The sequence below is a fragment of the Mytilus californianus genome, unplaced genomic scaffold (genome assembly GCF_021869535.1).
Source record: "Mytilus californianus isolate M0D057914Y unplaced genomic scaffold, xbMytCali1.0.p SCAF_7, whole genome shotgun sequence".
Taxonomy (NCBI): domain Eukaryota; kingdom Metazoa; phylum Mollusca; class Bivalvia; order Mytilida; family Mytilidae; genus Mytilus; species Mytilus californianus.
Window position 1 is genome coordinate 78,392,631 of NW_026262723.1, and position 139,744 is coordinate 78,532,374.

Below are 139,744 nucleotides of genomic sequence, written 5' to 3' on the forward strand. Positions count from 1 at the left end.
TAGAGGATACTAGGGGCCTGTTCTCTTTTTTAGAAGAGTTTTTCAAATGCTCCAGACCTGATCTAAAAATGGGCAAACCTGAAAATGATCAAGAGATGTTCTGGCAGGCCAGGAAAACTGATTGTTTCAACCTTGTTCATTGAGAATAAAAACCAATAAAGCATGAACCCGGTACATAGTTCTGCAATAGCTCCAACCAATAAAACTAAGATGCAAAAACAGGATATGAAGTGTACTAAATTAATGATACTGGTTTCTCTCTTTTTATAAATTCATTTTACTAAATCTTAGCATGTATAGCTATATGAATGTCAGTCAAAATAGCTATGTAAACTTCAGTAAGTTATGAGCAACAAAACACCTTTTCTAACACACAATTAGTACATCTTCCAACAATAAACATTACCAATGTATGTAAAGCATGCAACACTGTTAATGGTCAAAATGTTTATCCTTTGGCCAAAAAAACAAACCAATCCTATCTTCAGCCTGTTATGCATGAAATATTTGACTCATTTATTGTGTTAAATAAATTTCATTTTTAATTGTTGAGCAAATTGAAAGTAGATGATCTACTTCTATACATTAATTAACAGCAATGATATCAACAAAAAATGTCATGCCACAAAATAATTCTAAGTGGTTACCAATTTCATGTAATAACTGGGTCTATCTTGTAAATGCCATGTTATGCTATGTAAATTGAACATCAGAAATCGAGCAATTTAGTTGTGACAATCTAACATCAAAGTTGGATTCAGTTTAGACCAGTCATTTTTAGTCATTCTTGTGATGACAACACTAACACAGACAATGGCTGATTCAATGCAATGCCAAAAGAAATTAGCGTTGACATTACTAAGATTTATGAAATGTTTTACATCAAATGATAATAAATGGAGAAAACTGATATAGCCCATGGCTAGGTGATTTAATATTAAAATCGATATTTATAAACAAATAAAACATGAAGTTCATTCAATTTTGTACATTTAATAAGACATGATGACTAAAAAGTTATTATGGGACAAATAATGTTAAAATTCTCTTCGATGATATTTATCTGGATCATAGTAAGAGGTGACAACAACTCTGTTGGAGAACTTCCTTCCTGTCAATGCTTGCTGTGCCTTTTGACAATCAATTATAGAATTAAACTCCACAAATATCTACAATGACAAATTTTTTCAATATTTAGATAAATTAGGAAAAATACACACATTATCAATTTTCGTCAACTGACACATATTTTATCTGATCTTCATTAGGTCTTTTTACTATTCTTTTTTAGGTCTTCTTTTCTTTTGGGGGGAAGGGGGTGTCTTACAGTATCGATTTAGGAAATAAAATGATTTAGTCATTTATTTTTGGAGACACGGTTCTGTTTTGGCTCTGGTAACAACTCCAAGCAAAAATTCTAAAATTAATGTTGTCTCAAGTAAATCACTGTGACTTAGATAACAATCAAATTATCATACTGATCCAGAATTGGGGATAGCAAAAGTTTTTGACAATTTTAAGTCAATTTTTTTGTTTATTATAGTGGTATACCCTCTTTTTGAATCCACCATTGATTATCATACATATCAAAATTTAACAATTAAACTTTTGTACACAAGCTAAATAAAAGACTATAGCTCACCTTTCCACATCCAGGAACATCCACTCCTTTGATTGGTCTGGGGATTTCCAAACTCCGCACCACACCATACTTCCCGCATTCTTCTTTGACATCCTCCAAAATGTCTGTTAATTAAAAAGATTTTCTTACTTTAGAAAAAACTCTGAATTTTAAGGCATTAACCATATAGATATTTTGCATGTATTTTGGTAAGATTTTTAACAGTATGAATATAAATGGTGTAAACATTCTGCATGAACTGTAACACATCTGGTGGATGATGATGATGATGATGATGATGATGGATAGCTGACTAACATCAAATGGCAAATTAAATGCATATTTAGGATGAGAACATGTTAATGTGATATGAATATAAACCCAGCTTTTAACTAGACCGACATGATGAACCTAATTCTGTTACTATTCATACACTTTATTCTGACTCCAAGCCAACCAGTATTATTTCTTAAATGCTGCATGCTTAACAGAGCAATACATATCAATTTTTAAGTCTTTTGTTTTACCTGGTCAGGTTTCAAACCTAAAACCTCATGCATTCATGGGGAGCATGTTATCACAAGATGACCATGGTGGAATTTAAAGTGCAATGTCATATGCTTTCTGATTATTTTTTTTTTGCAAGATCAACAATAATTTCTAATTTTTAACAGTTAAGGATGTACACCTCTGAGGAGCCAAAAATTTCTAGAATTTTTTCTTAACCTGATTTTTGGGTTTATATGACTGTAAGAAAGTAACTGATGATGGTGCACTTCTTTTTTTGCTACAGCCATTTGAAAGTACCCATTTTTTATGATTTTCCCATTTTTCATCAATTTTTACACATTTTTGGGTCAATATCATGAAAAAAATCTTGAACTTTTTTCATACTTTCACTAAAGATGAAGTGGACCAATCTGAGTAAATCTAACTAAATAAATAGGGAATGTGTCCATGGGACACAGATGATGCCCCCACTTGCATATCATATAAAGTTATAAAGGAACATAACTGAAGAACAGGGCTCGACAATAACGCTTGTCCGATTGTCCGGTACCAGAGGAAAAAAAGGTCGGACAAGTAAAAGCTATATCAAGCTTGTCCGACGGGACAAGTTAAATTACTATGCAGAAAATAAATTTAATCCAACTTTGATGAACAAAGTAATTATAAACAAAAAACAAGAAAAGAAGATAAACACAAGTATTAATTTGACATGTTTACTTGCAATCGATAATTTAAAACTGGTTCTTTGTCAGGTACTTTTTAACAGGTAAAAGACATACATGTACTATTCTCGGAAACCAGTCTTACTGATCCGAATCAGCGATGCGCTTTGTAGATAAGGTAACATTACAAGACAGTTCGTCACCAGCTCGGAAACGATTCGGCTCCAAGTTTAATAGACAGTTTGGCACCGTAGGAGACATATTTAATAGACATGATTAATAGACAGTTTGGCAACGCAGGAGACATTTCGGGACCAAGACAAATCAGTACCTCGTTTTCCTACCTTATTCTGTTGCTTTATAATAAATACCATACCGTATTTTTTTTAACAAAAATATTTTTTAAATAAAAATGAAGAAATTATTTACCATAAAATTCCCAAATCATATTTGATCATATATAGAAGAAAAAAACAATACTTGCAATACGGTGACCTATAGTTATTAATTTCTGTGTCATTTGGTCTCTTGCAGAGAGTTGTCTCATTGGCAATCATACCTCATCTTCTTTTTTTTTATTGATTGAATTTGAAGAAACTCTTTTCAACTTAAAAAACCAGGATAAAAATCCAATGAGTGAAAATTGACAGGCCTATCAGACGGTGCCTCATGTGTAGAGTCTGATGAGACTTTGGCATTGATGAAAACTAGAACATAAGTCCTGTGACATGACTAGATTCAGTTGTTCTCGACTCATATTTTTAAAAGGTATTTCAAAAGATATAAATCAAATTCTGTTCTATTGTTTTAATTCATTTTGTTCCTTGAATCAACTTAAAATGCAAAAAAGGTTATTATTAAGATTTTTGTTGGACAAGTTACAATTTCATTCGGACAAGTAAGTTTTGGTATGTACTTGTACTACTGGACAAGTTGGAAAAAAAGTTATTGTAGAGGCCTGAAGAACGGTAAAAGTGAAGCTACCCAAATTTGTACTTGATCTGAGTTTTGTGGTTATAAGTATTGTGTATAAGTTTCATAAGATTTGGTTGAGGCAAACTTAAGTTAGAGAACGGAAACCAACTTTGGGACGTACAGACAAACAAGGGTAAAACTTAATGCCCCCTCCGCTACGACGGGGGCATAAAAAAACTACAGGTTGGTGTTAATATTAGAATGTTTTATAAAGTTTTGTTGCTTTTTTGTAAATTTGGGATTTTTCTCTTCTTTTTTTTTTAGTACAAAAAGCATATTATTTCAACTTCTTTGTTATAAATGATTGAAAAAATACATATCTAAGAATTTTGAAACGAAAAAATTGGTAGTGATGTACATATTTTTGGTAAAATCATTTCTTTGTACCCTCTCCTATTTTCTCAACATTTTGGCTGATGACACTTACCAGATTGGTTATAAAATTTGAAAATTTTATCACTCAAAAACTACTTATTGTAAGTACACAATTTTTTCACAGAGTTTAGTTTCATCATAATATTTTTTATGTTCATTGATATTTTCCACTTGTATCACATGTTTTGGAAATAATTCCCGAACGAGATTTCAACAAGACTGAAACATTAGAAGAATACATCCTTAATATGAATCATTATTTCAATTACAGCATCCTAAGATAATAACTATGATAAATAATTGACATTGTTAATCAAATTTTGACAGATTTACATGTTCTTCACAACAATAAATTGTAGCATTCAAAATATAGAGAAGCAAACAGAATAAACATAGGTAATATAAAATGTTACTATGATTATAAAGACAGTTGTTTTCCATATTGTTTCTGTCTGCACTAATATAAAACAAATCTAACCTTCATATTCTTCCTCATCTTCCAATTCTTCTGGTGTTATCATATTCATCAGGCATAACACCTCTGTAGGAGGTCCAGCTCCCTGGGCAAGGTTAATACCTGGTACTTGTAACTGTACAGGCTATAAATAAATACAAAATGTTAAGTTTCCTTGAATAGATACTTTCCATGAACAAATATATATAAATAGTAAAATAGAACCCAAGAAACTAGTATCCCTTTTTTACATTATCTGTTATAATATTTCAGCATGTATTTTACTGCTCTGGCAATGAATAAGTGTTGGTATACTCCAAATAATACATCTAAATAAGAAGTTGCACTTTGCCATGCCAAGTACACCCTTCTTGTAATTCAAAGCATCAGAAAACAGGTAGTAGGTAAGGGATCTGAAATGAGCTTACACTCAAGTTCAATGTAAAGCTGCTGACCAAATATAAAGTACTGAAGAAATGTTTGATGAAAATATTAAGTTCATTCAACATATTGTAAAATTCTAAGTACCAACAACAGGAACTAGGTGTCTGACAGAACCAAAGAGTGCTTACACTTTACAATTATACCAAATATGAAGTCATTCTGTTCCGTAGTACCTGAGAAAAATGTGATGTAAATATTTGTTGGATGACCAACCAGACAAGGTTAATGCAATACAGCAGTTGCACTCACTACTAAAGTGGGGGTATAACTTCTTTACAAAGCTGCAGAAAATACCTGGATTCTAGTGGAAATTCATCAAATGGTGAAACAGTAAAATCCTCCTTCACAAAATAATTCTGAATCTAACAAAGGAATGGACAAACTTAAGGGTGTGATTATTGCTTAAAAGGTAAAAGTGAGATAACCTTATTAATATCAATGGTTTCAGGACACAAAACTAAATCCATTTCTCACTCTCAGCCAGCTTTGATAGCCAAAGTAACAACAACCAACTTTCAGTCCATATATCTTTTAATCTGGTCTATTTGCAAATTTAAATAAGCAGCTGTGTCAAGCTGATATAATGTCACTTTGGGTTATTTCAGCTGAAATTATGTCAAAAAAGAAAGAAAAAAAAAATGAAAACTTACCATTTGTGCATTCATTTTACCAACACTTGCTCTCTGAACTATGACCTTCTTATCACCAAGCTGCATTCCATTCAATCCAGCACATGCCTGAAATAACAAAATCGAGAAACTAGTGATTGCTTATGGCTAATCTGGTATCTTTGCCTCTTTGTTGAAATGTTTGAATCTTTTTGATTTCTACCCCCTAAACTGCAACAACTTAGTATTCCAATGCACCATCTTAAAGCAAAAATATTTCTTTCAAACTTCATTCATAAACAAAATTGGTGTAGGTTACAAAGGCTTAACCTGTCAAATCTCCAAGCAGAGGGCATTTTTGTGAATAACACCCTGTATAACCTAAAATCATTAGACATTTTGTATACTTCTTTTTATCAGATGCGTTTTACTTTACCCTGTGCAAAATTAAAGAAGTTTTCAAAAACTTTATTTTCTTAGACAAAAATAAGACAAGACTTACTACTCCTTTTGTCAAATTATCTTTTTTTAGTACACAGTTTATGTCAATTTTATTTATCCCACTTGTCTAATCAAGTCCACTCAACTTCTTTATTTCTCTTTTTTTGTATAAAATATTGAATACAAATGCTTAACTGCTAATATCAATAAATTGTATTTGCAAGTCTTCTAATAAAACAAAAGAAACAGCATGTCTACTGTATAAGGTAGACAGCACAAATAAATTAGAAGTTTTGCACAACCTGTGCTGTATGGTAATTGCTGTTTTTTTTTTATTGTGATGACTGTCATCAACCACAATTCTAAAGGGATCATTATTGTATTATTAACCAAACAAAAGATTGATAGCAATTATCCATTTACAGATTTTTTTCTAAATATCCTTTATTGACATGCTATCAAATCATGCTTAAAGCATCCTTTGTGGTTATCAGAGTGATAAACCTTAATTCTAATAGATAATTTTTGTACCTCTATCATAACCATATCCTTAAGTTTGGATGCAGTTTGTCCTGTGCATTTTTTTATCTGATTTTTTATTGATGTATGATGTCAAATTTAATATCAGAAATAATGGTACCAGTCATCTTTAATGGCAGTTGGGGTCATTCTTATTTCAATGTATGTAGCATTTTGCCTTGTACAGGATTTTTTCTGTCTTCTTTTTATAATTTTTTGGTAAAATTTTCTATTTCAGTAAATGGGCAGATGTTTACAATTGTTAGAATGGCTGACCAAATGTCAAATAATAAGAATTTAATAAAATGCTCCGCAGGGCGCAGCTTGATACGACCGCAGAGGTCGAACCCTGAACAGTTGGGGCAAGTATGGACACAACATTCAAGCTTGATACAGCTCTGAATTTGGATTGTGATTAAATATTTGACACAGCATAGGTTTCTGACACAGAATGAATGTGGTCTAAGAACTTAAAAATTTTAAATTGGACATTCACCTATTATGGTCCAATATCCAAAATCTAAATACATGGTTAGATTCAGCATATCAAAGAACCCCAAGAATTCAATTTTTGATGAAATCAAACAAAGTTTAATTTTGGACCCTTTTGATCTCAATGTGGACAAAAATGATAACAGGGCCCAAAAATCAAAAATCTAAATACATGGTTAGATTCAGCATATCAAAGAACCCCATATATTCAATTTTTGTTGAAATCAAACAAAGTTTAATTTTGGACCCCGATTTGGACCAACTTGAAAACTGGGCCCATAATCAAAAATCTAAATACATGTTTAGATTCAGCATATCAAAGAACCCTAAAAATTCAATTTTTGTTAAAATCAAACTAAGTTTAATTTTGGACCCTTTGGACCTTTATGTAGACCAATTTGAAAACGGAACCAAAAATTAAGAATCTAAATACACGGTTAGATTTGGCATATCAAAGAACCCCAATAATTCAATTTTTGATGAAATCAAACAAAGTTAAATTTTGGACCCTTTGGACTTCAATGTGGACCAATTTAAAAACGGGGCCCAAAATCCAAAAACTTAATACACGGTTAGATTCAGCATATTACAGGACCCCATATATTCAATTTTTGTTGAAATCAAACAAAGTTTAATTTTGGACCCCGATTTGGACCAACTTGAAAACTGGGCCCATAATCAAAAATCTAAATACATGGTTAGATTCAGCATATCAAAAAACCCCATATATTCAATTTTTGTTGAAATCAAACAAAGTTTAATTTTGGACCCCGATTTGGACCAACTTGAAAACTGGGCCCATAATCAAAAATCTAAATACATGGTTAGATTCAGCATATCAAAGAACCCCATATATTCAATTTTTGATGAAATCAAACAAAGTTTAATTTTGGACCCTTTTGATCTCAATGTGGACAAAGTTGATAACAGGGCCCACCAATCAAAAATCTAAATACATGGTTAGATTCAGCATATCAAAGAACCCCATATATTCAATTTTTGTTGAAATCAAACAAAGTTTAATTTTGGACCCCGATTTGGACCAACTTGAAAACTGGGCCCATAATCAAAAATCTAAATACATGATTAGATTCAGCATATCAAAGAACCCCATATATTCAATTTTTGTTGAAATCAAACAAAGTTTAATTTTGGACCCCGATTTGGACCAACTTGAAAACTGGGCCCATAATCAAAAATCTAAATACATGGTTAGATTCAGCATATCAAAGAACCCCGTATATTCAATTTTTGTTGAAATCAAACTAAGTTTAATTTTGGACCCTTTGGACCTCTATGTAGACCAATTTGAAAACAGAACCAAAAATTAAGAATCTAAATACACGGTTAGATTCGGCATATCAAAGAACCCCAATAATTCAATTTTTGATGAAATCAAACAAAGTTAAATTTTGGACCCTTTGGACCTCAATGTGGACCAATTTAAAAACGGGGCCCAAAATCCAAAAACTTAATACACGGTTAGATTCAGTATATTAAAGAACCCCAAGAATTCAAGAATAAAACCCCATTGAAATTGATCAAGAAATAAGCAATTTATACGAAGTATCTTCTTTTGCACAATACTGTGCAATTGATTATTTCTTGCTATTGCGCAATACTGTACAATTGACAATTTCTTGCTATTGCGCAATATTGTGCTATTGGATATTTCTTGCTATTGCGCAATACTGTGCAATTGAAGATTTCTTGCTATTGTGCAATACTGTGCAATTGAAGATTTCTTGCTATTGTGCAATACTGTGCAATTGAAAATTTCTTGCTATTGCACAATACTTATTATATAATAATTTACACATCCTGTTTGGTGTGTATCTCCTACCATATCATTATTATTTGCTTTTAAATATAAATCAGAAATAACCAACTTAAAATGGAAAATTTTAAAAGAAGAAAAAAAGGAAAAAAAGAAAAAAAAAAGAAAAAAAAAAATCCCCCCCCAAAATTTTTTGAACCCCCTTATGATTCATCACCCCCAAACTCAATCTCAGCCTTCCCTTTGTGGTATGGTACCTTGCAGTACAATTTCAGAGAGATCCATACACTTGAACACAAGTTATTGTCTGGAAACTAGAAAAATGCTTATTTTTGGCCCCTTTTTGGCCCCCAATTCCTAAACGTTTCGGGCAATTACCCCCAAACTCAATTCCAGCTTTCCCTTTGTGATATGGAACCTTGTAGTACAATTTCAGAAATATCCAAACACTTACACACAAGTTATTGTCATGAAACTAGAAAAATGCTTGTTTTTTGCCCCTTTTTTGGCCCCTAATTCCTAACATTTTGAGGCAATTACCCCCAAAATCAATTACAGCCTTCCCTTTGTGATATGGAACCTTGTGGTACAATGTCAGAGAGATCCATACACTTACACACAAGTTATTGTCTGGAAGTTACAAAAATGCTTATTGTTGGCCCCTTTTTGGCCCCTAATTCCTTAACTGTTGGTACCATAACCCCCAAAATCAATCCCAACCTTCCTTTCATGGTATTGAACCTTATGGTAAAATTTCATGGAGATCCATTCACTTAAACTAAAGTTAGAGTGCGAAAACCAATGTGTCTTCGGACGACGCCAGACGACGACAACGACGACGACGACGCCAACGTCATACCAATATACGACCAAAAAATTTTCAATTTTTGCGGTCGTATAAAAATTAGTAAAACAGGTCTTATTTTGAAATTAAGTGCTGGTTTATGCAGAGGCTGATAGCCAGAGTTTTAAAGGTCAGTTTTTTTATGGATTAACAACAACACATAGTTCCTACCTGATCTGTAATATTGACATCCACATATTCACAGAATGCATAACCTTTAGAGAGTCCTGTAGCACTGTCTTTTACCAGATTAAATGCTTTCAGTGGTCCAAATGAAGTCAACAGCTCCTTTACCTAAAATATAAAAAGCTTCATTTAAAACCAGAAAGATAATTGTGGCTGTTCCATTTAAACATACACCACACCCAGGGAAGGCACTTTGAAAACAGGGTAGCCACCTATAGAGGCAATTTAAGAGTTTCACTTACCATTTATTGAGCAGAAAATATATTTAACACCCACCATAAATGAAATTTTGAAGTGCCCTCCCTGGATTACATCTATGTTTTAATAGATCAGCCCTTATTGATCTTTACTTTGATGAATTTTGAATGGACTAAAGAAAACATCTGTTAGGTAAATTTCTTGAAGAATTTAAAATTATTTAAGTAAAATATTAGGAACATACAGTTTTAACATTGCTTGTAAAAAGTAAAAGCCATTGTTTGAAGTTTCTTTACTGTTTTGTGAGATAGAATTTTGTTTTGAAGTTTCATACTTACCAGTATTTAATAATTTTCATTTTATTTTAAAACCAGTATTTGATTACTCTTTTTTTTAAATTTTATTTTGAAAGAAACAGGTTATATTTTGGAAAAATATCAGAAGGTAGATAGACCCAAAAAAATTACATCATTTGAGGTACAAGTACAGTTTAATCTATCTGACACTGTCTATTGAATATTTTAAAGCTTTGAGGAAATATAATATTTGAAGCTTTGACTTAAGATCTCCTATACAAGTTTTTTGTTGTTGACTAAATTATATGTTACCAAATATAATTCTTTTGGAATGGATTGGTCTTAATTCTTAACTGAAATCAAAGATTGCTTTTTTGAATAACTTTCACGATAAGTCATACAGATTGATGTTTAAAATATTTTAGATTTTTTAAATTCCACCTTCTTTCAACCAGATGCAACATCCTTTGTTTGTGAAATCTCTGACTTGAATTTTTATGGTTCACTGACCCATTTAAAATTCAGTATACTGCACATCAACTACTACCTGATGGAATTATGAACATTTCCCACATATATGTACTTGCCTTTTGTTGGCTGTTTCATAATCATATTTACCACTCAACCTCTTCCCCTATGCTAAGAACAAAGGGGGAAGAAACAAGAAAATAGATCAGTATGTGTTTACAAAGCATCCAAATAAATTCATTGTGTCACCAGCTTTTAGCAGGACAGCCTTTGTAAATCCCAAATCTTTTTCGGTACATCATAAAGGAATAACCAATAATGCACTTAATTCCAATTTTTTAAAATTAAAAAAAATTTTGAACCTTTTCTTTGTAAAAGAATAGATTCAAAATTATATTTAGACTGGTGCGTAGCAAGGGTTTGAATAATCAGTGGTTAGGAATTTTAGCCTAAAAACAAGCGACACAAGCTAACAAATAATGACATTTTACAAATACATTCACTGTCAGAAAAATGTTCTTTTAGACTTCACATATCATATCTTGTAGCCACCATTTTTTTTTATAAAATAATAAATTAACAGAATTATGTATTTATACTATCAGTTTCTTTTTCATATTAATAAAAAAAATTCCTGTAAAAGACAAATTCCTGAAAAAGAACTGCTGCAAAAAATAACAAAATTTTGACCTAACATATAACATTTGATACTATTTAATATAAAATGGCTGAAAAAAAGAATTCCTGAAAGAGATTTACATATTGCCAAAGGATAATATCGATAGAATTAAATCTTTTTGTGTTGAATAAAAAAAAATAATGAAACTCTGTTTTGGTGGACACTGGAACACTTGGCCAGCTGACCCTGTGAAACAAATTTCAACAAAATTCTGACAGCTTTTGATGTCCATCATGGAGAGCCCTGTAATCACTTTACCTGTAAACAAACGAGACTTTCTGACAGAAACCCTACCTGATCCTCATTGAGATAATTAGGTAATCCACCAATGAATACTTTATGTGGTGAGTCTTGTACAACTGTAGATACCACACCTGTAAAATAACAATAATTCATATTACTTTATTCATAACTAGAATTATCGCTATTTTATGAAATTTTCCTTTGATCTTACTGACTGATAATTTCCTTTCTCAGCACAGTAGAGTGATATGAAAAATTATCGCTAGAAACTAAGGGCGCATGTGCCGTTGTCAATGAAATTAACAATGCCATCATAGGAAAAATAGCGATAAACAGATTATCATTGGTCATCTTAATTTGATTGCTTTTCATACTTTCGCCGTACCGGTTCAAGCGAGAAAATCAATCTCGTTGAGATGACCAACGATAATCTACAAGGATCTTAAATCATAATGACATATTATTCATCTATCTCAAATTGCTCTGAAGTTTTTGTCTTGGTTAATGTTGTCCTATTAAACAGAAGAAAACTTTATAGTTTATAGATCCCATAAATTTAGATACGATCCATGTAAACTTCTTGCTCCTCCGAATAAACTTTATCTGAAAAGTTTTCAATCTAACACTGTAGTAAAATCTTTGAATATTGGCTATATAAGTACTAACACTGATTTTGTTTTTAATAAATTAAAACATAACTAAATATGTAATGCTAGTTTTTGGTCCTTCATCTTGTCGATACTTAAATTTTGGTATTGTACAGGGTCATGCTTTTCTTAGACTGTTTATGTTAATGAAGTGTTTTGTTGTGCTTTGTGCCTATCTGAAGAGTCCAGCCCTTTCCAACTGAATTTTACAATTTGGTCTGGTGTTATGCACCATTGTCCCAGGTTGGAACAAGGGTCAATGGCTCATGGGTGTGTTTAGCTGTGCCATATTCTTTGTGTATCTGTCTTAAATCAGGAGTGTGTAATTTAGTGGTAGTTGCTGATTGCCATATTTGTTGTTCCTTTATTGCTTGAATTATAAATCAGGACCTTGATTTTCTACTGAATTGTTTCACATTTTTGTTATGCCAGGGCCTTTTATGGTTTACAATACAGTATGGGTTTTACTCATTGTTGATGCTGTACTGTGAGTCTGTGACCATAGTTGTTTACATTCTCATCCTTTGATATCTGGTACATAGTTGTCTCAATTGCATTCAAACCACATCTCTTATTTTTAAATAGTCATTGATCTTTATGATTCTACCAAGCTCATTCAATAAAAACCAGTAAAATATTTTGTAGCCTGTTTTGTCATTGGAAAAGGACTTAGTAACACATTTATATACCATTTGACCTATCTTAGAACTAACATACCTGGTACATTTACTGTAGGATTTTCTGACATTCCAGGTAAGGGCTGATAATCCCTGGGTCTTCTAATTTTCAAAGATTGACCTTGAAAATTAATACCATCAAAGGCCATGGCTTGTGTTGTCTCATCTACTGAACGAAACTGAAAAGCAATTTGAAGGTACACTTTTTTGAAAATGATAAAAGCACTGAATTGGTTGTTGTTTGGTTTGCAGATTGATTGGTCAGCTGTAGACCAACAACCAAGTAAATGTGGTTATGGAAATAATACTCCTGGTTTTCTAGTAACTGTTCATAAAAAACATTTCTTATACTTGAAAAACATTTTTTTTTCACAAGCTTTACATATAAATCAAGGTTCCCACTTTTTTGCAATAAACAATTCCACAGTTATTCCAAGATTTTAGCAGTACAGTTATCTTTTTTGAAGGATTATATCAGAAGATATAGATGAAGAAACCATAAGTTACATTAGACCATAAGACATTTGAAAAAGCCATAAGTAATCGATTGAAACCTAATACAGTAAATAAAGTTTTATATCTTACCTCTAAAAATGCAAAATTTTTATCCAAGTTAATTTGTACAGCAATAATAGGGTTTCCTTCAGCTTGTGCTAAACCTGATAATTTCATCTGATGATTGAAAAAATCCATCATAGCCTCCTGTATAAAAATAAACATTTGGTTTTTTAATTCCAGATTTCTGATAATTAATCATTAGGACAAAACGTGATAACATAACATAAATTATATCAATAAATATCTTGATTATAAAGAAACAAGAAAATGTCACCGATTTTGTAACACTAGTTTTTGTTTTCGAAGACTTTTTTTTAATTTGTAGCTTGTCTTTACATGTATTTTAAAGCAGAGAAATTGATCTATCAATATGTACAAAAATGCCGTTTGTTTGTAAAGACACACTTTCAAGTATAAGATCAAATTTTATGAACTGGTTCTTAGAGATGGATTTTATCATAACAGAATATTGCTTACTTCTGTAACACCAAAAGGCATGTTACCAACATACAGACGTCTAGCTTGTCTACTGATAGCACTACCGGCAAATGGTACAGTTGTGTTTGTCAGATTGACATTTGGTACAGTAATTGTTTGTGGAATCTGTCCAGCACCTACAATATATCAAGGAAACTTGGTTTTACAACATATTACAGTATTACAAGAACAGAAAGTCATTAATATTTTGGGAAATTTTCTGATGGTTACTTACAAAATGTATGACCCATTACTGTAAACTGTTCCAACCACTGATACTATTATAAAATAATGATTTTTTTTTTACAGATTTAGGTACTATGAGCTGATATTGTATGATAAAAATTTTCAAAATGTATAAACTTTCTCACTTCTATTTTCAGTTTTAGAAAATGGTAGTAACGAAATATTGGTTACAAAATCTGACTGATATGTTGACAAAAAGATATAACAGGTCAAATCATAGTACATATATACACTATGGTATATATCTGTAATCTGTACTTTCTTCCACATTCAATGTATTTTTAAATGCATTTCTTGGTTTATTATTTAACTTATTTTGTATCAGCACATGTAAATGTTAAAAGTATTAATAGATTTTGGATTCTGATATTACTCAACCTCCACAAAAGACTAAAACCATATATCGTAATTAAATATATTCAATTATATTTAAGCAACACAAAAGCAATGTATTACATAAAGGAGGCTGTCCGTGATAAAAGTCTATGTAGGCAGAGTTTATCAGTTTAAAATTATGTTGGTCCATTAACCTGTTATAGCTATAAAAAAAAAATACATACTCTGCATGGCTTTGTACTGCATAGGTGACATATGTTCAAATCCTGTAGGAGGAACATCCCAGTATTTGTATGGCTTCTTTCTACGAGTTTGCTTTGGTTTGGGTGGTGATCGGCTAAAATAAAATTATTGCAAGATCTAATAGCTCTGTAAGTGAAATGCAAAAAAAATACCTCAAGAGAATTTTTGCATTAAAACAAATTATTCATTTATGTTGTAAATATTTAAATGGTCTAGTTTTCTGACCAGGAGAATATTTTATGAGAATAAACTGCTTCGCTGAGCGCAGCTAAATACGCCCGCAGAGGTCCAACCGTGAACAGTTGGGGCAAAAATGGAAACAATATTCAAGCTTGATTCAGGTCTGAATTTGGATTGTAATTAAATATTTGACATATTATAGGTTTCTGAATAAATGTAGTCAAAGATCTTGAAATTGGTTATATGAATTGAATTTATATTCAATTAAAGATTTCTTGCTGCTGTGCAGTACTTAGTAAATCTGTTGTCAGACTATAAACAAATAAAGTTCAATTAATTCTCAATGTCATATTAGAAATTTATGAAAATTAAAAGGGAGCTTACATCAATAAATATAAACAATTCACCAAAGTTTCATGAGAATTGGTGACAGCATTTTTGAGTTATTGTCCGAAAACTGGAAAATCACCCCTTTTTTTAATGAATAAAACCCCATAACTCAGAAATGTAAAACGTAAAATTTATAAAATTCTAAAGGAAGCTTACATCAATACATACAAACAATTCACCAAAGTTTCATAAGAATTGCTGAAAGTAATTTTGAGTTATTGTCTGAAAACTGGAAATCCCCCTTTTTTTTATGAATAAAACCCTGTAACTCAGAAACGTAAAATCTAAAATTTATAAAAATCGAAAGGGAGCTCATGTCAATGGACATAAACATTCACCACAATTTCTTGCAAGTTGGTGAAAGCATTCTTGACTTATTGTCCGAAAACTGGAAAATCCCCTTTTTTTTAATGAATGAAACCCCACAACTCGGAAACGTAAAATCTAAATTTTATAAAAAACGAAAGGGAGCTCACGTCAATAGATATACACAATTCACCAAAGTTTTATGCGTTTTTTGAGTTAATGTACGACATGTTGACGACGGACAGACGAACGGACAATGGTATACCATAATACGTCCCATAAAACGGGCGTTTAAAAAAATTATTACATAGTATATTACTAAAATAAGTAAGTTTAAAATAATCTGTTAAATAGTTTCCTGATTACTTTGAAGAATCTGAAAAGGATTGAATTCATTATGTTGAACTCTTTGATATTGTATTCATATTAGTCTGATTGTCATATAACAGTTAAAGCTAGAGATATCTTTCTTAATTAAAGTCTTTTGGTCGAACAGGGGTCAAAGTTGGAATAAACTGAGAGCAGCTGGATACACCCGCAGAGGTCCAACCCTGAACAGCTGGGGCAAAAATGGACACAATATTCAAGCTTGATACAGGTCTGAATTTGGATTGTAATTAAATATTTGACATATTATAGGTTTATGAATAAATGTAGTCAAAGAACTTGAAATTGGTTATATGAATTGAATTTATCTTCAATTAAAGATTTCTTGCTGTTGTGCAATACTTAGTAAATCTGTTGTCAGACTATAAACAAATAAAGTTCATTTTCTTCTCAATGTCATATTTGAAATTTATGAAAATCAAATGGAGATTACATCAATAGCTAAAAAAATTCACCAAAGTTTCATGAGAACTGCTGAAAGCATTTTTGAGTTATTGTCCAAAAACTGGAAAATTCCCCCTTTTTTAATGAATAAAACCCCATAACTCAGAAATGAAAAATCTAAAATTTATAAAATTCTAAAGGGAGCTTACATTAACAGATATAAACAATTCACCAAAGTTTCATGAGAACTGCTGAAAGCATTTTTTAGTAATTGTCTGAAAACTGGAAAATCCCCCTTTTTTTATGAATAAAACCCTGTAACTCGGAAACGTAAAATCTAAAATTTCTAAAAATCAAAAGGGAGCTAATGTCAATAGATATAAACAATTCACCACAATTTCTTGCAAGTTGGTGAAAGCATTCTTGACTTATTTGATGATTTTCCGTCCTATTTCTTGACCCCAAAGACCGAGGGATGCTGATATAGGTATTCAGCTGTAGTCTGCATGAACAGTGGACACAAGTAAACACATTAACCCCAATAGTTCTTAGGTTGGAGTGAAACACCAGTCTAAAGAAGGTCATTTGGACAAAAAATACGGAATTTCATGATTTTTTCCGATTTTGGACTTCAACTGGACCTGAAACCAGAAGTAGTCGTTTCCTCTGCGTATTTCAATAATAATTATGATCAGTAGATATATGCCTGCGGGTTTACACTATTTTTGAATTTTTTAGGCCTCAGAACTTCCTGTGTAAGACACAGAAGGGAAGCCCACCCCTCCAGAAAAACCAGTTTTATCCGATTTCATTTTTCCAAGTTCGTATTTGAGCTCAAAATGCTACTTAAACATGAGAAACATGACAATAGATGGCCTCAGGTTGAGGGAACATGCATCAATTTCGAAATAAGTATCATAAAGTTGACCTCTAAAAGTATGGAGAGCCATTAGAGCCAAATAACGGTGGTCTGGGTCATCCCGTCATATGACGGGCACAGCATGGTAAGGGTTAATGTCCGACATGTTGACGACTGACGGACAGACGGTCAACCATAATACGTCCCGTAAACAGGTGTATAAAAACTGCATTCATGCTCAAGAGCTAGGAAGCCAGGTGTTTATTTTTTCTATCGATTACTAAATTTCAAATGATAAATTCTTTATAAACTACTGTAATTAGCAAACTTATTGACATTAGCAGTTATCAAAATATTAGCAAATTTAAAGATCAGTAGTATCTAATAAAAAAGAGGCATTTCTGTTGTGGGACATATTACAAACTTGAGCATAGGACAAAATACCTGAATCATTGTCAGTTTTTTTCTAGCCAAAATTGTTTTGTTAAATAAAATAATTAATTTTACATAAAATCCTTTTAAAGCAAATTATACATGCAATGTTACTCATCTTCTTTCTTTCTCTGGACCTTGGTGATCATTTTCTAATGAATTGGTATACCTTTTCGATTTCCTTTTCCTTTCTCTAGACCTTGATCTTTTTCTTTCCCTACTTCTTGAACGTGGTTTTCTTGGGGATCGAGATCTAGATCTTCGTCTGTTATTAGGAACTTTTTCCTTTTCAAATTCTGAAAAAAGTTAGCATGAATAAGATTTTCCTATCCTGATAATACATTTAATAAATTTTCTACTTTTTTATAAATTAGTACATGAAGTATAGCATTTTATTGCACGACTTTACAGCTTCATTTACTTCCTATTATATTTGCTAGATCAAGTGATTGGTCTGTATATTGTCAAATGTGTATTATATTTATAGTTTTTTTATATGTATAGTAATTAAGGACTAACATGAAACAATAAACGATACAACATTCATTTTTAATGCAAAAGACATTGCAATGGTTTGATGTATTCTTACATGATTTGTAATCCTGAAAAGTTTTAAAGTCTTGGACTTTTGACTTTAATTGCTCTTCCATCAAAAGCATTTTCCTTACCCTGTATCTTAAAAAAAAATGTTTGTTCCTTTTCTTCAAATATATTAACCAATTAGCAGTTTTATTGTTCTATGAAAACTAAAATTAAACTATTTGTGTACAATATCTCGAGATCTAACAAACACTTATTACACCCAGCTACATATGTATGTACATGTACCAAGTCCAGAACCTCTTCAGTGCTTCAGTAACATTTACATCTGAATGATGTTTGTCCTTAGTGTGTTGACAAAAGATCTTTTGATATTCACTGTTAAATTTGTTGTTAACTTTTCTAGACTAGGGACAAGTTGGAGCTTGACATATTTATAGAAACTTGTTGAAGACCATATATAGGTATAAGAAGATGTGGTATGAGTGCCAATGAGACAACTCTTCATCCAAGTCATAATTTGTAAAAGTAAACCATTATAGGTCAAAGTATGGCCTTCAACACGGAGCCTTGGCTCACACCGAACAGCAAGCTATAAAGGGCCCCAAAAATGACTAGTGTAAAACCATTCAAACACTTTTTGTATTTTGTATCATTAAGCTAAGGTTGCTGTCTTATTGACAAACACAGAAAATAACCAAACAACAGAGTGACTGTTGATATCTTTAGTTTTCTATGTGATGGTTTGTGAACTGTTGTGTTTTGACTTTTCAGTGTTTTTCTTTTTTTTGTCATGGTATTGTAGGTATTTGTTTCATCGAGTTTTTTTTTTTTAGTTATTGCTCCTTCATATCTTCTCCCTCTTTTTTGGAAAACCAGGACGACATAATATCATACACATATTTGTTAGTCTGGAAAAAAAACTTTCTTGCCCCACTAGCCCATGATTATTCTTTATACAATAAGTTTTGGTTTTATAATCATGATAATTATAGTATGCAAAACTTTAAAGCAATATCCATATTTCTGACAGCTATATAAAAATCAGATATGTAGATGGACGCTGTTTCTTTGATAAGCTGTCATTTGCAAAATTATTATTGCATGTCCAAAACAATTCCTTCAAAATAGCTTGCATTTTGACAGTATAATTAATCAATGATCACTCTCTCTCTCCCGGCAAGAAAACCATTTAATGCTGACAGTAACATACCAATTCCTAAAAGAAAAAATAAATAAATAAGTTTTAAAAATGCAAGTATGAATGGACTGGCACATTTAGTCATATTAAGCATGTTAAGCAGATATGTTTCATATTTTGCACTATAGTCAATATTTCTTTATTTCTGACATGTCCTATGGGACAAGCTGTGTAAAAAATTATGTCAAAACCATAACAAAGCAAGAAAATATGAAGAAACAGATTAAGGGAAGGTATGGGTGCCCGCAAACATGTTTAACTCCACCACATTCAGTGGCGGAACCAGAACTTTTAATAAGGGGAGGGCGCTCCAGTCATGCTTCAGTGATTCCCTATATAAGCAACCAAATTTTTCCCACAAAAGGGGGGCCCGCGCCCCCCTGGATCCGCCTATGACATTCTGCATGTGCATGTCCCAAGCCAGCATTGCCAGCAACCTGTTCTTCAGTGGTTGTAGTTTGTTGCTGTATATCTTATTTGTATTTTGTTTGCTGTTTTGAACAAAAATCAGGCTGTTAATTTTCTTGTGTGAAATTTAGTCATGCCACAGCCTTTTAAAGTGTGTTTTGCTCATTATTAAAGACCATCAGGTGAGATATAGTTGCTAAAATCTATTTTATTTGGTCTACGGTGGATAATTGTCTCATTGGCAATCATACCACATCACCTTATTTTGTATTGATAGATGGTGTTCTAACACAATTTATCACATTTGGTCATATCATGGCAGTCAGCTGGTTTTATTGGTGAAGGAACGCCAGAATCACTTCCTTCAGCAGGAAAACTGTCAACAAGACACCTCACAAGGGCAGTAGAATGCAATGCACAAAATCATGATGTGATTGTGGACAAATTTTAGAAAAGTCTTAATGATGCTCTAAAACTTAGCAAAAGACTATAATCATGATAATCAACACCGAATTCATTTCATCAAATTAAACAACATATTATTTTTAAATAAATATATAATTTTTGCTCCATTTGGACTAATTGGACGAAATCATTACCCTGACGGATGAGAATCGAAGAATGCGTTACGTTATCAGGTTATCGACTATCGTACAAATCTATATACGATGATACACGCACCAAAGCGTTCTTTTGTAATTTTAGGACCCTCGATTGTTACAAACCCTTACTTGCGAAATGGTTATGTATAACATTGTTAGGGGCTCATGTCTTAATTTTAAGGGTTATCTAAACAAATAAACACCTCTGTTTTCGGCTAACTGTCTTTCAAAATCGTCATATTCTTCTGCCATGTCTGAACTGTTAAAAATGGCCGCTGTAAACGAACTAAGGGGAGAGAACTCGTTCACGATTTTAACGTTTTTCTGATTAGTAAAGTTTAATGATGATAAGACGTTCTGCAATCAAATGCTAGATAATATAAATGCCAATTATGCGTTAGATTTAAGTTATTATATACTTTATATCATCTTTTTTTACAGTTCAAACACGAACACGAAGCTGAGGGCTACTTAAATTTAAAACACGGATCGAACATCAGATTATCCGGAAGTTTGTGTCCGAAGCAGACGAAAAAGAAAAGGCAAAATATCCGGTAAAAAGTAATTTCAAAGTCAAAATTTTAAATATAAAGTACTTAAGACTTAAAATATACACATTCATTGATCAGATAAGAATATTATAGGTATTATTATTTTTTTTATCTTTCTACAACACTATAAGTATAAAATTGAAATGCATTTTAAAATTAGTCTTTGGATATGGGATGCTCATGATGCTTGGCACTTCAAATTGTTTTATTAAGGATTTTCATTTTAAAAAGAATAATTATGTTACTAAGTGTGAAGGTATTGCTGTAAAAAATAGGTACCGTAACTCCCCTTAAACTCGCAAACATGAGAACACAACACCCTTTTTGCTTTACACCTATAGGTTTTCAAGAATATGTCTCGTGCTTCTGTTATGCCTTATGGTGCTTGATTTAAATATTTTAGAGGCCAGCTGATGCCTGCCTCAAGGTGTGGGGTTTCTTGCTGCGTTTAAGGAACCATTGGTGACAGTTCTGCCAACTTTTAATAATGCAAATGCGTGAGATTTGGCCAAAATAGTAAAGATCAAAGAGAAAAAACAATAGATTAGAGGAAAATGCCGCCAAATAAGCATGAAAATGCGTGAGTCTCACGCTAAATGCATGATACTTGGCAGCCCTGTTGGTGGCCTTGGGCTGTTTTCTGCTCTTTGTTCGGGTTGTTCTGTCTATTACACATTCCACGTTTCCATTCTCTATTCAATAATATTCAAACAACAATTCATGAACTGGTAGTATGACTGAGGTAACTGTGGCCTAAACGACTATTGGATAATTGATAGTGTGGCTAAAACATCTTCATCTTGCATGGATCCATCCCAGTCCAGCCTCAGCATGTCACAAAACTTATATCTTTTTGATTATTTGTTTTGACAGATTGCTGTCTCATCATCATGCTCTTTGACATATTACCCCCCCCCCCCCCCCCATTTTCTTTTATTCATAAATCTAGTTTATTTCAGAGATTAATTTCAAACTGTATCAAAATGTAAAGAATGGTACTGGTCTGCAGGTTTTCAAAAATTTCAGAAAATTTTATCATTGAAGTATTTCAAACTTCACCTAATTGCTATTGGGCATTTAAGAATAATGGAATGTAAACTTATGAAAATTAGGGTGCTCTAACTTGTATGTCTAAATGTATGTATGTTTTCTTCAAACTTTGAGTACACTTTTCACTCTAGGAATTTTACAATTCTGATCATTAACTGAGTAGCCTGTAGTCTGTGATTGTTGTTGGTTCATATCTGTTATATTTGTATTTTACAAATTGTTTTGTTATGAATTAGGCCGTTAGTTTTTGTCTACTGAATTGTTTCATATTTTTCATGTCTGTGCCTTTTATAGCCGTCTATACGGTAATGGTTTTTTCTCATTTTTGAAGGCCGTAAAATTGTGCCTACAATTGCTTACATCCACTTCATTTGAACTTTGGTTGAAAGTTGTCTCATTGGCAATCATACCACATCTCCTTAATTTTATAAGTCAGGTATTAAAATATGTTCAGTCATTGCAGAGTCATTATATGGGACTTTTCTTGGTAAAACATACTTTTCAAGAAGCAATTCTTGCCATAACAGGTAGTCAAATCAGCACCTATAGAGAAAGTCCTTTTGGTATTTGGTCAAATCTACATGTAGTAAAATCAGCACCTATTCAAAGTCATTTTGGCGTTCTCTAACTTAAGTTTGCCTCAACCAGATGTTATGAAACTTATACACAATGCTTATTACCACAAAACACAGATCAAGTTGAATTTTGGTGGCGTCACTTTAACCATTCTAGAGTTATGCCACTTTATAAATCGAAAGATTGCAAAATTTTTAGTTTCCATTCTGTAACTTAAGTTTGCCCCAAACAAACATTATGAAACCTATACACAATATTCATTACCACAAAACTAAGATCAAGTACAAATTTTTTGTTTCCGTTTTCTAACTTTAGTTTGCCTCAACCAAATGTTATGAAACTTATACACAATGCTTATTACTACATAATACAGATTAAGTACGAAATTTGGTGAGAACACTTTTACCATTCTTGAGTTATGTCCCTTTATAAACTTAAAAATTGCTGAATTTTTCGTATCCGTTCTCTAACTTTAGTTTGTCTCAACCAAATGTTATAAAACTTATACACAACCGTTCTAGAGTTACACGTGTTTACAAATAGAAAATTTGCTGAATTTTTAGTTTCTGTTCTCTACTTAAGTTAGCCTCAACCAAATGTTATGAGACTTACACACAATGCTTATTACCACAAAACTCCGATCAAGTTCAAATTTGGGTAGCTTCACTTTTACCGTTCTTCAGTTATGTCCCTTTATAACTATATGCTATGCAAGCTGGGGCATCATCTGTGTCCACATGTGGACACTCCACATTTATCTGTATACTATAAACATACATATACTATAAATAAAGTGTATTTGCTATTAACTATCAATTCCAAGTTTACTATCCATGGCGGTCACTGATAGATTATATAGAGACTCTATATAATTAATATATCAGTGACCGCCGTGGATAGTTATGGAATTGATAGTAAATAGCAAATACACTTTATTTATAGTATATGTATGATCATAGTATACAGAAAAACGCGAAAATAATTGTCCTGTCCCCAAGTACTTATGAAAATTATGTGTAATTTTAAAACAGTCCTAAACGGAAGTCTTGTCTATGACTTAAAAGTCTGTCCGATGACGGAAACAATATCCGGATGCCTTTGTTTTCGTTTTCCTCCCAAAATAACCCAAACTGAATAATCATAAGCGAGGATGACAAATGCGACTATGCATGGTACCTATAGGACACAGAGGCAAGATGATTAATTTATTGTGGAAGGAAGAGAAGCGACACACAAAATGAGGTCTTCTCATTTAATAGTATAGAAAACTTGTACCAATTAAAACAATTAACCTGTTTGTTGTCTTAACCTTTAATTTCTCAGGTAGTTTTTGATGTTATATAAATTTTCAAAAACTTAAATAAAACAATGAAGCCAAATAATGAAATTAGAAGATCTACTTAATGAAAGTTGAACTTTTAGTTATTACTGGCATCAGGCTATCGCATTGTAAGACGGACAGCTATATAATTTAAGTTTAATACAGTAATGAGATCAAGATAAGAGGCACTTAATATGAAAGGCTGGCAGCACAGAACCTGTAACAAAATTTCAAACCCATACCCCCAAACAATTACAAACAGAAATATTATTCTCTTTTCTATATATATAAGCACCCCATTATTCTATATGTATTTTTATAAGTTAGCCTCTGTGAAAATAATAAAAAAAAAAGTAGAGTATTTTACTTGCAAAGCATCATGTTAACCATGGATGCCGACATAACTACCTCAGGTGTTGAATTAACCTGTTGTCGATTGGACTAGGTATGGAATTGACTATACCAAGTGCCTATTCAACCAGGTGCAGAAGTGACCAGGTTTTGATCTTCTTGCCACAAATAAAATGCTCGATTTTTTTAATGCATTCTTTATTTTTCTCTTTTGTCATGTTTGGAGATCTCAGATTATCTTGCAAAAACACAAATTGGAAACAAACTTCATAATGAGAAGCAAAATGAAAAAGAACCTTACAGCAAAGACAAAAAGTGCCAGCATGAGAGGACAACTGACTTCCTTTTTGATTTTTAGCATAACTTTGACTCATGTTTCTCAGATTAAAAAAAAAGAACATGGTGCTATGGTAGATGAAAGAGCACCACCTATTCAAATTTGGGGGCAGAATAGTATTTCTAACAACAGTAGCTTGAAAAAAATGCAGTAAACCCCATTTTGTAATACTATTCAGAAGAATATAGAAAAAGGTTTTGGCAGGGGTTGAAGTTTCCACATTCCCACAGCATGTATTCATTAATACTGCTGAGAATCAAAATTGTATCACAAATTTGATATCATGTCATTTGCATATTTTTAGTTCCCAAAATGCAATATTATATAAATTTTTAAACATGAATTACTCCAATCTTTAAAAAAATTGACACAAGTGCTAAACCAAACCTTTTAGGGAAACTAAACACTGAAAAAAACATAGCCCCTTAGAAAGATTTCAAGGAATAAGACTTTGATTTCTTTCTTCATGACAATGTCACCATGTGTTGTCTCTTGTTTCATAAACATTGGATTTACCATACAAAATACTGAAGGGACCTTTCTTTCCTAGTCACAGTTTATGTCTCACAGAGATTTAAGCCAAGTTCTGACTTTTAAAGTGCCAATCTGTCTAAGAATCAGGCAGTGGTGAAAACATGACAAACAAAAACCCACTCAAGTTGACATTAATTTATGTTCAAATTGTATAATGATGCGCGAATATAACATTTGTTTCCTTTTCCTGTTCTGGTAATTCAAGATATAATCCCCTTAACAATTAAGGGGAGCTAACTCCGTAATTTGCTATCATTCTAACCAAAAGTTATCTAGAGATTTCTCGAATTACCAGACATGCAGAAACAAAAGACCTACCAATTCTAACTCAGGATGAGGGTAGCTTCAAAATAGGATGGTTAGGTCGGTGGGTTTTTTTCGGCCATGTTTTGAAATTTTTTTAAATTGCCTGATTCTTACAAAGACTGGCACTTAAAGACTAATATTTTGGAAGAACTGTGGTAGGAACTCACAATTTTGAAGCCTTTGAGTTGGTAACAAACTTTTTTTGGAAATTAAATGGTGAAATTCAAGGAGCAGAGTTCTATTATTACTATTACTGTGGATTCATGATTATTTGTGGGATACCAATTTTCGAGGAATAGAGGTTAACCACAAATTTAAATGTTTGACAAAGTGCAAATTTTCTATAGGCTTGTATGCAGACTTTGGCAAAACCGCAAAATCAAATATCAACGACATTTTTTTTTTCTTAAATCCACGAAAATTAAAACCCACAAAAATGAATGAATTCACAGTAATAAAGAGTAAATGGCTATTGATATGCTTCATTCAATTATTTATAGATGAAAGTATTTGTTGAGTATTATGTGTGATGGATTGATACCAATTGGAGTGTTCTGGGATATAGAGAATATAAGTATACCAAAGAAGAAGTCTGCTTTTCGCATTGTACAGACAATTAGACATAAATTCTTTGATGGACACAAGGAGGCTGAGTTTGTGTGTGTGTGTGATACAGTTAAAGAGAGGAAAGATGTTATACAAGAATTAAATGCTGCTCAGGTTGGTACACATTTAGCATGTTTAGAAGTTTATCTATTGTAGCCTGTGTTTAATGATGAATAATGGAGATGTGAAGTACAAATGTATACATCAATGAGACAGCAACCCACCATCCAAAAAAAAAAAACCCATCATGAACAGCATCTAACTTTAATCTTTAGAGCTATTACTAATTTCCATGTTGAACAAAAGATTAATGGTTTGCTTGTAAGGATGCTTGCTCAACTGTGTTTGTATTTTTAGGTGACGGTTGTGCATGTAAATTCTACGAGCAAGAATGCTGCTGATGACAAGTTAAGACAAAGTCTTAGAAGATTTGCAGATGTTTATTCAAGTCCAGCAACAGTTTTACTTTTGTCTAGTAAGAAATTTCTGAAACTGTCACGTAAATCTGTCAATTGTTAGAAATTGGCTACTATTTATTTCACTAACATTATAGATAGTTATTTGATGGGATGTTATTTTTTGCTCATTGCACACCAGTAGTTGCTGAATGGGCATTACTAAATTAAAAATGCAGGGCATGCGCTTATCAGCTATGGACGTGTAAAATATATCTAACCACAAATGGGATATTAAGCTGGATAACGTAAAAGTTAGATGACGAAACTTGCTACATAGCTAACAGACTATATATGTAATGTAAAAACTTCGTAATATTTTACAAATCAATATCATTTGAGAACTTTTGAGAACTTTTTTGAAACGCTTTTGAAACGGGTTCTAATCAAAACAATAACAATGGCGACCTCCATGGCCAAAGAAAGTGAACACAGTTCTGACCATTTGGTAACGAATTCACAACCTATTATTAATTCACCATCTCTGAATATGAACAAAAGGTGTAACCCTGATAGTCCAGATAACCTCCCTGCAACCCAAAAGCAAAATACACGACAGATTAGGCGTCGCAACTCCATAGGCGACCTACGAGATATCGAAAAAAAGACACCAGCAACACGTAAAAACATTACAGACAAGGTCATTGAAGCACTCACCAGTCCAGATGTTCTCAACACAATAATTCCAGTATTGGCTGAAAAAATCAGTGAAACCTTAACTCCACTAATTGAAGAACAAGTGCAAAAATGCATCGCAGCACACGTCGAACCAATTAAAAAGTCTGTCAATGAACATGAAGCCAAAATAAATGACCACACAGAAAAAATATGTAGACAATTCATATGGATAAATAAAATAGACACTCAGTTAAAGGAAAATTCTAGAATTTTGGACCTTTGGGATTCGGAGCTTGAGGCACTCCATAAAAAAACCAAGGATATAGATAGTAGATTAGAAAGCCAAGAGCAGTACTCTCGTCGGACCAGTCTCCGCTTTCATAACATCCAAGTACCAGTTGACGGACACGGAAAAATTCTTCACCCAGTCAATACGGATGACAAAATCCTAAGTATTTGCAACAGCCAACTTGGCCTCGACCTCTCTATTAACGATATTAGTAGAAGTCACGTCATTGGTAAAGCTAAATATGGCAAGTGTCAAGTCATTGTTAGATTTATGTCTTACCGTACTAGAGACATGGTATATACAAACAAAAAATATCTGAAACACAACGAAGATGGTATTTTCATAACTGAGAATCTTACCAAATTCAGAACAGACCTGACAAAAAAACTATCCCAGATGAAATACAACAACCAAATACACGCCTATTGGACTTCAGATGGTCGTATATTTGTTAAAAGGGCTGAAAAAAGTAGAAAGGAACTGATAAATAGCTTTGATGACATCTCTGACATCGAACGGGGCATTACCGAATCACCTAACCAACTACGTTCAGATACTGATAGGAGTCCAGAAACAAATGAAGTTAATAACTCACAACAGTCTAATAATGGAGAGTAAAACTGTTTGAACAAAACATAACTGTTTTTCTTATCTAGTTTGAGCTGTTGAAATAATTGCTATACAATGTATATTGACTTTCCGTCGTTAATACCATAAACGGGTTTGTCTGAACTTGAAAATTTCAGTAGTAGACAGATGGTCTAATCCAACTAAAGCTTTTTTCTTTGTTTTTGTTTTAGTTATCTGAATAATTTCAATCAACTGCTAGTTACATCATTTATCCAACACACTCTCTTTCCCCTGTTCACTTGTACATACAATTGCAACTTATTTCTTTTTTCCACTGATATTAATAATTCCAGGCTTGACAATTCAAGTATAATTTTCAAACTCGTATTGTGACGATGTCTGTTTAATTTCCTAAGTGACTAAATACATTTGAAAAAACACATAATATGTGATACCCCCCTTTTTTTAAACTGGATATAACAGTGAAAATTTGTACCCTTTAATAAAAAAAATAAAAACTTTATTCATATTTAATGCTTTTTTCTCACCTAAATAAAATCAATACAAATAATCTTAAATTTAATAAAACATTTTTGTAAACCCGATAGAGTTTACAGCTGTGATGATAAATGTAATATGACTTCTTTTTGTTGAAAACTTCAGATGCCTCCACCTTTAAAGATTTATGTAAACAAAATGTTATAACCATGCAAAAACATGCAGTTCACTGACGTATACTTGGGTTTTTGTTTCAAATTTATGATAACAAATACCTAAGTATGAACAACTATATTGAACACTTTTGAATGATATTGAAATATAAAAGAAGATATTATTATCAAAACGTATTAATGATGAAAAAACCTGCTTTACTTTAAAAAATTGAAGCAGTTATTTTATACTGTAAACCCTTACGGCCTCTTTTGACGTTAATTGACACTGAGAATGAAGTTATCTATTTAAATTCGGGTGCGTTTGACTAGAAAGTCCTAAAATATTAAAGACTTCTTGAAATTTGAATTCGCAATTACATATACGAATGTAGCTATATCGCTGTTATTATTATTATTTGTCTGTACTGCACCATTTAATGTATATGATGTATTTTGTTGTATTGATGTCACTTGTAGTATTTGTTTTCATCTTGCGTGGCTCTATGCATAAATGTTGAGTTTATAGGTGTTTCCTTTTTTTACTTATTTAACTTCTTTAATTTAATATTTTATTTAGAACTAATAAATTCTTCTCAATCAATCAATAATCCTTAAATGCAATTAGGTAAGAAGTTTGTAAACTTCCATAACCATATGATTTTACACGTAACAACATATCAGTATAATGCTTTTTAAAAAAAGTTCGAAGTCTTCAAGTAGTAAATCATTTCCCATTTCAAATACAAATGCTTTCTCTCATATTCCAAACCTTGTTTCTTTTGTTTTGTATATTTTTCTTTTATTTGTCTTTTTTGAATTTTTCCTCAGTTATATGTGATGATGTGTGTGGTTGTTGTGATTTATATATTTCGTTTTGCTGCCTTATTATATGTATTATGATTTCTATGATAAAACCCAATGGGTAATTGTATAGAACAATATAGGGCAGCTATCGGGTTATTTAACTTATGTAGATGCACTTTTAGACTCGGCAGCTTTAACTCACGAACTAGTGATAGCTCTTTAAAAGAAATATTACTTACCAATTTCAGATGCTCATTACTCGTCGTCTCTCTCTCACTTCTCCAGAGCTTAAATCCGAATATAGATATTGTTTTTCTGCTATTTGTTTTAAATGTCATCCTAATTATAGGAAATATTGAGACTAATCCAGGTCCGAATATAGATATTATAACTGACTCTACTAGCATAAATGAAACCTCACTATCCATATGTAACATAAACATACGTAGTCTACGAAATAAGCTTAATTTTCTCCAAAACTTTACTGACGAATTTGATATATTAACTATAACTGAAACCCATTTGGATCCAAGTGTTAACATTGACGATTTGCAGCTTTCCTCATTTTCAAAGAATATAATCCGAAAGGATCGTAACAGTGCCGGCGGAGGCATTGTCATCTATGTAAAGGATGATATATCCGTCGTACGTAAAGGTGAACTCGAAAACCACATTGATGAGACAATATGGGTAGAGATTAAAGGTAAAGGTCAGTCATTTCTTCTTTGTTGTACTTATAGGCCTGAGTGGACGGACAATGACTATTGGACAAGACTTAATTATTCGCTGGGATTGAGTTACCAACTAAGCGAGAATATTGTGATAACAGGAGATTTGAACTCTGATTTATTTTCAATCCATAATAATAAATTATATGATACAATGAAACTTTTTAATTTAGAAAATGTAATAAATAAACCGACAAGGGTGACTGGACACAGTAGCACATTACTAGACCCGATAATAATCAGCGACACAATTAAATATTCTGTTGCCGACGTACTTAAATTACCGTCGGAAATAAGTGATCACGATGCTTCTTTAATATTTTTAGAATGTCCGAGATTTGCATCCAAATCATTCAAAAGAGAAATTTGGTTGTACGATAAAGCAGATTTAAAAAATTTTTCTTCCGGACTTGATTCTGTCAGTTGGGATGCACTTTTTTCTGATGTTGAGGATGTCGACGAGATGTGCAATACATTTACTCAAAAAATCCTTGACATCGCAAGGCAGAGCATCCCAACTCGACATGTTTATATACGAAACAATGACAGACCATGGTTTGACAACGAGTTAAGGAAAGAAATCCGCAGAAGAGATCGATTTCGTAAAAACGCCTTAAAAACTAAAAAAGATTCTGACATTAATAAATACAAAAAGCAGAGGAATAAAGTAAATAATTTGAAAAAAGCTGCAAAAGAAAAATTTGAAAGAAGCTTGGATAATATCATCTTAAATAACGTGGCTAACCCTAAAACTTATTGGAAGATAATGAAAATGCTTATTAAATCCAATAAGGGTTCTGGTGATTTACCACCACTTAATAATATTATTCACGATGAAAGTATGGAAGATGTAGTGTACGGAGACGACGAGAAATGTAATCTGTTGAATAAATATTTTAGTCTAATTTCTTCCCTAGAGGAGGAAGGTGTTCCCATCCCTGAAGTTGAACCAAGAACCAATATTATTTTAAATGATTTAGTAATTGAAAAATATGAAATAGTTGATATAATTAAAATTTTAGATCCTAATAAGGCATCTGGTCCAGATGTCATAAGTCATAAAATGCTGAAAATGTGTCCTGAAAAAATAGCAATTCCTTTAAAAATAATATTTAATAAATCCCTACAACAATGTAAATATCCCACCAGCTGGAAGACTGCAAATGTAATTGCTTTTTTTAAAAAGGGAGATAGTTCTCTACCATCTAACTATAGGCCTATATCGCTTATAAGTTGTGTAGGGAAAATAATGGAGCGAGTTGTTTATAAACATGTCTTCAATCACCTACATAGAAATAAGTTAATATATGAATACCAGTCTGGTTTTCTTCCAAAATGTTCAACAGTTCACCAGCTTTTAGAAATTTACAACTGTATTTTAAATTCACTAGAAAATAAAGAAATTAGCTGTTTCGTTTTCTGTGACTTTTCTAAAGCTTTTGATAAAGTTTGGCATCAAGGATTGCTATATAAAATGAAGTCATACGGTGTGGACGGGAAATTACTGAATTGGTTTAAAAGTTACCTGAACAACAGACAACAGCGAGTTGTTATTAAACAATCGTCGTCAGAGCTTTGCAGTATTTCAGCTGGTGTCCCACAGGGTTCTGTTTTGGGACCGCTCTTATTCATTATTTATATTAATGATATTGCTGAAAATTTGATATCTTTATGTAGATTATTTGCAGATGACACATCTCTCAGCTACTCTAGTCGTGACACGTCACAAATAAAATCAGTGATCAGTCACGACCTGAGTGAGCTGAGCGATTGGTCTAAGAAATGGCTGATGTCCTTTAACCCAGAAAAAACAGAAATCATGTTGTTTTCATACATTGAAACTCCGGAAATGAATTTCATATTCAATGGTAAGAATATTAAAGTTACAGATTTTCATAAACACTTGGGTGTTACATTTAGTAGAGATGCTAAATGGAACACTCATGTGGAAAGTATCATAAAAAATGTATCGAAACATTTGAATGTACTTAGAAAACTAAAGTACAGATTAAGTAGAAATAACTTAGAAAAGCTATACTTGACTTTTATAAGACCGTTACTCGAATACGCCTGTGAAGTTTGGGATAATATGGGTGTGGGTTATTGTAACAAATTAGAGCAGCTGCAGCTTGAGGCAGCCAGAATTGTAACAGGTCTTCCTATTTTTACTAGTAGTAGAATTATTTATGATGAGATTGGTTGGGAAACTCTAGCTGAACGAAGAGAAAGGAGGAAGTTACAATTATTTTATAATATTCAACATAATAATGCACCAGCCTATCTTTGCAATTTAATTCCACCAACAATCCAAAGTACAGCTGTTTATCCCTTACGTAATGGGAATGATATAATATACCCTTTTTGTAGACTTTCATTGACCCAAGAATCCTTCATACCTTCAACTATACGACTGTGGAATAACCTTAATGTGCTGACCCGCAACATTGACTCTTTAGGTAAATTCAAAACTGAATTAAAAAATCTTAAACTAAATTCAAAAGCCCAAGTACCCAAACATTATAAATTTGGCAATCGTAAACTCAACATCATTTTGACTCAACTTAGATGCTCAGCCTCGTTTTTGAATTATGATCTTAACAGAGTTAATATAATTTCAGATCCGTCTTGTAGCTGTGGTGCTAAGCGTGAAGATTCATTTCACTTCTTTTTTGAATGTCCTAATTATACGAATATAAGAATCAAACTATCTAATAATCTGAACTGGTTACCAGAGAACTCTCTATTAAATTTGAACATCTTAACCTCCGGTGATTCGTCATTAACTAATGATGAAAATGAAAGAATTGTAAAGAATGTATATGAGTTTATTAAAGAGTCAAAGAGGTTTCTAATTGTGTAATACAGCACACTAAAGTGCATATACATGTATATTGTGTACAACCATTCACATCATCACACATCATCTTTTACATATCCAATATATACAATGTATTGTTTGCATGCATGCTTTGTAAAAAATTCTATTGTTATAAATTGTTCATGGGAGAAGACTTCATAAGTTTGATTAACTTGTGTCTCATCCCTTTTGCATATTTAAGCAAATAAAATATGTTTAAACTAAACTAAATTAAAAACTGCCAATGTTTAATGCAGTACTATTTATTTATTGTTAGTATGCTTGTGGTAAAACACTTCTAATCTGTTGTAGAAAAAGTCAGTTTATCTTTTACCATTTTATCCACTGTCAAAAATTATTTTAATTATCCGAAGACCTCATGATGAAGGGTGTAATTGAGGTATAACAAATGAATCACAATGCAAATTTATTTGACCACATCAAAAAAGGTGCCAATTGGCTAATGAACTTTCACTGAGTAATTAAGATAATGTTGTAATTAGTATGAAAATAAGGAGATAAATCAGTGAGACAGAAACCAACCAAAACCAAAAAAGATAATTATTATCTCATGTCCATACCATATAACAAGATATTACTGGTAATCATGGGGAGTGTAGACACCTCATAAATAAATCCAAATAAGATTTCTGATGGGATCTGACAGCATCAAATTCATTATTATATAAATGAAGAAAAAACAACTTACTTGAGACAGGAACATTAAGATGTCAGACTAGTTTTTTAGTACTCAACCCTCCCCTTTTTTTTATATTGAGGAATGACAAAAAGTACAATGAAAATTAAACAGTTAAGATAAGATAAAATTTAGTAACATTTAAATATTTGCTTAGAACAGTAAACCTTTGAGGTACCTTTTACATCTAAAATGAAGAACTTTACACTCACAAAAATGACCTGTCAAACAGTACTTCTTTAAAATGTGACATAGGCTTATAGCTGACTATGTGGTTTTGCTCAGCCTCATTGTTGTCTCATTGGCAATATCATACCACATCTTTTCATTTTTGTCTCGCCTTGACAGAGTCAAAAAGCGAGACATAGGTATGCTGTTTCCGGTGGCGTCAACGGTGCGGCGTCAACAATGTATTAGTTTGTGATTAGGTCTAGTTCATGGTGAACCACTAGTGGTAGGTCAATGATATTTGGTATGCAGTTGTACTAGCATTGGCACATCTCATTACCATGGAGATTATTTGGCCCCGCCCCCTCAGTCAAGGTCTATTGACTTTGAAACTGTTCTTAGTTTACATGTTTTATTTTGTGATTAGGTCAGTTTATGGGGAACCACTAGTGATAGGTCAATGATATTTGGTATGCAGTTGTATAAGCATTGGCACATCTCATTTCCATGGAGATTATTTGGCCCCGCCCCGTCATTCATGGTCTATTGACTTTGAAACTTTTGCTTAGTTTGTGATTAGGTCAGTTTAAGATGAACCACTAATGTAAAGTCAATGATATTTGGTATGCAGTTGTATAAGCATTGGCATACCTCATTTCCATGGAGATTATTTGGCCCAGCCCCCTCATTCATGGTCTATTGACTTTGAAACTTTTGCTTAGTTTTCATGTATTAGTTTGTGATTAGGTCAGTTTAAGATGAACCACTAATGTAAAGTCAATGATATTTGGTATGCAAATGTATTGGCTAAGTTTCATTTCCATGGAGATTATATAACCCCACCCCCTAATTATGGTTCATTGACTTTGAAACTTTTACATAGTTTACAAGTTAATGTTTGTGTTTAGGTTTGTTGAAAGGGAACGACTTACAAAAAGACAATGGTATTTGGTTTGCAGTTGTATTAACATTGGCACATCTCATTTCCATGGAGATTGTTTAGCCCTGTACCTTTAGTCATGGTTCATTGACTTTGAATATTTGCATAACTTACATGTTAAAGTATTGCTATTTTAATTTCAACATTTGCATTATCAAAATAACAAATAGGCGAGACATATCTCTGTGTTAACAGTTTATTATATTACTAGAGATGACTGAAAAGTTTTTAGACAGTCTAATACTATTAATACATTTTGTAATATAGTTGACTAAAAAAATCTAAACAAGAGGCAAAGGATGTCTTGTATTGAAAATGATGAAAAGTTGGAAATTACTTTTTCAATTATTGTTGACTTTTAACATATAAAGGCTCGATAAGGGTTTTTAAGGACAACTATATTATTTTGTTGTTGCTTTTTTAACAACAAAATTATATCTATTATTCAATTGCTGGCTTGTTTCAATATCCTTCAGGAGTCCAAGCTCCTCCTGATGCTTCCTATCCAGGGCAGTAATTAGTTGTAAAATTCAAAATAATGCAAACACATATTCTAGAATATCACACATTGTCCAGATGTTGTCTAATGACCACTAAATTATTTTATATTTTGTGCAGGTGATGTGAATTTTTCCTCAGATTTGTCAGATTTAAGACACAGGAAGAATTTAAATGTTATATTAGTACACAATAAAGAAGTGCACAAATCCCTAACAGCATGTGCCAACAGAACTGTCCTATATGATGACCTTACCAGGGAGATGCAGCAGTGTGAGAAATCTGTTGACTTGGTATGTATTCACATACAATTCATAACATGAAAACTTTGTCAAAATTTCAAGTTCTTGTTTAAATTGTTGATTTTTAGAGCAGAATTTTCCAGCTGGAAAGCATTTGGATGTGATTATCAGAAATAGTATTGTTCCTCTATAGACTTTCTTTCGTTAAATAACTTTAAATAGGTGAATTTTTAACAAGTTGGATTTTTATACCCAGGCCATTAGCAATGGGGGCATTAAGTGTTACCCTTGACCATCCATCAATTTATTTCTTTGCTTTAGATATTGTGTGACTGTGTAACATTACATAGAATGATTAAATCCATTTTTTAAAGGCCTCATACAGTAACTTAATATCTGTGTGCAGAAGATTTCTTGGTTTCCAATTCTTGAGATAAAAGTTTGAACTCTAATGACAAAATAGTAGCAAACCATAAATAAAAGTTTGAGACATGTTTTCGCTTCCCAAAAAATGAGAAATAAATGGGTTGTAATAAAATTACATGTATAGATAAATTTTTGGAGAAGCAGCATAAGGGAGATTATTCAAACACTGAAAATAAAATTAAAATCTCCAAAATTTACTTATACAAGAACATATTACTTACACCATCATGTATATAAGAATTACTTATATAAGTATTTGCTGACTGTTTAAGGGGGCCAGAATTGGTCTTTATTTTGCCCCCAGCTCCATTTTTTGTCATCCTTGATTTCTTTTGATACTTATTAAAATAAATGTATAACACTGTAATGAACATATACAGTAAATTTATTTTATGTTGCAGAAAAATGAACCTACTGATTTAGAAATCAGAGGATATGGTCCAAATATACGCAAGAAGAGATTACAGAATCGGTTTAAACAGCTATCAACTAATTGTGGTGGGAAAGTGATTTGTGTGAAGGAAGATGTTTCTGTTGTTAGATTTCAAAGTTACACTGATGCAAACAGGTAATAATTTCATGCAGTTGGTTTTTTACATTTATCATTAACCTCCCAATGGAAATCATTACAAATCATACTTCTAAATTTACATATATCACATGATAATTGATCTAATCATGATGTTGGACCATAGTGTACATGTGGTAATGGTTTTTATGTTTTGTTGATTCCCCACCCCACCCCTAGATATGCCTCTTTTAACTTACTAACTTTTTGCCATCATAACGGGTTAAACCATGACTTACTGTACATAGCAACTCCTACATGCTTTGAAGGATTATACATTTTTGAACTTTTTGAAAATATTTTTAAACCAAAACTAAAAGGCATCTGTCAACTGCTATTGCCTTGACAGTCTTAAGATGAACATATTGGCTATGTCGCAGCAAGAGTTGCTTAGTTCCTTTAGTATCTTCCTGATCAAATAGATATAAGAAGATGTGGTATGAGTGCCAATGAGACAACTCTCCATCCAAGTCACAATTTGTGAAAGTGAACCATAATAGGTCAAAGTACGGCCTTCAACAGGGAGCATTGCCTCACGCCGAACAGCAAGCTATAAAGGGCCCTAAAAATGACTAGTGTAAAACCATTCAAACAAGAAAACCAACAGTCTAATCTTTATAAAAAACGAGAAACGAGAAACACTTATGAACAACATCAACAAACGACAACCACTGAACATCAGGTTCCTGACTTAGGACAGGTGCAAACAAATGCAGCGGGTTTAAAGGTTTTAATAGGCGCCAACCTTCACCCTACCTGAAACAATAGTGTAACATTACAAAGCCTTTTAAACTTGAATATATAACTAAATTCAGGACCCACCTTTATGTAGACCTCTGTCTAGAAGGATATTTAGTCCCACATATTTTCTCTATTACTCTTAAGGCACTTTGGGTGTGAAATACTCCTTTTATACATTTGTAGCAGCAAAAGATCTATGAATAAATTAATTCTTTCACTCATTGATTAATACATAAAAGGATGTATATGAATATATGATATTTACTTATGTTAACAAGGCCAGGATAAGGTACTGATACTTGATGTTTTTCAACTAACAAATGTTCAGATTTCAATAAAATATGAAAAATAAAAAAAAATAACATAAAAGGATAAAAGGAATTACCAAAAATATAACAGTTCAACAAGCCACACTTTTCAATAACACCAAACTCTTTTGAAGAGTGTACATTCTGAAGTTTTGATGCCAGCTAAACTGTTAGAATAAAGGTTTAGAAAATGTTCTATAGAATACAGGTATTTTCATTTTAATTTCCAAACAATGGGAAACCAATTTTATAAGTTATTGTGTATAAATCATCTATACCTGAAAACTAAAGTATAATTTCATTTTGCTGTATTTTCTGTAAAAATCATGGATTTTTTTCATTCATTGTCTAATCTCCTCCCACACTTGATAGTTCACATATATTCAGCTCCTTATTAGTTGTATTGAACAAATATTACGATGGTTAGATGTTTGGATATTTGTACTCAGGTTGAAATAAAGTATGAACATATATTTCACAGTACTCAGTTGATAGTGAAAAGATCATAGAATATTTGTTGTAGAAAATTCAAACATGGAACACAGCTTTCTTTATAATTGAGAAATTGATTCACTCCCCTTATGAACATTTATCAGATTTTCTGTACCTGTGATCTTCAAATATCACAAGATTGCTTATTTGTTTTAATAAGAATAATATTAAATGTATGATTCAAGGGGTATGTTATATCTATTGGTCAGTTATCCTATAAGATACAATAGAACCTATTTGGTATCATTGTCACATGTATGCTGTCCAGTCAGTACTAAATGATGAGTTTTTGTGGAAGGTTTCAACAAGGGATAGTTATTTTTAACACAAAGTAAAAACAAAGTTTTATGGCCCCCACCACAAAGTAGTCGGGGCCATATTGTTTGAACCTTATCCATCATTCCGTCATTCCACCATTCTGTCATTCCGTCATTCCGTCATTCTGTCATTTCGTCATTTCATCATTCCGTCATTTTGAAATGAACAGTTATACAGACTTTTTTCTAAATGCCTTCACATATTGCGTGATTTTTAGTGTGTGAGTCTACTATGATGAGTTACAGATAGGATTAACGTTTGGTTCTGCTCAGCTGATTTTTGTCAAAATTACTGGCTTTGGACTTTGAAAAATTTTGTGAAAATAATAGCTATACAGACTTTTTATGCCCCCGCCGTAGCAGAGGGGGCATTAAGTTTTACCCTTGTCCGTCCGTACGTCCCAAAGTTGGTTTCCATTCTCTAACTTTAGTTTGCCTCAACCAAATGTTATGAAACTTATACACAATGCTGAATACCACAAAACACAGATCAGGTTTGAATTTTTGTGGCGTCACTCTAACCCTTCTAGAATTATGCCCCTTTACAAATGGAAAAATTGCTGAATTTTTCGTTTCCGTTCTCTAACTTAAATTTGCCTCAACCAAATGTTATGAAACTTATACCCAATACTTATTACCACAAAACTAAGATCAAGTACAAATTTGGGTAGTTTCACTTTTACCGTTCTTCAGTTATGTCCCTTTATAACTTTATATGATATGCAAGTGGGGGCATCATCTTTGTCCTATGGACACATTCATCATTTATTTTTCTAAATGCCTTCACATATTGAACTGATTTTTAGTGTGTGAGTCTACTATGATGAGTTACAGATCAAGTTTACTTTTGGTTCAACTCTTAATTTTTTGCCATAATTATGGGCTTTGGACTGATTTTTAGTGTGTGAGTCTACTATGATGAGTTTCAGATCGAGTTTACCTCTGGTTCTACTCTGCTGATTTTTGCTAAAATTACAGGCTTTGGACTTGTGAAAATAACAGTTATAACGCCTTCACATATTGAGCTGATTTTTAGTGCATGAGTCTTCTATGACCAGTTACAGATGGGGTTTACTTTTTTTCCTCTCTGATGATTTTTGCAGATATCACAAGCTTTGGAAATTGAAAATTTCATGAAAAGAACAGTTATACAGACTATCATTCTCAAATTTCCACTCTTAATAATGGCTTCAGGTTTTTTTGGGAGCGGGGCCATTTGTGTTGTTCCCACACATCTAGTCTGGTTTTAAAATTAAAATCTATTGATAAGGATTGAATGCTTCATTATATTCCCCAGCTACAAAATCATTTAGACATTATGTTACATGCATCTTCTTAGATACTGTAAATGTACAGTTGTCAGGGGGTATTATGTTTTTTCCTGTCTGTATGTACCTCTGTACAATAGCCTGTATAAAAATTAGAGTTTTTACCAAGGTTTTGCAGTTCAACACACATTCTTGTTTTTAGTGCTTCTATACCCCAACAAAAGAAGCATTACTTTCTATTGAGAAGAAATTTAAAAATTGACTAGTAAGAATATATAAAACCTTTAGAGGTCAAGTTTTTGTCCAATCATATTGAACTTAAATTTGTTCTAGCTATTTCCTTCAAAAATTCTTGTGTGATTATCCTATAGAAATCTAAATTAACAATGAGATTATTAGAATAATAAACTTAATTCAGAAATCAGGTAAGTGTATTCGAATATTTAATGATCAGCTGAAGAGATGAAACTAAAGCAATTTTAGAAATTCCAACTTGTAATTTCTGGTTACTTATGAGAAACATGCTGTGGAAATTGATATTTTATTCAAAGGATATTGAGATTTGGACGCATGCCAAGTTTGGACCTGAGTGGTTTTAGAAAAAGAAGATAAAATTATTATTTTTGCCTGTAATGTCAAGTGAGCTATTCTCATACTTGGTGTCCATTGTCCGTTGACGTCTTCCGTTGTTGTTGTCTATCAAAATTTGCAAAAATCTTCTTATTGAAACTATTGTATCAGTTGGAACTGCCAACAAATATTGTTGGCATATCTAAAAAAAAAGAAAATTGGAGTTGAATGGCTGTTGTCTGCTCTATGGTCGGGTTGTTGTCTCTTTGACACATTCCCCATTTCCATTCTCAATTTTATTTGTCTATTATCTTGAAAACTACTATATAAAGAGAAAATCTGACAGTGGCAGAAATGTTCAGAACATTAAACTCTACCTACTGTCCATTTACACCAAAACTGTCCAACAAATTCTCACAGGACTTATTGCCCTTTAATGACATTTTCACCATTTTTGTCGAGCCTTTGACTTTTGTCGAAAAAGCGAGACATAGCGATCCTACATTCCGTCTTCGTCGTTGTTGTCGTCGTCGGCGGCGTCCACAAATATTCACTCTGTGGTTAAAGTTTTTGAAATTTTAATAACTTTCTTAAACTATCCTGGATTTCTACCAAACTTGGACAAAAGCTTGTTTATGATCATAAGATTATATTCAAAAGTAAATTTTGTAAAAAGAAAATTCCATTTTTTCCATATTTTACTTATAAATGGACTTAGTTTTTCTGCCAGTAAACATTACATTCACTCTGTGGTTAAAGTTTTTGAAATTTTAATAACTTTCTTAAACTATCCTGGATTTCTACCAAACTTGGAAAGAAGCTTGTTTATGATCATAAGATAGTATCCAGAAGTAAATTTTGTAAAAAAAAAATTCCGTTTTTTCCGTATTTTACTTATAAATGGACTTAGTTTTTCTGCCAGTTAACATTACATTCACTCTGTGGTTAAAGTTTTTAAAATTTTCACAACTTTCTTAAACTATCCTGGATTTGTACCACACTTGGACAGAAGCTTGTTTATGATCAAAAGCTAGTATCTAGAAGGAAATTTTGATAAAATTTTGTTCCATTTTTTCCGTATTTTACTTATAAATGGACTTAGTTTTTCTTCCAGTCAACATTACATACATTCTGCAGTTTAAGTTTTTAAAACATTTATTAGATTCATAAATTATCCTGGATTTTTACCAAACTTGGACAGAAGCTACTTACAATCAAAAGATAGTATAGAGATGAATATTTTTATTTATTTTTTTCCTCATTTTTGTAGGCAAAAGTAGGCGAGACACTGGGTTCCGCGGAACCCTTACAATTTTTTTTCATATTGACCTATTATCTTGAAATTTATAAAAGATAGAGAGAAACTTAAAATGTCAAAAATTATCAGTAAGTCAAGATCTACAAATAAAATAGCTTGTCTGAAATATTTACCGGGTAGTATATTGCTTAGAAAAAGAAGATATATTTTTACCAATTTTATGCATTTTTGCCTATGATTCTGAAATTAATTATAGACAGGTAGACACTAACTGCAGATGGCAAAATTAATCAGCAAGATCACCAAATAAGTCAACTTGGCTGAAATTGTTTGTTGACTCCTTATAAGTTTTAGGAGTTATTACCCTTAGAAGACAATTATATAAACATTTTTAGGCAGTTAAGCTGCCTTATGCTAGCACCCTAGATTTGTGTTCTTCCTAACGAATGCTGAAAAAAGTGCCATTGTTGTAATCTAGCAGGCTAATATGTTATTTATAACTAATTGGACATTTTTTTCATTCTTTTAATTCTGGAATACAAAAATATGACCAGAATAACCTTAAATGATCGTCGAAAAACGCATAATATTTGAAGTTGCACATAGGAAATAGTGCTCAATAGAAATCCGTACGTAGTTTATTATCCCCTGTGCTTTTGGCTAAGATGGCAAAGAACAATTGTATGAAATATTTCATCGCCAAAAATCTGTAACCACAAGTCGTTTATATTTCCCAAATGGCAAAATGCGCAGGAATATTGTTCATGTACACCAAATCTGTATGATAGAGGGAATAAAGTTATATATAGTACACATGTAGTCTAAGTTGGCGGTAATTTTAACTTACAGTTACACGAAACGTAAGTTCGTTTGATTCTGATGATATAAAGTCCGATTAAGCGAAAGTACTCTTAATCATGATATTCTTTTAGTTTAAGAAGATTGTGATTATTTAATTGATTTCAATTAAATGTATGCACATTTAAATTCCTCTCTTTTATTAAATTATTCCGTTTATCACTGAACTTGTTGTTATTTTATGAATGAAAAACCGGAAATCGACGTAATCAATGTCGACCAATCAGGTCGATGTTTTAAGAAATGCGGAATAACTCGTCCCAGAGACAAGTCGGACCGAGTCCACTCGGACCGTCTAAGAAAACAACTCAGACCCCTTGTCAGATTAACTTAGGGTTTCATAAAATGTAAGACTAACATGTCTAGCGGAGCCATCAATCTTTCGTTTGTGCATTGGGAACTATTTAGGGGTATTTTGAGGGGCCTAAAGAAGGGAGGGGTTTACTGTAGAACCCTATGGGATTTTATTTTCAAATGACTATTTATACTCGAAAACAGTAAGTGATAGACACGCGTGGTCTTCAGTAATGAGAACAGGACAATGAAACAAATCAAATAAAATATAGGGTGAGTCCCTGGGGGTCATCCCACCCCCCTTCAATTTGAAAATGTTCTTTTATCTTGTAAACGGTCGCGATCCCCACACCTAAACCATATATATACTTGTATGGGACAATAAAACAAATCAAATGAAAATTTGGGGGAATCCCTGGCGTCACCCCACCCCCTTCTGTTTCAGAACTTGTAAACGGTCGATATCCCCACCCCTAAACCATATATATTCATGTATGGGACAATATAACAAATTAAATGAAATATATGAAGGTGGGGGTCATTTACATTTACTATGGTCAGGGCAGTCAGACCTCACCTTTGATCCCTGTAGTAGTAAACATTTGTCTGATTTGTGTCTCATAACTTTTGTACTGTAGAACCCAAACTCAGTGTTCCTTCCAGGGAAGCAAGTCCATTCATACAATTACGTCAACTTGTACCACTAAAAGTCAACTGGTACCAACGTTAACTACCAACTAGAACACCTGCAATCATTGCGAACTTGTACCACTGCAGACTCACCATTAAAAATATACATTGATATATGCGTTGCTTTAGAAAACCTTGATAAAATATTAATTAATTTGCCTTAATAATCAATTCATTAAATAAACATAAATGTACAATATACGAATGTTTAATGTTTGTTCTTTCAAATCTGAAAAAAAAAATTGAAGCAACACTGCCACAGTTTTCATAATTACGTTTGCCTTGGTTTTTGGTTAACTGCCTGCAGCGCTTACAGTGCTTTGATTTTTAATTTTGCTAATCTTGAAAGTTGTAAAAGATAAAGTGAAGTTAAAAAAGGAATTGATCAGTGGTATATTCAAGATCTTTAAACTTGTCAATTTTGTTGAAATCATTGCTAGACCCTTTATAAGAGATATTGTCTGTAAATGATGATTTTAACAAATTTTGGACCAAAACCTACTTTAGTAGATAAAAACTGTAAATAACAAACATGTCTGCAAATATATCAACATGATTGAAATTGTTGGTCAATTATAGGATATAGGAGTTATTACCCTGTAATGATGATTTTGCCCATTTTTTGCATACTATGCAATAACTGTAATATATATGAAAATGCCGAAAAAGTATACCGGGGGTCCGTCTGTCCGTGTGTCTGTCCATTCTGTCTTGTTAGCGCTCTCACAGGTACAATTCTTGGCTAGATTTTTATAAAACTTATACTATAGGTTAATATCAGCAATATCTCGGACAATTTCTTTAATTGTGGCCGATTGACTTTTTTTAAAATTATGCCCCTTGGAAATATTAAATTTATGGAAAATAGCCTCGTTAGCGCTCTCACAAGTACAATTCTTGCCAGATTTGTATAAAACTTATACTATAGGTTAATATCAGCAATATCTCGGACAAGTTCTTTAATTGTGCCCGATCGATTTTTTTAAAAAGAGTTATGCCCCTTGGAAATATTAAATTTATGGAAAATGGCCTCGTTAGCGCTCTCACAGGTACAATTCTTGCCAGATTTTTATAAAACTTATACTATAGGTTAATATCAGCAATATCTCAGACAAGTTCTATAATGGTGGCTGATCGACTTTTTAAAAAAGAGTTATGCCACTTGGAAATATTAAATATATGGAAAATGGCCTCGTTAGCGCTCTCACAGGTACAATTCTTTTATAAAACTTATACTATAGGTTAATGTCAGCAATATCTCGGACAAGTTCTATAATGGTGGATGATCGACTTTTTTTAAAAGAGTTATGCCCTTGGAAATATAAAATATCTGCAACGTGGGGGACATTGGAACTCTGTTCTTTTATTTATTGATGTCCTGACATATTGTTAAGTAATTTATTTGTAGTGGAACCTTGTTTATCCAAAAAGAGGGAGGGGCGAGGGAAAGGAAAATTTCTGTTTTCTTTGTTCTGTTAAAAAAATTGGACAGGAAAAAATGTGACATGTTGTAAAAAACAAATTATCACTTGTTTAAGAAGCAGGCCCCCTTGCATCTCCACCACTGTCCCATTTTTATACGCCCGTCAAATTTTTGACGGGACGTATTATGTTATACAAATGTCCGGCGTCCGTCCGTCTATCTGTCCGTCTGTCTGTCCGTCTGTCTGTCCGTCTGTCTGTCCGTCTGTCTGTCCGGCGTAAACATGTCGCACCGTAACTTGAGAATGACTTATCCAAATTTCATGAAACTTAACATAGTTGTTTCTTATGATGGTCAAACGATCTGTATACTTTTTGGTGAAAATAAGATTAAAACTTTTTGAGTTACGGGACTTAGTAACTAAAACAGGTGTGTGTTTTTTTTCACATGTCGCGCCGTATCTCAAAAACAATTTAGGATTATTGCTTAAAACTTTACACACTTCTTAGTTATATTAATCTTAAGATCTGTATACTTTTTGGTGATGATTCAAAATTTTATTTTTGAGTTATTGAGTATTTTGTTAAAAAAGGGGGAGGGGTTTTTCACATGTCGCGCTGTATCTCAAAAACAGTTTATGATTATTGCTTAAAACTTTACACACTTCTTAGTTATATTAACCTTAAGATCTGTATACTTTTTGGTGATGATTCAAAATTTTATTTTTGAGATATTGAGTATTTTGTAAAAAAAGGGGGAGGGGTTTTTCACATGTCGTGCCATATCTCAAAAATGATTTATGATTATTGCTTAAAATTTTACACACTTCTTAGTTATATTAATCTAAAGATCCGTATACTTTTTGGTTTTGATTCAAAATTTTTTTTTTGAGATATTGATTTTTTTTTTTTAAAAGGGGTGTTTTCACATGTCGCGCCGTATCTCAAAAACGATTTATGATTATTGCTTAAAATTTTACACAATTCTTAGTTATATTAATCTAAATATCTGTATACTTTTTGGTTTTGATTCAAAATTTTATTTTAGAGATATTGAGTTTTTTGTAAAAAAAAAAAGGGGGTTTTCGCATGTCACGCCATATGTCAGAAACTATTTATGCTTATTGCATAAAAATTCACACACAAGACGACGGGCGTATCATGCGCTCATGGCGCAGCTGTTTATTCAAGGTAATATTCAGAATTTATTTACTATATACTATCATTTTGCATAATGTTTACCAGTATGTGCATGCAAGGATTAAACATGAAAAAGCACAGTTTTATGACATGAAAGACCTCTGATTGATAGAATTTTTACATAAATTATTAGCAGATAGCTCTTATAAAATTGCTATCAGAAAATTAAAAGAAGAAATAATGGGATCTCTAATTTTGTAGTTTTCCTATAAAGATAATAAAAAATCTATTATACATTCTTTTATAACAAATATATTTGTCAGATTTGTCTCCCCTTTAAAACATTTTTGTTTTTGGTTTTAAGAAGTTTTTTAATCAAGAACTTTTCTGGATTTTTTTTAGAGAAAAATACTCCAATAAAATACAGTTACACCTTTATAAATTAATTCATTTTTGTTATAATCTCACTCTCGGAATGAAACCTAGATATATTGCACTTGAATTTATTGTCCTTCTGTCCATTCTTCCAACAAATAGTTTTTGTCACACTTTATCAGAAACTTAGTCTTCATGCTTAACCACAGGCCCAGCAGCCCAGGCTTGTAAAATCGCTTTCAGGCCTGTAAAAATAATCTCTACAGGCCATCAGAATCTTAACTAAAATTTTCCAAAAATTGAGAGCTTGGCCTGTAGATTTAAAAGTTTATCGTGAAGACTGAGAAACAATGAATAGAATGCCTTTATATTTGGTCAGCAGCTTTACAGCATGAGATGTAAGAGCACTTAACAGATCTGTTAGACACCTTCTTCATATTGCCAATACTTTGGATTTTTACCAATGTTCAATGAAAACAAATATTTTCAGCACACTTTTCTCAGGAACTTTTGTACAGAATGACCTAATATTTGGTCAGCAGGCTGACAGTGATGAATTGTAATTTTGGAATCCTTTTTGGATCTGTCAAGCATCTACTTCCTGTTTAACAATTCTTTGGATACTGAGAGGGGGTATGCTTAGCACCACAACACATGCAACTTCTTTTTATAATTCAAGTATTTTTTTAAGTTTGTTAGGAAACTAATGATGTTACGGTAACCAGTCAAGGTTGTTAAACACACCCATCAGTATAAATCAAATACTTTTAAAGTTTTTTTACTGTAAAAATCTTATGGTGATGGGTGAGAATCTAAGCATTTAGTTTACAAAATTTAACCACATAATAGTAGATTGATTGATTGTTGGTTGCTTAACATCCAGTGGCAAATATTTCATGCATGTTCAGGACGAGAACAAATTATTAATAAACACAATAGGTTGGTCCTGTAAAGGAGGCCGTCTGGGATGAAGGTTGGGGAAATTATTAGAAATGAATATTTACAGGTAGAAATGTTGAATGGTCAAAGTTTCAACATTGATAAACATTTGATGCAAAAAGTTTTAGAAAGACTTTTCAAATTTTTTTAAATTGATTAAAAATTATAGCTGAAAAAAATGCTTGTATTTGTTATGTAATTTACTGTGTTCTAATGTGATACACAAAAATAGTAATTTTGATTTAAAGAAACTGATTAGATTTTATAGTGAGAAGTTTTAGATTAATGACATGATGATTGTTATGCAAATAAGCAACTCTCAAAGTCCCTGTGTTGAAATGTTGTCCAATGAAAAGTGATTTGCCCCTGAGGCAATGAAGTGGAACCTTTTCCTTTCTTACCTGACATCATGAAAAGTGTGCATGTGTTTTCAGAGCAAGAAACAGAATGGAAGGTGAAAATGTTTTTGGAAATAAGATAAAGGTTGAAATCTCATCTAGATCTCCACAAAAATCAGATAAACAACAGGGTAAGAGTTTTTATTTTATGATTAAGTTTTTTGCTGACCATTATAATGATAAGAAAGACCTAATAATCAAGTTCACCCTAACTATGCTTGCATGTGCTAACATTTTGGAATGGAATATAGATTTATTGTGCAAAAAATAATTATTTTGGATTTTTGGGAAAATATTTTTTAAGTGCAAATGTTTACATAGAAGGCAACAACTTTTGGCAAGTACTTATAACTAACATCTTATATACATCCTTGCTTTCGATTAGCAACTTTTTTGGACTGTTTATTAGATTGATTCCTTGGAAGATGGTGGTTTCCAGATACCTTCTTATTCTTTTTCTGGAAAAACCTGCCTGTACTGATCAAAACAAATGCACTTTTTAATATTTTCGCTTAATTAAAAAATTGAGATTTTTTGCATTATAAAAATATATCCAATCTGGTCTATTATATCCCAAACAGGTTATTATAATCTTTTATGGTGACTGGTCCCAAAATTATAAAATGTCTGTGAAAAAATATATATAATCAAAAATATTATAAAAGTTGGAATTTCATACACAAACATATTCAAATGTGTTTATTTGTTATGCCTACAAAGTTTTAGACTGCACTTTCTAGTGTTGCATTGTAATTCAGAAACTAAAATAAATAAGAAATGTCAGAGAGATAATTTTTTATAGCTCATTCTTACATGTTAATATATAACTCAATTGAGCTATTTATCTAAGATTAGCTTACTGTACCTGTACAACAAGAGGGAGCATTATATTTTCCAATTTGTGCATCTGTCCATTAGTCAATACATTTGTCTGTCCCATATCAGGATATCATATCTGTATTGGTTCACTAACTCATAATTTGGGTCTTAAAATTTTTTTTGCAGCAATAATGTTTGTGAAAATTTGAAAAAGTCATGTTAAAGATTTTCACCAATAGGGTCATTAGTGATGTATTTCAGACATCATAAATTTTGTTTCAACATGATTTTTGCATAATTTGGCAAACTTTATGACAGTTTTCTGAAAAATTAACAGTAGCATCACACCTTGCCCACTATTATTTTTGCTGAAGTATTCTTTATAAACCATATTCTTTACTTTTCAACCCAAATTTCAATGGTTGAGGGTTTGCGCCACATATGAAATCATGAAAAAAGGTTGAAAAGGTTGACATTGTAGAAAACGGACTAGAAGGAAATCTATTCGTTTTTCGATCTTATATATAGAAGCAAATTTTCACCTGTTCTTATTGTTCTTTCATATATAATACATTAAGCAATACATATACATTTTTCTCAAATTAATAAAAATGAAGTTTAAAAAATACACCTTTAAATGACCGTTTATTGGCTCTTCTACTTTATGGTGCAAACATTATTAATTTTTAGATTTCATGGAAAATATCCAAAAGTGAATTTGTTCAGATTTATAGTAGCAACTTTTTGTTGATTCCAGAAACTTGAATTTGCTAGATTTACCCCTCTGAAAACCTCTGTATTCCTAGGGATCAATCTTATAAACAATCAGGTATCCAGAAAAACTGCTTACCTAAATTTGTTACCTCTTAACTGATACAGTAATCATAATAATGTCACATGAACAATCGGTTTTCCCAAATCACAATTTAAAAAAAACCCAGAATTTTGCATTAGAAATTTATATCTAAATTAGGATATTATGTCATTTTACGAACTGGTTATTATATCCTATTTTGGCAAGTGGTGCCAACCTATTTAAATCTTTTCATTGTATATATGATCCTTTCCTATACAACATGGAAAGAATATTTATGGTGTTCCTATTTTCAATTTTTGTTTATTTCAGTCGGTGTAATGACATGAACAGTTTTGTTTTCTTTAATACAGATGAAATTTGTTTAGTTTTCTATTGTTTAACTGATACCTGATGGAAAAATAGCCTACAAATAATTTAGATTATGAAATAAACTGCTCTTAAAGGGAGACAAGTCAAATTTATTGTTAAATGAATATTTGATCCTGAAATAGTGGAATTCATTGTTTACGAGAGATAACCATTGGTAACCATCTCAAAGGAAAAACATTGGTTTGCAAAGCTAAAACGGTCTCCGGGGAATACACATTTACCGTTTTTCACAATATTTTTCCCTAGGTCATGGTCCAGCAACTTTGAATTAACTAGCAATTTTCAATTAAGTTTTCTGCTTACAGCAGATTCCATTGAGTGTGTAGGCAAAGGTAATATCTTTGGTTAGCTTGCTTGTTAGCTGAACCGTGAAGTCATTATTAGGTCAAGTATACTACCCTCCTTTCGAAGAAGCATAGTCCAACAGACAGATCGATTGGTTTTCTGTCGGACTAGTCTATTCTTAAAGTAGGGTAGTTTACCTAACCTAACAATGACTTGCTGTAAGTTAGTTTGATAGGATCTACTAGTGATAGATCAATGATATTTTGTATAAAGTCGCATTACTATCAGTGCATATCAGTTTGAGGACTATTTTGAGGTCCTGGTCCCTAGGACATGGTCCAGTGACTTTGAATTAATAAGCAATTTTCAATGTTAAGTTTTCTGCTTGAGTTAGTTTGATAGGATCTACTTGTGATAGATCAATGATATTTTGTATAAAGTTGCATTACTATCAGTACATTGTCAACCATTTCTAGGCCCTGCCCACAAGATTATGGTCTAGCGACTTTGAATTAATAAGCAATGTTGCTGTCCATCAGATTGTGTTTTTCTGCATTTTATGCAGACAGGCCAGACATATCTCTCTGTCAACAGTTTTTTCATTGATACTTACTGTATTACATTTTATCAACTTCTATTTATAATAATGTATTATTTTTAGGCAATAAAGGTTTCAAAAGACCAAAAGATACAATTGCACAATCACAGTCATGGACAGACACAAACCAACAAAATAATGGTAAACTTGGTTCAGATATACCAAATGATCCAAAGCAGGATATTAAAAAATCTACCTTACCTCAAAACAAAAGTCCTCCTGGGAAATCACTTTATACCAGAAATTTAACGCCTACAACTACCGGTAATGGTAAATCAAACAGTAATAGAACACCCACTCCACCAGGAAGCTACACAAGGAATCCATACTACCAGTCATTTTATAATAATCCTGCCAGCATGTATGCAAAGACACTGGAAAGTTTCAGTTCAAAACCATTTTCATCGACTCGGAACAACATTGAAAATAAAAACTTAGACCAGCAGAAAAGCAATACTCCAGCCATTCAGATTCTTACTAATAATAACAGACAAAGGAAAACAAATGATAAAGAAAATAGTAACGGTACTAGTCCAAAGTTAGAGAAAAATATCAATCCTATAGCTCAGAAAAATATCAGTCCTGTAGCTCAGAAGAATATTAGTCCTGTAGCTCAGAAGAATATTAATCCTGGAGCTCAGAAAAATACTAGTCCTATAGCTCAGAAAAATAACAGTCCTACAGTCAAGATAAAATATGCAAGTCCTACTTCTCATGGAAGTACCAGTCCAATTTTACAGAAAAATACAAGTCCAAATGCTATGAGGAGATCAGTGCAGAATGTAACTAATGATAACAGACAGGCAACCAGCCATTTATACAATGAAAAGAAACCAAGTGATAATGAAGCGAGTCGAAATATTCCAAACAAAGTTAGCTATCAGGATTGTATACCACCCAATTCAGGATATCAAAATGATCAGCCTCAAAATGATGTTGATAACAGATCTAATCTTCATGATACTGTTAATAAGTTTAACAAAGATGGTAAAGGTTCTAGTCGCCATGTCTTGATGTTACAACAACAGCTTTATCAAGAGGATCAACAACAACAGGATTATCACGGCAGAAAACAATATAACTACCATGGCCATTCTTACAGTCCACCACCATATCCTACACCTTGGAGTACATATGATTATCATGAACCTCAGCATGACATGACATTTGATTCATCCTATCCTACTTATCAACATTTTGGTGGAAATAATTACGACTATCGTCCATTTTCATATAGTCAGAATAATAGTTATAATAATAATCCATATGGATGTTATCGTAACAATTCGTGGAATCAGTATAATAGTAACCCGTATAGAAACCAGAGACCTGGTACCAGTCCACCAGCCCCTAACTGTCAAACTATGTGTTCTACTGTAGTTCAACAAAAATGGTCCCATAGATGTAGCCCTTATGACATGGTAGAGGAAGGACCAGCAATGCAAAGGCAGTCACCAATGAACATGTTTAGACCCATCACACCATCACCAGTCCCTGGGGCTTGTAGTAGTCCAGCAATGGATGATGAAGAGCTTGAATGGGAGGGTTTTGTTGGTCCAGTAGAATTGTTGGTTTCCAATCTTGATTATAACATCAGTGCTAAGGAATGGAGAAAGATTCTGTTCACAACCTTTCATCCTCATGTTAGGGTAAGTGTTTTATTTATATTTCCATTCAATAACTTGCCTTTGAGGTGAGTTTACTAAAAAAATTCTGGCATCAGTTGCAATAACATTGACACTAACAAAAGCTTAAACTTGCCATCTCATTTAATTACCGTAGTAAATAATTTTCACCATGAAACTGAAGTGCATGAATGGTATGGCAACATCATACCTAATATCAATGGCAAATCAAAAATATTTCTTCATGAATACATCTACTAAACTTATAGTTTTAACACATGACACATTTTTTGGTTCAATATTTGATTTCAAAAGTTGAAGATAAAGGGCAGAGAATATTCTTGAAAAATATTTCAGTGTATTGTTATACCGGTAATTTACAACATTAATTTGTTCAGATCTAATTTCAAACCAAAAGATAGGACTAAAACTAGACTCGTAGATAAAAAGAAACTTTAAAAACAGATATACTGTACTAAAGAAATAAACTATTTCTTCTTTCAGGTTTTAAATGTACATGTAAAGACTCAACCAGACAACACAAGTATTGGTATGGTTAAAGTACCAAACATTGAGGAGGCCAGATTTGCTATATCACAGTTCCACAGAAAGAAAATAGGTTACAAAAGAATCCATGTCACTCTGAAACAAGAGGAAACACAGAGACCAGCCAGCAGTACAAGGTTAATTTAAATGTTCCATCCATAAAATATAACAGTAACGATTATGTTTTTGATAATTATTCATTACAACTAAATCATTAAGATGGTTTATTTCAAAGCAGAAGATGCTGAAATATAATTATTTTTAAAAATTACAGTAGTCAAGAACATTAAATATTTTGCTGTGATATTTCTGTAAGTTGAGTGCTTATGAACTAACTTCCTATTAATTTCAACAAATTTGATTAGATTTATTATAAGTATATATTAGTTTACATGTGAATATTTTTACTTTTACAGAGCAGAAGCTATTGCCTTGCTATCAGAGGCTAAAGACAATTTTCTTCCATTGTTTAAATTTATTGAACTGTTTGATAAAAGGTGAGCTGGATTACTTATAAGTATACACAATTCTGTTTATGTTCAACCTTGGAATGTGTTAGGCCTGTGTCTGTCCTTAGTACCTATATTCAAAATGTGTGATGGTTTTGCATTTAGGTCAATTTTTTTCACCACTACATTGACTATTATTTAGTACACTTAATTATGTACATATATAATATTTCATCACAATAGTCCTTTTACATATTAAAGTATAGTTATTGAATCATCATGTAGATTTCTACTTGAAATGCCAAGATTCATTTATCTATTTTGTGTTTGACTGCTTTTAATTGACAATGATTACCAGTTTTCTTGATGAAGGTCTGGGTTTCTCTCCAGGCACTTCAACTTCCTCCACAAATAAAAACTGTCCAACGTTACTGAAAATGGCATTAAACACCAACAAATGAAGAAATAATAATAGGACAATATGACTATCACTTTGGCAGATTGTTTTTTTAGGACAGACTTTGATGTAAAACACATTCATCAGCAAGTTTGTTAAGAAAAAAAAAAGGTTGCAATTTCAATTTTAAAATTTATTTTAAAGTTTAATATGTTAAATTCAGTAAAATCTTCCAAAAAATTCTAACATTACTGAAAATATAACTGAAAAAGTTTTGGATGGAACATAGTTACCTTGCAACCGAAAGAATGCTGTTCATTTTGCAGATATCACAGAACTATAAGTGTTTCAGAGTTGTATAAAATGAGAGATACACTAGAGATAAGAGAGCTGAGTGGAACTAGGATGGTACATCTTGTATGTAATTCCCCATACCAATCTGAACCAACTATCATAACTAATTCTGAACAGGATATGTATTATCAACACAATATAGTGAGTTCTAGAAGTTTGAATGGTTAATGTATATGCATTTGCAGTATGATTACGTTGCCCTGATCTTGTATAAGTTTGAATATGGTTTACATGGTTTGATCCAAATTTCAAATTAGACCAGTTTGTTTGTGATATTAAAAAAAACAACTTTGTGCTATAAACTCTTCAGCGTTATAATATCTAAGTTCATAAAAACAAAATAGAAAAAATAAAACCACTTTGGTGGTCACCCAGTAGCCTGCTCCTGCTAAGTAAGCAGGGTATCACATCTTCCTGTGGGATGTTATCTTGTGAATAAGAACATAAAAAATCTTGCTCAGTTTGTCAGTCTTGTACAAAACAGGCTTCATTTGCACATCACATTAACATTTTCTTCTCCTAAATATGCTTGTATTATGCTACTGGATGTTAAATATCAATCCGTCCATCCATCCATCCATCGATGAAACATCTACCCAACATAAGATTAACAGCATTTAAAGTATTATACAGATTTTTGTGATGTTTTTATTATTGTGAATATTGAGACAAGATAGGTCTTGCAACAATAAATAATAAATGCATGCAAAAATTTCTGAATTTATAGTAATCAAAAGATTTGGTAATAATGATACATTATTCAAAAGAATTTGTAATAATGAACCTATGTTCACTGGTAGTTTTTAGTTAAATACTTTTTAGTTCTGTATTATAACTAATTTTTGAAGATGTGTTTATTTAAAATTTGCAGTTAAGCATGAACCAGATTCCTGAGGTATTAGAACAGCCAGCATGTCCCATCCATTGTCCTGAAGGTAGTATTATGTATGCTGAAGCTGTCAATAACTGTATGTTACCTAATGTTATGATGACGATTAAAATGTTTGGTCCTCAAGTCCATTCCTTACTGCAATCACATGATGGAAATATGCCTTTAATGAGGTGAGAATTAAAAGCTTACTGGTGATATTGTCTATTTGACCATTGTACAGGATAGGAACTAGGTAAAATTTATTTTATTACATCATTCATATGAAACATCAATTTGAAACTTAGAAACAATTGTTCATAATGATGTAAATTTTCCAAAATATATGCCAAATTAAGGTTTGACTCATACTGGAACATGGTGTCCAATAGACACATTCCTGTTTGATTGATGTTATTTTAAAGCTTTGCTTTTGATACCTTGGATATATTCACAAAACTTGAGGTTTCATAATCATAAATTGAATACAGGAACAGCAATATTTATCTGGAAATGCTTTTGTAGGATCCAATGTCAGTCTTCGATATGATTTCAAGTCCTCAGTACCAAATCCCTAATATTCTCGATTATTTATTTTCCATTCTTATTAGTTCCACATTTAGTGTCAAATAAAAGGTGAGATATATTTGTTGGTCACATTGTTTTTTATATAAACAGTGGACACCTTATATTCATGGTTCAGTGATATCTATAATGTTTTCATGATTATGTCAGCTTTATTTAACAGAAAAGAAAGAATATGGGGTTTTCAACCATGACACAAAATCAGTATATACACAGCAAAAAACACAAAAAAGCAACGGAACAGCACTTTTATTGTACTTTCAGCTTTGCAATATGCTTTAGTGCAGAATTTGGATGTCTCCCTATTGTTGGTGATAATGGTATACCCTTAGAACATCTGATTAGCTGTGTTCAGGGTATACAAATCCAGGTTTCACTATCGGGTGTAAAGAAGGTTCAATGGGCTGAAAACAAACCTTTATCTCCTCCAGGTAAGACTTGTAAGCTAAGTTTCATTTTAAACTTTTCCTTTGTTTATTCACAAAACTACTATTTTAATGCAATGTTTTTTGAATTGTATATGTGTATCAGTAACTATATGTAATCACTAGAAAATACCAAATGTTTTTGTTAATATTGAAATTAGATACAATATGTGTTTTCCATTGATTTGCCTTGTTTACTTTTTTGATTGACAATTTAGAGCTATTTTCCTGATGCTTGTAGTTTAAAGGTTTGGTTGGCTTGCTTGCTTTGTATAAATGTTTGCTCAAGCATTGTAATTAAGATTGACATCTGCAATCAATAGATAGGCGGGGCTTCAGCTTATATACATGATACTTTTAAATGTTATTGGATGTGAAGTATAATGCAGAGTATAATGTATACAAGCTGAAGCCCAACCTAGCTATTGATTGCAGATGTCAATCTTAATTACAATCATGATATTTCCTTAAACAAGTATTAAAAGATCTCACATTGAATTCAATCCTTTGCATTCTGTGTTATAAAGCTTAGAAGTTTTATTTTTGATACTAAAACATTTCCTTTCAGATTCTCCAACAGGTGGTAGTAATCCATTATTAAGTCAACAATTGAACCAGTTTAGTAAAGAGATGATAGAACTATTAAAGTCCTGTCCTAAATGTAGAATGCCATTTACCAAGTTTATACCATCCTACCATCATTTCTTCAACAAACAGTGTCGGGTGGCTGATTATGGTTACACTAGACTCAAAGATTTGTTTGATGCAGTTCCTCATGTTCTTCAGGTAATATGAAGTAAATGACATTTTAAGTTGACAAGCTTTTTTTTCTCCATAACATGTGCTCTTTTCCTTGAAACAGTCTTTGAAGGCATTTTTAAAAATCCACACCCATGTTACTAGTTGAATAGATTTTACAACATAATGTATTACAAGTGAAGTGCTATAATTTTGAGGAGACGATGATATTTGAAAATACTGGAACGACAACTGCATATACCGCATGTTTTAAATGCAGCAGCTCATAGAACCTGTAAGGCCCCATATAACTAAACTGCATTACATAAGCAAAATAAATATTAAGATTTAAAAATACAATATTTAGTGATGTTTGGAATAACTCAGCACTTTAGTGTGTATATCCATTTAACTTATTTCATGCAAATAGGTTCTTGGAACTGGTGAGAGAAAAGTTTTGACATTAAGTCATCGTGCCCAGATTAAAAGATTTACTGCCGACTTGCAGAAAATAGTGAAAGCTCAGTATGGTAAACAGTTGAAGCTCAGTTCCTTCACAGATAACTATAGTAAGTTAGTCTTTGATAATTGAAGATAAGAAATTTTTGTGAGGTTTTTATACGACAGCAAAAAAAAATTTGTGAGGTTTTTATATGACCACAAATTTTTTTGTGGTATATTGGTATGACGTTGGCGTTGGCGTCGTCATCGTCGTCCAAAGACGCATTGGTTTTCGCACTATAACTTTAGTTTAAGTGAATGGATCTCTATGAAATTTTACCATAAGGTTCAATACCACAAAAGGAAGGTTGGGATTGATTTTGGGGGTTATGGTACCAACAGTTAAGGAATTAGGGGCCCAAAAGGGGCCAAAAATAAGCATTTTTGTAACTTCCAGACATAACTTGTGTGTTAGTGTATGGATCTCTCTGACATTGTACCACAAGGTTCCATATCACAAAGGGAATGCTGGGATTGATTTTGGGGGTAATTGCCTCAAAATTTTAGGGATTAGGGGCGAAAAAAGGGGCAAAAAACAAGCATTTTTCTAGTTTCATGACAATAACTTGTGTGTAAGTGTATGGATCTTTCTTAAATTGTACTACAAGGTTCCATATCACAAAGGGAAAGCTGGAATTGAGTTTGGGGGTAATAGCCCAAAATGTTTAGGAATAAGGGGCCAAAAAGGGGCCAAAAATAAGCATTTTTCTAGTTTCCAGACAATTGTGTTCAAGTGTATGGATCTCTCTGAAATTGTACTGCAAGGTACCATACCACAAAGGGAAGGCTGGGATTGATTTTGGGGGCAATTGCCTCAAAATTTAGGAATGAGGGGCCAAAAAGGGGGAAAAAACAAACATTTTTCTAATTTCAGGACAATAACTTGTGTGTAAGTGTATGCATCTTTATGAAATTGTACTACAAGGTTCCATATCACAAAGGGAAAGCTGGGTTTGAGTTTGGGGGTAATTGCCCTAAACGTTTAGGAATTTGGGGCCAAAAAAGGGCCTTAAAACAATCATTTTTCTAGTTTCCAGACAATAACTTGTGTTCAAGTGTATGGATCTCTCTGAAATTGTACTAAAATGTACCATACCACAAAGGGAAGGCTGGGATTGAGTTTTGGGGTGATGAATCATAAGGGGGTTCAAAAAATTAGGGGGAGAGATTTTTTTTCCCTTTTTTTCCTTTTTTTTTTCTTTAAAATTTTCCATTTTAAATTGGTTATTTCTGATTTATATATAAAAGCAAATAATGATATGGTTTGAATAGTAAAATTAAAATTTTTTAAGTTCTTAGACCACATTCATTCTGTGTCAGAAACCTATGCTGTGTCAAATATTTAATCACAATCCAAATTCAGTGCTGTATCAAGCTTGAATGTTGTGTCCATACTTGCCCCAACTGTTCAGGGTTCGACCTCTGCGGTCGTATCAAGCTGCGCCCAGCGGAGCATTTTATTTATTATTAGGAAAAGTTCAAGTAGCTTAGGCCATGTTAAATAAATTTTTGGTTCTCGGATGAAGTTAGGAAAGGTATTTAATATTTGTATTATGCCTGTAAAGACATCAACCAGTAGTTATAACACTAAATCTACTGCAAAAAAAAATGGTACAAAGGGTCAATCAAAATTAAAAAAAATTCGTAAGGGTTCCAGTGTCTCGCCTACTTTTGCTGTTAATCGCAGGCTCAACAAAAATGAGGAAAAAAATCAATAAAAATATTCCTTTAGATACTATCTTTTGATTGTAAGAAGCTTCTGTCAAAGTTTGGTATAAATCCAGGATAGTTTATGAATCTAATAAATGTTTTAAAAACTTTAACTGCAGACTGTATTTAATGTTAACTGGAAGAAAAACTAAGTCCATTTATAAGTAAAATACGGATAAACAGGTACAAATTTTAACAAAATTTCCTTCTAGATACTAGCTTTTGATCATAAACAAGCTTCTTTCCAAGTTTGGTAAAAATCCAGGATAGTTTTAAGAAAGTTATTAAAATTTTAAAAACTTTAACCACAGAGTGAATGTAATGTTTCCTGGCAGAAAAACTAAGTCCATTTATAAGTAAAATACGGAAAAAATGAAATTTTTTTTTTAACAAATTTACTTCTGGATACTATCTTATGATCATAAACAAGCTTCTTTCCAAGTTTGGTACAAATCCAGGATAGTTTAAGAAAGTTATTAAAATTTTAAAAACTTTTACCACAGAGTGAATGTAATGTTTCCTGGCAGAAAAACTAAGTCCATTTATAAGTAAAATACGGAAAAAATAAAATTTTTTTTTTAACAAATTTACTTCTGGATACTATCTTATGATCATAAACAAGCTTCTGTCCAAGTTTGGTAGAAATCCAGGATAGTTTAAGAAAGTTATTAAAATTTTAAAAACTTTAACCACAGAGTGAATGTAATGTTTCCTGGCGGAAAAACTAAGTCCATTTACAAGTAAAATACGGAAAAACAGGAATTTTATTTTTACAAAATTTACTTCTGGATACTATCTTATGATCATAAACAAGCTTCTGTCCAAGTTTGGTAGAAATCCAGGATAGTTTAAGAAAGTTATTAAAATTTCAAAAACTTTAACCACAGAGTGAATATTTGTGGACGCCGCCGCCGCAGACGCCGACGGAATGTAGGATCGCTATGTCTCGCTTTTTCGACTTAAGTCAAAGGCTCGACAATGACAATACAATGATCAAAAGGAAAGTTATTGACTGTTTTCAGAAAATTACTTTATCAAACACGTTACTGGGTCCAGCATAATTTTATTTTCACACTGGGTTAGTATAAAATCTTCCACTTTTCTAAGTCTTATCACACTGTCTCCTGCCTAGTCTTAGCTGACACATATGGTCATACATTTATGATATTAAATACTAGTACAATGCAAAATTTCTTGCTTTCTCATCATTGTTAACTTGTTAACTTATAAGCCATAAGATTTACTACAAATTGATATATAATAGTATTTTTATTTCAGCTTTGGTAATGAACAAAGATTTCGATGCCCTTGATTATGGAATGGCATGTGTTGAAGATTTACTCAATGATGTTTCTCCAATCTCAGTTATAGTATGAAATTTTACTTACTATACAGGTTCTCAGTACTACCAAGATTCCAAACAATTTTTTTTTTACAAAACTTTTTTGTTACTCTCCTGAAAATGTTAAGATTCTCTAGACAATTTGAAAACTTTTTATTCAAAGGATATGTCCAGAAATAGCTTTATCACAATCTTTGACTTTACTAACTTTTAACCATGATTCTTTTTTTTAAATCTGTTTTCCAATCAAGCATGTTTTACCTGGACTGTCACTACATATATACTTTACTATTAGTTTTAGATTTGTATCATGGAAATATGGTTATAATTCATGTTTTGTTTTTAGTATTTGGGAGTTTAAATTACCTAGGTCAAGTTTAATAATCATTCCATGATGTGGAGAAAATGGACGAAATTAAATCAACCCCACTCAATTGTAGAATATGAATCTACAAAAAAAAAATTCTGTCTTATAAGTACATTTTCTAAGAAATAATCCACAAAAATTGATTAATCTGTTGCAGGTTTTACAAGAAGATACAGATACTATCATTGCTATTCCAAGAAAAGGTAAAAATGTCCTTTTACAGTCAATATATTGTCTGGCCTGTGACAAATGTTGCATGATATCAATGAAGTTGTCATCTTGGTTACACCTTTATCAATATACTTCTCAATCACATCGGAATTTAATTTTAAGGGCTTTAAACAGATCACAAAAACTAGAACCTTATAGCACAAATGTTCTATTGACAAAGATCATGATTTGTTGTGTGGGAATAGTAACTGGAACAGGGTAAGAAGAATTTCCAAATATTGCATTGTTTTTTATAATGAAAGCAGAAGATGCCTAAGAAGTTAATGATATTTTATTTTTGCCTTACCTTCACAAACTACAGGACATTATAATGTATAAATGTACATGTCTTATGGGTACATTTGTTACTTGATTTTATATGGTTATTATAGATCAGACACCAGAAGAAATAGAAAGGACTAAAGAGTTTTCCCTGGAGGTAGTGGATTTATTGAAACATAATCCTCGGTGTAGAATGCCTTTCAATAAGTTTATACCATCATTTCATCACCATTTCGGTCGGCAGTGTCGAGTCTCAGATTATGGATTTACCAAGTTACTGGACTTGTTTGAAGCTATACCACATATTGTAGATGTAAGTATACTCACGGAAAAAAGACATGTTGAAGGGGAAATATAAAAGACATGTTGAAGGGGAAATATTCATGAAGATTAAGATTTTACAATTCATTAATTCCCTATGGCCAAAAAGCTGAAAAAATACTAATTTTGTTCAAGTAGATTGAGAGTAAATTTGCATCGGATTATCTATTCGAAGGGTATTGACTATTCGGGACAATCAGATAAACTTTCAATTATTTCACTTCAAGGTGCCATGACTGCAGACTTTTGTTATATTTGCTTTTGGGTTGCTGTCTCGTTGACACCATCTCTTATCTCCTCAAATGTGGTAGATCACAGATTTCATTCTTGGCCGAATGAACCATAAACTTAAAAAAAAAGTATTTTGAACTTAGCCATGCATATTGTTTTAGGACTTAATCCACTGTATGATACACTTTTATTGTCTTGCCTGCAACAAAAGAAGTGGTAGCTAGACATAGTGATCTTACATTAGCAGGCAAGACACAGTGTTTTGTGTAACCCTTTACAGTTTTTCTGGTTGAATTGGTTTAGGGATGGTCATTACAACCATCCTTCCCGTGACCATATTAATGGATAAAAAAGTCATAAAACTGTTGAGGCATAAATTAGTTCAATCACTGCTTTATGTTTTTAAATGATCTTTTAAACTTTTCTATTATGAAACAGATTGAAGAAGATGGAGAAGAGAGGCTGATACATTTAACAGAATCTGAGCTGAGAAAAGTTTTAGCAGATCAGATTGTTGAATTATTGAGAGCCCAGAAGAATCATTGTCTGGCATTGCATCATCTTATGTCAGCTTTTACTTGCCATTTCGGTTTTAACATTCCACTACATGATTTTTATGTAAACTCTGAGGAAGAACTTGTCCAGAAGCTTAAACATGTAGTGAGAGTAAGTATTTATATGTTTAATGTTTATTAAATGTGTTAAATATTTTTTGCTGAGGCATTCAAGTTGATAATTAGATTATCTGGCAGTTTTTCCATTATTTTTTTTTAAACTTAGGATTATGATTTTCACTAAATGGATAGTGTAGTTGTGATTTTTTTTTAAAATATGGGCATTGCAATATGATCAAGATTCATCATAAGTCTGATTGTTACTTATAAATAAACAAGAATGTGTCCATAGTACATGGATGCCCCACTCGCACTATCATTTTCTATGTTCAGTGGACTGTGAAATTGGGGTCAAAACACTAATTTGGCATTAAAATTAGAAAGATCATATCATAGGGAACATGTGTACTAAGTTTCAAGTTGATTGGACTTCAACTTCATCAAAAACTACCTTGACCAAAAACTTTAACCACCTGAAGCGGGACGGACGGACGGACGAACGGACACACAGACCGAAAAAACATAATGCCCATAAATGGGGCATAAAAAGATGTTGGGTATATGGGGCCAATGGGATGTATTTTGTGTTGAAACATAGAAAGTGGTCCCAGATGACAAACCTGACCAACTAAGAGCTATCCTTGAAAAAAATCTCTTGCTACAGTAAAATATTGAATGTAATTTTGATATAAAAAAAAATCCAAAATTACAATTTTATTTTAAACCTTGTCCTCAAATCGTAGCTATTTTATGGCCCTTTCCTCACCAAAGCCTTTAAAATTAGATGCATTTCTTCATGTATGGGGAATTTAAGGCCTTGCAGAAAAGATACACCCGACAAAGAAGCCATGTCGGGAACATTTAACATGTTACAGGATTGAATAAGTTTCTGCTCATTTGACCCTCCACTTTCCATAGAAAAACGTGCCACAGCTTTCCACATGTCAGTTAATATAAAATTTACACCTGAGATATCCACAGGAAAACTTCTACTGAATAAAATACCTCTCACCTGAGATCTTCAGGAAATCTTTTGCTGAATATAATGCCTCTTTAAGAATTATCCTACTTAGCTTTAGCTGATTTACATAGGCTGAAATCTTTATATTTTAATAGATTGATATGATAAATAGATGTAAGTATATTCGCCTGTTAGATCGACAGGGGACACCTGAATTGGCTAGACAAGTGTTACAGCTATTGATGGATCAAAGCAGTGGTTCTCTCCCCTTGATGGAACTTTTGAGTAGATATAAATCTATTTTTGGTAAAGAATGTGATATCAGACAGCTGAAAGATGAACTTTTAGATTATGTTCAGGTATGCAGTATGGGATGTTCACTGTAGTATTGCAATATGATGTTAAATTTTACAGAAATTAGTTCTAACTGAGGTTTTAAATGTTTTTTTAAACTTTTCTGTTAAAATTTAGATTTAATACTTAGTTTGGTTACATTCTTTCCAAAATTTGGGATTCTACATGAATCTTTTTGAATATGGTGTAGTCATAAAAAACATAATAAATCTTAATTCATCGTAATTACAATTGTTTACTATTGTTTTCTTTTCTTACTGTTGCATAAATTATATTACTGTCCAGTTTGAATAGAAATTCATACCATTCCTGACTTTTCTGGGAGACAGGATTTAACCATCATCTGAAAATAATTTGTTTCTTTTAAGTTTTATTTTCACAACAATCTTGTATATATTATTTTTCCTTTACTGTTGATTCATTATTTGTTGGATACCTTTTTTTGATGATTTCTCTGGTATAAGTAACCACAAATTTAAATGTTTAACAATCTACTAATTTTCTGAAGGCTTTGGCAAATCCAAGAAATCAAATAACCACGAAAATACTAGTTTTCCTCAGTCCACAAAAAATGACCGAAAATAAATGAAAACATAGTATATTAAAAGAAAGAAAAATGTTTTATTGTTCAATCATAAACTTGAATTTCTACAAAAGTTTGTAGAAAATAATCTTTCTATGTTTTGCAGTACAAATGCATTGTACATATCATTTGCTATGTTCTAAATAATCTTAAATTGAATTACAGATAAAGGGGGATGATGAGTCTGGAATCATCAGTCTAACTTCACTCCAGGTGTTTGCTAGAGATGTCAGGGTTCTACTACAGAATGGTCTACAGGTTTATGTTTCTGATTTCGAGAGGGTCTACAAGGATCAGTTTGGTGTAGAACTAAAGCCTGCCTTGTTTGGTTATACATCAGTAGAGACTCTTCTAGAAGCTATCCCACATGTTGTCCAGTTCCAGGGTAAAACTCCCAGAAGATATGTAGAACTTTCTCATGATCTAGATGGTAGGTTGAATTTCATTTATCATTTTCCACAATTGCTATGAATACAAAGAGATGTGGGGTGTACATCTTCAACACAGCAAACCAACAACACAAAAACCAAAAGGAAGTTTTTAACAGCTAAACAGTTACCAATTGATTAACTATAGCACTTTCATTATTGTTAGTTTTTAGACATAACAATACTGCAGTAAATGGTTTGATGAGCAAATGCAATCTCACTTTATATTTGAACATATGTTGTCAATACTCTTTTATATAAAATTGTTGCATTCATTTATAATGGCTAGTTAATTTATAAAGAACTTTTTCTGTAATTTTTAGGAAATACTTTGTCTTCAACAGACCCAAAATCTATCAGTCCTCTCCTACTGCTGAGTAATAGTCCAACTAATGGTAAGTTATTAGTCAGTTATTTAGACATGCTTTTTGTTCCCTATTGCAAAAAGTTGAGGGTATATTGTTAAACTCTGTCCTTTAGTTTGACCTTTTTTCTGTTAATAGGGTATATGTTTTATCAGCAAGTCCACATGGTAGAAAGTTTAAATTTTAACAAAATGTCTTTCCACATACTAGCGAAATGTATATTATCAGGAATTTAATTTCATGAACTATTCACAAAATGATTGTTAGTTGAACTTACACAATTGATGTTTATTTATAACAATCTCTTACCAATCTAATACTGATGAAGCAAAGGTTTGTAAAATCTAACAATGTAGTATGATTGATATTTATTACATAAAATTTGTACAGTCTTGCCAATGGTCACTGTGACCTAAGTTTAGATAAGAAGAAGCAATTAAACAACTATTTTCTAGTTGAAATGAAATCTTCCAAGTATTCATGGCTTATGGAATTAAAGGTAGTATGGGTGTCTTTCGTCATCTTTGACTGTAAAATAGCAGAACACAATAGCTGTAGATTTTCAATCAAGTCAGCAAAATTTGTTGCAGAAATGCAATTATGTGAATTTTGATTTAAATCAAATCAAATCAAATCATTTTATTGGTGTAAAATCTAAATACTGGGTTGTTACTAAGACAAACATGACAATATTTACAAACATACAATATTCAAAGTTAACCAGCATTCATATTATATAAAGTATCATATTTAGATATTTTGGAGGAGGTGATTTTTTTGCAAATTTGAAAGTAAAAATACAATATTTTTAATGATATTGTTATAAAATATAACAAAATAAATATATATGTAATAAAAATTTTTAAAAAATAGTCACAAATTTGTATTACATAATTCTAGTTTTTTCTTGTCAGCTAGGCTATTTCTTAGTACTTATAAATCATTAACCCCCTTAACAATAATTTTAGTTATTTAATGCTCATTAAATGTAAACATAATGCACAATTTTTTGTGATTTTAACTTATAATAACATTTTACACGTAGGTTATTTTTGCTTGACTTTTATTTTTTGTTCATTTTCGTATTAAGGGGAGGTAACACAGAAATAGTATAATTTTGAAAGGAAACTACAAGAAATTTTTCTAATTACGTTATATCGTTTTTATATTTTTGAACATATCACAATATATACTACATTTTGGCAAAGTATGCAAAAATTCTATCATTTTAGTTTATACTCCCATACCACCTTAATGCAACAGTCTTAATAATTTATTTTAATTGTTATTTTCAGAATCAGAAAGAATAAAGAAACTGCTGCCTTCGAGAGTAGATTTATTGAATGAACCAGTTCCATCATCAGTACCTTCACCAGATCTTCATCCTAAAGAACAATCACCAAGGGATCTCATCTCTTTTGACTTAAGTACATATTCAGGTGAGAATAAGCCTTTTTTTGATAGCTCAACTCAGCCCGAATTATTAATATATTGAATAAAAAGAAAATTTATAAATTTGGTGCGTTTGAATCGCTTTTCTGGATTTACCTTTATCAGGAAAGCTCAAAACCAAAAATTTGAAAGCCAGGGACGTATAAATATATGAATACATAAGGAGCTGTATCACAAAGAGAGACTTAAAAAGAATAACCAAATTCATCTATGGTCAGCTTTGCCTGAAAAAGTTGAAACCTTAGTTTTCTATAAGTTCTAAAATTATCAAGAGAGAATTTTAGACAATTATAAGGTGTATAATACTCTTTACAACGCCATAAACTATAAACAGTCATAATAAGATATAGAGATAATCCATCCAGAAACACAAGATAATCCATCCAGAAACAAGGGATGAACTCAGGTGCTCAGAAAAAAAAAATCAAATGAAAAATTTTTTTTAGTATGCATTCAGGTAAGAAATTGAAAAAAAATTGTTGAAATAACATAATTTTTAAGGTTCTTTATCATTTAAGATTGTTTAACTTTACATTTAGGGTTAATTTGTACAAAACTTACTTGGGAACTTAGTATGGAATGTAATATATATATCAACATCTGCATTAAATATGATAGTCAGAGAGGATATAAAATGAAGTTTATAATGGTAGATTACTCTCCTGTTCTTCATCCTCATAATAAACAGAAAAATCCCGCTTGTTTTCCAGATCTTGCTGATCAGTTATGGCGGTTGAGTGAAGAGGAGAAAACTGGACAGAAGACCCCACTTTGTATGACACCAACTTCAGAACTTTTACAGTTAGCAGCAAAATGTCTAGTCAATCGTCCACCAGATGTAAAAAATGACACCCAGAAGTCTGAAAGTATCACAGATATTATTAAAAATGGCTGGTGGAAGATTGTAAAATCACAAGAGACCCAAGACAATTCTTCAGAAACTGAAACACCAAAACAAGAAACCACCATTAAATCAACTGATACTATTGGCAAGAGTTTATTTGAACAAATTTTCAACAGAAGTTCAACTGATGTTCAGAAAGATATTGCCAAGGAAGAAGCAACAAGGTCCTCGGACTATAGAAAGAAAACGATGATCCATAGTCCTCTGCAAGATACACTACTGTCACATGACGAGTTGGCTCTCACCAAATTAAAACAAGCAGGTATAGATATGGAATCTCAGACAAAGAAAGAATGTGTTAGTAAAGACTCTATATCATATGAGACCATGTTTAGAAGAGATTTTCCTATAGAAACCAGCTCCATTAAATCTGACACTAGTACACTTAGCGATGTTTCACAAGATTCTCCAAAGAAATCTCCAAGGAAACCAAGACTGGCTGCAAAATTTGATATACCTATAGATGGTAGTCATTAATACAATTGTATTCTAGTAGTAATACAAGAGATATTAGTGATAAAATATTCAAGTTTGCTTGTTCAAAATCATTAACATTATAATAATGTTTAAGAGTAGTGTAAATTATATCATAATGAATTAAATAAATTTATTTCTTATACTGGTAACAAAGTAGTTCTCATCAAGTAGCGATTCTCACATACATAAATTATTTTTTTAAACTTTGTCTTCATTCAGTATCCAGAACTGTAGCTTGACTTGTCATCTATCATTTCAATGTTTTACTTAAAACTTATGGCACTTATTTCTTGGGTAAATAGATAAACTAAATAGAATTGCTACTTGGGGATGATACAGTGGTGTGAATTTTCATTAACTCATAAAAGACTCATATTATTTTTGAATTGTGTATTAATAGATATTTTATAATGCAAAAAAATTAGCTCTGTTGTATCCCATAGGTTTTTTTTTTACTTTCAAATAAACTCTTTAAATTTCTTAGTTTAATATTTTTGAAAATATCAATGCGTGATGAATTTACTTTATTTTTTCCTGTCAGATTCATATTTAAAACATGTTAATTTTCAGATATCTTTTCTGGTCAAAGTTTATGTGAGATATTCATTTCTTGTCAAAGTTTATGTAAGAAATTGTTGATGCACATCACTTAAATCTATAAAGATATTACTTGGAAAGGACAAAAATTCTAACGAATAAAATTGATCACAAGATTGCTGAAATTTTCCTAACTTAAAAGTGAAATACCAATGGGATATTTATTATCGGAATATTGTGTTTATGTTGATGTGATATTTATGACGGTAGTGTTCTTTGTATGTTTTGTGTTTATTGTCTTTCGTTAGTGTCATTCTGTATGTTTAGTTTGTACATTTTGATGTATGGGAATTTTAACTATGCATCAATTGATTTGTCAGAATATGCAGCTACATCATATGCAAGGTATACAGATAGATACATATTGTTTTATACATCCTTTCATCTTTTCCACTTTGTGGTAACAACTCAGAAAAACTGTTTGAAAAAAAAAACATTTGAGAAACAATTCACAACTAGTATGTTCACAAGTCTTACTGATTTGTTGAACTTGGGTTGATAATGATTACACTTCAATAATTTGTATGTCTATTTTTTCAAATAAACCGTCTCAATAATCAGAGGTGCCAAATTGGATATTTTTATTTCTCATTTAATATATGCCATAAGAATTATTTTCACAAACATAGTAATGTCTGAGAATTAAAAAAATTACTTTTATTGGCCTAAAATAAATTAGTTCTTAGTCTAGTTTGGTTTACAGTACTGTATATAAAGTAGTTGGGGTATGGTACTAAAATGAAAGGAAAGAAAAATTTGATTTAAGAAGAAGCACTTGTATTGTCGACATGAATTCAGGGGGTAATTTAACATCTCTACATTGTGGTATAAGGATTAGAAGAAGAAAAATGTTTTCTGCATTTAGTATTTAGATATACATGTAGTAAAAAAGTCTGGAAGGAAGATTCAATGCATAACCATGCTGACACAGATCAAAACTGTAGTGTGGTTGTACATGAAAGTTAGTCCGAGAAGGGTTTTATTTTCTAGAAAGAAATTTTTCAAAGCAATTGAATATAATGTAAAAGCATAAGTGTTTTGGAAACACAAATTGCCTTTCTTTACATATAGATGAAAGAGAGAAAGTTTTATACTAAGTAAATGGAGAGGACTTTACTGAAACATTATTTTTTCAAACCATCATTTGTATGTTACATACAGGGAAAATACACTTATTTTGTGGGCATGTTTTCATGTCCAAAAATGCTACATTGCCTTATATGTTAATATATAGGGAGATGACTCCATATTAAAATTTGTTTTTGTCATTGGCATTTTCAGGTGTTGAATTACTTCAACATCTATTACTTGGTGTTGAAAGGTCATACAATTTGAATAAATGAATAAAAGGATATTCAACACAAATTAGGATTTTGTGAATTGTGCCAGATATTACTTTTGATATTGCTTTTTTATAGATCATCTTTAAATATGGTGTATGTCTTAGAGTTTTAAATATTTAGTTCTTGTATTCATTCTCAACCATGCTGACACAGTTTAAAGCTGTAGCATGGTTGAATATATAATACCATTTTATGAGAAAGGATACTATAGTAAAATTTTCTTTGTGTTCTAAGATTATTTGCAATAATTTATCAATGATGTGCAGTTTTATCCTTCAGTTATGAGTTACTTATTTCAGATAGCTCATACACTTCTAAGGGTATTACTTAGAAAAAAAAATATTCTTGTACATGTTAATACAGACCTTATCCATTCGATATTTTATCTCATTTTTTGTAGGACGAGATATATTTTCATCCAGATCTTTTGCAAAGGAAAAAAATATTAACTCTAAATTAACCATAATTAGTAGAGTGTGCCCATCATTTCCTCAAGCTTATTTTCAAAGATGTATTGTAAATTATTGAATGAAATTAAGCTGTCATATTTCTATAAATTGTTTACTGGCTTCAAAGAAAAACTGTATTATAGTGCTGCTTCTGACAATAAAAAGAACTGAAGATATGATTTGTTTTATGTTACCCATGCTACTGTAACATAGTTACACAGAAAGGATAAAAATTTACTATCATTTTTTTTGTCTCGTCTCCGACAACGTCGCAGTATGCAAGACGTAGGGATAACTACCTGAAGGAAGATAAAACTTTATATTTCAGAAGATAGAAGACCTCGATGCTTCATTCCTTGTATGCAGATACCTTATGTTACGGAGTTTCTGTCTGTCATATGTCCATTGTTCTTGACCTCATATTCATGGTTGAGCGACTGCTTGAAAAAAAATTGTATTTTTTTTGTCATGTGAATTTTTCACTTATCATGATTAATAGGATATTAAACTATATTTGGTACATGTGTTCCTTGCAATGTCTACATGTCAGGCATGGTTCACTTGACCTAAGCCTCATTTCTTGGATCAGTGATCAAGGTTCAAGTTACGCGAGTAGGTCTGTTTATCAGATACTATAAGCAATAGGTCTATTATATGTTGTTTATGGAATGATTGTAAGGGGTTAATGTCAGTCTGGCAGGTTTCATCTGACCTTGACCTCATTTTCAGGGTTCATTGGTCAATGTTAATTTTGTGTTTTGGTCTGTTTTTCAAGTACTCCTAGTAATAGGTCAGCTATGTGATGTATGGAATAATTTTATGGTGTATATGACTGGGTGGCAGGCATTATCTGACCTTGACCTCATTTTTCATGGTTTATTGCTCAGTTTTTAGTATTTGTTTTGGTCTGTTTTTCAAATACTAAGCAGTAGGTCAAACTTATTTGGTGTATGGAATAGTTGTAAGGTGTACATGTTTGTCTGGCAGTTTTCTGACCTTGACCTCATCTTCATGGTTCATTGGTCAATGTTAATTTTTTGTGTTTTGGTCTGTTTTTCAATTACCATGAGCAAAATGTCAACTATATTTGGTGTTTGAATAATTGTAAGGTTTACTTGTCTGTCTGACAACATAAATCTTTAAAAACGTTAAGTTTGTGATACTATTAGTCTATCTTTAAGACTTTCAACATAAAATCAATGGTCATAAAAGTAGGCTAGACATTTCAGCGTGTGCACTCTTGTGTAACAATTTCATTATTGACAACCACTTTTAACAGGAATAACAAGACTTTATATTTCAAAAGGTAGAAGAGCTGGATATTTAAGTCTCCCGAACGAAGTTTGGGAAGACTTATTGTTTTTGCTCAGTTCTTATTATTATTATTATTATTCTTCTTCTTCCTCTTCCTCTTCCGCCGCTTTTAAATTTGTCTGCACCCGTTCTCCAAAACCGCTTGTCAGATTAACTTAGGGTTTCACAATATGTTAGACTAACATGTCTAGTGGTGCAATCAGGGTTTTGTTTGAGCAATGGGGTTTATAAAGGGGTACTTTGAGGGGCAAAAAGAAAAGAGGGTTTTACTATAGAACCCTATGGGATTTTATTTTTTAAAATTTTCAAATGATTATAAATTGAAAACCGTTTGTGATAGACACAATCTTTTTAATTGAAAATCGTTTGTGATAGACACAATCTTTTTAATTGAAAATGTTCTAAATGATAAAACCCATTAAATGAAATACAGGGTTAGCCCCCAGGGGTCATCCCCACCCCTGCCATTTAAGAAAGTTCTAATACCTTGTAAGTGGTCAAGATCCCCACCCCTAAACCATATATATTCTGGTTTGTCATGCTAAGATGGTTTGAATGATATACAGGGTTAGTCCCCAGGGGTCATCCTGACCCCCTGCCATTTGAGAAAGTTCTAATATCTTGTAAATGGTCGAGATCCCCATCCCTAAACCATATATATTCTTGTTTGTCATGCTAAGATGGTTTGAATGATATACAGGGTTAGTCCCCAGGGGTCATCCCGACCCCCTGCCATTTAAGAAAGTTCTAATATCTTGTAAGTGGTCGAGATCCCCACCCCTAAACCATATATATTCTGGTTTGTCATGCCAAGATGATTTGAATGATATACAGGGTTAGACCCCAGGCATCACTAATGCATATAACTTTACTGGACCAAACCAATTTTCACTGGACTTTGCCATATATATTCTGGTTTGTCATGATAAAGCAAATCAAATGAAATACAGGGTTAGTCCCCAGGGGTCACCCCCACCCTATGCCTTTTAAGAAAGTTCTAATATCTTGTAAGTGGTCAAGATCCCCACCCCTAAACCATATATATTCTGGTTTGTCATGCTAAGATGGTTTGAATGATATACAGGGTTAGTCCCCAGGGGTCATCCCGACCCCCTGCCATTTGAGAAAGTTCTAATATCTTGTAAATGGTCGAGATCCCCACCCCTAAACCATATATATTCTGGTTTGTCATGCCAAGATGATTTGAATGATATACAGGGTTAGACCCCAGGCATCACTAATGCATATAACTTTACTGGACCAAACCAATTTTCACTGGACTTTGCCCAATGTCAGGCGACCCTGGGAATTACGAATTATGGGAGCTTCGTTTGGGAGACTTCGTAACAGCATCCTGTTACAATCATGTCTTGTTTACATATTGTATCTACATGTAGATGCCTAAGTTTTAGTCTGACATGTTCATTTTTCTTTACCTCAATTTAATAGTTCAGTGTATGCAAGCAAAACTGTATAGATTTTTTCATTTCCTGAGTAATAGTTAAGTTATTGAATCATTCTGTAGGCCTGTATATTATGAAATATTTAAAATGCTACAACATCAAAACACTTATAATACAGAATAAAAGTGACCTGCCATTTTGTACATATTCCAAAGGGAAATGTTGTTCAAAGCAATACTGTTAAATATGTCATTGCATTTAATAGAAAATAATGATTTGGTGGCAAACAGAGCCATGATTTTTTGCAAAAATCTAGACTTTATAACAGTTTTTGTTATAAAGTTAAAAAAATAGATTACTCACTTGTTTGTCCATGATGTGATAGCCTTTATTGTCTACAAGAAGTCCTAAACAACCTTAACTATCCAAAAACCTTGTGCTGAGTCACTAAAGTCAAGCGCACCCAAGAAGGTTTACTTGAAGAAGTCCATTTTATATACGTCCGTTTACGGATGTATTATGATATAACGTTGTCTGTATGTCTGTCCGTCCGTTTGTCGTTAATACTTCAGATAATAACTCAAAAAAACTTTCACAAATTTGCATGATACTTTGGTGAATTATTTATATCAACTAACATAAGCTCCCTTTCAATTTTTATAAAATTTTAGATTTTATGTTTCCGAGTAATGGGATTTTATTCATACAAAATGGGGTATTTTCCAGTAATCTGACTATAACTCAAAAATGCTTTAAGCAATTTTCATGACACTTTGGTGAATTGTTTATATATATTGACATAATTTGATTCTCAAAAATTTCTAATTGTAAGTTTTGGAGTATTGGGACTTTATTTGTAATTAAAAAAGGGAGGATTTTCCAGTTTTTGGACAATAACTCAAAACCACTTTGAGAGTTTACAAGAAACTTTGGTGACTGGTTTATATCTATTGAGATAAGCCCCTTTTTGTTTTTTTTATAAATTTCTGATTACATTGTGGAGTTATAGAACATCATTTCAAGAAAAATCGTCCAAAACTGTCCATATTTCACATTATGGACATTTAAAGAGTTTTATTTGTTTAAAAATCATGGCCATAAACTTGTTTGGGGGGTGTCTATTTGAGCAGTGCTCACCGTAATTCTAGATGGATCATATAAATTCATTTAAAGCATAAAGTCAAGCTAAAAGGGTGACAGGTGTCTCATGCCCCATGAGCATGGTACAGCTCTTTATTATACTTGTTTTAACTATGGGAAAGGCTGCAGATTATTTTATAAAATTTCCATATGTTTAGCATTGAAACAAAATAGGGTACATTATCCTTAAATATGGTGAATATATTTAGTTTACAGAATCCATACAAAACTTGTTTAATATATATTAAGGAGATTCGGTATGATTACCAATAAGGCAACTATCAAAAAAAGTTCAAATGATGTTTGATTTTAGCCACTATAGCTAATGTACAGCCTTCAACAACTAGGAAAACCCATACCGTAAAGTTGCTATAAAATGCCCAGACATAACTAAATGTGAAACAATTAAAAAAAAAAACAACAGCCTTATATATGACAAAACCATTAAGGATAAACAAATATGAGGAGATTGCAACCAACAACAACAACAACTGTACTACTTGGGACAGAAGCATATAGAATATGGCTGGGTTAAATATGTTTGTGAGTATCAACACCTCCTCCTAACCTGGGACAATTGTATAAAAACATAAAAACAAACTAAAAATCTGTTGAAAATGGCTTGAGCCATCAGATTGGCACGTTGAACAATAAAAACATCTAACAGACAAATGGACACAAAGTACTGATCTAAACGTAATCCTGTATACTGAAAGCCATTTATATTTAAATGAAACACTTGTCTATTGTTGACTGTATATTGCCCGCTAGATGGGTTTTGTTATTTTTTGTTGTAGGGTTGTCTCATTGACTTGTACCACACATCTATTATTCATATTGTATAGTGTACATGTCCATCAGATTAGGTTCTTTTGACCTCATCTTTTTATTTGGTTTATTTATAATCTTGCAATAATTGCCTTGCAAGGGGATTCACCTAACCTTGACATTATTTTCATGGCTAATATCAACATCAACTTTTTTAGATTAGGAAAGTTTCTTGATTACTATCTTCTGATAAGTTTACTACATTTTGTATATTGAATCATTCAAGGCATACATGTTTGTCTTAAACTGACAATGACCTCATTGTCATGGCTCATTGGTTGACTGAAATGTCATCATTTAATGAGTACTGCAAGTAATAAAATATCTGTTTTTGGTCATTATAATCATTTTAGCTGTGACTGTCCTTTCAAGATTCATCTGACCTGGACATATTTCTCATACTGGATTGATACAATGTTTGTTTTATAAGGTCAATTTACATACAGTAGTTGTTAATATCTTTGGTCTATAGAAACATTGTATGGTATACATATCTTTCTTGTAGGGTTCAACCATCCTGGACCTGCATTTCATTGTTCATTTATTAACATAGTTTTTGTCTCGCCTGCGAAATATAGGGATTACAATCCTGTGGGGGCGGCGTAACCGTAAACTATTTGTAGTAAGCTTTATGTTTCATATTTCAGATGGTAGAAGACCTGGAGTCTTCATACTTTGTATACAGATGCCTTATGTTACAAAGTTTCCATCTGTCATATATCCTTTGTCCTTGACCTCATTTTCATGGTTCAGCGACTGCTTGTGAAAAAAAAGGTTTAGTTTTTTTGTCATGAATTTTTCTCTCATTATGAGTAATAAGATAACTATATTACGTATATGTGTTCCTTGCAATGTCTACATGTCTGTCAGTCATGGTTCAACTGACCTCGACCTCATTTCATGGATCAGTGATCAAGGTTACGTGAGTAGGTCTGTTTTTCAGATACTGTAAGACGTAGGTCAACTATATTTGGTGTAAGGAATGATTGCAAGGTGTACACGTCAGTCTGGAAGGTTTCATCTGACCCTGACCTTATTTTCATGGTTCATTGATCAATGTAAAGTTTTTGCATTTTGGTCTGTTATTCAACTACTATAAACAACAGGTCAACTTTATTTGGTGTATGGAATGATTTTACAGAATACATGTAATTCGGCCAGGTTTCATTTGACCATTACCTCATTTCGCAGTTCATTGGTCAATGTCAGGTTTTTGTGTTTTGGTCTGTTTTTCTTATATTATAAGCAATAGCTCAACTGTATTTGTTGCATGGAATGATTGTAAGGTGCATATGTCTCTCTGGCTGTTTTCATCTGACCTTGACCTCATTTTCATGGTTCATTAGTCAATATTATTGCACTTTTGTTGTTACTAGGTCAGTTTCTCAAATACTGTTAAGTAATAGGTCAACTACATTTGGTCTTTCTAACAATTCTAAAGTGTACATCATCTAACAGACTTCAACTGACCTTGACCACAATTTCACTGTTCATTGATCAATACCAAGTGTTCCTGATTAGTACTTTAATCAATGGTTAAATATATTTGGTCTACAAAATCATTGCAAGGTATACATGTCCATCTGACATGGAAAGTTTTAGTTATTTAGTTATAAGGTCAGTTTGGCAGTTACTATAAGAATGAGACTGCTGTCTATACATTTTTTTGCAATGTTTTTTTATCATTGCGAAAAATTGTGACTGAAATGGTTTCTAATAAACAAAAACTTGAAATTTAAATTGCATTATTTGTATGCAGTACTGAAATATTGATAATCAATCTGGTATTTTGTGTCCATTGTTCAACGATCACAAATGGATGCACAAATGTCTGAATTGACAGTAGATAAATAGTCAACAAGATTTTATAGTAAAGTGTACATGTCTGAAACTGACCTTAATACCATGCTTCATTTATGCATGTTTTTAGATCATTTATTCTGACAATAAATATGCAAGACAGATCAATGATATTTTATTTGTGGATTTTGTTTAGGTTTGACTTAAAAAAAGATTTGATATCTGAACCATTCTTATTGTTCACATGTGTATATTTATAATATCATGCTTTGCCTGGCATAGCAGAATAGTCTTAGGGTATTGGGTTTATAAATTGGTGATCCTGTTTTTTTATAGAAAAAAAATATAAATTACTAATAACAAATGAGATTTCTTTTATTCAGTATCCTCTTTGATCAATGTCTATCCCGTTGTAAGTTTTCAGTTGAACAATGATTTGAGCTTCTGCAACTGCAATCTGTATACTTTATGGATCATTGGCTAGCAACTCACTTTCCACTTCCTTATTTGAAACAACGAGAATCATCTCTGTATGATCCTGGATTCCATGATGATTGGGGAATAATACACTGTTTTGTCCACTGGTGACATGTTCATTCATCAGGAGAACAAGAAAAAGTCAGTACCTTCAGTAAGATTCATTGATGCCAAATTCTTCTCAAACTCTCCATCTGTCATATCCTGTAAATTCAAAAATATAACTTAAAGAAGGTAACTCCTGCAACAATTTTGTAAAAAAATTTAACATAAAAATGTAACTTCAATACTTAATTGATAGGGGTGCCACTGGGGTTCTGTTACCCAACCCTTTTCAAATATAATTTAGATTTTTAAAAATGTGTACCTTTACATATATTGCGTAGGTAAAAATGTAACCTTTTCCATATTGGTTGAGTTTCGTGTGGTGTGTTGGATAAGTGGAATACCAAATTGTCAAAGGGGAGAACTTTGTGGATAAAAACACAACCAGGAACACCAAAATAGATGACAGACAAAGAAGAAATATGATTCCATATGTAATGATTACTTATGGTGAGACATTCAGCTGTGAAAAAATTACAGGGCTTTTTATTTAACAAATAATGAACAAGTATGGACACAACATTCAAGCTTTCATTCATTGTGACTATTACAAGTGTGCTTTAAATTAATGTTCCTGCATTTATATATTCTGCTTTTGTAAATCAAAGAATTCTATACAGCATGTTAACTTGCATACTGAAAAATTTCCTGTAATTACATTTGCATTTGATATATTGAAAAATATTGGGTAACATATTAAAGGAAAATTGTTCATAAATAACTTGTCAATATATCTAGTCTGTTTTATTCTGAGGTCAGTATTTGATATGAGTTGTATCTTTGATTACGTCTGTTTTATTCTGAGGTCTGTATTTGATATGAGTTGTATCTTTTATTACGTCTGTTTTATTCTGAGGTCGGTATTTGATATGAGTTGTATCTTTGATTACGTCTGTTTTATTCTGAGGTCAGTATTTGATATGAGTTGTATCTTTGATTACGTCTGTTTTATTCTGAGGTCAGTATTTGATATGAGTTGTATCTTTTATTACGTCTTTTATTCTGAGGTCGGTATTTGATACGAGTTGTATCTTTGATTACGTCTGTTTTATTCTGAGGTCAGTATTTGATATGAGTTGTATCTTTTATTACGTCTGTTTTATTCTGAGGTCATTATTTGATATGAGTTGTATCTTTTATTACAGATAAAACCAAAACCAAAGATTCCAATAGTCCATTTTACAAAGGCCACACCTCCATTCATTATCTGTCTAAAACTGGTGAGTATCGGTATTAATAAACTGTTATCACAGAGATCAGTCTCGCTTTTTTGTAATTTTGATTATGCAAATGTTGAAATTAAAATGGCAATACTTAACAAGTTAGGCTTATATTCAAAGTCAATGAACCATGACTGAGGTACATGGCTAAACCATCTCCATGTAAATGAGATGCGCCAATGCTAATACAACTGCATACCAAATATTATTGACTTATTACAAGTTGTTCCCTTTAAACAAACCTAAACACAAACATTAACTTGTAAACTATGTAAAAGTTTCAAAGTCAATGAACCATGAAGAGGGGGTGGAGCTATGTAATCTCCATGGAAACGATACTTACAATTGCCAATTAATGTGCATACCAAATACCATTGACTTAACATTAGCAGTTCATCTTAAACTGATCTTATCACAAACTAATACATGTAAACTAAGCAAAAGTTGCAAAGTCAATAGACCATGACTAAGGGGGCTGAGCCAAATAATCTCCATGGAAATGAGATATGCCAATGCTTATACAACTGCATACCAAATATCATTCACCTACCACTAATGGTTCCCCATAAACGGACATAATCACAAACTAATACATGTAAAATAAGCAAAAGTTTCAAAGTCAATAGACCATGACTGAGGGGGCGGAGCCAAATAATCTCCATGGAAATGAGATGTGCCAATGCTAATACAACTGTATACCAAATATGATTGACCTACAACTTGTGGTTCACCACAAACTAGACCTAATCACAAACTAATACATTGTTGACGCCGCCGACGCTGGAAACAGCATACCTATGTCTCGCATTTTGACTCCATCAAGGCAAGACAAAAATTTGATTATTGTAGATTTTTTAAGATCCTGCAAATTACAAGTCCACCCTGAACACCATTTGGATTAAGTAATCATGCTGTAATTATCAGTATCAGGCAGATGGGTAGGCTGGTATTTTAGACTGATGTTTATATATATGCAGAGTTCCAATTCCCTCAATCATGCTCCAGTGACAGAATTTTTATACGACCGCAAAAAATTTTTTGTGGTCGTATATTGGTATGACGTTGGCGTCGTCGTCGTCCGGCGTAGTCGTCGTCCGGCGTCGTCCGAAGACACATTGGTTTTCGCACTCTAACTTTAGTTTAAGTGAATGGATCTTTATGAAATTATACCACAAGGTTCAATACCACAAAAGGAAGGTTGGGATTGATTTTGGGGGTTATGGTAATAACAGTAAAGGAATTAGGGACAAAAAGGGGCCAAAAATAAGCATTTTTGTAACTTCCAGACATAACTTGTGTGTTAGTGTATGGATCTCTCTGACATTGTACCACAAGGTTCCATATCACTAAAGAAATGCTGGGATTGATTTTGGGGGTAATTGCCTCCAAATTTTAGGAATTAGGGGCCAAAAAAGGGGCAAAAAACAAGCATTTTTCTAGTTTCATGACAATAACTTGTGTGTAAGTGTATGGATCTTTCTGAAATTGTACTACAAGGTTCCATATCACAAAGGGAAAGCTGGGTTTGAGTTTGGGGGTAATTGCCCTAAACGTTTAGGAATTTGGGGCCAAAAAGGGGCCAAAAAACACATTTTTTTCTAGTTTCCAGACAATAACTTGTGTTCAAGTGTATGGATCTCTCTGAAATTGTACTGCAAGGTACCATACCACAAAGGGAAGGCTGGGATTGAGTTTGGGGGTGATGAATCATAATGGGGGTTCAAAAAATTTTGGGGGGGGATTTATTTTTTTTTCCTTTTTTTTCTTTTTTTCCTTTTTTGTTTCTTTTAAAATTTTCCATTTTAAGTTGGTTATTTCTGATTTATATTTAAAATCAAATAATAATGATATGGTAGGAGATACACACCAAACAGGATGTGTAAATTATTATATAATAAGTATTGTGCAATAGCAAGAAATTTTCAATTGCACAGTATTGCACAATAGCAAGAAATCTTCAATTGCACAGTATTGCGCAATAGCAAGAAATCTTCAATTGCACAGTATTGCGCAATAGCAAGAAATATCCAATAGCACAATATTGCGCAATAGCAAGAAATTGTCAATTGTACAGTATTGCGCAATAGCAAGAAATATTTAATAGCACAGGATTGTGCAAAAGAAGATACTTCCTATAAATTGCTTATTTCTTGACCAATTTCAATGGGGTTTTATTCTTGATTTCATGGGGTTCTTTAATATGCTGAATCTAACCGTGTATTTAATTTTTGGATTTTGGGCCCCGTTTTTAAATTGGTCCACATTGAGGTCCAAAGGGTCCAAAATTAAACTTTGTTTGATTTCATCAAAAATTGAATTATTGGGGTTCTTTGATATGCCGAATCTAACTGTGTATTTAGATTCTTAAATTTTGGTTCCGTTTTCAAATTGGTCTACATTAAGGTCCAAAGGGTCCAAAATTAAACTTAGTTTGATTTTAACAAAAATTGAATTCTTAGGGTTCTTTGATATGCTGAATCTAAACATGTATTTAGATTTTTGATTATGGGCCCAGTTTTCAAGTTGGTCCAAATCGGGGTCCAAAATTAAACTTTGTTTGATTTCAACAAAAATTGAATATATGGGGTTCTTTGATATGCTGAATCTAACCATGTATTTAGATTTTTGATTTTTGGGCCCCGTTATCAACTTTGTCCACATTGAGGTCAAAAGGGTCCAAAATTAAACTTTGTTTGATTTCATCAAAAATTGAATTATTGGGGTTCTTTGATATGCCGAATCTAACCGTGTATTTAGAATCTTAATTTTTGGTTCCGTTTTCAAATTGGTCTACATTAAGGTCCAAAGGGTCCAAAATTAAACTTAGTTTGATTTTAACAAAAATTGAATTCTTAGGGTTCTTTGATATGCTGAATCTAAACATGTATTTAGATTTTTGATTATGGGCCCAGTTTTCAAGTTGGTCCAAATCGGGGTCCAAAATTAAACTTTGTTTGATTTCAACAAAAATTGAATATATCGGGTTCTTTGATATGCTGAATCTAACCATGTATTTAGATTTTTGATTTTTGGGCCCCGTTATCAACTTTGTCCACATTGAGGTCAAAAGGGTCCAAAATTAAACTTTGTTTGATTTCATCAAAAATATGAATTCTTGGGGTTCTTTGATATGCTGAATCTAACCATGTATTTAGATTTTGGATATTGGACCATAATAGGTGAATGTCCAATTTAAAATTTTTAAGTTCTTAGACCACATTCAATCTGTGTTAGAAACCTATGCTGTGTCAAATATTTAATCACAATCCAAATCCAAAGCTGTATCAAGCTTGAATGTTGTGTCCATACTTCCCCCAACTGTTCAGGGTTCGACCTCTGCGGTCGTATCAAGCTGCGCCCTGCGGAGCATTTTATTAAATCGTTGAGATACTGAAAGTTTTTCTATTGGGTACATGTTTTAACATTTAAATCTTTGTTAGTTTCTATACTGTAAAATGTGTTCTGAGTAGGATAACCATTGATATTTTTTTTAGATGTTCATTGTTTAGTTTTTATTATCCTACGAGTTCTAGCAGTACATTTTTGTACTTTCTTTGTGTTTGGGGTGGTGGTGGAGCCATTTCCTATATACAAGGTGATAGGATGTGCTACTGGAATAGGTCACATTTTCCATCTTGAAAATATGTGAATAGGTAGGGAAATCTATCAGAAATATATGATAAGGTCAATAAATTTTTATACGACCGCAAAAAAATTTTTGTGGTCGTATATTGGTATGACGTTGGCGTCGTCGTCTTCCGAAGACACATTGGTTTTCGCACTCTAACTTTAGTGAATGGATCTCTATGAAATTTTACCACAAGGTTCAATACCACAAAAGGAAGGTTGGGATTGATTTTGGGGGTTATTGTACCAACAGTTAAGGAATTGGGGACAAAAAGGGGCCAAAAATAAGCATTTTTGTAACTTCCAGACATAACTTGTGTGTTAGAGTATGGATCTCTTTGACATTGTACCACAAGCTTCCATATGACAAAGGGAATGCTGGTATTGATTTTGGGGGTAATTGCCTCAAAATTTTAGGAATTAGGGGCCAAAAAAGGGGCAAAAAACAAGCATTTTTCTAGTTTCATGACACTCACTTGTGTTCAAGTGTATTGATCTCTCTGAAATTGTACTGCAAGGTACCATACCACAAAGGGAAGGCTGGGATTGGTTTTGGGGGTAATTGCCCTAAACGTTTAGGAATTAGGGGCCAAAAAGGGGCAAAAAAACAAGCATTTTTCTAGTTTCAGGACAATAACTTGTGTGTAAGTGTATGGATCTTTATGAAATTGTACAACAAGGTTCCATATCACAAAGGGAAAGCTGGGTTTGAGTTTGGGGGTAATTGCCTTAAACGTTTAGGAATTTGGGGCCAAAAAGGGGCAAAAAAACAAGAACTTTTCTAGTTTCCAGACAATAACTTGTGTTCAAGTGTACGGATCTCTCTGAAATTGTACTGCAAGGCACCATACATTGTAACACAAAGGGAAGGCTGGGATTGAGTTTGGGGGTGATGAATCATAAGGGGGTTCAAAAAATTTGAGAGGGGATTTTTTTCCCCTTTTTTTTCTTTAAAATTTTCCATTTTAAATTGGTTATTTCTGATTTATATATAAAAGCAAATAATAATGATATGGTTTGAATAGGTAAATTAAAATTTTTTAAGTTCTTAGACCACATTCATTCTGTGTCAGAAACCTATGCTGTGTCAAATATTTAATCACAATCCAAATTCAGTGCTGTATCAAGCTTGAATGTTGTGTCCATACTTGTTCATTATTTGTTAAATAAAAAGCCCTGTAATTTTTTCACAGCTGAATGTCTCACCATAAGTAATCATTACATATGGAATCATATTTCTTCTTTGTCTGTCATCTATTTTGGTGTTCCTGGTTGTGTTTTTATCCACAAAGTTCTCCCCTTTGACAATTTGGTATTCCACTTATCCAACACACCACACGAAACTCAACCAATATGGAAAAGGTTACATTTTTACCTACGCAATATATGTAAAGGTACACATTTTTAAAAATCTAAATTATATTTGAAAAGGGTTGGGTAACAGAACCCCAGTGGCACCCCTATCAATTAAGTATTGAAGTTACATTTTTATGTTAAATTTTTTTACAAAATTGTTGCAGGAGTTACCTTCTTTAAGTTATATTTTTGAATTTACAGGATATGACAGATGGAGAGTTTGAGAAGAATTTGGCATCAATGAATCTTACTGAAGGTACTGACTTTTTCTTGTTCTCCTGATGAATGAACATGTCACCAGTGGACAAAACAGTGTATTATTCCCCAATCATCATGGAATCCAGGATCATACAGAGATGATTCTCGTTGTTTCAAATAAGGAAGTGGAAAGTGAGTTGCTAGCCAATGATCCATAAAGTATACAGATTGCAGTTGCAGAAGCTCAAATCATTGTTCAACTGAAAACTTACAACGGGATAGACATTGATCAAAGAGGATACTGAATAAAAGAAATCTCATTTGTTATTAGTAATTTATATTTTTTTTCTATAAAAAAACAGGATCACCAATTTATAAACCCAATACCCTAAGACTATTCTGCTATGCCAGGCAAAGCATGATATTATAAATATACACATGTGAACAATAAGAATGGTTCAGATATCAAATCTTTTTTTAAGTCAAACCTAAACAAAATCCACAAATAAAATATCATTGATCTGTCTTGCATATTTATTGTCAGAATAAATGATCTAAAAACATGCATAAATGAAGCATGGTATTAAGGTCAGTTTCAGACATGTACACTTTACTATAAAATCTTGTTGACTATTTATCTACTGTCAATTCAGACATTTGTGCATCCATTTGTGATCGTTGAACAATGGACACAAAATACCAGATTGATTATCAATATTTCAGTACTGCATACAAATAATGCAATTTAAATTTCAAGTTTTTGTTTATTAGAAACCATTTCAGTCACAATTTTTCGCAATGATAAAAAAACATTGCAAAAAAATGTATAAACAGCAGTCTCATTCTTATAGTAACTGCCAAACTGACCTTATAACTAAATAACTAAAACTTTCCATGTCAGATGGACATGTATACCTTGCAATGATTTTGTAGACCAAATATATTTAACCATTGATTAAAGTACTAATCAGGAACACTTGGTATTGATCAATGAACAGTGAAATTGTGGTCAAGGTCAGTTGAAGTCTGTTAGATGATGTACACTTTAGAATTGTTAGAAAGACCAAATGTAGTTGACCTATTACTTAACAGTATTTGAGAAACTGACCTAGTAACAACAAAAGTGCAATAATATTGACTAATGAACCATGAAAATGAGGTCAAGGTCAGATGAAAACAGCCAGAGAGACATATGCACCTTACAATCATTCCATGCAACAAATACAGTTGAGCTATTGCTTATAATATAAGAAAAACAGACCAAAACACAAAAACCTGACATTGACCAATGAACTGCGAAATGAGGTAATGGTCAAATGAAACCTGGCCGAATTACATGTATTCTGTAAAATCATTCCATACACCAAATAAAGTTGACCTGTTGTTTATAGTAGTTGAATAACAGACCAAAATGCAAAAACTTTACATTGATCAATGAACCATGAAAATAAGGTCAGGGTCAGATGAAACCTTCCAGACTGACGTGTACACCTTGCAATCATTCCTTACACCAAATATAGTTGACCTACGTCTTACAGTATCTGAAAAACAGACCTACTCACGTAACCTTGATCACTGATCCATGAAATGAGGTCGAGGTCAGTTGAACCATGACTGACAGACATGTAGACATTGCAAGGAACACATATACGTAATATAGTTATCTTATTACTCATAATGAGAGAAAAATTCATGACAAAAAAACTAAACCTTTTTTTTCACAAGCAGTCGCTGAACCATGAAAATGAGGTCAAGGACAAAGGATATATGACAGATGGAAACTTTGTAACATAAGGCATCTGTATACAAAGTATGAAGACTCCAGGTCTTCTACCATCTGAAATATGAAACATAAAGCTTACTACAAATAGTTTACGGTTACGCCGCCCCCACAGGATTGTAATCCCTATATTTCGCAGGCGAGACAAAAACTATGTTAATAAATGAACAATGAAATGCAGGTCCAGGATGGTTGAACCCTACAAGAAAGATATGTATACCATACAATGTTTCTATAGACCAAAGATATTAACAACTACTGTATGTAAATTGACCTTATAAAACAAACATTGTATCAATCCAGTATGAGAAATATGTCCAGGTCAGATGAATCTTGAAAGGACAGTCACAGCTAAAATGATTATAATGACCAAAAACAGATATTTTATTACTTGCAGTACTCATTAAATGATGACATTTCAGTCAACCAATGAGCCATGACAATGAGGTCATTGTCAGTTTAAGACAAACATGTATGCCTTGAATGATTCAATATACAAAATGTAGTAAACTTATCAGAAGATAGTAATCAAGAAACTTTCCTAATCTAAAAAAGTTGATGTTGATATTAGCCATGAAAATAATGTCAAGGTTAGGTGAATCCCCTTGCAAGGCAATTATTGCAAGATTATAAATAAACCAAATAAAAAGATGAGGTCAAAAGAACCTAATCTGATGGACATGTACACTATACAATATGAATAATAGATGTGTGGTACAAGTCAATGAGACAACCCTACAACAAAAAATAACAAAACCCATCTAGCGGGCAATATACAGTCAACAATAGACAAGTGTTTCATTTAAATATAAATGGCTTTCAGTATACAGGATTACGTTTAGATCAGTACTTTGTGTCCATTTGTCTGTTAGATGTTTTTATTGTTCAACGTGCCAATCTGATGGCTCAAGCCATTTTCAACAGATTTTTAGTTTGTTTTTATGTTTTTATACAATTGTCCCAGGTTAGGAGGAGGTGTTGATACTCACAAACATATTTAACCCAGCCATATTCTATATGCTTCTGTCCCAAGTAGTACAGTTGTTGTTGTTGTTGGTTGCAATCTCCTCATATTTGTTTATCCTTAATGGTTTTGTCATATATAAGGCTGTTGTTTTTTTTTTTAATTGTTTCACATTTAGTTATGTCTGGGCATTTTATAGCAACTTTACGGTATGGGTTTTCCTAGTTGTTGAAGGCTGTACATTAGCTATAGTGGCTAAAATCAAACATCATTTGAACTTTTTTTGATAGTTGCCTTATTGGTAATCATACCGAATCTCCTTAATATATATTAAACAAGTTTTGTATGGATTCTGTAAACTAAATATATTCACCATATTTAAGGATAATGTACCCTATTTTGTTTCAATGCTAAACATATGGAAATTTTATAAAATAATCTGCAGCCTTTCCCATAGTTAAAACAAGTATAATAAAGAGCTGTACCATGCTCATGGGGCATGAGACACCTGTCACCCTTTTAGCTTGACTTTATGCTTTAAATGAATTTATATGATCCATCTAGAATTACGGTGAGCACTGCTCAAATAGACACCCCCCAAACAAGTTTATGGCCATGATTTTTAAACAAATAAAACTCTTTAAATGTCCATAATGTGAAATATGGACAGTTTTGGACGATTTTTCTTGAAATGATGTTCTATAACTCCACAATGTAATCAGAAATTTATAAAAAAAACAAAAAGGGGCTTATCTCAATAGATATAAACCAGTCACCAAAGTTTCTTGTAAACTCTCAAAGTGGTTTTGAGTTATTGTCCAAAAACTGGAAAATCCTCCCTTTTTTAATTACAAATAAAGTCCCAATACTCCAAAACTTACAATTAGAAATTTTTGAGAATCAAATTATGTCAATATATATAAACAATTCACCAAAGTGTCATGAAAATTGCTTAAAGCATTTTTGAGTTATAGTCAGATTACTGGAAAATACCCCATTTTGTATGAATAAAATCCCATTACTCGGAAACATAAAATCTAAAATTTTATAAAAATTGAAAGGGAGCTTATGTTAGTTGATATAAATAATTCACCAAAGTATCATGCAAATTTGTGAAAGTTTTTTTGAGTTATTATCTGAAGTATTAACGACAAACGGACGGACAGACATACAGACAACGTTATATCATAATACATCCGTAAACGGACGTATATAAAATGGACTTCTTCAAGTAAACCTTCTTGGGTGCGCTTGACTTTAGTGACTCAGCACAAGGTTTTTGGATAGTTAAGGTTGTTTAGGACTTCTTGTAGACAATAAAGGCTATCACATCATGGACAAACAAGTGAGTAATCTATTTTTTTAACTTTATAACAAAAACTGTTATAAAGTCTAGATTTTTGCAAAAAATCATGGCTCTGTTTGCCACCAAATCATTATTTTCTATTAAATGCAATGACATATTTAACAGTATTGCTTTGAACAACATTTCCCTTTGGAATATGTACAAAATGGCAGGTCACTTTTATTCTGTATTATAAGTGTTTTGATGTTGTAGCATTTTAAATATTTCATAATATACAGGCCTACAGAATGATTCAATAACTTAACTATTACTCAGGAAATGAAAAAATCTATACAGTTTTGCTTGCATACACTGAACTATTAAATTGAGGTAAAGAAAAATGAACATGTCAGACTAAAACTTAGGCATCTACATGTAGATACAATATGTAAACAAGACATGATTGTAACAGGATGCTGTTACGAAGTCTCCCAAACGAAGCTCCCATAATTCGTAATTCCCAGGGTCGCCTGACATTGGGCAAAGTCCAGTGAAAATTGGTTTGGTCCAGTAAAGTTATATGCATTAGTGATGCCTGGGGTCTAACCCTGTATATCATTCAAATCATCTTGGCATGACAAACCAGAATATATATGGTTTAGGGGTGGGGATCTCGACCATTTACAAGATATTAGAACTTTCTCAAATGGCAGGGGGTCGGGATGACCCCTGGGGACTAACCCTGTATATCATTCAAACCATCTTAGCATGACAAACCAGAATATATATGGTTTAGGGGTGGGGATCTTGACCACTTACAAGATATTAGAACTTTCTTAAAAGGCATAGGGTGGGGGTGACCCCTGGGGACTAACCCTGTATTTCATTTGATTTGCTTTATCATGACAAACCAGAATATATATGGCAAAGTCCAGTGAAAATTGGTTTGGTCCAGTAAAGTTATATGCATTAGTGATGCCTGGGGTCTAACCCTGTATATCATTCAAATCATCTTGGCATGACAAACCAGAATATATATGGTTTAGGGGTGGGGATCTCGACCACTTACAAGATATTAGAACTTTCTTAAATGGCAGGGGGTCGGGATGACCCCTGGGGACTAACCCTGTATATCATTCAAACCATCTTAGCATGACAAACAAGAATATATATGGTTTAGGGATGGGGATCTCGACCATTTACAAGATATTAGAACTTTCTCAAATGGCAGGGGGTCAGGATGACCCCTGGGGACTAACCCTGTATATCATTCAAACCATCTTAGCATGACAAACCAGAATATATATGGTTTAGGGGTGGGGATCTTGACCACTTACAAGGTATTAGAACTTTCTTAAATGGCAGGGGTGGGGATGACCCCTGGGGGCTAACCCTGTATTTCATTTAATGGGTTTTATCATTTAGAACATTTTCAATTAAAAAGATTGTGTCTATCACAAACGATTTTCAATTAAAAAGATTGTGTCTATCACAAACGGTTTTCAATTTATAATCATTTGAAAATTTTAAAAAATAAAATCCCATAGGGTTCTATAGTAAAACCCTCTTTTCTTTTTGCCCCTCAAAGTACCCCTTTATAAACCCCATTGCTCAAACAAAACCCTGATTGCACCACTAGACATGTTAGTCTAACATATTGTGAAACCCTAAGTTAATCTGACAAGCGGTTTTGGAGAACGGGTGCAGACAAATTTAAAAGCGGCGGAAGAGGAAGAGGAAGAAGAAGAATAATAATAATAATAATAAGAACTGAGCAAAAACAATAAGTCTTCCCAAACTTCGTTCGGGAGACTTAAATATCCAGCTCTTCTACCTTTTGAAATATAAAGTCTTGTTATTCCTGTTAAAAGTGGTTGTCAATAATGAAATTGTTACACAAGAGTGCACACGCTGAAATGTCTAGCCTACTTTTATGACCATTGATTTTATGTTGAAAGTCTTAAAGATAGACTAATAGTATCACAAACTTAACGTTTTTAAAGATTTATGTTGTCAGACAGACAAGTAAACCTTACAATTATTCAAACACCAAATATAGTTGACATTTTGCTCATGGTAATTGAAAAACAGACCAAAACACAAAAAATTAACATTGACCAATGAACCATGAAGATGAGGTCAAGGTCAGAAAACTGCCAGACAAACATGTACACCTTACAACTATTCCATACACCAAATAAGTTTGACCTACTGCTTAGTATTTGAAAAACAGACCAAAACAAATACTAAAAACTGAGCAATAAACCATGAAAAATGAGGTCAAGGTCAGATAATGCCTGCCACCCAGTCATATACACCATAAAATTATTCCATACATCACATAGCTGACCTATTACTAGGAGTACTTGAAAAACAGACCAAAACACAAAATTAACATTGACCAATGAACCCTGAAAATGAGGTCAAGGTCAGATGAAACCTGCCAGACTGACATTAACCCCTTACAATCATTCCATAAACAACATATAATAGACCTATTGCTTATAGTATCTGATAAACAGACCTACTCGCGTAACTTGAACCTTGATCACTGATCCAAGAAATGAGGCTTAGGTCAAGTGAACCATGCCTGACATGTAGACATTGCAAGGAACACATGTACCAAATATAGTTTAATATCCTATTAATCATGATAAGTGAAAAATTCACATGACAAAAAAAATACAATTTTTTTTCAAGCAGTCGCTCAACCATGAATATGAGGTCAAGAACAATGGACATATGACAGACAGAAACTCCGTAACATAAGGTATCTGCATACAAGGAATGAAGCATCGAGGTCTTCTATCTTCTGAAATATAAAGTTTTATCTTCCTTCAGGTAGTTATCCCTACGTCTTGCATACTGCGACGTTGTCGGAGACGAGACAAAAAAAATGATAGTAAATTTTTATCCTTTCTGTGTAACTATGTTACAGTAGCATGGGTAACATAAAACAAATCATATCTTCAGTTCTTTTTATTGTCAGAAGCAGCACTATAATACAGTTTTTCTTTGAAGCCAGTAAACAATTTATAGAAATATGACAGCTTAATTTCATTCAATAATTTACAATACATCTTTGAAAATAAGCTTGAGGAAATGATGGGCACACTCTACTAATTATGGTTAATTTAGAGTTAATATTTTTTTCCTTTGCAAAAGATCTGGATGAAAATATATCTCGTCCTACAAAAAATGAGATAAAATATCGAATGGATAAGGTCTGTATTAACATGTACAAGAATATTTTTTTTTCTAAGTAATACCCTTAGAAGTGTATGAGCTATCTGAAATAAGTAACTCATAACTGAAGGATAAAACTGCACATCATTGATAAATTATTGCAAATAATCTTAGAACACAAAGAAAATTTTACTATAGTATCCTTTCTCATAAAATGGTATTATATATTCAACCATGCTACAGCTTTAAACTGTGTCAGCATGGTTGAGAATGAATACAAGAACTAAATATTTAAAACTCTAAGACATACACCATATTTAAAGATGATCTATAAAAAAGCAATATCAAAAGTAATATCTGGCACAATTCACAAAATCCTAATTTGTGTTGAATATCCTTTTATTCATTTATTCAAATTGTATGACCTTTCAACACCAAGTAATAGATGTTGAAGTAATTCAACACCTGAAAATGCCAATGACAAAAACAAATTTTAATATGGAGTCATCTCCCTATATATTAACATATAAGGCAATGTAGCATTTTTGGACATGAAAACATGCCCACAAAATAAGTGTATTTTCCCTGTATGTAACATACAAATGATGGTTTGAAAAAATAATGTTTCAGTAAAGTCCTCTCCATTTACTTAGTATAAAACTTTCTCTCTTTCATCTATATGTAAAGAAAGGCAATTTGTGTTTCCAAAACACTTATGCTTTTACATTATATTCAATTGCTTTGAAAAATTTCTTTCTAGAAAATAAAACCCTTCTCGGACTAACTTTCATGTACAACCACACTACAGTTTTGATCTGTGTCAGCATGGTTATGCATTGAATCTTCCTTCCAGACTTTTTTACTACATGTATATCTAAATACTAAATGCAGAAAACATTTTTCTTCTTCTAATCCTTATACCACAATGTAGAGATGTTAAATTACCCCCTGAATTCATGTCGACAATACAAGTGCTTCTTCTTAAATCAAATTTTTCTTTCCTTTCATTTTAGTACCATACCCCAACTACTTTATATACAGTACTGTAAACCAAACTAGACTAAGAACTAATTTATTTTAGGCCAATAAAAGTAATTTTTTTAATTCTCAGACATTACTATGTTTGTGAAAATAATTCTTATGGCATATATTAAATGAGAAATAAAAATATCCAATTTGGCACCTCTGATTATTGAGACGGTTTATTTGAAAAAATAGACATACAAATTATTGAAGTGTAATCATTATCAACCCAAGTTCAACAAATCAGTAAGACTTGTGAACATACTAGTTGTGAATTGTTTCTCAAATGTTTTTTTTTTCAAACAGTTTTTCTGAGTTGTTACCACAAAGTGGAAAAGATGAAAGGATGTATAAAACAATATGTATCTATCTGTATACCTTGCATATGATGTAGCTGCATATTCTGACAAATCAATTGATGCATAGTTAAAATTCCCATACATCAAAATGTACAAACTAAACATACAGAATGACACTAACGAAAGACAATAAACACAAAACATACAAAGAACACTACCGTCATAAATATCACATCAACATAAACACAATATTCCGATAATAAATATCCCATTGGTATTTCACTTTTAAGTTAGGAAAATTTCAGCAATCTTGTGATCAATTTTATTCGTTAGAATTTTTGTCCTTTCCAAGTAATATCTTTATAGATTTAAGTGATGTGCATCAACAATTTCTTACATAAACTTTGACAAGAAATGAATATCTCACATAAACTTTGACCAGAAAAGATATCTGAAAATTAACATGTTTTAAATATGAATCTGACAGGAAAAAATAAAGTAAATTCATCACGCATTGATATTTTCAAAAATATTAAACTAAGAAATTTAAAGAGTTTATTTGAAAGTAAAAAAAAAACCTATGGGATACAACAGAGCTAATTTTTTTGCATTATAAAATATCTATTAATACACAATTCAAAAATAATATGAGTCTTTTATGAGTTAATGAAAATTCACACCACTGTATCATCCCCAAGTAGCAATTCTATTTAGTTTATCTATTTACCCAAGAAATAAGTGCCATAAGTTTTAAGTAAAACATTGAAATGATAGATGACAAGTCAAGCTACAGTTCTGGATACTGAATGAAGACAAAGTTTAAAAAAATAATTTATGTATGTGAGAATCGCTACTTGATGAGAACTACTTTGTTACCAGTATAAGAAATAAATTTATTTAATTCATTATGATATAATTTACACTACTCTTAAACATTATTATAATGTTAATGATTTTGAACAAGCAAACTTGAATATTTTATCACTTGGACCTTAATGTAGACCAATTTGAAAACGGAACCAAAATTTAAGAATCTAAATACACAGTTAGATTCGGCATATCAAAGAACCCCAATAATTCAATTTTTGATGAAATCAAACAAAGTTTAATTTTGGACCCTTTGGACCTCAATGTGGACCAATTTAAAAACGGGGCCCAAAATCCAAAAATTAAATACACGGTTAGATTCAGCATATTAAAGAACCCCATGAAATCAAGAATAAAACCCCATTGAAATTGGTCAAGAAATAAGCAATTTATAGGAAGTATCTTCTTTTGCACAATCCTGTGCTATTAAATATTTCTTGCTATTGCGCAATACTGTACAATTGACAATTTCTTGCTATTGCGCAATATTGTGCTATTGGATATTTCTTGCTATTGCGCAATACTGTGCAATTGAAGATTTCTTGCTATTGCGCAATACTGTGCAATTGAAGATTTCTTGCTATTGTGCAATACTGTGCAATTGAAAATTTCTTGCTATTGCACAATACTTATTATATAATAATTTACACATCCTGTTTGGTGTGTATCTCCTACCATATCATTATTATTTGATTTTAAATATAAATCAGAAATAACCAACTTAAAATGGAAAATTTTAAAAGAAACAAAAAAGGAAAAAAAGAAAAAAAAGGAAAAAAAAATAAATCCCCCCCCAAAATTTTTTGAACCCCCATTATGATTCATCACCCCCAAACTCAATCCCAGCCTTCCCTTTGTGGTATGGTACCTTGCAGTACAATTTCAGAGAGATCCATACACTTGAACACAAGTTATTGTCTGGAAACTAGAAAAAAATGTGTTTTTTGGCCCCTTTTTGGCCCCAAATTCCTAAACGTTTAGGGCAATTACCCCCAAACTCAAACCCAGCTTTCCCTTTGTGATATGGAACCTTGTAGTACAATTTCAGAAAGATCCATACACTTACACACAAGTTATTGTCATGAAACTAGAAAAATGCTTGTTTTTTGCCCCTTTTTTGGCCCCTAATTCCTAAAATTTGGAGGCAATTACCCCCAAAATCAATCCCAGCATTTCTTTAGTGATATGGAACCTTGTGGTACAATGTCAGAGAGATCCATACACTAACACACAAGTTATGTCTGGAAGTTACAAAAATGCTTATTTTTGGCCCCTTTTTGTCCCTAATTCCTTTACTGTTATTACCATAACCCCCAAAATCAATCCCAACCTTCCTTTTGTGGTATTGAACCTTGTGGTATAATTTCATAAAGATCCATTCACTTAAACTAAAGTTAGAGTGCGAAAACCAATGTGTCTTCGGACGACGCCGGACGACGACTACGCCGGACGACGACGACGCCAACGTCATACCAATATACGACCACAAAAAATTTTTTGCGGTCGTATAAAAATTCTGTCACTGGAGCATGATTGAGGGAATTGGAACTCTGCATATATATAAACATCAGTCTAAAATACCAGCCTACCCATCTGCCTGATACTGATAATTACAGCATGATTACTTAATCCAAATGGTGTTCAGGGTGGACTTGTAATTTGCAGGATCTTAAAAAATCTACAATAATCAAATTTTTGTCTTGCCTTGATGGAGTCAAAATGCGAGACATAGGTATGCTGTTTCCAGCGTCGGCGGCGTCAACAATGTATTAGTTTGTGATTAGGTCTAGTTTGTGGTGAACCACAAGTTGTAGGTCAATCATATTTGGTATACAGTTGTATTAGCATTGGCACATCTCATTTCCATGGAGATTATTTGGCTCCGCCCCCTCAGTCATGGTCTATTGACTTTGAAACTTTTGCTTATTTTACATGTATTAGTTTGTGATTATGTCCGTTTATGGGGAACCATTAGTGGTAGGTGAATGATATTTGGTATGCAGTTGTATAAGCATTGGCATATCTCATTTCCATGGAGATTATTTGGCTCAGCCCCCTTAGTCATGGTCTATTGACTTTGCAACTTTTGCTTAGTTTACATGTATTAGTTTGTGATAAGATCAGTTTAAGATGAACTGCTAATGTTAAGTCAATGGTATTTGGTATGCACATTAATTGGCAATTGTAAGTATCGTTTCCATGGAGATTACATAGCTCCACCCCCTCTTCATGGTTCATTGACTTTGAAACTTTTACATAGTTTACAAGTTAATGTTTGTGTTTAGGTTTGTTTAAAGGGAACAACTTGTAATAAGTCAATAATATTTGGTATGCAGTTGTATTAGCATTGGCGCATCTCATTTACATGGAGATGGTTTAGCCATGTACCTCAGTCATGGTTCATTGACTTTGAATATAAGCCTAACTTGTTAAGTATTGCCATTTTAATTTCAACATTTGCATAATCAAAATTACAAAAAAGCGAGACTGATCTCTGTGATAACAGTTTATTAATACCGATACTCACCAGTTTTAGACAGATAATGAATGGAGGTGTGGCCTTTGTAAAATGGACTATTGGAATCTTTGGTTTTGGTTTTATCTGTAATAAAAGATACAACTCATATCAAATAATGACCTCAGAATAAAACAGACGTAATAAAAGATACAACTCATATCAAATACTGACCTCAGAATAAAACAGACGTAATCAAAGATACAACTCGTATCAAATACCGACCTCAGAATAAAAGACGTAATAAAAGATACAACTCATATCAAATACTGACCTCAGAATAAAACAGACGTAATCAAAGATACAACTCATATCAAATACTGACCTCAGAATAAAACAGACGTAATCAAAGATACAACTCATATCAAATACCGACCTCAGAATAAAACAGACGTAATAAAAGATACAACTCATATCAAATACAGACCTCAGAATAAAACAGACGTAATCAAAGATACAACTCATATCAAATACTGACCTCAGAATAAAACAGACTAGATATATTGACAAGTTATTTATGAACAATTTTCCTTTAATATGTTACCCAATATTTTTCAATATATCAAATGCAAATGTAATTACAGGAAATTTTTCAGTATGCAAGTTAACATGCTGTATAGAATTCTTTGATTTACAAAAGCAGAATATATAAATGCAGGAACATTAATTTAAAGCACACTTGTAATAGTCACAACAAAGAAACATGTGAATCCTTACTTTTGATTCCTCAAAAGTGTAGTATCCTTTCTCAATTTTCTTTAGATCAACATCACAGAAAGATTTTACCTTAAAGTAAATAATCATAAATAAGAAGTGACAAATCAATTGATCATACAAATCAAATTATCATTGAAGTTATATAGGTAAACAATGAACCAAATGTTACTTTCATCTTCTTCAAAATATACACTATGATTGACATTGGTATTTCAAAATTAAATAGAAGCGCATGGTCCACCCTAAACCCTAGTACCGTCCCAACTATAATTAACTTTTTTCTAGATCTTCCCCTCGGCATGTGATCTTGATTTTATTCTGATATTATTGCTTCAATGTCATACTGAATTAAGAGGTATGTTTGGCAAATGCTAGTTATCATATTTCACCTTGTTCTGATTATCAGTTGAGAGAGAACGGAAAAATTTTCTTCCTTGCCTCCCAGCATTCCAGATTGTATACTCTGATAACACAGATAGCACTTGCTTCTGTAAATGTTTAAGTCTAATGTTCCATATCGTCTCTCTAGTAAAAATAAAACTATATTTCAGAATAAAAACTTGGTTAATAGCAGACATAAATGTAGGAGGATATCCATTTAAGCAGTATGAAGTTATTATCTTGAACTTTTTGTTTGAGATCACATATAGATGGACATAGCAAAACTAAATGCAACATTTTTTTAACTATCAAAGGTATCATTATACTTTCTGTAAGAATGCCCTGTGATTACAAAAATTCTTTACATTGGCATAGAGTTAAAATTTATTATTTCTGGGAAAGTGAAATATTGTTTGTAAGTCTGTGCAGCTGTTATTTGTAGTCAATAGTATGTTCATGTGAGTAGGCTGAGTTAAACAAAATTGTTGTCTGCATCCTAAAAGAGCTTTATGGAATGCATAATTACAGTGCAATCCAAAGTAGATATTTAACTAATGTCATGCTCTGCTTAGAATAAAATGTCCTTTAAAGCCTTTTAAAAAGGTTTTCTTTAGTTTTTTGCTATATATCAATTGATTGATATTTTGAGATTGTTACTGGTTTGGTTAGCAGTATAATAATAAGAATAATGTTGTGTTCAGCATTGACTGTGTAATAGTAGACTCAGTTAAAAGAATAGTGTACTCCCTGAAGAATATTTATGAGATATTTCCGTAACCTCTAAAAGAATATGTACTATGAAAGACCACTTTAACTTAAAAGACTAGAATTGATTACATAACTTTGCTAAACCTTTGTTTTCATCCATGACCTTTGGAAAAATCTAACTATTAGTCCTTTTTTGGTAATTTTTTCATACTTGAATCTTATAAATATATTATAATGTACAATGATGTCCAACATTCTTTACATTTTCTAATATTACTTAATTTATAAATATATGTACATGATGTACAGTTAGCTTTAGAAATAAGCTTTACTCTTTCACAGTGAACAAGTCTATGTTTGGTGAAAACAATATAATACCGATTCCTAATTACACATACTCTAGCTTTAGAGAAAAAGTAACTGACATTTCACTACAGTTTCTTTATTACATATACTCTTTCATAGAGTAATAGCTGACATCTGGTGACAGTGTTACAATACAGATTCCTGATTACTTACTCTTTGACAGAGAAGGTAGCTGATGTCTGATGATAGCGATACATTAATAGATCTTCATCTATTCTCATTAATGATCCACCAAGGTCTAGATGCTTGTAGAAAAATATCAGATCTTCTGGAACACCCTATAATACATTTTATATTTTATATGGGCTAACAAAACACTACCATTGACAAAAAATCAGTAGCCTGTATTTCAGTGGTTGTTGTTGGTTCATGTCTGTCATAATTGGTTTTTGTAAATTGTTTTGTTTTAAACTAGGCCTTTAGTTTTCTCAATTGAATTATTTGATATTTTTCATGTCTGGGCCTTTCATAGCCAACTATACGGTGAGGGTTTTTCTCATTGTGGAAGGTAGTACGGTTGCCTATAATTGCTTACATCCACATCATTTGAACTTTGGTGGATAGTTGTCTCATTGGCAATCATACCACATCTCCTTATTTTTACATAAACAAGAATGCATTTGTTGTTATGAAATGTATTTTTTTATTCTTATATCTTATATATAAGTTTTACTTTTACCCCATTTGTAATTTTAAAGTATCAGAAAACAGGAAGTAGATGTCTGACAGTTACAAAAAATGCTCACACACTACTACTCATCACTTTCAGGCTGCTGACCACAAAGGAAGTCATTCTATTCATTAGGACTTGAGAATCAATCATGTGTAAAATTTATGTTATGGTTACTAATAAGTAGTCAGTGGCCAATCTTCATTATTTATGTTTTATTACTATATAATACTTATAAAATCATATGTTTTCTTCAAGTAAGTGTAAACAAACTATGAGAAAATTTTAGCTTGACATGCTGTCTAGACACAAAGTCTTGTCAATAATTTTGAAGACTATATGTTGAGCTCAAAAATTTTTTTTTGGGTTGTGTAGTTGGGTTGATGTTTTATTGACAATGTACGCCTACATCTCATATCTATGTGGTATCTTACCATTCCTCCTTCATCAAATCCTCCAACTTTATCAAACACATTTCTAGAGCAGAACCATGTAGGCATAATAACTGTTGGGCCATGGGATGTATAAATCTATAAAAGTAAACATAATCCTGTATGTATAAACCTATAAGTAAACATATATGTAGACAAGAATACAGTTAACTTATTTGTAGATTTTACTGTTCTGGTCAATTTTACTGTTTTAAAAATTTCTCTCTTTCTGTTATAATTTCCAAGAAAATAACCCAAAACTGCAAACTTTACCAAAAGTTTACATTTTTGAGGCAATACCGGTAACGCCAAAATTTGCTATCAGATTTTTCTGAAAATTTCAGAGGTGAAAGACCTATAGATCTACTGATCATTTTTAAAACATGTTCTATTTTTAGCAATCCCAAGTGACGGCAAAAGCTCACATCACATTTTAGGACAGGTGAGCTAAAAAAAAAAAACATATAGACATCAAATGGACTATATTTTTAGGGATTTTGCTTTACAGAAAAAAAGTGGATTAAGAGAGAATGATATAAAGTGTGGTTAAAAATTATATTCTAAACTGTTGGAAGTACAAACAAGATTGAAAAAATATGCACACAACACCCTATGGAGAAGGCATACAAAAACAAATTTTAACTTAATTACCTGTGTCATCAATTTACCATGAGGTAGATTATTAGCCCATCTTGTGTATCTTTCTGTTGACCCAACTGGTTCTCTGTGGAATCTACATCCTACAATCTTAAAAGTTTAAGGAGATAAATATGTCCTTGAAATATTTATATAATGTTTAACCATATTAGAGAATGAGGTCTTAACAAATAATATCACCACAAAAGCTGGGTATATGATTCCACTGCAGGAAAGATCAAGGAAGAAAATTATGGCATTTCAAACCAAGCTGTTTGTGGTTATATTATTTAATTTATATGTATATTAAAGAGTGAAGCATAATTATTGTATAAGCATTTATTTAGAGCTAGCTTTCAGTATTTGTGTAGTTTAGTATTGTTTTACTTTTGGATGTTTTTCTATCTGTAATACCTACACTTTTCAGTGCTTTTTTCTGGACTGATTTCTGTTGAGAGTTGTACTCTGTACCTTTCCATTCCACCAGATGTTTTGAAACCCATTTTGTGAAATTCAATAAATGAGAATGTAAAAATATTTTATTTCCCTTCCTGTATATAAGGTAGCTTCCTAAGTAAAACATCTTGAAATGTAGGTTTCTCTGTATAACTTCATGTATGTCAATACTCACTCCTCTCAGGGGGTAAAACCTAAGTTTTCAATGTACATTTATTGTATGAATTCACATAACCAAAAAATATATAAAACATCCATGGGACATGTATCATATACTTTTTAGTTTGATGATTGCTGTAGTCATTGTAGTTTGTTAAATACAGGCAAAACAAGCAAAATATTATTTAGTGGGGCAATGAATTTTGTAGCAACCATGAAAATTATGAAAACTGATTTCTTGGTTTCTCGTGGATAAAAGTATTTTTAAAGTAATAGATAGAAATTATAGTAATATTTCAATATTTCAACTGGTTGTGAGATCCTTATCACACATACCACATTATCTTGTGACTGAGCTGCTTGATACTGTTTTAGTAACCTATCTTTATCCATAATGTCATCCTACAAAATAATATACATTTCAGACAAGCAATCTGCAGTATTTTAATGAATTTATTCCAACAGTAATATTATAACATAGAAACTACATTTGAGTACAGTTTAATTACTTGCATATAAAGTAACACTTTTTTAAAATTGGACCCTTTTTAGGGAAAATATAAAGTTCCTTTGCTTGCTCAAGCATTTATGTTTAGAATTATCACAGTGTATATTTTGGTAACTAAGATAGGTTTTTGAGTGCATATGTATTATTTTATGCATACCATCCTAGTATAAGATAAATGTGTTGATTTATTTACTGTAAATATACAAGTCAGATCGAACAAAAATGTGAATATAATTTTTTCAGAGAAAAAAAACTGTTTTCACCAAATCTACATTTTCAGCTGGTGTGTTTAGTCCCTTTTGTTTATCATTGTTTATGTTGCTCATATTGGCATGTTTCAGTATTGTGTTATGTGTAAGTTTGTTTACATGGTTCGTACATATATGAATAAAAGGAGATGAGGGTATATGTCAATAAGACTGCAACCAAATGACACAGATCAATAGATGTATAATGAATACAAGACATTTAACTTACAATATCCAGAAAACAAAGGAACTGCCCAGCACTTATCTCAACTGCTTTATTCTTAGACCATCCAACTATGAACAAAATTATAAAAATTATGGTTAAAATTTTTATTTATGAAAACATATCATTATGTTTCACAAACCTGGAAATTTTGTAATGTTTACAAAAACCTTTTTAAAAACCATATCCAAATTTTTTAACAAAATTTTCTTACCAAAAAAATCCACTGAACTACGTTTACATATAATTCCAGCAAATGGCCAAATTGTTAAAGGATCATCTGTAACTTCATTAAAAATTTGTTTTAGTTTAAATGCTGCTTATGCTGCAATACACAATTAAAAATTAAGATCAGAAATGATGTACCATGTTCAGTTCTGAAATGGCTTCTTAGTCTCAAATTAGTATCCATTGTTTATATGGTGTTGAAGTTTTACCACCAGGGTCTTATAGTACCATGGTGCTATATTTTATATCATGGCCTCCAGCTACAGGTATCTGAATAGATTATATAATAGAATTTATCATAAATGTGGTGCTATAACTTTAAGGAAACAGTGCTATTTGAAAATACAGAAGAGAACAATAGATGATATCATAAATTCTGTCCTTGGCTTTGTATTCTAATTTTCTTATTTGGTTGTTCACTTAAATGCCATTAATAGCTTTTTTATCGTCAATAGTACAGTCAACTATTATTTTTTAGATTTACCTCCCCTTGGTGACTGATCATTATGTCCTGTGACACACAGATCTATGTCTCTCTCTAAAAATGCTGTTCTCCATTTTTCTATTAGTTCAAGTGAATTGTCCTGTAAATAAGTGTTTTCTTTACAATCATAAATATTTCATCATATTTAATTTTCAAATATTAAAGTGTGCATACTTTAAGTTGCCTTTATATTGCGTTCCTAAAATAAAAGATACTTATACTAATATCAACTTGAGTTTCTACTTGTTTTGCAATACTGTCAAAGTTCAGGTGTTTGGCTGTGTTTTGTGATATCGCCAAGCTCTTTACTTCTTCAAACATCAGTAAGCAAGAAAAGAAATATTAAAGACAATAATTTATAAAAATGAAGGTTCTGCAAAATTTGGGTTCCATCCAATATCAAATGTATTCATGATTGTTTTAGCAGACTACTATTTGACATATATGCAGGGTTTTTGCTGGCGGTCGCCAGCGAAAAAAAAATTAAAAATTTAGCAATTAAAATTCATTACCATGATTACTGGAAAAAGAATTTGGCGAAAGAATTATGTTTTGACTTTTTGGGGGGTTTCTCAAGACTTTTTCGCTGATCAGACAATACTGAGATTTCACCTTGAACTCATCAAGCATTACGATTTTGACAGAAAATCTATAATTAGCTGATTGCAATTTATTGCTATCAGCAACAATGGACTAATTAATAAAGGTGTTGATTGTATTTCTTAATGAAATTGTGTGGTTAAATGGTGTCACATTTCAGTTAAAAGGTTTATTTTACAACTTTGGTAGAATTAATAGTTTTGAAGTGGGTACTTGAAAATCGTTTCAGCGATGCATGTGTTTGAAGCATAGTTTAACATCTCAACTTCTTCTTTTACCACAATGTTCTGGAAAATAAATCTCTTGACCTTAAGTCTTTATCCTTCAACTAAACAGGAAGTATCCGATAGACTTATTGAAGAGAAATGCCTTGAAACTTTGTTCCCAGAAGTCAAATATGACGATTTCATGATTTACATTGCAATTTTACAGTATCTTTAAAAAAGTATATGTTTGTTATTATTGAGTGTTTATCTATTACAATGTAGATTAAAAAGTACATATGCAGAACCATAAAAAATAGGACAAGAATGCTGCAAGCTGATTTTTTTTTTATAGCAGATCGAAAATTTTAAACTAAAAATATGATTATGTTATATAGTTGGCGAAAAAAAAAATAGAGAGTGGCAAAAAAAATATTGTTTTGGCGAAAGAGGTGGCAAAAAATAAAATTTTAACTACCGGTAGGTATTAAAATTACTACTGCATACCTTACTTCCATCATTGTACACAGAGACTTGAAATTTAGTTTTGTATGTTTGATTCACTATTGACTGGAAACATTCATCTATCCATCTTGAACCATTGTACACAGGAATAATTATAGTCTGAAACAAAACAAAATACATGTTCCAAGGATTACTAAAGGACTGTATCTCTTATGCAAGAAAAACTGCTCTGGTGGAGAGTTGTCGCATTGGCAATCATACCACATCTTATTTCTATACTATAAACTAGATGTTATAGGTCTATCACCAGTAAGTTTATTTGACACATCTGCTAATATGTTGTTGAAAATTGAAGTGGGAAACAAATGTCAGTGCTGTTTTTGTTGAAAGAAACTTTCTTTTTGCCTAGTCTTTCATTTTAGGCCAAGGTGGCAGTTTCTGACCTTTAAATTTCCTGCTAAAGACATATTTTTTAACAAAGAAAGTCAGTATTTTCTGTCATTGGTTTATTTACCAATACCTGCTATTGGATAAAATTTTGTAGATGTAGTTTATCCAGAATGTTGGTATATCTAGTGGGTGCCTCTAATTACATGTAGCTTAATATTTGACTTTGCATTAAAAGGGGATTGGTAAACTGCAGTGTTCTCCCCAGGGCCTTTTAGCATCATGGTAATGTGATGGTATATTTCCTGAATGTGATGCTATCTGAATTGATTTTCTTATAGGTTGTGTTATGGATGTGATGCTATAATTTTTAGAAACAAGATGGTATTTCAAATTTCCCTGTTTACCAAGATGCTATATGAAATATCTGGGGAGAACACTGAACTTCCAATATATTTCATAGAATTTTGGTATAATTTTTTGAAAACCTACATCACATTAAATAAAGAAAGATTTAGAGTTTGACAGATTGTATTGACACTATGCCTTAAATCTTTTCCTGGTATGAAGTTTTGTCTGTACTCAAGAGTAAATTTTAATGTGGAAACCCAACCATTTTATAGCTGCCAAAGGGTTCACATGAACCTTAATAACTTTTTATCTAGGTAATTTCTCAGCCATGCATTAGGGAGCCACCATTTGATTTTTATGGGGGGGGGGGGGGGGGGGGGGCTAGGATGAAAAATTTTGTCCTGCATTTATTTTTTTTAATTGTAATCTCTGTCCTGCCTTTTTTTTTATTTACTTATCCTGACTTTTTTTACATAAATTGTCATCCTGCCTTTTTTTTTTGCCAAGTTGCTCATCCTGCCATTTTTTTTCAAATTTCATCCTAGCCCCACCATAAAAATCAAATGGTAGCTCCCTTAGCTGCGGAACCGTAACTCTAATGGTCCTTATTATATTTTCTGATTTGTGCAGATTATGGTCAGCAAATTGTAAAAAAAATGGTCTGCAAATTGTCAAAAAAGATCACAAGGACCTAAGAGCTATAAATCTGCAGCTAGTCGGGTACCATGATTTCCCGATAACTCCCAAGAACTGAATATTGACCCGAGAACCGATATTTGTTTCCTGAAAACTTTATTTTATACAGTATTATAATGCTTTCACAGATGTTAAAGTTTATAATTTTGAGATACAAGTCATTTTCACTCAATAAAAATACAATTTCACTTCAAAAATTTGATATGTGTGTCTTGTTTGTAAGTTCCATACATGTGGATAACAATATGGCTGACGTAAATATTCAAAAGGTAGATAACTCTATCTAAATAAAAGTATAAAAAGTATTACATGTAATCATCTTTTTTCAAATTTAAGTTTTCCAAAGGATGTATTTACTTTTCAAATTTCCATTATTAAAGAAACTAATCCTTTGGAATGTTTTTACTCTTTTATTTGGATATAGTTATCTACCTTTTGAATATTACATCTGCCATATTGTTATGCAAGGAATTTGTATACAAGACACACAAATCGAATAATTCCTGAAGTGAAATTGTACTTATATTGAATAAGAATGAATTGTATCTCAAAATTATATACTTTTGAGTGGTATATTTTATAGATGTTCTTTGTAATCTGGTTCTGTCCTGGCCTTAAGTAACAGCTATCAGCTGGTTATTGTAAAACTCTTGTTGTTTGTAATGTGACGAAAGCTCTTTATATAGGGCCCTTTAATTGGAAATAAAATATCCGTATTCTTATACTTTAATATCTGTAAACATATATAGCTTTTGGGTAATTCTTTCGGTTCTTGGGTCAATATAATTTTAGTTCTTGGGAGTTCTCGGGAAATCGTGGTACCGCAGTTAGTCATGCATATGATGAATTTAGGCCCCCAAAAAAGAGATAAGTTAAGTAATTCAGTAACTTCAATGTGCTTAAACCATTCGAATTTAGTGAGATAATTCTTACCACCTCTGTCATTTTGTGACAGAAATAGCATCATGTTTCAGCTCTATATCTGGTTCTATCTCTTTTCCATTAATTACCAGAGCTGACACTATTTTCATTGGAACCAGTCGCAAAATAATAAAAGCTTACTCGTTCACGGACGGTCGAGGACAGATATACGTAAATAAAATAAAAAGATGGACATTTTTTATAAAAATAACATATATTATTTCAAGGAACATATAACACGTTAGTAAAATCCGATAGACTAAGTTTATAGTTAACGGGAGACAATTCAATTTTGGTTCGAAGAGATAGTTTTCCTTTTAAGCATTTTTATCCCCATGTTTCTTCATGGTAATCTTCATTCAAGTAAAACAGGACAAACGACAAAGATTTTTTTCTTTCTTTGATAATGATGTTCCGTACATTCTGGTGCCTCGTGGAGCTGGGACTATTATACTCAATAGATTATGTCCCCGGGTGAACTTATGATATTTCTCGGTTGGTTGGATGTATATATGTAACAGCCACTATGTTCCGTCAGTTACTTTGTTCCGGCGGAACTTTTCAACTAGTTATTTCGTTCCGATGGAACTTTCCAACTAGTTGTTTTATTCCGAGTGCAGTCGAAAAGTTCCGGAAAAAAGTAGCTAGTTGAAAAGTCCCGGAACAATGTAGCTAGTTGAATAGTTCTGGCGGAACAGAACAACTAGTTACATCGTTCCGAATATACCATATTTCGTCCTTTTTTGTAGAAAGAGGGGGAAGAATGAGTATCAGTATATATAAGAGCAAATCATTAATTTACAAGAATACCCAATTAACGCACTGAAAGGGGTTTCTTTGGGGACAAATATGCAAAATTTAAGTTGTATTTCATAGCTCACATAAAACGGAATAAGTTGCATTATCATGCAAATTTGGTTCTTTGCATTAATTCTCCAAATGGAACTTTGTGACTGGTTGATAAGTTCCGTTGGAACTTTTGGGCTAGTTTGTTAGTTCCGGTTTTGACTTATGTGCCAAAGAGGAACTTTGTGGCTAGTTGATAAGTTCCTTTTGACTTTTGTAATCAGTATCTTGGTTTCCCTTTGAAAGGTTCAAATATAATATGTTGAGCTTTTACTTTGCATCTATTCTCCAAATGGAACTTTCTGCCTGGTTGATAAGTTCCGTTGGAACTTTTGGGCTAGTTTGTTAGTTCCGGTTTTGACTTATGTGCCAAAGAGGAACTTTGTGGCTAGTTGATAAGTTCCTTTTGACTTTTGTAATCAGTATCTTGGTTTCCCTTTGAAAGGTTCAAATATAATATGTTGAGCTTTTACTTTGCATCTATTCTCCAAATGGAACTTTCTGCCTGGTTGATAAGTTCCGTTGGAACTTTTGGGCTAGTTTGTTAGTTCCGGTTTTGACTTATGTGCCAAAGAGGAACTTTGTGGCTAGTTGATAAGTTCCTTTTGACTTTTGTAATCAGTATCTTGGTTTCCCTTTGAAAGGTTCAAATATAATATGTTGAGCTTTTACTTTGCATCTATTCTCCAAATGGAACTTTCTGCCTGGTTGATAAGTTCCGTTGGAACTTTTGGGCTAGTTTGTTAGTTCCGGTTTTGACTTATGTGACAAAGAGGAACTTTGTGGCTAGTTGATAAGTTCCTTTTGACTTTTGTAATCAGTATCTTGGTTTCCCTTTGAAAGGTTCAAATATAATATGTTGAGCTTTTACTTTGCATCTATTCTCCAAATGGAACTTTCTGCCTGGTTGATAAGTTCCGTTGGAACTTTTGGGCTAGTTTGTTAGTTCCGGTTTTGACTAATTTGGCAAAAAGGAACTTTCTAACTAGTTGATATGTTCCGTTGGAACTTTTCAACTAGTCACTTTGTTCCGGTGGAACTTTTAAACCAGAGGAAGAACAAAGTAACTAGTTAATAAGTTCCTCCGGAACTTTCCGGCTAGTTAGTTCTTTCCGCCCGGAACTTTCCAACGTCGGAACAAAAGACCATTTACATATACATGTACGTGTTTTCTGTGACAGAAAACATTATCTGACTGATATCTAAGAAATTATACCAGAAGGAAAACAAAATTTTCATAACTGAAAACTTTTACAACAAGAATTAAGACATTATTGGATTGGTTCAAACTTGTATTTTATCCCAATTTTAATCAAGTCACTCCAGCAGGAATTAAATCGAATAAGTGGCATCTCACATCCAGTTTTTGAGGTATAATATCATTCCAAAAACAGTTAAGTATAAAAATTGTCGTTCAGATTGCCGGGTTCTGTTTTGCTTAGCAGACTTTTGGTTCCTGGTTAATATTATGATGTTGTTTAAAAGTCATTGCACATTATCGTGTTTTTTTTCTGCACTCAGTTCATAATGTCACCACAGTGCTGTGAAAATTCTACTTAAAAGTAAAGTATCCGATATTATCGTATGATTATTAGGCATGATTCAGTCTATATCAGAACTGAAATCTTGGCGCTTGCTTTAATTAACTGTGAATATCTTATGGTATGGGATTCATTCGTCTTGCTTTAACTGTATCTCACGTGTTTTGGGTCTCCTATTTGGTTTAAATAACTGTGAATATTTTATGGTATGGGATTCATTCGTTTTGCTTTAACTGTATCTCAAGTGTTTTGGGTCTCCCCTTTGCTTTAACTGTATCTCACGTGTTTTGGGTTTCCCCTGATACCTATATATATTACTTAGTTCTAAGTGCTTAAATTCCTAAACTTATTTTCTTGTTGTAAGATCTTCTGCTTACCTTTGTTGTTCAACTTGGTCGAAATAAAAACGGGATATTAATGTGACTGCCCAAAGTTCCAAGTGGAGACAAAGCAGGGTTTAAACATATTAATGCGTTATGATTATGCGTGTAATATTTGCTACTAGACGCTGAGAAGGCCCGAACTGATTGATTTCTGTTTGGTTTATGTCCAATGACAAATATTCCATACATATTCAGTACGAGAACAAATTGTCAAAATGGTAGATTCTGCAAAGAGGGTCGACCAAGATGATTCATGGTAAATTTAGAGTGTAAAGTAAGCTTTGTTTGATACAAGCAGCAAATATTCCTTGCTACAGGTTAACTTCGAGTCCCTCAAAAGGATTGTTGCAAGTGTTCTTTCATTGAAAGTTCAGAGGGCACTAGACACTCACCGGCCTACAAGAGAAGTTGAAGTTAACGCCCAAATCAGTCTGATCGTAGCTACGCATTTATACATCCTAACACGCGGCCAAATAGACGCCCCTAAGCATGGGTATTAGAAAAGTCCAGATTAACTTATTTCTATACTCCAGTAAACCTTGGAGTACCCGGTCCTTTGCGTATTATCAAGGATTAAGTTTTAACCCATACAATGTTTTAAGTAGGTACAAGGACATATATTTTAGATATAAATATAGATCCGTGGTCGTTATTTAAAAATATAAGATATAGATAATATTGCATTTCATAAAGCATTTTTTTATTCAGGTAGTTACTCAACCATTTAAGGTCCGAGGTTTTTATTCATTGCATACATTTGGATATCTCTCAATAACCATTGCCCATATATTTTATAGCTGGTGCACCATCTACTTAAGGAATGACTGTATAATATTTGTTCTGTCTATTCGAAATAACATCAAAAATGTGGTGTACACTAAATAACCCGCGTAGCGTAGCGGGTTATTTGCAAGTGTGCATCACATTTTTGAGGTTATTTCGAATAGACAGAAAAAATATTAGTCATTTCTTATTATTTAATTCTAAATTCCATTTTTAAGGAGTAAATCATGAAAAAAAACCGTTGATGACATCACGGACACATGACATGTCTATGAGCTGATAGACAAAAAAACTTTCAGCCGATCAGAAGACGTGTTATATCCAAAATAAAATTATGAGATATATTGTGACCCTTATATGTAAATATAACGTTGCTCAGTTTTTTAAACATACATATGGGTTTTGCTCATTGTTGAAAGCCGTACGGTAACCTATAGTTGTTAACTTCTACGTCATTTGGTCGCTGGTGGAGAGTTGTCTCATTGACAATCATACCATATCTTCTTATTTTTATAAAGGCTAATAGCTTATCTATCTCAAAAGAGTATTTGAATAAAAGGAGTACATGACATTCTTACGTGCAAATCATTTACACGAAACTTGTAGATTAAGGTAATCAGAACTTTGGTTTTTCTCTTTATATTTAATCAGCTAAGATTACATAAAGGCAGTTGGTTTATTTCTACTTAAGTGGATAGGATCTGAACATAATGTTACACTTGGAAGAATGTTTAAACAAATCTTATATCACTTGTTGATCGCCACTTTTTAAAGATCTGTAGGAAAAACCATTAAAATTTATTATTTATGTCATGACAAGATTTCTAATCACCGTGATATCCTTGGGCTCGTTAATATACCACAACTTGTACATAAATATTAAAATTATTTCAACGTCTTGACATTTCTTTGGCAGACGACAATTTTAAAAGTCACGTGGAAGACGTCGTTGAACCGTGGCGTTTACACTTGCGTGATTACGCGTGTCACTCTCGACAACTATTGGTTCACGGCTTGGTGTTCAACCACTTGTCACTCGAACAGAGTAAATACTTTCTACGATATCATTAGTATAGTACGGATTAAAAAAATGTAGGACTATGTAAAACGTTATTAGAAGTGATGATGGCCTGCATGGCTATCTACTGGACAATTATTTCTCTGTATCTTAGTATATTTATAGTTAAAGCGCAAAATATTTGCTACAAATGTGATTGTACTATCAGGTAAGTAAATATTATCTACCTATATATATGATATATTAAAATTTCACCTTAAGATGTCTACAGTCATAAGACCTGTAAACTTAGTGCAAACAAACTATATACGTATGTGTGCATTTAAATCGTATTTTTTTTATTTCTTTACACTGTCACTTATTGTAACTTAATTACTTTGTTTCTTGTTACATTGCGTTTTTTTAATTAAGTGCAGAAGAAAATTTTATAGAATTTTTTAATTTCGACAAATAAGTTTCAAAACTAGACTATGTGACACTCCGTGCTGTTTAATATATGAATATAATACTTCAATCCGAGTATTTCATACTCGAGATTTCATAAACTTAAAACATGTTTTCGTATGAAATTTATAAATAAGATACATTCGTGTAAAAATACTTATAAATAATATTATTTGTGTTTATTCATTTCTATTATTTGTTTAGGGGACAACCATTTGAAATCCGTATTTGTATGTGTGTGGTGGTGGGGGTGGGGGGTCGGGGTTGTGTGTGGGGGGGGGGGGGGTAGGATGTTTTTTTGCTGATTGCCTATTCATTTTAATCTGTTGCTACACATGAAAATTTTAATATATAAAAAATGAAAACAACACGTTATAAATGTCATGCGTCAAAGCCGAATATTTGAAAGCCAAGAATGTAAAATAACCTATTGAAGAGCTATATGACCAAAAAGGACCTGTATATTGATAATATGAAAAGGTCGTCCCCTTAGTCATTTTATGTGTATAGGAAAAACTAAAGTTATTTTTTTATAGGCTCAGAACCCTTGGTTTTTCTTGAGCATTTGACTGTGAACCGACAATGGGTCCTGGTCGTTTGAAAAGGTGGATGAAAGTGTTCACGGCAATTCTTGATTTTGTAATTCAATAACGTCCATTGAATATATATCGGAAACCGAGTTTGAAAGATTTTTCAAATTTTCAATTTTTCACACACGGTCGGTCCATTTCCAAGCTAAGTCTCTCAGTCCTGGGACTATATGCATGCATTATCTATTGGCACAAGCTCATATCTTTATTTAAAATTCTCATTATCACAACTTCATGTGTGTGTAAACTCACTTCCTGGTTTTCACAGTTTTATATGTCAAAACATTTGACTAATTATACTTATAGATGTCGATTTTGAAAATAAAATCCGATACAAATTATTGTTTTCCAGCTATAAAGTTGTCAATGACAGTCTAATAATAATAATGATAATAATACAGTATTAATATGCATTTAAAAAAATTAAATTAAATAATATATTAAAAACAAACAAGCCCCCCCCCCCCCTCATTTTGACTCTTACTCCATGTTAGACAAATTGAAGTGATTAACTTCCTCCAATTGGTTTTCTGTTTGTTGACTACTCTGCAGCGAATTAATAGTTAGGACGAGTACAAAGCAAAGTAACACTGTATCAATTTTTAGGATATACGAACCAAATGATATTGATGACAAGTGCTATTTCAGTTCCCTTGTCCAACAAAACCCCGTACAATCAATCAAGCCGCTAAACATGACTATATACCTTTTATTCCCAATATGGTGAATAGAACGTTTTACTCAACTTCAAGATATTAATATAATGTATAAAAGAAAAAGAAAAAAAGATGTCTTCAATATTTCGAATTATAAATCGCATCGAGTCGGAAAAGTTGTGTATGAATTCAATATATATGAATTGTTTTCATTACGATTGTTAGTATTTACACGTACTTTTAGAATTACTAGAAGTCCCTCTTCTTGAATTAGCCCCCCTCCAAATATCCATCTATGCATTCTAGTCGACCCTGCTTCAGGAGAAAGGGGAAGGAGTCTGAATACATCTTTTATTAAAGATTGCTTAATATTTCTGACGGAGAAGGAACTGGAGCACGACTTTTCTGTACTTTCAGTTGTGGTGTTTGGTTCCGATTGAAATATGTAAAGTATGGGTGTTGTGTTTAGTTTAATGTCGTCGAACTTTTTATCAACTGAATGCACCTGTTATTAAGGAGCAAGGAACAAGTAACCACAAGTTTCACTTAAGAATCTACCTTGCATAATGCTGTAATAAAATTTAGAAAGCATGAAATTAAATGGAGAAACACTTTCATCACAGCGTACGTTTCTTTCTGCTACATTAATTTTAGATAAGTAATAACAAGCTTAAGAAAGATGCAAATAAGGTTTATCTTAGTCAATGATAAGGTGAAATTATGAAGCAATTTGTATAAAAATATAGATAAAGATGAGAAACAGTTTCGTTAATGACGAGATATTTTTTACGGTGTCGTTGTCCTTAAGATCTGACCATTTTCCCCAGACAAAGTGGAGTCATTGCGCTGTCTTATACAGTACAAAAGGTCTCCTTAAGTGTCTATGTCTTACTAAACCGTTGAAAACAGTTACCATGCAGGTCTCCTTTAGTGTCCATGTCTTACTAGACAAAACAGTTACCATGCAGGTCTCCTTTAGTATCCATGTCTTACTAGACAAAACAGTTACCAAACAGGTCTCCTTTAGTGTCCATGTCTTACTAGACAAAACAGTTACCATGCAGGTCTCCTTTAGTGTCTATGTCTTACTAGACAAACAAAATGCCCCCGACTATACACACTATCGGACAGGAGAGCGATTAATGATTGAAAAAAAATCTTTGAACAAACTCTCATGTTTTTTTTTCTTCATCGGACCCCAGTCTTTTTGTGCAAAATAACAAGATAAGATTAGGTCTGTCCCCCAGTAACTGTGCAAAACAGGGTCGTATATGTCATTTCTCAACCCAATCTGATTAAAATTCAGAACTATCGCAACTCGCTTGCTGGTCGAAGTAAGCGAGTTGCGATAGATCTGAATTTTAATTACATTGGATTAAGAATGTGTCAGACTAACACAAGACACACACAGCAGAAAAAAACATGTTTATGTCGTTGGGTGCTGTCTAATTGACATATATCTCTTACATCTCCTTTTAATCTTACTGAAGTAATTCAAATTAATGGTACATGATGAAAATCGTGCAAAGGGTTTAGAGTTGGGAGGTCAGTAGTCTTAGAATCAAATCTTGGCTACTGCAAGTCTTTGTATTATCTATGTAAACGTTTTTGATAGGGTTTGATATGCGCTGTTGTGAAATTTGGAACTTACTTTTGATGTGAAGTATTTAAAAATTGGAATACTTAGTCGACATCTCGCTCATTTCGAATTCATTTAAACATTCCCCAAACAATTTAGTTGCGAAGAAGGTCGATACAGATATACAATTTGTATACTTTTTTGGAGATAATTACTTTTTGCTTAATTAAATTGATAAAGTCGTATTTTAAGTTTGACACATGCTTAATAATTTTTGTACAAAAATGGATATTCAAGGTAAATAGAAGTGATAATGATTAAAAGGGAAGTTTTTAGTGAATCACTCGACTACAAAAGCACGCACATCAAACAATATGTAAAAAGGAAAAATCTTTAGAAACAGCTAAACAAAAGTAAATGATATCTGTAGTGAAATTGAGCCGGACATTTAAAGAAAAGTTTCAAACACTTCTTTTATTGTCTCCAGATAAGACATAATAATAAGAAAACACGAAACGCGTCTTTTATTATTTATTCTTGCCATAAATATGACTAAGCTGAAGAGCAGATCTGACCACCCAGGGTAGACTTGGATAAAACATACTTGAATAGGGATATAACACTTCAAATAAGCAAGCAACGAAAATATATTCGATTGCCATGATTACCCCATGCTCTTGGCTATCTTCTATTAAACTGTTATGGGTCTTTAAAATGTAATCCGATTTTTGTTAAAAGAATAAATTTTAAAGCTGGGATGACTGAAAAAAGCCCAGGATATTGTGGCAATTTGTTAAAATCCATCGTTATCAAGGATTTGTAGCAAAACGAAAGAGATAGTGAATTGTAAAGATTTATTTAAAACTCCTCGACAACGGAGGAATAAGAGAATTAAAACGTTCTTCTGTGCTTAAGCTATATCTAATTTATTTTTCACAGCAGGGTATGTAAGCACGAGTACAGGATTTCGTTATCGGTGTAAACTTTGTCTTTATTTACAGTATGAATGTTATCAGTACCCACTCTCCGTATACTGACATTTCCGTAGATACACGGCTACCGATGGATCTAGTTGTCAGAGACATTTATCTATTTGCAGTGTATAATGACGAAAAAATAGTACAATTTAAAGTCCACTGTTAAACTGTTTTTATTAATCTTTCTTTTTACAGTTTATTCAGTGCATGTACATTTGAACCTTTTTTGTGGATATAAGCAAAGTAGATCCAAATTAAAGCTCTAATATACTACCTTCAGCGATCATTGTATTTTATCTGTTCAGCTATATTTTTGCATTGTCACTTATTTAAAAACTTTGATGCTCTGAAAATGTACTTAAAATGTAGCACCATTTTTAATCACTCCAAAATTATTGTACTACTTTGATATCACAATTTTATAGTGATTTTCTACAAGCATACAACGTATTTGTACTGATTTTAAATGTAGTGCCATGCTATGAACGGAAAATTCCCCAAGATACCCGCTAAAAGTAATGGGCCAACTATATTTGGAAAGACTTCAATTTGAACCCCGTCTTCTGACAATAAAAATAAACACACACGAGGGGGTCCACTATTTGGTCTGAGGAATGATTGAGAGGCTACACGGCCTTTTTTTTTATGGTTTATGTGATACCTATAGTAGGACATTGTTCTTCCAGGATTTTCAACAACAAAAAAAATCACCATCAATTAAGCAGATGAGACTTGTCATGATCTGCACTCTTGTTTTAAAAGATTTACCATGCTTTAGTCCCATAACAATGCCTATGCAGTTAATTGAATTGTCGTGTGCGTAGTGTAGACAGTTGAAGGTATAAGTAAACATAACATATATATTAAACTTATTTCAGCGAGGAGTATTCAGATGTCCGAGCAGTGCGCAAGGTACAACCAGTGTGTAATGAAGGTAGTTTCAAATGGTATAATGTTTATGGAGGCGCCCTCAGAATTAACTTTAAACCAATATTCCGTGGTGACTTTCGGCTGTGTTTCGTCTTGCATGCAGAAAATGCAAGAGTTCAGATTTCACAAGAACTTCCAAATGAGTCTACATACAGTGTAAACTATAAACGACCTGCGGGCTTAAAACGACTTCTAGCAGCAGACGGCAGGACTAATGAGACATGTATAACGTCGTCTGGTGATAACATCCATTTATTTCTAGAACCAGAAAGAACTGTAGAATCTACTGGCTTTAGTTTTGTTGACATGAAATTTATAATGGAAAAAAATAACGAAGAACTTGTGTACAACACAAAAGAAGGTAAGCAAAAACATATCACGCCCAGTTTTTGGTGGGTCTCGTGTTGCTCAATCTTTAGTTTTCTATGTTGTGTTTTATGTACAGTTGTTTGTCTGTTTGTCTGTTGGTCTTTTTCATTTTTTTATATGGCTTTATCAGTTTATTTTCTACTTATGAGTTTGAATGTCCCTTTGGTACCTTTCGCCTTTCTGTTATAGATTTTCTATTTTGTACAGATTTGTGTGAAAGACCGAAAGACGTTCGAACTGCCACTTGTTTGTAGTTTCATTCTAGACATCTTTAAAAAATTTCATAGCACATTAATTAAATAGTCTCATATTTACATATATCAAAACTGTATACTTCTAATTTTAAAAGAAATCGTAAAATTAATTTTTGGAGAACGTGTTTTGTTTGATATTTGAAGTTTACCGTTGATCAGTTTTAATGGCTAGTCATTTAAATTTCGTTTACAATAATTTCTTGTTGAGCATACAAAAGTAATTCGACAAAGTTACATTAATACCTCGCAAGTCTTTATATCATTCCAGCATGTGACAGAACATGCATCTTTTAAGTCAATATACCCCTTAAACATTGATATAACGGTCCAGTGTTTCATGCAGGTGTGCTAATAAAATCGGTTCAGGTCAACATTAAGGTTTTTAATTAAATTGGGAAACGATTTAAATTAGAAGTGGTAATCTCCTATTGACTAGGTATAACGATGTGTCGAAACATGTTGACAGAACAATGCTAAGATGGTTCTCAATGAGTTTTTAACCTGTACAATTGTTAGTTTGACTATCACAATTCCAACCTTATGTTTGTTAAGAAACAACTTAAGAACAACCAATTGGTTTTAAATCTCCCTCATATGAAAACTGTATTTAATTTTCAGGTGACAGTAAATAGATGATCGTTGTCCCCTATGGAAAATCAATCTCCGTGAATATTTCCATTTCTAATAAGTTTTTAATGCAATTGAAATGGATTCTTTATGATAACCATTAATTTCTGTTGGGTCAAAATGTTTTTTATAGCGTTGGCTTATTCTGAGCATTTTTATTGAGACTTAATGTAGCTTGGTATTTTACGATGTCATGCTGGAATATAGAAGTAAAGTTAGTAGATCAATACAAGTACAATGACCCGTGGAAGACCTGTTTAAAAAAAAAGTGTCAAAATCTTTAGATGTTCATGAAAAGAAATAATATTTATATTCAAAATCCGATTCGTACAATCTGTAGACTAAAAATCACTAAAAATCAATCTGTTTTCTGTCATCAGAAGCTAGGGAAACGTTCCAACATGTCCCCTGGATCCACACTGAGGGAGATATTTCATTTTAAACCCATTTAGTTAGTACTAATCGCCATAGAATGTATATTTGCATTAATGTCTTGTCTGTGATGAAAGACTATACTTTATACTTTTTCCCTCCGTAGCAATACAAGGCAATGTTTTGTTTGTAGATGATATTTCAGTCTGAAATTAATCATATGGCCACATCATTTCCAGATGATATTAAAGTTGGTTACGTTAATAAGTGTGTATCTCAGAAATTATACTTAGCATGTTGAAAATATTCTGCACGTGAATTAGTTACATATACATGGACATACGGGCTTTACAGGTTTCATTTGTTCCTTTTTAATAATGAGTTAGCGTGGCTTTGTTTAATTCTAAAATTGCATTATTTATCAAAGTCTAAAATTGCATTATTAAAGTCTAAAATTGCAGGAGGCGAGAGATTTTACTGTGTTAAATCTTGTCGAAATATCAATTGGTTGGAAACAATAAAACCCATTCTTGTTAAACAAAAATAAACAGGATAAATCTTTAAAAAAAATGAAATGATTTATTTTTAAGGGTTTAAAAAAAAGATAATTCAGTTTTACAATTCATTAGGCATTTTTGGCTAGATATGTAATTTAGCGTTTGACCCTGGCACTTTGAATTCGATCCCAGATTTCTCATTAAGCAGTTAAATTGTCAAACTTGAATTATAACTGGTTTTTAAAGATTTGTAAAATATAAAAGAAGATTATTACAGGCCATCCATTTCAGTTTTCCTCTACATTAATTTTATGTCATACAGAAAGAATTGAAATGGGCACTTTTATCTCTATCATTATTATTATTCTATGTAAATTTGAAAATGAAAAATTTAAATAATTCGTCATGGTCGTCCTTGATGTCATAAATATCACATCATAAAATGTTTACTAGACATTGAGAGTCAACAGTATTATTATACTGTTACAGTTAGAAAGGATACAAAGTAATAAAGTAGAAGATTTTCCTATTTTAAATGCATCAGGCATGCGATATTCTTTTCTGTTAAGTTTGAGTTACAAGATGACCTAGGTGATAGTGAATATTAAACAAAATGAACAAAAGATCAGATACAGGTAAACCAGATATCAATTTACCTCGTCACCCATGTCTGTCATCCTCGAGAGATGTAACTAAAGATAGATTAAAAACTAATTTTACAAGGAACTGGTAGAATTCAATTAAACTTACATTTTGAAATTCCCCAAGGATTTATTGGTGGAAATATTACAATTTCCGGAAGGTCTTCATTTCGAACCCCCTCTGTCGACGGAATAAGTATCGACATACATGATGGAAGGTTCAATAGGAAGTCTTGCCCAGTTGCCTATTAATTCTAAAGCTTTCAAGAAGTCGTTTCATTGTTTATAAATAAAGCTGAACAGTTGCAGAACCAGGATGTTGAAAAGGGGGAACCCACCACGGCAACGTTAGGAGTGGGACTTGTAAAAAGTCTATGCCTCACCCTCCCGAATCCGCCTCTAGTCAATGGTTAAAAGATAATTGACCTGTTCCTTATGTCAAAAATGCATATGATGAAAACATCACACATAAAACAGGAACATAGTCACATAACCATAAAACCATGTGCCGGCGTTCATATAAATACAATTCCGTGTAGTATTTTATGTAAAATAATGATAGTTATACGACTGAAAAAATTACAAGTTTTAGGCGCCATCGTGATACTAGTTCTAAATTTATGACCGAGTTCCCAACAAACACAAAATATCTTAAAAATGTTATTTATAGACCCTTTACAATTTAAACTGCATTACAATCATACAACATAGCGTACAAGAAAACTAAAACATTTATAAGTCAATTTTTGTTGTTGTTTTAGGGGGTGTTGTAAATATTTTGCTTCTGTTACCGATTTTTAATATGAAGTGGGTGTTTAGTTGAAATTTAACAATATTATATATCAATACTCGTCTACAGAACTAAATGAAAACGAATAAGTCCTAGGACAGAATATCATATACAAATTATTTTTTTTTGTTTCAGAGTGTAGACCATGTACCGATATAGAGCTTATAAAAGCATACTGTTCCCACTCAGATGTCGGTAAGTGTGAGTACAGAACAGTTAAAACACAACTGTCTCCAGGGAACCCAAGTTTGCCCTGCATTTTATATTTTGCTTCTCTTAATGAGTTATTTTTTTCCTTCAATCGTCATTAACAAGTCATATAGCTTTGAAGTAACATAAGAAATGAGATTTTTATCATCAGGGGATCTTCTTAGTAAAGGACTTTAAATCGGATCTTTCATTTAATGGTAGAATGTCGTGAATAAACAAAATGTCATCTTTTCCTTAAACCTATCAGACTATAAAGCCTGTATATACATATCTGACATAACTCAGGGTTCATTTCACTGTATATGTTATATAAGACGTATGTTTTTGTAATTTCTATGCAGAATCAGTCTTTTTAAATTTACTGAAGCATAAACAAATAAAAAAGAACATCGAATTTAATACAAATGTAAATAATATTTGACATCATGTCTTATGTCATAAATAACTTGTGAATACACGGATATATGTTTTATCCTGAGGCTGAAAATGTTCAAAAAGTTTTAAAACTCTCTCCACTTATCGAAAAAGAGTGAGAAAAGTTTGAATACATATATACTACGGATTCGATATCATCGGGTCACTTGTGTATGTAATGGTTAACAGAAGGGTGGCGCAAATTGGTATATTACCACCTCTAACGTATATAGTCGGAATTATTTCAAACTAGTACATTTTTCATAACTTCTTTTCCATTTTCCCATTTATTTATTTTTTTTATAATTTTCATCTTTTCTCATATATTTGATTTAATATTGGCATGTATTCGTCCTGATTACTTGTGTGATATTTGCCGCTGGACGTTAGGCGTTAAAAATGCCTCTCTCATAACCATGTACCAATGATCTCTACACCTGCCTTTGTTTGTCAGCAGTTGAGCCATTTCGTCGAGACATTAACACAATAGTAAAACTATGAGATACAATAAAAGTACTGGACAGCAATGTTTAAAGTAACTAAGGTCCATATATTCTTTATAGTCAACTAGGATTTTATCAATACAAACAACAATCTACAACTCAGTCTTTTGCATTTTTTTACAGTGATTGTAGGGTCTATGGACGACGTTAAACATATACAAGATCAAACTGATATTAACATCAAGATTTCTAAAGTAATCCGCAATAGGGAACTTTTGATAGAGGGACCAAAGAAAAGAAATGGACCTTATATTACAGAAACAATGACAAGGCATAGACAGTGTGGTGTCGAATATGGACCAGGATTATTTTTATTCACTGGAAAATGGCGATTAGGGCAGCTAAAAATGACTTGTTCTCCGTATTTTAATGACTGGAGCTTAGTATCCAAACGAGCAGTATTAGAAGGTTCAATGGATTGTCCTGTTGTCAGCTAGTAGTGTTTGAAGTTTTTGAACAGAACTGTGATATTGTTAAACGTGCAATGTATTTGTAAATATGCTTTAAAATTGTTATTTTATTTCAAAGTTTATTGTATTACAATAAGATCTCAGTTATCATGTTTCACATTGACACTGTATATATTTCATTTCTACAGATTCTGATAAATTTATTGTCCAGATTTTGTTGGGTGGGGACAATGAAATATCAGATAACAGGGTGTACTGATTATAACTTAAATTTTAGTACCTGTTAACTTCATCACATACCTACTGAAATATGTTTTATAATACACGGGCACCTGTCATCCTATACTTTAGGTAAACATAAATTTGCAGTAAAACATACCAATGCATTCATTAAGTTGATAACCCGCGCCGTTGCTTTTAGGGACAAGTTGCATTGACCATGAAGTTTCATATGACCCATTAGGAGAATGAAGTTTTACTTTCACCTGTATGTCGTATTTACAGAAAATGAGCAAGAATGTGAACATTATAAATGAGTTTACCCATATGTATCATTTGAACATGCACTTACTTATGTTGATGCACATTCACTTTCATTACTGAACATAAAAATTTCAGCATACAATATGTAAATAGCTGTTAGTAATGCATTAAAAAGTATAAAACTTTTGATGCATGTAAGCAAGGATTTGTACTATACAAATCCTTGATGTAAGTAAGTTAAAATATTTACTTCCGAAACTTTTGTAAAAAGGTTGAAAAAAAGGATGTCAAGGTGAATAAAAAAAAATCATTTTTTTCGAAGGACAGACAGCACAAAGAGTAAAATAGAAAAATAAAAACAGTTCATAAAACTTTACACAGAAATCTGAAGATTGAAAAAAACACTGAAAAACTGGAATACTGAAATCGTAGGGTCCAAAATGGTAGACAGTTCCTGTTTCAATAGTGGAAAGTAGCAGAGTGTCGTGTTTCTCATTTAAATGATAATCTGTTTCAAACCCAAAGCTGTCTTTCCTTTCTTCATGTCTATTGCTTTTAAGACGTGTGTCATGACATTCAGTAACAAATGATTTACAAAATGTTTTATAGTTGGGTCTTGAGAATTACTAGTAACTGTTATGTATAACAAGATTCAGTATATTCAGGAAATATCCTTATGGTTAAACAAGACATTCTTTCCTCCAACAATATATATTTCTGATGTATTGGTTCTGCATAACAATAATATTATTATAATATTTTAATATTAAAAAAAAATAATTTAGTTAATGTCAGAGACTTGAGAAATATTAGCTGGTTATGATTTGTGTTTGAGATCTCCAAAATGTTAATTATGTGTTCATTGATTCAGAAGAATTAAAAATATATATGTAAAGGTGTATGTTTTATGACTTGAATATTAATTACAGCATGTTATATGTGACACGCGACATCATTTAACACTAATGTCCAGCATAGCCCAAATTATAGTAAACTTATCATCCGTGTAGAAATTAAGGAACTGTCGAGTTAGGTCAACATTTATAACTATGATTGTAATTGTTTGACCATTTTTTTATGTTTTTGTACTTCAGTTCAACCTTCTTTCTTGTCGAGTATACTAGAAAAAAATGAGGAAGAAAATAATAAAAACTGCTATTAACCACTGGTATTACGGAGCCTTAAGTGTGAATACCTGTAGTTTATGGGAATAAAGTGGCAGTTTGGATAATATACCACTGGATTTTTTAGTATACCTCAACCTGAGAACATACTATAAAAATCGTATTTATAATTAAGAAGGCATGGTCGGTTCAAGGAACCAAGATATACCTATCGAGTACATAATCGCTCAGGGCATTAAGTTGCACATTTTAGTTTATATATGCAGTGCACATGGAAACCTACTATTCGGTGTAAATACATTACAATCTTCCTTTTAACAACATTTTAATTTCTTCACAATTTGGATGGTTCATTTTTTTTATACATCAAACAGATATAGATATTTACCATATATTCGTACCACAATCTTCCGACACATCCCCCCTATTTCACGTTTCGGTGTCAAGGAAGTTGTTGTTTTCTGTTGCTAGCCAATAAACGTAGACATGACCCATGGGTCTTTTGTAGAGGCATACACATTTTAGACATTATTTTCATTATGTCACACTGAAAAGCAATATAAGTAAAACGGGTCTGTTGTGAAATGGAAAAACTTGAAAATAAGCGTATATTCCAGGAGGTTCGGAATTAGTCCGATACTACTCTGATGTTTGATGGCTTGTTTCGAGCACTGGTTGTGTCATGTCCGAGGTCCTGATTTAGACATTGGTTGCGGCCACTGTCCAAATTAGTCCCCAAAACAGACCGTCGGACGTCAGAGCAATCTCGGAGGCTACCTCGGAATGTCGCTGTGGAGTAATTTGAATACATTAATTGAGTTTAGTGTGGAAATCCAATAGTTCTGGTTAATTGATATGAATATCTGTTGAAAATTTAAAAAAAACAATAGACATGTCTCGCATCTTTTATCGATGTTTATATCACCATTGTTGACAATCTTAATTGCGAATGCCTGTCCCAAGTCGGTAATTTGTTTTAGTTCTACCTTGACATTTTTGTTCGTTAGAAAATTTGGTGTAGATTGCAGATTTTGTATATAGGCTTCTGTGGAATTTACTTAATATTAGGACTTTGATCGATTTAGAGCTTTAATATATGGCATAGATGCTATGCCGAGTACTGTATACACACCTCTACATGTCTTGTTTACATACGTGACGTTAGTTGCAGTCTCTTTGATTATACCCCATATATCCTTTTATTCACTTTGACATTTTTTTACAGGCGCTACCATGGAAATGCGATGATAGATTGATTATGTACACGTTTTTGTTCGTTATTCTATTAGAAACGACGGATAAGAAAGTCTGTTAAAAGTTTTTCTAACTGTTTTCTTAATCCTTGGGTAAACTTCAGGTCAAGTGGAGATATAAAGAAAACACAAACACCTGCCGTGATTAATTACGGTCGTAAGATAATAGCTGGCCGTTAAATTATCGTTGTAAATAATGCCGTCACTCACGACTATACGTTTCGTATTGTTAGTAATCTATGGTGCGTACGCCTAAGGGTAAGTGATACCTGGTAAAGGGTCAGAGGATGAACACTGTAATCTTAGGTTTTATGTTCTCTATGTTTCTGTGCGATTGCACCTTTGATAACAAACTTAACAATTAAAGAAAATGATACGTCTTGAACCTTGAATAAACCACCAGTACATGTTTTGCGTGATAAAGTACAGATAAAGACATCTCTTGTATTTGACGATCAAAGCAAACGTTCCGGCTCATCACATAAAACGCGAAGTTTCTAATTTCTTAAGTTAATTCTAATTGTCATCATTATATGAGTATAAAAACATATAAATCTGCACTGTTAAAACATTCAAAATGCCTCCCATGAGCCTGAATAAATCATTGCCGACTATTTTGTCAGTTAAAGTGCAAACAGGATGCTGGTTAATGTCCAAGATATTTCAGTACATTGATTTATCAGATGTAAGTAGATTTTCCAAGAAGATCAACAATAAAGAAAGCTTAAGGTTCAATTTATATAATAAATGTCGTACATTTCTCAGATTTTACCTAAATCCCTTGGATGAGTTCTGATTGATATTTTTGTCTGGGAAGACACGATTTATTTTTTAGTTGTGATTGGCTTTGAACTAGCTTTCTGTTACTGCGAGTACTCTCAAATATGTACTTTGTATATTTTGTCTTTTTATTTCTTCTAAATCTGATGATTCGAGCCTATTCTAATTGATCTTTACAGTTTGTATTTTTGTTGTGCTGTTACTCCTCTGACCCAGGTTAGTTGGGGGAGGATTTAGATGTCACAAACATGTTTACCTCCCCCAGCATATATTCTGTATGTGCCTGTCGCTTCAGGAGCTTGTAACTCTGTTGTAGTCGTTGTCGGGTTGCTGTCTGTCATTTGTTTTTGTCTCGCCTTGACGGAGTCAAAAAGCGAGACATAGGTATGCTGTTTCCGGCGTCGGCGGCGTCAACAATGTATTAGTTTGTGATTAGGTCGAGTTCATGGTGAACCACTAGTGGTAGGTCAATGATATTTGGTATGCAGTTGTATTCGCATTGGCACATCTCATTACCATGGAGATTATTTGGCACCGCCCCTCAGTCAAGGTCTATTGACTTTGAAACTTTTCCTAGTTTACATGTATTAGTTTGTGATTAGGTCAATTTATGGGGAACCACTGGTGGTAGGTCAATGATATTTGGTATGCAGTTGTATAGGCATTGGCATATCTCATTTGCATGGAGATTATTTGGCTCCGCCCCCTTAGTCATGGTCTATAGACTTTGAAAATTTTGCTAAGTTAACATGTATCAGTTTGTGATTAGGTCAGTTCAAGGGGAACCATTAGTGGTAGGCCAATGTTAATTGGTGTTCAGTTGTATAAGCATTAGCACATCTTATTTCCATGGAGAATATTTGCCCCGCCCCCTCAGTCTTGGTCTATTTACTTTGAAACTTTTGCTTAGTTTACATGTATTAGTTTGTGATTAGATCAGTTTAAGATGAACTGCTAATGTTAAGTCAATGATATTTGGTATGCAAATTTATTGGCATTTGCAAGTATCGTTTCCATTGAGATTATATAGCCCCACCCCTGATCATGGTTCATTGACTTTGAAACTTTTACATAGTTTACTAGTTAATGTTGTGTTTATGTTTGTTTAAAGGGAACGACTTTTGATAAGTCAATGGTATTTGGTATGCAGTTGTATTAGCATTGGCACATCTCATTCCATGGAGATTGTTTAGCCATGTACCTTCAGGCATGGTTCATCGACTTTGAATATTTGCATAACTTACATGTTAAAGTATTGCTATTTTAATTTCAACATTTGCATTATCAAAATTACAAAAAGGCGAGACATATCTCTGTGATAACAGTTTATTTGTTTATTGTTGGTTTTCTCGTCTGAATTGTTTCACATTTTGCCATGGCTTCTATAGCTGACTATATGGTATTGGTTTTGATCATTGCTAAAGGCCGTACAGTGATGCTTACAACCACGTCATTTGGACTCAGTGAAAGTTATCTCATTGGCATTAATCCAATTCTATTACATCTCCTTATTTGTTATAAAATAACGTTCTCTGACTGCTGCAAAGTGTTAACACGAAGCAACAAAACTATGCATTCGTCTACAAATATCAAAATTATGAACATTAATTCTAGCCTTCTAAATATTAGAATGTGACAACTTGTTTGAAATAAATACCTAAACGGGTAAAACACAATAAAGGGAACAGTAAGGTTGCACTTGAGGTCAAAAATAAAGGTCAACATAATAGAAAAAAAATTGTTATCTTGAATAAGTAATACTTGAAATTTGTAAAACTCATTTGGCTATAGTGGAAAAAACAATGAGAAGTGTTTTTATTTTTTATTTTGTATGAGGTAAGGGAAGTGATGGTTACGGTCACTACTTGTAAAATTAACCTCTAGAAATATGTCTTTAATGAACTATCCCAACTCTTTTTGCATAATTATAATTCCAAAACAGAATACCAAACAAAAAAAATCACAGGAATAAAGTTTAACTTTAGAATTCGGCAAAATAATACCCCCTTTCTTAATACGTAAAAAAGGATTATTGTAAGAACACCACCTCTCTTAAAATGAAAGACTATATACATGTAGCCCATCAAAATCATTAAGAGTTGACCTTCTATTCGTGGGAACATAAATCACAGCAGAAAATGTATTCCTTACATAAATAGTACCTAACATAAACTCAGAAAGTTATTTGAGCTACGGACACTACATTGATCTTATGTTTATAATTTTATCAATATGAATAACTTTTCATGGGTAACATACTAAGTTTGTGTATTTTCTTTTCATTGTTTACATTTTTTAACAACAGAATGACCCATGATTGTGAATAAATATATGTAATTAAAGTTATTTACATTTAAACATACATGCCATGTTGACATGGATGGGACCAAGTTTATCATTTCAAATCCGAAGTAAAACCATAGGCATATCTTAACAAAGTAGGTGCTATGCATTTAAAGTAATGATAAAAAAATACATTTCTGAAAAGAAAATCCTTAGAATTACATTTGTTAATCAGAAAAAAAGAAATGTTGACGATTACGGACACTACACAATGGCTACTTTTTCCAACAATTTTCTAAACGTAATACACTTTTTGTGGATTTAAGGGTACTAGCCATTTCCACAGAACTTCATGAAATAAATGTTTTTCTATCATAAGACACTACCAAAATTGTAGATAAAACAAAAATAAAGCAAAATTTACCTTCAAATATACTTGATATAAAAAAGAAGATGTGGTATGATTGCCAATGAGACAACTCTCCACAAGGGACCAAATGACACAGAAAATAACAACTATAGGTCACCGTACGGCCTTCAACAATGAGCAAAGCCCATACCACACAGTCAGCTATAAAAGGCCCCGAAATGACAATGTAAAACAATTCAAACGAGAAAACTAATTTATGTACAAAAAATGAACGAAAAACAAATATGTAACACATAAACAAACGACAACCACTGTATTACAGGCTCCTGACTTGGGACAGGCACATACATACAGAATGTGGCGGGGTTAAACATGTTAGCGGGATCCCAACACTCCCCTAACCTGGGACAGTGGTGTAACAGTACAACATAAGAACGAACTATAAAAATCAGTTGGAAGAGGCTTAACTCATCAGATGGATAAAAATACAAATACTACAAATACAAGTGGACGTGGCTGGGTACTTGTACATCCAAACAATAAAAAGATACTAAGAACAGAACTGAGAGTACTCGCAGTTACTGACAGCTCATTAAATAAACTTTTTAGTGTATTTTATAAAATGTCATATACATATGCCAAGTACAGATCTTTAACAAATCTATGTGCTAGTATACATGGTATAAATCAATTGAAGGAAGAAAAACAAGAGATTTTGAAAAATGAAAAAGATATTCAATTTTTTGACTCAGAAATAAAAAAAATCCCTGGGTTACGGACACTACAAAATTAATATGAAGATATAAAAACCGTAAAAATAATTATGAAGATGAATTTTCTTTACCTAACATTACAAAAGAACTCATCTTTTGAGTTTATGACAAATTGATACCAAAATGGGGGTTTTACAATAAGATTTTCTGGTTTCAAATTAGTACATGAAGAATTACTATCAGCTCAAATATTTTTAACAGTTATCTGTTTTCATAATCTTTAATCAAAAGACAATAATGATGCAGCAAAGTAGACATCATAGAACCTAGAAATTAAGCCTATTTTGATGAAATAAAAATATTTATAATATCATGGTTACGGACACTACATCATTTTTGCAGTGTCCGTAACCATATTTTCATTTATTCTGAAAAAATTCTAATAAGAAGGTGCTAAATATTGTTATTATGTTAGTGTTAAGTGTCAAATCTATAAAGAAAAGTAGCTTATTGTTTACAGTAGCTATTCTTTCTTGGAGAATGATAAGCTGGTTACGGACACTACACTTTTTTTTTTTTTTTTTTTTTCTACTTTGAAAATTTCAAAAATATTCTGTATGAAACATATCATTTATATAGCTGTATTTCATTTTAGTATTATTATATGCGAGTATGTTGACATACATATTTAATGAATAATCTTGCAATTAGTTTTATTTTCAGGGCCATAAATGATCAACACTTAATAAATTGAAAAATGTATAACGAAGCACCACTTTTACAAATTTTGAAACTAGCTCCGATTTTTGTAATGTTGGAATCATTTTAATCGCCATTTAATTATCTGTGAACGATTCCACGAGAAATGATCATTAAAATGACTGTTAAAAGGATTATAAAAATACAAATAATGTAAAGTTTGAAGCGCAACCGCATAACGTCTGAAAATAACCATTTTTGGACCACTAATCTCACTGGTGTTCAAAAACTATTCAAGATAGAATTTTAAAATTTTGAATGAGCTTAAAACATTCAATGTCAAATATCAAAAACAGAAAAATGGCATCCAAATGTATTTAAGTTAGCTGTAGAGCTTACATAACAAAGACCAATTGTAAATGTCCCCGTTGTTGTGTTTCACCCGAAACAGTAAACATCATAAAAATGGAATTTAGGTGTATAAAAAACAGATAAATGTATATACGCCCGATCGTAGTGCTACAGTAGCTTTTTAATCAGAAAGCTAGATATTATAAATCCTGACTTACAAGGCGTTTAAAAATAACATTGAAGGACATTTCATTATTTGTTTGCAGCGTGTGGTTCTACTTTTCATCACTGATTCCAAATATTACATGGAAAGTTTTTCCAGTTAGCATTATCGTCTGACAATCTATCGAAGTCGATTTCACGTGTAGCATATGTTAAATGTATCAATTAAATGTTTATGAAAATCTGTAACTTGAATATTCTTACCATTGAATACAACACTCATTTGTAAGAAAACAGCATAATTTCTGTTCTTTTTTTTTGGGGGGGGGGGGGGGGTAAAGGACATCAGCCATTTCTTAGACCAATAGCTCAGCTCACTCAGGTCGTGAAGAATCACCGATTTTATTTGTGGCGTTTCACAACTAGAGTAGCTAATAAACGTGTCATCTGAAAATAATCGTCATAAAGATATCAAATGTTCAGCAATATCATTAATATAGATAATGATTAAGATAGGTCCTAAAACAAAACCGGCCCTGTGGGACACCAGCCAACATACTGCAAAGGTCTGACAAAGATTGCTTAATAACTTATCGCTGTTGTCTGCTGTTCAAGTATCTATGAAACCAATTAAATTAATTCCCGTCCACACCGTATGACTTTATTCTATGTAACAATCCTTGATGCCAAACTTTATCGAAAGCTTTAGAAAAGCAATTCCGTGACAAATTTTGTACTCAAGTTCTCAAGTACTAAGTTTAGTTTTATGACTGAAACCCTTAGAACACTTATTTTCCGAGATATGATAATAATAATAATAATTAATAATGAAAACAAAATCCAGAATTATACACCCAACAACAAAAGCGTGAACATGAGGGTGCAATCATATGACAATGCCAAACGACATGGCCTTACGACATGAATCAGACTGTCATATAATACCGATCCTTTTGTTATATTATTGTAATAATTGTCTCATATATGTGTGATTTTTACAGCTTCTGATACCCTTTCCACAGCAAAACAAGAGTTACTAAACAAAGGAAGGAAAGCTTTTTTTTCAGCTGGGAAACATTTTTACACATGCCTTTTCTAATGCAAAAACATTACACATTTTTAATCATACCGTTTAACCTGTCTTACTACATGAATCCGAAATTTGGGGCTATTTTTCTCCTAGTAAGCACAAAAACAATACAGAAAATTGTATTGATAAAGAAATTAAAAATCTAGTTTTAGAGAAACTTCATACTAAATTTTGTAAATATTCTAGGAGTCAAAGAAAAGTCTTCAGATGATGCATGCAGAGGAGAACTTGGCAGTTTCCTTATTATTTATTCAGTATTATTAAATCTTGTTAAATATTGGTGTCACATGGTTACAAATGTAAATCAAAATGACTCTCTTCTGTCAGAGGTATACAATTTATAAAAAAAAAATGACATTGATAAAAAAGGACTCATTGTATGGGTGTATTCAAGGAATTCTTAAATTCTTGTTAAAACTAGAATCATTTCTGAAGAACCATTGGGAAATAAAAGCCAGTTATATTGTCAGAAAAGTTAAAGAAAACCTTATCTCTAATTCATAAAAATTTGGAAACTTAACTTACCTAATGATGAAAGAAAAAAAAATCAAACTGTAATCACAAATTGAGAACCTATGGAAAATTTTAATTTAGATTTGAACCTTATTTGAGGATTGGAAATAGGGAACAAAAGCAGTTATCATATAAATTTCGTATAAGTGACCATTCATAACTGAGAAATTGAAACAGGTACGGATACAATGAAGTAGAGGCAAACAGACGTATTTGTAAGTTATGCCACAATGGCATGCTGTAGAGGATGAATTACACTTCCTTTTAAAATGTCCATCTTATGATGGGAAGCGTTACCATTACTTAAATAAAATCAAATTAGAAAGATAGTATTTAAAAATATTACATATGGTTTGATGTTTCTTATTTCTCATTGGTTTATTTGGTCACGTGTTTCCCAATCATATATTTTGTATTTTTTCACTATTTTGACATATTGACTCGACGTTACTATTTTTAAAAATGATATTGACTCCATGTTACTAAAAATAGTAACATAGAGTCAATATCAATTCCAAAAATAGTAACATCGAGTCAATATCATTTTTAAACTTACACTATTTCCCTATCATGATAGTATATAAATCAGTCAATACGTTATATATGGACCTGTTAGATTTAGATTTTATTCGTCCTCGGTCAATATAATCTGAACAGGTCCATATATAACGTAAGTCCATAATTGATAAATAATAATAATTATAATATTAATAAGACATAGATTCATGACTGATTTGGTCTAAGTTGCAGTGTGTTCCTTACACAATCTTGATCAATTTTATCATTACATTATTATACATTCAGTTTGTATTAAACCGTATTTTATAACAATCATACTAATCATTAATAACCAATCATTTTGTTATTTTATTTGGTTCAAAATAGTATATTGTACTGTATATTGTTTTGTAATTACGATGACTCAGTTATTCTGCTCAGTAATGGGCGCCGTGATTGGCACAATAAAATATCTTTTATCTTGTATCTTGTTGTCTCAGTATAATAGTAGTCCTTACAAAGATCTAACATACCAAATATTGTTGACCTGTCATGAATTGTTATTTCGGAACATAATATAACTTCAAAACTTCAAACGATCAATGCAGAATAAAAAAATCCTGGTTAAGTGGCAGCGACTGGGTCTGACAATACATCCTCATAAAATAGTTTGGTCTTAGTGTGAAAAGAAGTAACGGTAATTGCAGTTAGTTACAACATGGGCGGAAAGTAATTACCTATCTTGCCTATGACCATCGTTGTTTGCATGCCAAAAATATACGAACACGATGTAAAAATACAAACACAATACATCTTCAAAGTTAAAAAAGAAGCATATTGTAAAACAAATCATTTATGTCCCTGTAACTAAACACTGTAAAAAAGTGTGTTTTAAACTATGCAGCCAGTGCCTGTGTTATATATGATGTTTCACTTCATTCTTATTGCCCTTGTTTCCTTCCTACAGTCGGAAAATTCTATACAAATCTGAAGTCATCCTTGATGATACCGAGGTTATATTATATTTGACATTGATACTTTTGATCATGTTTTTACAGTCCAATTTTTTGTTAATCTTTGCACATATGTAGAGGTTTTGAATTATTTCATAATGCAATTCCATCAGCTGTTCTGCTTAAAATCTAAATTTTGGACATCAAAGGATTAATTCTTTGGTGTGAAATTTTAACAAGAAGAAATTTACAATGTTGGGTATGTGGGTATATTGGAATGAGATGGCAACTTAAATTTGAAAACCAAAATAGACATCTAGCAGTAACCATACTGCACTCAACAATTATTGAGAAGCCAACTATTTAATAAGATTTACATTGTCAAGAGGCTAGCACATAAATTATGTATACATTCAACGTTTTACCAAACATCTGACAAAAATCACTACTTCTCATTCAACAAATAAAATGCTCCGCAGGGCGCAGCTTGATACGACCGCAGAGGTCGAACCCTGAACAGTTGGGGCAAGTATGGACACAACATTCAAGCTTGATACAGCTTTGAATTTGGATTGTGATTAAATATTTGACACAGCATAGGTTTCTGACACAGAATGAATGTGGTCTAAGAACTTAAAAATTTTAAATTGGACATTCACCTATTATGGTCCAATATCCAAAATCTAAATACATGGTTAGATTCAGCATATCAAAGAACCTCAAGAATTCAATTTTTGATGAAATCAAACAAAGTTTTATTTTAGACCCTTTTGACCTCAATGTGGACAAAGTTGATAACGGGGCCCAAAAATCAAAAATCTAAATACATGGTTAGATTCAGCATATCAAAGAACCCCATATATTCAATTTTTGTTGAAATCAAACAAAGTTTAATTTTGGACCCCGATTTGGACCAACTTGAAAACTGGGCCCATAATCAAAAATCTAAATACATGTTTAGATTCAGCATATCAAAGAACCCTAAAAATTCAATTTTTGTTAAAATCAAACTAAGTTTAATTTTGGACCCTTTGGACCTTAATGTAGACCAATTTGAAAATGGAACCAAAAATTAAGAATCTAAATACACGGTTAGATTCGGCATATCAAAGAACCCCAATAATTCAATTTTTGATGAAATCAAACAAAGTTAAATTTTGGACCCTTTGGACCTCAATGTGGACCAATTTAAAAACGGGGCCCAAAATCCAAAAACTTAATACACGGTTAGATTCAGCATATTAAAGAACCCCAAGAATTCAAGAATAAAACCCCATTGAAATTGATCAAGAAATAAGCAATTTATACGAAGTATCTTCTTTTGCACAATACTGTGCAATTAAATATTTCTTGCTATTGCGCAATACTGTACAATCGACAATTTCTTGCTATTGCGCAATATTGTGCTATTGGATATTTCTTGCTATTGCGCAATACTGTGCAATTGAAGATTTCTTGCTATTGCGCAATACTGTGCAATTGAAGATTTCTTGCTATTGTGCAATACTGTGCAATTGAAAATTTCTTGCTATTGCACAATACTTATTATATAATAATTTACACATCCTGTTTGGTGTGTATCTCCTACCATATCGTTATTATTTGCTTTTAAATATAAATCAGAAATAACCAACTTAAAATGGAAAATTTTAAAAGAAAAAAAAAAGGAAAAAAAGAAAACCCCCCCCCCCCCCCAAAATTTTTTGAACCCCCTTATGTTTCATCACCCCCAAACTCAATCCCAGCCTTCCCTTTGTGGTATGGTACCTTGCAGTACAATTTCAGAAAGATCCATACACTTGAACACAAGTTATTTTCTTGAAACTAGAAAAATGCTTATTTTTGGCCCCCAATTCCTAAACGTTTAGGGCAATTACCCCCAAACTCAATTCCAGCTTTCCCTTTGTGATATGGAACCTTGTAGTACAATTTCAGAAATATCCAAACACTTACACACAAGTTATTGTCATGAAACTAGAAAAATGCTTGTTTTTTGCCCCTTTTTTTTGCCCTTAATTCCTAAAATTTTGAGGCAATTACCCCCAAAATCAATTACAGCCTTCCCTTTGTGATATGGAACCTTGTGGTACAATGTCAGAGAGATCCATACACTTACACACAAGTTATTGTCTGGAAGTTACAAAAATGCTTATTTTTGGCCCCTTTTTGGCCCCTAATTCCTTAACTGTTGGTACCATAACCCCCAAAATCAATCCCAACCTTCCTTTCGTGGTATTGAACCTTATGGTAAAATTTCATGGAGATCCATTCACTTAAACTAAAGTTAGAGTGCGAAAACCAATGTGTCTTCGGACGACGCAGGACAACAACGATGACGTTGATGACGACGCCAACGTCATACCAATATACGACCAAAAATTTTTTAATTTTTGCGGTCGTATAAAAACATGTGACAACATCCACCAAGCATTTCCATTGTTTTTTCCTCCCCTTGTGTTAGATTTTCTTTTGGTTTTCGAAATGTTAACATCCCTTATTGCACATCATTGATACCTTGTAAAAATGTAAACCTACTTTTCATTTTCTCCTTAAATCTCTACTAAACTACTCATAATGTTAGAATGAACAAATTTTATTGTAAATACACTTGAATATTTGGCTAAAACAGTTTAATTCTGGGCTTTTTATGAATAGCTATTGTATATGTAGTCACAGTCAACAGAATAGAAATACCAAAGATTTGCCTTAGTTACTTTTATGAACAGGATATATCTAAAAAATCAAACTACAAGATGTCATTTTGATAGAAAAGTATCTTTTAATATTCAACCTAGATTTCAGATGGGTATGTATCAAGACATTATAGATGATGATTTTTGAGAATTCCAAATAACAATATTTCCCCTTAAATGTATGTACCAATTTTTTTTCTATGTCGATTTTTTTTCTTAATTCTAATTTATATCACAAGGAGACAGGGGATCCACAAGAATTCAAAAGAAAGAAAAGAAGAATGTGTCTGAGGACACCAATGACCCCGCTCAAGCTTTGCATTTTTCCAAGATATGAAGATGATGGATGACTGCTTAACATCCAGTGGCAAATTAATATGCATATTCAGAAGTAGATCATGTAAATGGAATATGAATATTAACCCTGCTTTTTACTAGACCAACATGGTAAGGTAACAGCCCGCAGGAAGACATGACACCTTACCTGGACACATTATGCCAACTCCGAGCGGACCAATCTTTGCTCTCACTCCTTAATGCCACATGCTTAGCAGAGAAGCAGCAAATACCAATTTCAAAGTCTTTGGTTTGACCCAGCAGAGATTGCAACCCACGACCTTCAGCAATCGAGGCAAACACGCTACCATGAGACCACCAAGGTGTTTTTTTTTCTCCAAGTTAAAAAGGGGCATAACATTATAACAGTAAATGACTCACTACCCAAATTTGAACTCGGTCTTTTTGCATGTTGTGGTTCTAAGCATTGTGTATGAGTTTCATAAAAATTTTATGAGGCACACTTAAGTAAGAAACAAAAAATATTTGCAATTTTCCAAGTTATAAAGGGGCATAACTCGAGAACAGTTAGTGACTCATTGCCCAAATTAGAATTCTGTTCTGCAAGTTTTGATTCTTAGCATTGTGTATGAGTTTCATAAAATTTGCATGAGGCAAACTTAAGTTAGAGTGCGGAAACAAAATATTTGTAATTTTCCAAGTTATAAAGGGGCAGAACTCTAGAACGGTAAGTGGCTCACTGCCCAAATTCAAACTCTGTCCGGAAGTTTTGGTTATTGGCATTATGTATGAGTTTCATAAGATTTGAATGAGTAAAACTTAAATAAGAGTGCAGAAACAAAAATGGGACAGATGGACAGTCGAGGATAACACTTAATACCCCCTTCGCCTAGCGGGGCATAAAAATGAATTAATGATTGCTGAAACTGGTTAAGTTTTTGTAGTACCTGACAATTTCCAAATTGACACCCCACCTAACACATACACAAGAGAGATGTTCTTATATTTTTTTAATTCTTTGTTACAAGTATAATAAAGTTTTTTTTAACATATTGCACACAAGTGGCATGAAATATCACATAACTATAAAAAAAAACATACTAACATTTTTAATTCAGTTCTAATAAAATAAGGAAACATAAGCAGTATTGTGACATTTTCTGCCTCAATATATCAAAAGTTGCCAGTGATTTTCCTGATAGAAATTCTGAAGGTTCTGAATCAGAATAAGATATTGCTTCTGTATAATTTTATACAAATCTACTGAAACATGAAACAATAGAATGTTAATCAGACATAGTAATTTGTAATCAGTATTCCCTTTGAAACAGAGATGTATAGAAAAAAGACTTTTATGTTAATATCAGAAAATACTACCGAGACAACAGGAAAGTGGTGTTCTCATTACCAAAATAAAATATGCAAGCAAAGTTCATTCAAATAAAATTGGATTATGAAAAAGATCCTTTTAAATATTCCTCACAAAAATTCCAAAATAAATTTGTAAATTCTAGTTTTTAATTAGACAAAATGTATAATAAAAAATCTTAAATCCAAATCATTTCTAAAACTTAGCCATTTGCAGTTGATATAAATCTTTTGTTTTGTTTATCAATTGTTAAGCTTAACATAGTATTTGATTTTTAATAGAAAAATTCCCTTGATTTTAATATGTTTTGCTTAATAAACAGAGTAGCATTATATCAGGAATATGATTAATTACAATCAACTGTTTTTACAAGGATCAAGCACAATAATACTAAAACATGTAACTGTGATTCATATAACTGTGCCCAAAAATACCAAGCTTAGGTGTGAAATACAGGCATCAAACTATTATTAAATCATTAAGAGTAAATTCTTGAAATTGTTTATTTTTACATGCTGGTAAAATTTCATCGGAATATACATGTCAACCTAATTCTCATATATCTAGATTCAAGGGAGATTATCAATGAAAGCAAAGCCCATTTAAGATAGCACACCAATTTTTAAATATTAATGCTACTAGCCAATTTTCTGAGTTCTTATTTCCTGCTTATAAGCAAACAGGATAAGCAACTGAACAATCTGTCTGTTTCAATGCATGTACATACTTCAATGTACTAAAAATGGTTATACCCCTGTTCATGACCATTCTTATCTACTCTACTTTTGATAGTTATTGAAGTGTTCAAGGCAAGAAACTTACTTTTCCTGGCCTTTCAGTATTCCGAGTAAAGGATTTGGGATGAAAACACCAAGTCAAGTATTTTGATTGGTTAATTTTTTTCGAGTCTGAGTACCATAATCTTACTTGAAGGTTTCAAAACCGTAAGCCCTGAAAAACAGACACTGGAAAAAAGCTACACATAGCTTACCATTCACAAAAATAGTTGATAAATGCAATAGAACAAACTGATAAAACTAACATAAATATGCTGTTTAATGGCTGCTAAGGACCTTTTGATATCAATACAAAATTATGTACAAAAAGTAAAATAACAAAAATACCTAACTCCAATGAAAATTCAAAACGAAAAAGTCCCTTATCAAATGGCAAAATCAAATTTTCTGGATTTCAAAACAAATATTACAAATTATATCAAAATAATGGTATATTTCTTATAAAACCTAAAATTATATCTCTACAAAATCTTGGCTGCTCTGGTATTTGCTAGCACTCCACATATTTTTAAGAAAGCCTCTACTTATGATGTGGGTAAGGTCATCATGATTTCAAGCTATATATCTTAGTTTCTGAGTTTAAATTTTATTCCATATTTTCCCAAACAACAGTAATTTAGGAACTGCATCAAAATGATGCTTCCTACCACATTGTAAATATGATTGTTTTTAAAAAAAAAATTCCTCTGGTTACCTTCTCCTGACAAAAATATGATAACAGGTAGATGGAAAAAAAATTTAAATACAAATGTTGACATTTTAATTTGTGCATGTCTAAAAGGAAGAACTCATTTAACTATCAGAATAAAATTCTAGAATCCTGCATCGTAATTTAAAGAAAATGGCAGTTTGCATTTAGGGCCTTATTTTGAGCTTATATATTTCTTATATAGATACTTTCATTTTATAATAGTCTATGTTGAAGTTATAAAATAATACAAAACGTACCGGTAGTTAACAAGTTATAATAATCAACACAGTGTTTTCATGATAAAAACCACAAAAAATCATTGACTTATGTCAATTTCCAAATAGTTTTCCTGATCCCAGAATTACAGAATGAATGCCAGAACCAGAGTTATAACTCATCACAGTGTTTGTCTCTATATGTTCACAAACTCTGATCAGATTATTTACATTGTTCTTGCATTTTTAGATATCTCACAATTGCAAATATATATTAAAACTAAGCTATTTTTGTAGTTTTCTTTCTACCTTAAAATCTTGAGGAATATTCAGAATATTTAAAAGACCTTACAGTTAAGTCTTTGCACTGACCTATCAATTATTTCAAATAATTAAATTGTTTCTGTAATATTTCATTTTAGGGCCCATAATCACCCTTCCTGGTCCCCTCTCATTTCTGTACCCAAAGTCTATGTCAGAGCAATTACTACTTTAGGATTACTTATAAAAATAACTCCTATCATATAAATTAAAGTTTGGTCCTAATTGACTCCTGTTTAGTCATTTAGTTTTCAAAACATATTTTAAAGAATTTAAATAAAGTAAAATTTCAATAAGACCTGTCTGCAAAAGAGGACCTAACACCCTACTTCTTAAATATCCCAGTTATCTTAAAATTCATACATTAAATGCATATGTATGACTCAAAAAGGTATGAAGTTTCATGTACAGTACAGCAGAATCTTGCAAAAAGAGTTGTGATGATAAAGATGAACACTGCCAAGGGTGAAAATTTTAAATTTCCAAGGGATATAAATTAAAATAATTCCTGGGATTACTGCATGAAATTGGCCAAACAAGCCAATTATTCAAAGAGAATGTGGTATGTATCATCTTTTAATCTGTTTCTATTCAAAGTATTTGGCACACCATGTAAGTGATATTTCACTGATGTTGGTCATAATTTGCTCAGTTATAGAGATATTAATAGGTTTCATTACAAGTAAGAATTGGATTTCTCTTGATATCAACTTGAGTTGTTTAATTTCAATATAATAATAAACAAGCCTTCAGCGAGTTTATTTTTACTATTTAAATCAAATAACGAAAGTTGATATCAAGTGATATCAAATTCTCAGAAGTTGTTAAACCTATTTTTCTTATGGTCAACTCTTTTATTGAGTTGAATTAAATAATTCCTCGAATCGTTGATCTAATCTTTCGTACATACCAGCATGATGTCACATGTCCTGTTCCAGCGTCAAACTTCAACATCAGAGATTTAAAAACTTTTTGTACGCTTCAGAATGTAATAAATTTGTTAATAAGAAGATTTCCAGGTGAAAAGTGTGAGTGTCTTGTATATTATCGAAGAAATCCTATATGCCTGTTGCCATGGACGAAATGTACATTGTCTTAACCTCTGAAAGTTATCAATGACTAACGAATAGCCAATTGAAATTTCATAATATTGTCTCATGATGCTGGATAGGCCAATCAAATTAACGCAGTTTTCATATCAAACTTTGTGCAGTGTGATACGAGAAATATCTCTTCATGCAAGAAATGGATAACCTGCCACAACCATAAGAGAAAAGAGTCATTATTATGTTTTTACTGGTTGTATTATTTCACTTCATCAGTGTCTCGACTAAGTTTCAAAATCAATAAAATGCTCCGCTGGGGCGCAGCTTGATACGACCGCAGAGGTTGAACCCTGAACAGTTGGGGCAAGTATGGACACAACATTCAAGCTTGATACAGCACTGAATTTGGATTGTAATTAAATATTTGACACAGCATAGGTTTCTCACACAGAATGAAAGTGGTCTAAGAACTTAAAATTTTTTAATTTACCTATTCAAACCATATTATTATTATTTGCTTTTATATATAAATCAGAAATAACCAATTTAAAATGGAAAATTTTAAAGAAAAAAAAGGAAAAAAATCCCCCCCAATTTTTTGAACCATTCTTATGATTCATCACCCCCAAAGTCAATCCCAGCTTTTCCTTTGTGGTATGGTACATTGCAGTACAATTTCAGAGAGATCCATACACTTGAACACAAGTTATTGTCTGGAAACTAGAAAAATGCTTGTTT

At 32.2% G+C, this 139,744-nt stretch overlaps 4 protein-coding genes and 1 long non-coding RNA gene across 6 annotated transcripts; 3 read left to right on the forward strand and 2 right to left on the reverse strand.

Annotated features, from left to right (window-relative positions):
* Nucleotides 1–912: 912 nt before the first annotated feature.
* On the reverse strand, nucleotides 913–20,955 carry LOC127710259 (splicing factor U2AF 50 kDa subunit-like). The gene is made up of 12 exons (XM_052216038.1): nucleotides 20,863–20,955; nucleotides 18,084–18,219; nucleotides 14,958–15,070; nucleotides 14,152–14,288; nucleotides 13,702–13,818; nucleotides 13,157–13,295; nucleotides 11,844–11,923; nucleotides 9,894–10,016; nucleotides 5,692–5,778; nucleotides 4,622–4,742; nucleotides 1,643–1,746; nucleotides 913–1,169 (listed from the first exon to the last, which is right to left on the reverse strand). The coding sequence occupies exons 1-12, from the start codon at nucleotides 20,915–20,917 to the stop codon at nucleotides 1,038–1,040; spliced, it is 1,344 nt and encodes a 447-aa protein (XP_052071998.1). The 5' UTR covers nucleotides 20,918–20,955; the 3' UTR covers nucleotides 913–1,037.
* A 161-nt stretch (nucleotides 20,956–21,116) lies between these two features.
* On the forward strand, nucleotides 21,117–69,016 carry LOC127710244 (meiosis regulator and mRNA stability factor 1-like). The gene is made up of 23 exons (XM_052216013.1): nucleotides 21,117–21,219; nucleotides 26,192–26,411; nucleotides 26,655–26,772; nucleotides 35,695–35,867; nucleotides 36,644–36,810; nucleotides 47,917–48,011; nucleotides 50,832–52,417; nucleotides 52,898–53,076; nucleotides 53,356–53,436; nucleotides 54,112–54,280; nucleotides 55,011–55,201; nucleotides 55,857–56,023; nucleotides 56,586–56,803; nucleotides 57,186–57,324; nucleotides 60,245–60,336; nucleotides 60,833–60,878; nucleotides 61,278–61,480; nucleotides 62,158–62,385; nucleotides 63,450–63,653; nucleotides 64,397–64,661; nucleotides 64,983–65,054; nucleotides 66,320–66,463; nucleotides 67,187–69,016. Exons 2-23 carry the CDS (start codon nucleotides 26,214–26,216, stop codon nucleotides 67,855–67,857), a joined length of 5,406 nt encoding a protein of 1,801 aa, XP_052071973.1. The 5' UTR covers nucleotides 21,117–21,219; nucleotides 26,192–26,213; the 3' UTR covers nucleotides 67,858–69,016.
* Nucleotides 69,017–77,088: 8,072 nt separating this feature from the next.
* LOC127710249 (UDP-GlcNAc:betaGal beta-1,3-N-acetylglucosaminyltransferase-like protein 1) lies at nucleotides 77,089–105,572 on the reverse strand. 2 transcript variants are annotated; one of them, XM_052216021.1, is made up of 12 exons: nucleotides 105,484–105,572; nucleotides 103,159–103,275; nucleotides 101,849–101,948; nucleotides 101,143–101,207; nucleotides 100,494–100,559; nucleotides 99,558–99,653; nucleotides 98,910–99,005; nucleotides 97,959–98,083; nucleotides 96,740–96,875; nucleotides 96,351–96,419; nucleotides 95,646–95,720; nucleotides 77,089–77,412 (listed from the first exon to the last, which is right to left on the reverse strand). In XM_052216021.1, exons 1-12 carry the CDS (start codon nucleotides 105,493–105,495, stop codon nucleotides 77,332–77,334), a joined length of 1,038 nt encoding a protein of 345 aa, XP_052071981.1. In that variant the 5' UTR covers nucleotides 105,496–105,572; the 3' UTR covers nucleotides 77,089–77,331. The 2 variants fall into 2 exon arrangements, with proteins under 2 accessions (XP_052071981.1, XP_052071983.1); XM_052216023.1 differs by lacking the exons at nucleotides 103,159–103,275; nucleotides 105,484–105,572 and adding an exon at nucleotides 101,503–101,634.
* LOC127710262 (uncharacterized) lies at nucleotides 78,267–84,041 on the forward strand. The gene is made up of 2 exons (XR_007986092.1): nucleotides 78,267–78,533; nucleotides 83,718–84,041. It is a non-coding gene; the product is annotated as an uncharacterized LOC127710262 (long non-coding RNA).
* A 4,261-nt stretch (nucleotides 105,573–109,833) lies between the features above and the next one.
* Nucleotides 109,834–121,685, forward strand: LOC127710252 (meteorin-like protein). Its single transcript, XM_052216026.1, has 4 exons — nucleotides 109,834–110,250; nucleotides 115,167–115,579; nucleotides 118,904–118,963; nucleotides 120,019–121,685. Exons 1-4 carry the CDS (start codon nucleotides 110,147–110,149, stop codon nucleotides 120,330–120,332), a joined length of 891 nt encoding a protein of 296 aa, XP_052071986.1. The 5' UTR covers nucleotides 109,834–110,146; the 3' UTR covers nucleotides 120,333–121,685.
* Nucleotides 121,686–139,744: the final 18,059 nt, after the last annotated feature.

Coding starts and splice junctions, on each gene's coding strand:
- LOC127710259 (XM_052216038.1), bottom strand. CDS start 20,917: ATGGCAGAAGAATATGACGATTTTGAAAGACAGTTAGCCGAAAACAGA. Junction 10,017..11,843: donor ATTATCTCAATGAGGATCAG/GTAGGGTTTCTG, acceptor TTTATATTTTAG/GTAAAGGAGCTGTTGACTTC. Junction 1,170..1,642: donor ATGTTCCTGGATGTGGAAAG/GTGAGCTATAGT, acceptor TTGTCATTGTAG/ATATTTGTGGAGTTTAATTC.
- LOC127710244 (XM_052216013.1), top strand. CDS start 26,214: ATGTGTGATGGATTGATACCAATTGGAGTGTTCTGGGATATAGAGAAT. Junction 36,811..47,916: donor AGTTACACTGATGCAAACAG/GTAATAATTTCA, acceptor ATGTGTTTTCAG/AGCAAGAAACAGAATGGAAG. Junction 56,804..57,185: donor CAGTTCCTCATGTTCTTCAG/GTAATATGAAGT, acceptor TCATGCAAATAG/GTTCTTGGAACTGGTGAGAG.
- LOC127710249 (XM_052216021.1), bottom strand. Junction 100,560..101,142: donor TCCTTTGTTTTCTGGATATT/GTAAGTTAAATG, acceptor ATTATTTTGTAG/GATGACATTATGGATAAAGA. Junction 77,413..95,645: donor TCATTATCTGTCTAAAACTG/GTGAGTATCGGT, acceptor TTGAATTTACAG/GATATGACAGATGGAGAGTT.
- LOC127710252 (XM_052216026.1), top strand. CDS start 110,147: ATGATGGCCTGCATGGCTATCTACTGGACAATTATTTCTCTGTATCTT. Junction 110,251..115,166: donor AAATGTGATTGTACTATCAG/GTAAGTAAATAT, acceptor AACTTATTTCAG/CGAGGAGTATTCAGATGTCC. Junction 115,580..118,903: donor TGTGTACAACACAAAAGAAG/GTAAGCAAAAAC, acceptor TTTTTGTTTCAG/AGTGTAGACCATGTACCGAT.